The 144,179-nt window shown below is 41.7% G+C and overlaps 3 protein-coding genes, 1 long non-coding RNA gene and 1 pseudogene across 4 annotated transcripts in view; 3 read left to right on the forward strand and 2 right to left on the reverse strand.

The window, feature by feature from the left end:
- The first annotated feature begins 1,622 nt into the window (after positions 1-1,622).
- Positions 1,623-72,576, forward strand: LOC125463862 (sodium-coupled monocarboxylate transporter 1-like). The gene is made up of 18 exons (XM_059653613.1): positions 1,623-1,851; positions 2,302-2,363; positions 18,836-18,975; positions 20,632-20,697; positions 21,841-21,892; positions 23,104-23,171; positions 23,426-23,580; positions 24,985-25,125; positions 28,363-28,492; positions 38,078-38,166; positions 43,487-43,608; positions 47,165-47,235; positions 47,350-47,436; positions 48,173-48,378; positions 49,850-49,953; positions 66,353-66,453; positions 67,466-67,534; positions 70,617-72,576. The coding sequence occupies exons 1-18, from the start codon at positions 1,706-1,708 to the stop codon at positions 70,650-70,652; spliced, it is 1,845 nt and encodes a 614-aa protein (XP_059509596.1). The 5' UTR covers positions 1,623-1,705; the 3' UTR covers positions 70,653-72,576.
- A 2,446-nt stretch (positions 72,577-75,022) lies between these two features.
- Positions 75,023-77,206, reverse strand: LOC132210883 (sterile alpha motif domain-containing protein 9-like; annotated as a pseudogene).
- A 2,768-nt stretch (positions 77,207-79,974) lies between these two features.
- LOC132210884 (testis-expressed protein 2-like) lies at positions 79,975-113,264 on the forward strand. The gene is made up of 4 exons (XM_059653856.1): positions 79,975-79,979; positions 99,643-99,768; positions 112,030-112,239; positions 112,580-113,264. Exons 1-4 carry the CDS (start codon positions 79,975-79,977, stop codon positions 112,710-112,712), a joined length of 474 nt encoding a protein of 157 aa, XP_059509839.1. The 3' UTR covers positions 112,713-113,264.
- A 6,952-nt stretch (positions 113,265-120,216) lies between these two features.
- On the reverse strand, positions 120,217-122,507 carry LOC132210868 (uncharacterized). The gene is made up of 4 exons (XR_009447062.1): positions 122,106-122,507; positions 121,859-122,017; positions 121,232-121,283; positions 120,217-120,508 (listed from the first exon to the last, which is right to left on the reverse strand). It is a non-coding gene; the product is annotated as an uncharacterized LOC132210868 (long non-coding RNA).
- Positions 122,508-144,045: 21,538 nt separating this feature from the next.
- The window catches only part of ern1 (endoplasmic reticulum to nucleus signaling 1), a 97,389-nt gene continuing 97,255 nt past the window's right edge, over positions 144,046-144,179 (forward strand). Inside the window, exon 1 of the mRNA XM_048554912.2 lies at positions 144,046-144,179. This exon is cut by the window's right edge and continues 30 nt beyond it. Coding sequence (XP_048410869.1) covers positions 144,135-144,179 — 45 coding nt within the window. The 5' untranslated portion in view covers positions 144,046-144,134.

Here is a 144,179-nt window from a genome sequence, read left to right on the forward strand (position 1 = left end):
GTAGATTGATCTTAGTAGGATAACAGATCGGCACAACATCGTGGGCCAAAAGGCCTGTATGATGCTCTGTTCTATTATACTGCATCCAACATGCATTTGTCTCAACTTGCCAAAATCACACTGAAGCATCTCTGCATCCTCCTTTAAGTTTACCCATCCAGCTTTGTGAAAACTGCACATTTAGTTTCCTCAACCAAATCATTAATATGTATTGTGAATATCTGATGCCCAAGCACTGATTCCTGTGGTATCTCACTAGTGGCTGCCTGCCACTAGTTATTTATTTATTTATCCCTTCCCTTCATTTCTTGTGTGCCAACCAGTCATCTGCCCATGCCGGTACAACGCACCAGTCCCTTGTGTTTTACATTTACACACTAAACTCTTATGTGAGATTTGACCGAAAGCTTCTGAAAGTGTCAGGCAAACCACATCAACTTGTGGTCGTCATCAACTCAACAAGTTACACCCTTAGAAAAAGTTCTGGTATTCTCTGCCTGGAAGGACAGAGGAGGTAAAAACCTTTGGCTTATTTCAAAGTATATGCCCAGGAATGCACATTCAATGCTGTATTATAAATGGCTATGGGTCAAACGCTGCAAAGTGGGATGAGGCTGGGTGGGCATTCATTTGTCGATGCAAACATTAGTTGATTTCTTTATTGTCATGTGTATTTTGTTAGAAAATACAGTGAAAATTATTGCATTGGTTCCCCACTCTGAGCATCAACTTAAAACGCCAGAAAAATAAACCAAGACATCGAATACAAAAGCAGCAAAATGAAGAAAAAGAAAAAAAGTGTTGAAGTTTACAGACCTTCTTGTTGAGTGCCACGCCATGGGCTTGGTGGCCAGGCACGAACCGCTTTCGCCACATGGGAACGCTGTGCCACCGCCCCTTTTTGGCGCCAACTCCCTCCCACCGGCGTCTCTGCCGAAGTGAGTCCCCAGTGGGCCTCGCTAATGCAGGTGCCACTTGCAGCCACCAGGTACGGCACCCACCGGAACTTGACTCCGCCAATGAGGCCGTTTCAGGCTCACCTCGCCGAGTCTCACACCGGGCCCAAGCTCACCCCCGATGCCGCCCACCCGCCGCCGCTCGTGGATGCCATTGCCGTGACCGAGTTCTTTCCAAGAGATAAGTAGAATAAGTAAGATAGGTAAAAGAGAGTAAAAAAGACCAGAAAATGGAAAAAAAAGAAGAAAAGAAAAGTGGCCAGAGTGGACAAGCCCTGGGTTCAGAAGCATCCTGCTATCTTACCAACAAGTGACCTCTTTCTTTGCAATAAACCTTTTATGGGTTCTGCAATTCTTGAATGGTGGGTTCAAGGGTAGAATTTTTGAGAATGATAATGGCAAAATTTAAGGAGGGCAGGGATATCAATAGCAAGAATCCAATTAAAGATTCCCATTGCCTGCTTTGATAATAGAGAGCTTTTTTCTGGGTTCAGTGACAAGCACACTTGCTCTTCCAGGCCTGTCAAATGTTTAATAAAAAAAATCTTTGACCATTGTTTGACTGGCCTTAAGCAACTCCTGTAAGTTTGCATTATTGTGCCATTTCTGTAATTTGTGATAAACCATTGTGCCTGAATGTATGAAATGACCAGTTTGATCATGTGGTGCCTCATAAGATCATGGACTTTTGATCGGATTCTACCTCTGATCAGTGCTTCTCAGGTTTTACCTCAGGAGAAGAAGCAAATATGTCTGTGAAAAATAGTCTGCAAGTCTGGGATTATGTTGTGTTTGCCACTATGCTCGTTGCATCTGCCGCAATAGGGATTTACTTTGCCTTTAGGCCTGGGAGGATAAAGGGAAAAACTACAGAAGAATTCCTAATAGGGAGCAGGTGGGTACAAATCCAGATTGTGTCAAATTCCTGTTGTGTAATGGAAAACTATGACTTTGGTATAAAAAGTAATTTACATTCAAGTTTGTAATTGAACATTTTAATAACAGATCTATGCTAAGTCACCCTTGTCAGTGGACATGTATCACCATTATTCGGGTCATTCAAAAGAGAGAACTAGAAAGTTGGGTGGAGGCATAATTGGCAATTGCCATTCAATTGCCTTCTGTCAAGAGTGCTTTGTGTAGATATCGGAGGTGAACACTCTTAAATTTATTTCCAGAGGCAATTATTCAGTAAATCGGCATGTTTGTACATGCAGCCCTTAGCAGAGATAGCAAAGAAATGCCGGCATTCATGCAACAGCCAGAGAAACCACTGTCAAGAGGTGGGGTAACAGTAGAGTAAGTGATTTTAATGAAAAAATGTAACTACTTTTTCTTGCTTCAGACAAATTTCTGCATATCCAATTGCGCTTTCATTGGCTGCTAGCTTCTTATCTGCTATAACTGGTAAGTGAGTTTCATGACACTGTAGAACAAGGAAAATAATCAGTCTAAATCAAAAATTGATTTTTCTATGTTCTCCTGATGAGATGTTGTTTAATGTAACATTATAAACTGAAACCAGTTTATGCATATCCTTTTATCGTATAAAAACTGAATTGTCAGCCATTACCTATCAGAAGTTACTTAAGTTTAGAAATTGTATGCAGCACTATTCTTAGAAAATAAAGTTGACTTTGACTGCTTAATACTGTCAGTGAGTAAATAAATGCTTTAGTCAAAGTCTAGCAGATGGTTAAACAATTAACAGCTTATCGTCTCAAAAATGTTGTCAGAACAAAAATTACCAATTCCTTCCATTGTATTCAGTGGCTAGAAAATCTGTAATTACACATTGGAGAATACTACACGCTAATAGAAGAAACAAGAGCATTAAATCCTTCAAGGAAGTCGAGGAAAGTACAAAATAAAGGGTCAAGAGGTGAAATTTTGCCGAAATGATTATGGCCTTTGTATGTGGCATTCAGATTATAAAGCAGGATATCTGCACAAACCATCAGATTGAATCTGCTGACTCTGATCTGGCTTTTGCCTATATATTAACAGACACTAATCTTTAAACATTCTGTTTTTGAAATAGCCACCGTGTCCACACTGGCAACTAATATACAGAAAAGCGTCAAAAACTTATTTGCATAATACCGATCACAAAATTATTTGCTTCGTGCCATATTATTTTTGTCTGTTTTGTTCTCTTCATACCTTGCACTTTTCAGGGCTTGGAGAAGAACATTAACAGGATGATCATGATGAGTCAGGGGACTCCTTAATGCTTTACCACTTAAGTTTGGACTAAATATAAGATCCCAAAGTCAGAACATTTTGAAGGGGATTGGCCAAATTGGTGAAAAGGACAATCACTAACTAAACTGGCAAGCTAACAAATGTTATTAGACAGCAAAACCTTGATACCTAACATGCAATCCCTAACATATAGTATAATACAGATGTTTAACACATTGTTTCAAAAGAGAGTCATATTGGACCTGAACCATTAATTATTTCACTTTCCAAAGATGCTGACAGACCTACTGAGTTTCTCCAGCACTTTTTGTTTCTGCTCAACACACATTGATCTATCTACAGATATCTACAGTCTTCTGTTCTTGATTCTTCAAGGCTGGTCCTTTAGAATCTTGACTTAACTAACTTAGTTAATGTACATATGCAATCTCCTCTGTAGCTTTAAGATTTCAACTTCAAAACCCTGTTCATTTTAGTTGCTAAAGTTCATAGCCCGCTGTAATGTTCATCCAGCTCCACACTGTTATCTCTGTGCACCTCCCACTGAGCTGTTACCTCTGTAGCTCCTCATTTCTCTCATAATAGCTGCATAAGCATTTTCTAGCTCTAACTCGTCAAGCTCAAAAGTTCCCTTTCAACCTCTAACATTTCTACCTTTATCACTTAACTACTCTCCTAATACCATCGCCAACTCTCTTTTATTGCTCTTAAACCAATTTTTCCTTTCCTACCCCTATCAGGTTCTTTTGCAGCAAAGCATTTTAACAAGTGCCTTCCTATATGTTTTAGCTTTGCTGGCTAAAGCAAGAGTTCAGTACTGTACCTTTTTCTTATACTGTTCCAAGGCTATATTTACTACCACCTCTACGCCCTTGAGCCCATGGAACTAACAGCTTCTGATTGATATTTACAATTTTTTCTAACTGGATACATGTTACTAGCCTTTTTCACAATTTTGAAACTTGACACTGCTTTGAGTCAATTAGCCAGAGTTTTTTTTGTCTAACTGTAGCTTGTAACTAACAAATGATGCCCAAGAATATTAAGTGCCCTGATTATTTCCTGATCATAATTTCAATATTCCTCTGAAAGCCACATTACTAAATCTGGCCTTAAAGAGACAGGTAATTTCATTCTTTTCTTACAATAAATTTACATCCAGTACAATTTGCCTATTTTAACCTCCATTAACTTGATACAAATACGAATGCGAGGTGAATTCTAATAACTCCACGCATCAGGGCTGAGAGAAACAATTCCATTCTCATCAAACACATATCACAAAGTTAGATAATTAAGACTGGCTTTATTTCTACAAAGCTTCGAGTCTTGAAGTCTTCACATTAACTGGAAGAGACCAACAAGCAGTATTTATACTTCTGCAGTTTTAACCTGATTTACGTGACATCAACTTGTAATTCCCTTATGTTCCCTTGTTTCCACAATTCATGGCTATTACTATATTTTCAATTTGATACTCAAAAGGCTAACTTTTTAATCAAAATACTTCTTAGTGTGGTCTTTAGACTGCCCAATATTTCTTGCAAAAAATTAATTAACTGACTGAACATTTGTTCCAATAATTTAGAGTACCTAATTGATAAGTATGTTGCACCAGTCAATATTAAATGATCGAGAACCCTCATTAACCTATTATTCATAACTTGATACGGTGGCATTCCTATAGTTCTGAGGTATGGATTTGTTCGCCATAAAACTGAGGTAGCTAGCTACCCTACTGCATGGAGTTCGCTACACATGACTTTCAACAGTCTTTAAAGTTCTAAGAATTTTGAATGTAATACTAGAAGACTGTGGATGATGAGATAAATGCCACCTATCTCGAATTTCTCATCAACTCTTGTAACTTAGAAAAGATTTGCTCTGTAAAGTGAAATCCATGGTCACTGTCAAACCTGTAGGGGATGTCCTACCGACAAAATATATCATTTAGCAATACGTTTGCAGCAGTTTTCAATGGACAACAAAATGCTTCTACTCTCTTAATAAACAGGTCAATGACCACATATGCAAATGTAAAACTTCCTTGCCATGTTGGAAGTGGGCCAGTTAGGTCAATTTGGAGCTCAGTCTAAGAACCCTGTGGGGTGAGAAAACCCAAAGAACTGTGTAAGCTGTAAATCAGGAACAAAAACAAAGTTGCTGGAAAAGCTCAGAGGTAACAAGGTGTAGAGCTGGACGAACACAGCAGGCCAAGCAGCATCAGAGGATCCTATGATGCTGCTTGGCCTCCTGTGTTCATCCAGCTCTACACCTTGTTATCTCGGATTCTCCAGCATCAGTAGTTCCTATTGTCACTTGCTGGAAAAGCTCAGCAGATTTGACAGCTTCCATGAAGAAAATATCAGAGTTAATGTTTTGGGGCCGGTGACCCTTCCTGTTCTGAGCTTTTCTAGCAGCTTCTGTTTTTGCTCCTAAGAACCCTGTGGTTCTGCCGGATCACGAAGGAAAGCCTTATTCCTGTATGTCAAAAGTTTCCCGAGGTTTGCATTCTCTTCTGTCTTAGGCTACCATGCATTAGCTGGAACTTTCTCGAAAGCAATCTCAGCAGAATAATGACCACAACTATGTTAGATGTGAATGAAACAAGAGCAAAAGTTAATCTCCTGACTCAGATAGAACACACACCAATGGACTCTGATCTGTCTTTTGCCTATATATTAACAGACACTAATCTTCAGAAGAAAGAAATGTTCATAAGGTCATGAAGTAAATGCAGACAAAGGCTGACTTTGTACATGCTATTAGATACCTATTGGATAAAAACCAAAAGAACTGTGGATGCTGTAAATCAGGAACAAAAACAGAAGTTGCTGGAAAAGCTCAGCAGGTCTGGCAGCATCTGTGAAGAGAAATCAGAGTTGACGTTTTGGGCCCAGTGACCCTTCCTCAGAACTGGCTGAGGAAGGGTCACTGGGCCCAAAACATCAACTCTAATTTTTCATCACAGATGCTGCCAGACCTGCTGAGCTTTTCCAGCAACTTCTGTTTTTGTTTCTGAAATAAATGTGGATGTGGATTGTACATGTACTGAAGAGACAGTAAGTCAATTGCAGGCCCAACTACTGAAACAGGAGTTACTGCATCTTCTACTTTTAATTGACTACTAATTAACATGCTGTCTAAACCTGGCATTCCCCTCAAATCACTGCTTCCTTGTCTGTTAAAAAAAAATTAAGATACCATTCATGGACAACAGATTTACCTTCTAAAGGACAAGGAATGTTAATAAGATAACAAAGCGTGGAGCTGGATGAACACAGCAGGCCAAGCAGCATCTCAGGAGCACAAAAGCTGACGTTTCGGGCCTAGACCCTTCATCAGAGAGGGGGTTGGGGAGAGGGAACTGAAATAAATAGGGAGAGAGGGGGAGGCGGACCGAAGATGGAGAGAAAAGAAGATAGGTCGAGAGGAGAGTATAGGTGGGGAGGTAGGGAGGGGATAGGTCAGTCCAGGGAAGACGGACAGGTCAAGGAGGTGGGGTGAGGTTAGTACGGAGGAGATGGAGGTGCGGTTTGGGGTAGGAGGAAGGGATGGGTGAGAAGAAGAACAGGTTAGGGAAGCAGAGACAGGCTGGGCTGGTTTTGGGATGCAGTGGGGGAAGGGGAGACTTTGAAGCTTGTGAAGTCCACATTGATACCATTGGGTTGCAGGGTTCCCAAGCGGAATATGAGTTGCTGTTCCTGCGACCTTCGGGTGGCATCATTGTGGCACTGCAGGCGGGCCACGATGGACATGTCGTCTGAGGAATGGGAGGGGGAGTTCAAATGGTTCGCGGCTGGGAGGTGCAGTTGTTTATTGCGAACCGAGCAGAGGTGCTCTGCAAAGCGGTCCCCAAGCCTCCGCTTGGTTTCCCCAATGTAGAGGAAGACACACTGGGTGCAATGGATACAGTATACCACATTGGCAGACGAGCAGGTGAATATCTGCTTGATATAGAAGGTCATCTTTGGGCCTGGAATGGGGGTGAGGGAGGAGGTGTGGGGGCAAGTGTAGCATTTCCTGTGGTTGCAGGGGAAGGTGCCGGGTGTGGTGGGGTTGGAGGGGAGTGTGGAGCGAACAAGGGAGTCACGGGGAGAGTGGTCTCTCCGGAAAGCAGACAAGGGTGGGGATGGAAAAACGTCTTAGGTGGTGGGGTCGGATTGTAGATGGCGGAAGTGTCGGAGGATGATACGTTGTTTCCGGAGGTTGGTGGGGTGGTATGTGAGAACGAGGGGGATCCTCTTTGGGCGGTTGTGGCAGGGTCGGGGTGTGAGGGATGTGTTGCGGGAAATGCGGGTGATGCAGTCAAGGGCGTTACATCTGGGGCGTGCAGGAGTGGAATGCCTCATCCTGGGAGCAGATGCGGTGGAGTTGGAGGAATTGGGAATAGGGGATGGAATTTTGGAAGGAGGGTGGGTGGAAGGAGGTGTATTCTAGGTAACTGTGGGAGTCGGTGGGCTTGAAATGGACATCAGTTTCTAGCTGGTTACCTGAGATGGAGACTGAGAGGTCCAGGAAGGTGAGGGATGTGTTGTAGATGGCCCCGGTGAACTTGAGGTTGGGGTGGAAGGTGTTGGTAAAGTGGATGAACTGTTCGAGCTCTTCTGGGGAGCAAGAGGCGGCGCCGATACAGTCATCAATGTAAGAGAGGAAGAGGTGGGGTTTGGGGCCTGTGTAGATGCGGAAGAGGGACTGTTCCACGTAACCTACAAAGATGCAGGCATAGCTGGGGCCCATGCGGGTACCCATGGCCACCCCCTTTTTCTGTAGGAAGTGGGAGGAATCGAAAGAGAAGTTGTTGAGTGTGAGGATGACTTCAGCTAGGCAGATGAGGGTGTCGGTGGAGGTGGACTGGTCGGGCCTGCGGGACAGGAAGAAGCGGAGGGCCTTGAGGCCATCTCCATGCGGAAGGCAGGTGTATAGGGACTGGGCGTCCATGGTGAAAATGAGGTGTTGGAGGCCAGGGAATTGGAAGTCCTGGAGGAGGTGCAGGGCGTGGGTGGTGTCACAGACGCAGGTGGGGAGTTCCTGGACCTAAGGGGAGAAAATGGAGTCCAGATAGGTGGAGATGTGTTCGGTGGGGCAGGAGCAGGCTGAGACGATGGGTCGACCAGGGCAGGCAGGTTTGTGGATTTTGGGAAGGAGATAGAAGTGGGCCGTGCGGGGCTGGGGAACAATGAGGTTGGAGGCTGTGGGTGGGAGGTCCCCTGAGGTAGTGAGGTCATGGATGGTGTTGGAGATGATGGTTTGGTGCTCGGGCGTGGTGTCATGATCAAGGGGGCGGTAGGAGGTGGTGTCGGAGAGTTGGCGTTTGGCCTTGGCGATGTAGAGGTCAGTGCACCATACTACCACAGCGCCACCCTTGTCTGCGGGTTTGATGGTGAGGTTGGGGTTGGAGCGGAGGGAGCGGAGGGTTTGCCCGTTCTGCGGGGGAGAGGTTGGAGTGGGTGAGAGGGGTGGAGAGGTTGAGGTGGTTAATGTCTTGACGGCAGTTGGAGATGAAGAGGTCGAGGGAGGGTAGGAGGCCTGGGGGTGGTGTCCAGGAGGAGGACTTGTGTTGGAAGCGGGTGAAGGGGTCAGTGGAAGGAGGGTTAGGTTCCCGGTTGAAGAAGTAGGCACGGAGGCGAAGGCGGCGGAAAAACTGCTCTATGTCCAACCGTGACTGGTATTGGTTGATGTGTGGTTGTAGGGGGACAAAGGTGAGCCCCTTGCTTAGGACTGACGGCTCGTCCATTCTCCTATATTAATAACATTGGCAGTATTGATTCATGGCTTTACCTCTAGTTTTTATTTCCATCTGTAATGCATTATGTCATCAATTCTGCAAATATGGAAGAGTCCTGAAGACTCTTGAACTTGAGGAATGGTCAGGCAGTACAACTATGCATACAGCCTGTGTGGGGAATTCCTTTGACACGATATCATGAACTATCAATACAAACATCATAGCTTCTTCAATGAGAATTTAAAGAACTGAATGCTGCTCAACATCCATCTTTAACAAATGCCACTTGTGAGGATGACTATCACATACTGAAGAAGAATAGTACATATTGGGTCGCTGCTAATTCTCGGACATACTCCTTGTGTCTAACAATACTAAAGAATCTTCTGGCCTTATTAAAGAGTATGTGATGGACGAAGAATGGCTTTCTGTAGGCTTGTAATATAAGTAAAATATATTACCTAAGAAATAGCTAAAACTACCAGTCACAAATCAAGTAAGACCCACTCCCACTGTAGGATGTAAAAGGCATAAACTGCTGATGCCCTCAGTGATAATGGGAACTGCAGATGCTGGAGAATCCGAGATAATAAAGTGTGGAGCTGGATGAACACAGCAGGCCCAGCAGCATCTCAGGAGCACAAAAGCTGACGTTTCGGGCCTAGACCCTTCATCAGAGAGGGGGATGGGGAGAGGGTTCTGAAATAAATAGGGAGAGAGGGGGAGGCCGACCGAAAATGGATAGAGTAGAGATAGGTGGGGAGGGGATAGGTCAGTCCGGGAGGACGGACATGTCAAGGAGGTGGGAAGAGGTTGGTAGGCGGGAAATGGAGGTGCGGCTTGAGGTGGGAGGAGGGGATAGGTGAGAGGAAGAACAGGTTAGGGAGGCGGGGACAAGCTGGACTGGTTTTGGGATGTGGTGGGGGAGGGGAGATTTTGAAGCTTGTGAAGTCCACATTGATACCATTGGGCTGCAGGGTTCCCAAGCGGAATATGAGCTGCTGATGTCCTGTTGCCTATATGATCCGATCCTAAATTGGTTATCACACTGTTCTGCACAGAATCTAGTTCCAAATGAACTGAATGTTCTCAATCCAGCTTTACATCACCTCTGCTTTTAAATTTTCCTTTGTATTGTTGTGTTCTGCTGTCCATGAAGACAATTCCTGGATTCCCATGCCTTAATGAAAAAGATCTGGTATAAAGCTTTGTTGATAGGTCCCCAGAAATAAACCACTGCGGAATTGGGCAATTCTAAGCCACTTAAAATCAGTTATATTAAATTAAACTAAATTAAACTGAATTGACAGGTGCCAGCCCCTTAACAAAATCAAACGTTCAAAATTTGAAGTAATAAGAGTTCAAATTAAAATGCCATTTTGTTGGTTAAAAGCCATGGAAGCAAATGAATGCCAATCGTGGCAACCACTGAGGCATTTCTATCTTGGACTGTCAGACCACGTGATGATTCTCCTAGGAAGCCAACTTTTTCCTACAACGGTTGAACCTACTTGGGGTTAACTACCAAAACTATCTTCAGTGATGAAGATAAGAACAAGTTTAATCATTTAAGATGTTTCATCAACTGTTATAGTACCACGAGTAAATCACCCACACATTGCAAGAAACATTTAGCTATGAAAGGGCCCTCAAAATTCTGCCATTTTCTTATGAACAGTAGAGGGTGCATTACGACCCCCCTGTGAAATCACCATCCAGGTGAAGCTACAGAACCTACAGGTGAATGCAAATCTGAATTGATTTCTTTCTACTACTGAACACTCCAAGACTCATTTCTTATGTCTAGGAGAGAAGCAATGTTAGCCCTTGTTGAAATTTCAGGAAGCAATGTGAGGGCTTCTCTAACAAAAAGTATGCATCTAATCATCATCCTCTGTCATTAACTGTCAACTTCCAAGAACTGTCTGGCTTTCTCACTGATGATATGAGTGGATTAATCACATCGATTCTTATGGCATATGGCCATAAGATCTGGAGTGACTCTGACATTAAAAGAAATACCTTCACCATGAATTGGGTACTATTTAGGAGAAGATTGGTTGATTATTTTATTTATTGTTATGTGTATTTGTTACGAATACAGTGAAAAATATTGTATAATGTAGCTCCTCTCTGATGCCACAATACAGAAATAAATTAGACATAGAATATGAAAGTGGAAAGAAAGAAACAAAGTCCTTGCTAAGTGCTTAGCCATGGGCCTGGATCCAGGCTCATCCACCCGGACCCTGAGACTGACATCAGCATGAAGAAGTTGGCCAGCCTCGCGTCCCTTCGTCACACTGCCACCAAATCATATCGCCATTCTTCAGCACCACCTTGACTCCTGCCATGAGACTGTGCTGGTCTGAAATTGCCAATGCAGGCATCGCTGAAGCCTACAATTTCCCATAACTAATGAGTGCTCCCTCATTACCTGCTGGTCTCTGCTATCTGAATGCCAAGGAACATCATATATGGAAGCAATTTTTTTATTGCAAATACCAAATTAATTTAATAAATCTCCCAGTACCTATCCAAGTGCTGCCTTAGTTATAAACAACAGTATCTTGGTGTTACTTTAACACACCACTGTTCAGTATGGGATGATCTGAACGGCAGAAGCTGGAGTCAGAGATAACACAGTGTGGAGCTAGATGAACACAACCGGCCAGGCAGCATCAGAGGAGCAGGAAAGTTGACATTTCAGGTCTGAAGAAGGGTCCCACTCTGAAACGTCAGCTTTCCTGCTCCTCTGATGCTGCCTGGCCTGCTGTGTTCCTCCAGCCCCACACTGTTCAGTGTTCCTTTTCCAGCAACGGTGTTCACAGATACCAGCAGCTCAATAGTATGTGAAACGCCATGTACCTCACTGATCATGGCAGTGCCTATAGACATGCCTGTTTCTTCACCATTACATCCCTTTAACTGAATGATGTTACTGTGGAACTTTAAGCCATTGCCCTTGTCAGCTGTGGGTCATGAGGGATGGATGATGCTAATGGTAGAACTGGTACCAACAATTATAATTTGCATTTGACCCCCTGATAATTTAACCAAAATCTCTGTTCAATCATTCAAATTGCCATTTCCAAACAGGCAATTTTGCCTCTAACCCTGTAACCTGCATTGAGGTCTCTGTCTTAACTGCGTACACATAGAAAGAACAAGGGCAGAAGTTTCACTGCAAGCTCCCTTCCACATGACACAGCACACTGAGTTAGGCCCATAAAATCACAGTTCCCTAACTGCTGCTGGGTCAGAATCCTGGCATTCACATCCTGACAGCACAGTGGGTGTAACTACATCCCATGGACTACAACAGTTAAGGAGAACAAAATTTCACCAATGTCTTCTCACAGGCAATTAGGAATGGGCAATAAATACCGGTGATACATCTGTGACAAAAATGATCTCATCGTACCAGGCCTCCTTGCTTCTACATGACTATCCAAATTTTCATACCATCAATTAATAACTGCCCATCTGCAGCCTATTTCTAATTTCCTTGAGAAAACATTAACAAAATGCACTTCCTAAATGAATTTAAGGTATACTATTTTATCTTGACACTAATTCTGCTGAATGTCTAAACCAGGGATCAAGTTCACAGAAACACAAGTTGGCGGGGGTGGGGTGGGGGTGCGTGGGGTGGGGGAGAAGAGGTGGTGCTCAGTGCCTGACAGCTTGGTAAAGCTAACTGTCTGTGAAAAGCTGAAATTGTGCTTATGAGTAGGTGATGGAATGCAACTTCCGGAATTGAGTGGTGTGCAGTACTGATCGAGAGTGTGAACCACCACAACATAAGCAGCCATTGAGGTGACCTGTGTCAGAGCAGCTATTGAGGCATTTCTGAAATCATTCCTTCAATCGTAAGAATTGTAAAGATTAATGAGATTTGATGGCTCGCAGTATCACTGATGTGTGTGGGGGCAGAAGTTGCCAAAAACATTCCTGGCACCTGCCTTAATCGCATGTTAAAAACTGAAAGAACTGCGGATGCTGTAAATCAGGAACAAAAACAGAAGTTGCTGGAAAAGCTCAGCAGGTCTGGCAGCATCTGTGAAGCTAAAAACAGAGTTAACGTTTCAGAACTGAGGAAGGGTGACTGGACCCGAAATGTTAATTCTGTTTTCCCCTTCATAGATGCTGCCAGACCTGCCGAGCTTTTCCAGCAACTTCTGTTTTTGTTTTAACCACATGGTATTTCCCCTCCTTTGTGAGGTGTTCGACCATAGTGGGACTGCCACCTATATTTACATCAGGTTAATTCTAATTGGATATATTTGAATATAAATTGCTTACATAATTTGGTTTTGTAGTTTATGGCTATTGTTCAAAGCAGTGGAATCTTATGACTTTATTTGTTTAGTATGTAACATAGAACATAGAACAATACAGTGTAGAACAGGCCCTTCGGCTCTCAATGTTGCGCCAACCTGTGAACTAATCTAAGCCCCTCCCCTACACGATCTCATCATCATCATCCATATGCTTATCCAAGGACTGTTTAAAAGCCCGTAATGTGGCTGAGTTAACTACATTGGCAGGCAGGGTATTTCACGCCCTTACCAGTACTATAGATGGGTCAGTTTTTGTCCAGAGTGTGCAGGAGGGCTTCCTGACACAGTAAGTAGATAGGCCAACAAGGGGCGAAGCTGCATTAGATTTGGTACTGGGTAATGAGCCCGGCCAGGTGTTAGATTTGGCAGTATGTGAGCACTTTGGTGATAGCGATCACAATTCTGTTATGTTTACTTTAGTGATGGAAAGGGATGGGTGTATACCACTGGGCAAGAGTAATAGCTGGGGGAAAGGCAATTACGATGAGATTAGGCAAGATTTAGGGAGCATAGAATGGGGAAGGAAACTGCACAGGATGGGCACATTAGAAATGTGGAGCTTATTCAAGGAAAAGCTCCTGTGTGTCCTAGATAAATATGTACATGTCAGGCAGGGAGGAAGCGGTAGAGTGCGGGAGCCGTGGTTTACGAAGGAGGTGGAATCTCTGGTCAAGAGGAAGAAGAAGGCTTATGTTAGGATGAGATGTGAAGGCTCAGTTAGGGCACTTGAGGGCTACGAGGTAGCCAGGAAAGACCTAAAGAGAGAGCTCAGAAGAGCCAGGAGGAGACATGAGAAGTTGTTGGCGGATAGGATCAGGGTAAACCCTAAGGCTTTCTATAGGTATTTGAGGAATAAAAGAATGATGAAAGTAAGATTAGGCCCAATCAAGGATAGTAGTGGGAAGTTGTATGTGGAGTCACATGAGATAGGGGAAGCGCTAAATGAATATTTTTCAACAGTATTCTCTCTAGAAAATGACAATGTTGTCAAGGAGAATACTGAGATACAGGCTACTAGACTAGGTGGGATGAAGGTTCACACGGAAGAGGTATTAGAGATCCTTCAGAAGGTGAAGATAGATAAGGCCCCTGGGCCGGATGGGATTTATCCTCGGATCCTCTGGGAAGCCAGGGAGGAGATTGCCGAGCCTTTGGCATTGATCTTTAACTCGTCATTGTCTACAGAAATAGTGCCAGATGACTGGAGAATAGTAAATGTGGTTCCCCTGTTCAAGAAGGGGAGTAGAGACAACCCTGGTAATTATAGACCAGTGAGCCTTACCTCAGTTGTTGGTAAAGTGTTGGAAAAGGTTACAAGGGATAGGATTTATAATCATCTAGAAAAGAATAAATTGATTAGGGATAGTCAGCACGGTTTTGTGAAGGGAAGGTCGTGCCTCACAAACCTTATTGAGTTCTTTGAGAAGGTAGATGAGAGTAAACCGGTTGATGTGGTGTATATGGATTTCAGCAAGGCGTTCAATAAGGTTCCCCACAATAGGCTATTGTACAAAATGCGGAGGAATGGAATTATGGGAGATATAGCAGTTTGGATCGGAAATTGGCTTGCTGAAAGAAGACAGAGGGTGGTAGTTGATGGGAAATGTTCATCCTGGAGACCAGTTATTAGTGGTGTACCGCAAGGGTCGGTGTTGGGTCCACTGCTGTTTGTCATTTTTATTAATGACCTGGATGAGGGCGTAGAAGGATGGGTTAGTAAATTTGCAGACGACACTAAGGTCGGTGGAGTTGTGGATAGTGACGAAGGATGCTGTAGGTTACAGAGAGACAGAGATAAGCTGCAGAGCTGTGTTGAGAGGTGGCAAATGGAGTTTAATGCAGACAAGTGTGAGGTGATGCACTTTGGTAGGAGTAGCCAGAAGGCAAAGTACAGGGCTAATGGTAAGATTCTTAGCAGTGTAGATGAGCAGAGAGATCTCGGTGTCCATGTACACAGATCCTTGAAAGTTGCCACCCAGGTTGGCAGGCCTGTTAAGAAGGCATACAGTGTTTTAGCTTTTATTAATGGAGGGATCGAGTTCCGGAACCAAGAGGTTATGGTGAAGCTGTACAAAACTCTGGTGCAGCCGCACTTGGAGTATTGTGTACAGTTCTGGTCACCGCATTATAAGAAGGATGTGGAAGCTTTGGAAAGGGTGCAGAGGAGATTTACTAGGATGTTGCCTGGTATGGAGGGAAGGTCTTACGAGGAAAGGCTGAGGGACTTGAGGCTGTTTTCATTCGAGAGAAGAAGGTTGAGAGGTGACTTAATTGAAACATATAAAGTAATCAGAGGGTTAGATAGGTTGGATAGGGAGAGCCTTTTTCCTAGGATGGTGACGGCGAGCACGAGGGGGCATAGCTTTAAATTGAGGGGTGAAAGATGTAGGACAGATTTCAGAGGTAGTTTCTTTACTCAGAGAGTAGTAAGGGAATGGAACGCTTTGCCTGCAATGGTAGTAGATTCGCCAACTTTAGGTACATTTAAGTTGTCATTGGACAAGCATATGGACGTACATGGAATAGTGTAGGTTAGATGGGCTTGAGATCGGTATGACAGGTCGGCACAACATTGAGGGCCGAAGGGCCTGTACTGTGCTGTAATGTTCTATGTTCTATGTTATCACTCTCTGAGTAAAGAACCTGTCTCTGACATCGGTCTTAAATCTATCACCCCTCAATTTGTAGCTATGCCCCCTCATACAAGCTGGCGTCATCATCTGCAGAAAAAGTCTCTCACTGTCCGCCCTATCTAATCCTCTGATCATCTTGCATGTCTCTATTACATCCCCTCTTAGCCTCCTTCTCTCCAATGAGAACAGACCAAAGTCCCTCAGCCTTTCTTCATAGGGCCTGCACTCCAGCCCAGGCAACATCCTGGTAAATCTCCTCTGCACCTTTTCCAATGCTTTCACATTCTTCCTGTAATGGGGCGACCAGAACAGCACACGATATTCCAAATGAGGCCACACTAGCATTTTGTACAGTTGCAGCATGACATCACGGCTCCGGAACTCAATCCCTCTACCAATAAAACCTATCACACCGTAAGCCTTCTTAACAGCACTATCAACCTGGGTGGCAACTTTCAGGGATCTATGTACATGGATACCAAGATCCTTCTGCACATCCACACTACCAAGAACCTTTCCATTGACCCCGTATTCTGCCCTCCTATTATTCTTCCCAAAGTGAATCACCTCACATTTATCCGTATTGAACTCCATTTGCCACCTTTCAGCCCAATTCTGCAGTTTATCCAAGTCTCCCTGTAACCTGCAACATTCTTCCACATTGTCCACCACTCCACCGACTTTAGTGTGTTCTTCAAACTTACTAGCCCATCCACCTATGCCTGCTTCCAAGTCATTTATAAAGATGACAAACAGCAGTGGTCCAAAAACAGATCCTTGAGGCACACCACTAGTGACCTGACTCCAGGCTGAATATTTTCCATCAACCACCACTCATTGCCTTCTTACAGAAAGCCAGTTTCTAATTCAAACTGCTAAATCTCCCTCAATCCTGTGCCTCTGTATTTTGTCCAGTCGACTACCTTGTGGAACATTATCAAAGTCTTTACTGAAGTCCATGTACACCACATCAACTGCCCTCCCCTCATCCACATGCTTGGTCACCCTCTCAAAAAACTCAATGAGGTTTGTGAGACACGACCTGCCCTTGACGAATCCATGTTACTATCTCCAATCAAATTGTTGCTTGCCAGATGATTATAAATCCTATCTCTTATAATCCTTTCCAAAGCTTTTCCTACAACAGACGCAAGTCTCACAAGTCTACATTTACCTGGGTCATCCCTACTACCCTTCTTGAACAAGGGCACAACATTTGCAATCCTCCAGCCCTCTGGTACTAAACCTGTAGACAATGAGGACTCAAAGATCAAGGCCAAAGTCTCCGCCACCTCCTCCCTAGCTTCCCAGAGAATCCTCGGAAAAATCCCATCCAGCCCAGGGAATTTATCTACTTTCACACCTTCTAGAATTGATAACACCTCCTCCTTAATAACCTTAATCCTTTCAATTCTAGTAGCCCGTAACTCAGTCGTCTCCTCTACAATATTCTCCTGTTCCTCAGTGAAAACAGATGAGAAATAATCATTTAGCACCTCTCCGATCTCCACAGGGACACACACAACTTCCCACTTCTGTCTTTGACTGGCCCTATTCCTATCCTAGTCATCCTCTTATTCCTCACATTCCTATAGAAAGCTTTAGGGTTCTCCTTTATTCTACCTGCTAATGATTGCTCATGTCCCCTTCTTGGTCTTCTTAACTCTCTCTTTAAATCCTACCTTGCCAATCTGTAACTCTCCATCGCCTCATCTGAACCATGTCGTCTCATCGTCAAATAAGCCTCCGTCTTCCGCTTAACAAGAGATACAATTTCTTTAGTAAACCACGGTTCCCTTAACTTATCACTTCCTCCCTGCCTGACAGGGACATACCTATCAAGTACACGCAATATCTGTTCCTTCAACCAGTTCCACTGTTCGATTGCCCCCATCCCCTGCATTTTGCTACCCCATTCAATGCCTCCTAAGTCTTGCCTAATCGCATTATAATTGCCCTTCCCCCATCTATAACTCTTGCCCTGCGGCATGTTCCTATCCCTTTCCATCGCTAAAGTGAACACAACCAAATTAAGGTCACTCTCTCCAAAGTGCTCACCTACCACTAAATCAAACACCTGGCCTGGTTCATCACCAAGTACCAGATCCAGTGTGGCCTCCCCTCTTTTCGGCCCTTCAACATACTGTGTCAGGAAACCCTCCTGCACACATTGGACAAAAACTGATCCATCTGATGTACTAGAGTTAGAGCATTTCCAGTCAATCTTAGGGAAGTTAAAGTCTCCCATAATGACCACCCTGTTCCTTTCACTCCAGCCCAGAATAGTTTTGTCAATCCTCTCCTCCATATCCCTGGAGCTTTGCAGAGGCCTATAAATAAACTCCCAGCAGTGTGACCTCTCCTCTCCTGTTTCTGACCTCAGACCACACCATCTCAGTAGACGAGTCCTCATCAAAAATTCTTTCAGCCGCCGTTATACTGTCCTTGACTAACAAAGCCACACCTCCCCCTCTTTTACCACCTTGATCTTAATGAAAGACGTAAACCCTGGAACCCACAACATCCATTCCTGACCCTGCTGTATCCATGATAGGGTCTCAAACTCTTAAAATGTGGTTGACAGTCCATCACCATATTGTAAATTAAATTTGACTCTTTGGTCTGGGATTATAATACAGTCAATGGGTACAGAAATTCAATAAAATAAACTGTTTGCCTCAAAAGGTTTACTGCGGCAATGTCAAGGTGTACTAAGCTGTTAATAGTTGCATTTTAGGAACTTAAATTCCCTAAATGTCTACTCTCTGTTAAGCACTTTTGGTTACATCTGGCATGTAAATTCATGCATCCTGTGTTAAGAAAATTGTTTCTGCTTGTGTGATCATGTTCATATTAAATAAATGTATGATAGTGTACTAGGATTTTCTCAAAGTCTGGTAGAAACTACTGTAAATGTATCCTACTACCCATTGAAGTTCTTTATTAAATCATTTCTAATTGTTGTTACAGTGATTGGAGGTCCTGCAGAGGTATACATATATGGGATAATGGTTCTGCTGTACAACTTTGCTGCATTCCTTACAATTATACTCACTTGCCTGATCTACATTCCTCTTTTCTACAGATTAAACATAATTAGCACATATGAGGTAATTTATTTTTCAGTTCCTCTCATCCCATTTCCCTGTTGCCATTTACTTTATTTCATTCGCGATCATTTCTCATCTAACTTTTACAACAATGAAATTTGTACAGCTGTGTTGAACTACATTTGATTCGGTCAGTTTTTACAATCAGCATCATTTACACTGAGTAAAACTATTGATTTACTTGTCAACTGTAGAATGAATTTGATGAGAATAATAAACTAATGTAAAAAACACCTAATTATTTCTCTAGCGATGCATCTTTCTTTTCTGATTTAAGTTTGTTATCATCATTTAATCCTCCGATCCATTGACATAGTGGAATGGACAATAGAACGAGTGGACACAGTTTAAAACTAAGGGGTCTCCCATTTTAACAGGAATAGGTAGGAGTGATGATGGGAGGATTTTTTTTCCCTCAAGAATATCATGAGTCTTTGGAAATTACTGGCTCAGAGCACGGCAAAGGCAGGGTCATTGATTATTTTGAGACATACCCGATGGGGCAAAATTACACTTGCAGATATATTCTATTTTGTTCAAAAAGCACACCATTTATAGACAGTCAATGGGGTTTATGTAAATACCTACTTCAGAAATAAAACCAGTTTGACTCGAAACCAAAACACAAACAGATTCTAAACAAGGTGTCACATCTAATATGCATTGTCTGACCTAAAATGTCACCTCTTCTCTACATTGATAATTTCTCAGAACAGTAACTTGAAAGGAATTTGGGAATTTACATATTTATGGTAATCAACTAAAACCTTCTAACTGATTAAAGATTTAATAGCATCTTAGGTTTGTTTAATATATTCTCATCAATGGTGTGAACTTTTGATCTTTTATTTATAAATTCTGCAGCTGTTACTACCTCTGTCAGTAACACCTGAAGAAGGAGCAAGACTCCGTAAGCTTGTGTTTTCAAATAAACCTGTTGGACTATAACCTAGTGTCATGTCGTTTCTTGTCCGCTCCAGTCCAACACAGACACCTCCACATCATGTGTAACTAAAAGAAAGACTTGTTAGAAGCCAGACAAGACAATAAAGTCACTGTCAAGATGGAAACAGATAAAAGCCTGTCAGCTAACTTATGGAGCTGAAAATCTTGAAATCAAATGCTTCACTACTGATGTTGGTATTGCCAGTATCATCCAACTAAATAAGCGCAATATTCCAGCATCCACTCCTCACGGAACCCAGAGACTAATTTGTACATCTTTGTAACTGTTACCCTGCTACACGATTCATATTTTTAATGTGTGTAAATGTGAGTCACGTTTTTTCACTGTTTCTCACAATTAGTAGCTAATGAGCTCATCTTTTAACTTAAGAAAATCTGATTAATTTGGTTCCTTTTAAAATATGTAGATATTTTAATTGGGAAAGGATCCACAAGGGAAGTTTTTTTTTAAACTTTGCTGCAATCAAAGAAGAGACTTATGGAGTTAAGAAGGGTAGCTAGTTTATCGCAACTCGCCAGGAACATTTAGAGATATCACATCTGGAACCATAACAAATTTGAGATCCTCCTGCAGGGAGTGATTGTAACAGCAGGGGCCAAGTTTCTTTTGTGAACTTCCTTTTGGGTTGAACAATGTAACACAATGAATAACATTTAAAATGTTACAAATTTTTCATTTTGTTCCTGTAGTACATCAGCAGAAGATTTGGTTTAGCAGTGAAGTATCAAGTTGTTTCTTGCTTCTTGCTATACATGGTAAGTTCTGATTTTTTTTTAAATACCTATGCTACTGGCACAAAAAGGCATCATGTTTCTAACCTTAGGGTAGGTAATGGCCTAGAAGTATTACTGTTAGACTGTTAATCCTGAGACCCAGGTAACATTCTGGGGACCTGGTTCAAGTTACGCCACAGCAGATGTTGGCATTTGAATTCAATAACGATCTGGAAATAAGGGTCTAATGGCAATCACAAAACCATGTGAATTCTTGAAAACATCTGGTTCACTAATGTCCTTTAGGGAAGGAAATCTGCTATCCTTATCTGGCCTGGCCTACATGTGACTCCAGACTCTCAAAAGTGTGGTTGACTCTTCGCTGCCCTCCTGGCAAATTAGGGATGGGTAGTAAATGCCAGCCTGGTCAGTGATGCTCACATCCCCTGTATGAATATAAATAAAGTTGAATGTGCACATTCTGTGTGATTGTGTCAATAGGATTACTTTTGAGGGCTGTCAATGAAAAGGCAGTGTACCTTCCATCAAGATGTCTTATAGTTGGCTCAACCTCCCAGCTGCCCAACCAGTCACACAACTGACTGTCCAGAGCATCCAAGCCTAGCCAGCCCGACATTTCCAAATTTCATCTTCATCCCTCCACTCCTCTGTGCTGTCAGGCTGCTGACATCCTCATTTATTGCTATTCCATGTGTTCCTGGGTAAAATATCTGATACCATTGCAGAGATGCTATCATTAAGACATCATTGGTAAATTCAAAAATGAAGCTGACGACTCTAAAGCACATTGCAATGTTTTACTACATTAAAGATGCTATGTAAAATTGTTTCTGAGGATTGTGTGAACGTACAGACAAAAGGCAAGTGTATTTTATTTGTACAATAGATCTGGGTTTCTGTATTTGTTAGCAACAGAACATATTATACGATCTGATAAATTCTTTTTGGATGAAACTGTGATCTAAAATGACCTGACTGGTTTGTCCAATTGCAACAAATTCTAACAGGCACAACTAGTTTAATATTTTCAATACAAAGTAATGAATTTATGGTCTAACTTTGACTATAATGTTGACAGACAACCATTTGCATATGAGAATTTGGGATTAAAGATTTATTGTAAGTTTGTTTCAGTAATCTTTAATATTGTTGTATTTTTTTCAGTTCATTTATCTTGGCATTGCTACCTATACGCCTGCAATAGCACTCAGTGAAGGTGAGTTCAGTAATTTTTCATGAAGATTTCCACCAGCAGTGCAATATTACCAAAATGAGAATTAGACCTCATAGCATGCTTTACTACAATGTAAATAGTAATTGTAATTTCCGTAGAGCCAGGGTAACTTTCCTGGGACAATGCCTCAACAGCTTCTCGGGCTTTGCTGGAGAATTAAGTGCTGAAGTAATTTGATAACCCTTTTCGAGAAAGGTAATAAGAACTGCTGATGCTTGAGTGTCAGATAACACAGTGTGGAGCTGGAGGAACACAGCAGGCCAGGCAGCATCAGAGGAGGAGGAAAGCTGACGTTTCAAATCGGGACCCTCCTTCAGAAACTTTTTTTTCTGAAGAAGGGTCCAGACCCGAAACGTCAGCCTTCCTGCTCCTCTGATGCTGCCTGGCCTGCCGTGTTTCTCCAGCTCCACAATGTGTTATCCTCTCAAGAGACAAAGGGAAATGTGTCAGCGAGCCTTGTAAGATGTTTGTAGAACGTGCACGTCATGGTTGAATTGCCAGTGCGACGGCCATATGATATGTAAATTGTGAGTGAATGACATTTGTAAGAGTGCTAAATATGTAAGGCTGAAGATAAGAATGTTTGGTGAAATGTGGTGTAGTGAATGTAGCAAAGTACAGTGTGGTGACCTTGTGGCTGTGTTATAAGACTTTAGAATTAAATAAGGTGAGGCAGTGAATTGAGCAGTTGTGCTGAGACGGTTCAAGTTTTTTTTATCTCTCAAGTTTCTATCAAATCATTACAATTTGAATATGTATCCATTAGTGCTCTTAGAGTAAAGGATCAGACACTGAAGTCAGGAGCAATCCCATCTCACTCCCTCCTCATCAGATATTTGAAAGGCTTTGAGACGCTGTAGAGGAAAGGAAAATTCTCCAGCTGCCCATTGCCTCCACTAAGACCTCAAACAGACCATTGGAAAGTCTTGCTACCCACACCACACCTTCCATGACCATTTTCTTCAGAGGTACGTTCAGTGTAGGTTGGGCCTGACTTCATAAAATCTCCATAATCATTTTGTGTGAACTCCCTGTGTGAGCTCATTTATTGTGAATGATGATTGTATGATGTTCCTTGGGTAGCATGCACATATCTTTGTCTTCATCATTCCGGAATTTACCATAAATAAATTTTTACGTAAATTAATCTGCTATGTATAAATTTAACTTTTTACAATAATTGTCTGTTTCAGTTACTGGGATCAACTTGTGGATTTCCATCATCACCACGGGTTGTGTGTGCACATTATATACAACACTAGTAAGAATTCTCAATTTGACACTTAAATCGTTAATTAATAGTTAATTTATGATTTACAGTGAGTGGCATACATACATCATTACGTTTCATATTCAGTTATTTTAACAATTCAGAAATTAGTCTTTGCCTGATGCTTGTAATTTTAACCTTTTTCAATAATCGGCATCAATTTCCACTTTGAAAGCTATTTTCTTTGCTCAAATGTTTACTGAAGAAACTAAGACATATTTAATTATTACTTATAATTTTTATAGGGTGGTATTAAAGCTGTTGTCTGGACAGACGTGCTACAAATCTGCATAATGGTAGCTGGCCTCCTTGCTTTGCTGATTCAGGGATTAATTAAGGTTGGAGGGATTGGAAAGGTTTGGAGAACTGCAGAACGTGGTGGGCGCCTAAATTTTTTTGAGTGAGTAGGTTTGTAATGCTGTTCTTGCTTTACTTACAATGCTTTAATTTTATTTTGCTTTCTCTTGGGGATAGATTGCAACGCACGTAGCAATAAAGCATTTAGAGTATGATTGCAACAAAAACACTAGGTAAAATAAGTTACAATAATAGAAAATCAAAATGGGAATGATGTTGAAGAAGAAGGGCTTTCAGGGAATACTAAATAATTATTCACCAAGAAACATAAAGTTAATTATATATATCCAATACTAACATTTCCTAGATAACAAGGTGTAGAGCTGGATGAACACAGCAGGCCAAGCAGCATCAGAGGAGCAGGAAAGCTTATGTTTCGGGCCTAGACCCTTCTTCAGAAATGGGGATGGGGAGAGGTTTCTGAAATAAATAGGGAGGGGGGGAGGTGGATAGAAAATGGATAAAGGAGAAGATATATCCTTATCTATCTTCTGTCCGCCTCCTCCTCTCTCCCTATTTATTTCAGAAACCTCTTCCTTTCCCCCATTTCTGAAGAAGGGTCTAGGCCTGAAACATCGTCAGCTTTCCTGCTCCTAAGATGCTGCTTGGCCTGCTGTGTTCATCCAGCTCCACATCTTGTTATCTCAGATTCTCCAGCGTCTGAAGTTCCTACTATCACTAAAATTTCCTAGATATTCCTCAGATAAGTTCTAGTTTAATTATTGGACAGATCAATTGAACCAAATACATTCATGTGCAGCATAAGATTTAACTACACAGGTGGCACAAAAAACATGAGGCAGGGGTTATATATTCTACTGGCATAGGTCTTTACAATCCTTAAGAGAAATAAACCTCACATTGGGAAATCAATAATTACATCGGATAAGGACATCTTTTTGATGAATTCTTTCTCTCTTTCTCTGTCTCGCTCTCTCTCTTTCTCGGTCTCTCCCTTTCTCTGTCCATGAGTCCTCTGCCCGACAAAGCCATGCCTCCTGCCAGAAAGTGTCAACAAAATCTAGCTTCTTTCCTTGATGTCACCACTTACCATCACCATCTGCTAATGGAGGCCTTGTTGTAGGTTGAGTCTGATAACAGAGTTCCTGCAGTATCCTTCATAGGATCCTTGGAAGTCCAGAGATGGTATAAAAGGAACAAAATATTTTACACTCATTGTATAGATCTTGCCAATGACAAATAGATGTTTCCCAAGGTCAAATGTTTAGAGTATCAGCTCCAAAAAAAATTGTTGTGTTTGCCTGTGTGACTAGTCATACATTTCAAAATGTAATTCATCATATTTAGCTTTTTTTCAGTTATTTCTAAACAATTTCTTCGGTGTGCATCAGCATTTGGATCCTGACAGAGAATTATTCAAGCATATTTTGGAGATTTGTGCATCAATAGAAATGTAATTGCTGCATAAAAATATCTTACCTTTCAGCTTTGATCCTGATCCGAGGAAAAGACATACATTTTGGAGCACAGTACTAGGAGGCACATTTGTATGGGTTGCATTATACAGTTCCAACCAAGCTCAGGTACAAAGATACCTGGCCTGCAAGAGTGAGAAAGAGGCAAAAAAGTAAGTTAAACTCATGGTTAGAGGCTATGTTTGTGTTCAAAACCAGGAGACAGCACTTGACATTTTCTATGCGACCAGGCTGCATTTACAGGGTGGAAAGGCATTTTACAGAGTTAGACTGCATCCTTCACCTTCCCGCACACATGGAAAGCCAGCTAGAGGCTGACATACCATAAAGAAGCCCACCCTATAGTCAGGACACAGTGAAGGCAGGCCAACTGGGTTGAGGCTAGGACCTTCATCCTTCACTGAGAGGAAGTCCTGCCCCTGGTAACTGCCAGCTGACCCATTGGCACTGGTACTCAATAGTGGGCACTGTCAGACTGCAAGAAGGAGCAAGAGAAAGGAAGGTGGCTGTCCCAAAGAGTAAGTTCAGGGTCTTAGGGCAGGGAGACATTCTGAAAACTAGGGAGGTGACGTAGCAAGGGAATTGGGGGCAGGGTTCCTGAGAACGGGAGGCACATAAGGAAACACTGGGGGTATGGCACTGACATTTCTCACCTGAATGAGGTGCACTCCACCCATCTCTTTCCACTATCTTCCATCTAGGCCATGAAATTCCTGCTGACTGTTCCTATCTGAATGCTCAGTGCAGGCATGAAATGACATGGGCAGTGCATTATCCAGGTAACTGTGTTTGTTAACAAGCCTAATTGACCTGTAATTATTTATTTAAATGTGGCAAGAGGATTGGCCGGCACTGAAGAAACATGGTCCCTGTTTTGATCAGCCAATCTCAGCTACGTAAAGGTTACATACCTGGCTTTGCAACAATACTAAAAGCCATACATAAAGGTTACTCAGTTGTGTAGTGTACAGGATGTCTTGTTGGACTGACTGCAGCATCCTTTATGTGGAAAATGACACTCACATAGCTGCTGCATAGGAGCATGACATTTAGAAGTATGAAATTTCAATAGTTTCCTTAACCTGTTTTTCAAATTCTTGACATCCTTTGACTTTCTGGGACAATTGAAATACATCAGGCCTTTTTGGTCCTCAAGTGGAGGCCTTTTGTCCATCTCTTACTTTGAACATAGAACATAGAACATTACAGCACAGTACAGGCCCTTCAGCCCTCGATGTTGTGCCGACCTGTCATACCGATCTCAAGCCCATCTAACCTACACTATTCCATGTACGTCCATATGCTCGTCCAATGATGACTTAAATGTACCTAAAGTTGGCGAATCTACTACCGTTGCAGCAAAGCGTTCCATTCCCTTACTACTCTCTGAGTAAAGAAACTACCTCTGACATCTGTCCTATATCTTTCACCCCTCAATTTAAAGCTACGCCCCCTTGTGCTCGCCGTCACCATCCTAGGAAAAAGGCTCTCCCTATCCATGCTATCTAACCCTCTGATTATTTTATATATTTCAATTAAGTCACCTCTCAACCTTCTTCTCTCGAATGAAAACAGCCTCAAGTCCCTCAGCCTTTCCTCATAAGACCTTCCCTCCATACCAAGCAACCTCCTAGTAAATCTCCTCTGCACCCTTTCCAAAGCTTCCTCATCCTTCTTATAATGCGGTGACCAGAACTGTACACAATACTCCAAGTGCGGCTGCACCAGAGTTTTGTACAGCTTCACCATAACCTCTTGGTTCCGGAACTCGATGCCTCTATTAATAAAAGCTAAGACACTGAATGCCTTCTTAACAGCCTTGTCAACCTGGGTGGCAACTTTCAAGGATCTGTGTACATGGACACCGAGATCTCTCTGCTCATCTACACTGCTAAGAATCTTACCATTAGCCCTGTACTTTGCCTTTTGGTTACTCCTACCAAAGTGCATCGCGTCACACTTATCTGCATTAATCTCCATTTGCCACCTCTCAACCCAGCTCTGCAGCTTATCTATGTCTCTCTGCGACCTACAGCATCCTTCGTCACTATGATTCATACTGAACAATTATTTCACCAGGGTAGCCATTGTACCACAGGATAACTTTGATGCATTCTGCATGTCTTGCTTACTAGATGACCAGATGATTTACAAGGTTATTGATGGAGTACAACTTAAAGGATGCTGATGGGACCAATCTTATAGCACATAACACTTTAAGAATTCCAAAGTATATGTTGATCAATAAAGGTAGGCTTGCAAGTAGACAGTCGTAGATTTATCATCTAGGACGTCAAGAAATAGGATCATATGTTAAGTCTTGCACTTTCCCTAAATTACTTGGGAACTTGGGAGGTCTATAGTTCCTCTGTGACTTTCTCCTCAGGTGATCAGAGTGATCTTGGGCAATCAGTTGCCAGTCAATCAGAACATTTTCTACTGTAGTGTAAATTGTTGTGATCATTTGAAATTTGGTATTCTTGCATTTGACCTGTTGAGTGCAAGATGAAAAGCTTTGATGGCAATATTTTAACCCAGGGTAAAATTTGCACCGCTAACAGCGATATCAAAATTTTTGGATTGCCTCAAAATCCTAGCTGGTCTTTCAGTTTTGATCCAATTTCGAGCTGAGGTAGAGTTGGTGCCTGTCCCAAGTAAAGTCACAGCATAAGCTGTGGTTTTACAACTCTTGGATAAATAATCATACTACCGAGAAGAACAATGTGTAAAAAGCTCAAGAAACCCAAAATTGAAGACTTTAAAGAGAATACTTCATGCAAAGTATATTGTAAATTGATTATTGACAGATTTTTTTCAATTCTGTTTTTAAGATAATTCCCCATACTTAAGTCTTCAAACCACTCATTCACCCTGAGTGACTGCACCTCATTGTTGGAGTCCGGTCTTTTGTATTTGTAGTTAATTGGGCTACTGTTTAGCCCATTGGCACTGTACTTCCTAAGTAGAATAGATCAATTCGTAACCTGCTATGATAATTCGATTCTCACTTCTTATGTGGTAATTTAGTTTATAAATTAACAAATGCAAATGTTACAAAGTTTCATCCTCATTTGCACTTACAATTGACACTTTGTGACATTATACTCATGACCTGTAGCTTCACTTGAAGTACTACATGTTATGTTTGTGTACACTGAGCCCTGATTATATGAAATATAACCTTGTAAGACATCTCAGTCATATAATTATCAATTCAATGACCCATATTGACCAGAAGGAATTTTATTCATCATTTATTATGTGTTCACACTAGTAGAATACATGAAATGTTCGGTTGGACAACAGCAAGCTTTCAAAGTTCACTTATTTCATTCTTACTTTGCAATGTAGCTTCATGCATTGACCATCGATTCTTCATTATTTAACAGGGCAATATTGCTAAACTGGTTTGGTATGCTTGGAGTAACCATTACGGCTTGTATGTGCGGTTTAATCATGTATGCAGTTTACGAAACTTGTGATCCATTGAAGGCAAAAAGAGTCAGCAATAGTAACCAGGCAAGTAGCTGTATGGTTTTAGATCATAACCTTAAGGATCTAGATAGTATTGCAATGTGTCACACTGCCCTTTCATTCTAGCTTGTAGCTTTGAGACTGGTTCAATTCAACAGGACAGTCCTTTTCAAACAATTTTGGTTTGAAGATCTTTACAGCTGAGTTAGTAACCATGAATCCCTATTTAACTTATAATATATAATATTCTGCATGTAAAGAGTGTTTTGAAACCTGCTTTTTAAGAAATCTGATATTTCCTTATGGATGTCTGTTTCTCATTTCAATCTTCCGATATTTGATGAGATATTTTACAATGTCACTCAAAGATTATTCTGTATAAGAGTCAACAATCCTGATCCTTCAGGGAAATGGAATGAAATTGCAGAATGTGATTTCTCCATAACACTCGTAAAACCCGATGTAATTGAAAGCAGAATCAGTTTGATAAAGTAATAGCCTGATAGATTATTCAGAGACTGGCTGAAAGATGGTCTGAGATGAGTTAGTCAAAAGTCACATGACACCAGAATATGGTCGAACAGGTTTATTTGAAATCACAAGCTTCCGCTGTGCTGCCCCTTTGTCACTTCACCTGACGAAGAGGCAGTGCTCCAAACATTCATGATTTCAAATAAACCAGTTGAACTATAACCTGGTGTTGTGTGACTTCTGACCTTGTCCACTCCTGTCCAACACTGGCACTTCCACATCATGAGATGAGTTAGGCAGCTTTGTGCATCTCTCGTTGACTGACAGTGCACCAACACAAGAGGCTACTGACCTTGTTAATATTTACTATATCGTGCCATGTGAGGCTTTTAACAAATATTTCAGCGTCGTAAGCAATGGCAGGTGGATGCTGAACATCACAGAGGCATTGAACTTCCTAACCACAGTTCCTTCGAGACATCAGCTGGGATCATGCATAGTATCTCCAAGTCAACAGCCCACAAGTATATTTGTGAGCTTGCCAGTGCTCTTTACAGCGAAGGAATACCATGCGTCCAGTTCACCGTAGACCCAGAGAACCAAAGTGGTTAAGCCACTGAATTTGCAGATGCCACCAAATTCCGTCAGGTACATGGGGCCATCGACTGTGTACACATGGAGCTTGGAGGCCCTGGTATCATCCAGCCACATACTGAACAGGAAGGGATTTTGCTCCTTCAACGTCCAACTTTTTTGTGACCCACAACATAGCGCACTATTCTTTCATGTGTGTGCCATTATTCAGGGGGTTCTCACAATGTTTACGTTCTGAACAATTCCCACACTCTTTACAAGCTCCACGTGATGTACTTGTGAGTGAGTGTGGAGATCAGAACCCTTCAATGTAGACTACAAGGAAGAAGCAGAAACCCTAACAGATTCAGGAAGACCACAGGACTGTCACAGAAAGTGCAGTATTTGTGTTACACGTCATGTTGTCCAAATGTGTACACCTCCAGTGCCTCCAGTGTTGCTTTAATTTTCTTTCCTATCACTACATTTTGGTGACACCTTAGCAGCTGCATTGGAGTTTGTGGAAATCTGCGAACTGGTTTCACAGCTTTTTCCCAGCCAACATTGGTGAGCACATTATGGTGGTCTGAGGCTGAGAGGCCCCTAACCTGCTGGGCGTTTCCTGTGTGGGTGAAGGTACAGCCTTCGAGGAGGCATTTGGAAGCCTGCCAAAGGTGGGGTTGTGCAACAGGTACCTCTGGGGTGTCCTGAGATGATAATCCCGAGGTGCCTATCTGTCATTCCTCTTCCTTATTTGTGATCGGTGGCGCCTCCCTGACCCCTCAAGCAGATGGGGTCCCTGGAGAGAGGACAAGGTTTCTGCACCCCTTCCCCCACCTGGCCAATGAACAATTGCATGAGTGGCTTGAGTGATGGAGTGAAAGATGTTCTTCCCTCACCCTGTCACCTGTGAAGATCCAGAAGATACTGATTGTTCTGCTGGACCTGGCTTTAAAAGCATCTGCCGTTCAATCTATGGAAACCATCATGAGCTAACATACCATAACGTCAGACAGAACCCGATCAGTCCCTTTTGCCCTTTACATCAGTCTGCACATGATGTCTGGCAGCTCAGCAATATATTCATCTACTTACCTCTACAATTCCACCAGCTCACTGTTGGCTGAGTCTGGAGGCTTGGGGCGAGAGGGGTTCTGTTCTCCGCTAGTCCTCTCAGTGTCCTAGCCATTTCTTCCTGTTGTAGCTGCAGGCCTGTGTCAGTCATGTCTTCACCAGAACATGACTTCCAGCATACTCTAGATAGATTAGCCCCTGAGATGAATGTTTTTGTGCCATTACAGGTCAGTGAAGAGGTTGGTATGCCCTGAGGTTTGTTCCCCCTCGGAGATGTGGTTTAATGGATACATGGAGATGGGCCTAGCAGCTAGAGCCCTTCTGTTTTGTGTCCTCATTTGGAAATGTGATCTGGATGTTGTATAGAAAAACATGAAGGTTTATTAGTACCTCAGTTTTCTCACACCACTTAAGAAACATCTGGATTAGTACTTAAAATGACAGGGCATAGTAGACTATTGACCAAGTGCAGGGAAATGAGATTAGTGTAGTTTTGGTGTTAGTTGACATAGACATGGTTGGCTGAAGGTTTGTTTCTATGCTGTGTGACTTTACAAATCCTATGAATATGATCCTATAACATTGCTGCTTCATGAGCAGTTGGGAGCAGCAGATTGGAAGTTTTCTCACTAGAAGTCTGAAGTATCCCCTTCAGCACGGACCATGTCCCTGTCAGCTTGACAGTCTGTTCCTTGAAGGAGTTCAAGTGCCATTTATCAAGAACCACTCTCAAATTCCACACTGTCCCATCCTCAATCTAGACTCATTGGCATTTATTGTATGCATGCTTTTCCTGCAAATGTAGTGAAACATTACTCCACGTTTGCATAGTTACATGACTATTATGCCTGCAGATAGCAATGTCCATCCTCAAAACCAGAAATCACACGACACCAGGTGATATTCCAACACGCTTATTTGAAAATACAAGTTTTTGGAGCCTCACTCCTCCTTCAGGTGTTAGTGACAGAAATAGTATCAGAAGCAGAATTTATAAGTAAAGGAAGGAAGGGTCACACCACTGACGAGGACGTATCAAGCATAAGATGCTGTTAAATTTTTAATCACTCTCTCTCTTCCCCCACCCCGATCCACACATACACACACTCACTCTTGCTCTCCACACCTTCCCCCTCCCATCACATACACTCACTCTCACACACACACACTCACTCACTCTCTCTCCACACCTCTCTCATGCGCACGTGCACACACACGCATACACAGACACCGACACACACACACACACACACACACATACACATACACACTTTGATCAAAAAACACACAATTTATAGACAGTCAGTCAATATAGTATTTTATAAATTTCTACTTTAGAAATAAAGCCATTCTGACTCCAAACCAAAACACAAACAGATTCTTAACAAGGTCTCACATCTAACATGCATTGTCTGGCCTAAAATGTCACGTCTTCTCTACGTTGATAAAACCTTTAGTTCTCTCAGGGCAGAGACTTGTAATGAATTTGGGGATTTACATATTAATCAATTAAAACCTTCTAGCTGATTAAAGATTTAACAGCATCTTAGGCTTGTTTAGTACATTTTCATCAATAATGTGAACCTTTGATCTTCTACTTATAAATTCTGTCTGATACTCAGTAACACCTGAAGAAGGAGTGAGGCTCCAAAAGCTTGTGATTTCAAATAAACCTGTTGGACTATAACCTGGTGTCGAGTGATTTCTGACCATGTCCACCCTAGCCCAACACTGGCACCTCCACATCAATCCTCAGAGCTGTGATTATCCATGTGCACCATTGCAAAGACGTTTAAAATTAATATTGCTTGACGTATATATGTTTTGAAGGATTGTGGAAATTGGATTCCCTTCACATTTTTCAGAAATATCCAGAGAAGTTTCTTCAAGAGGTCATTGGAAGTTCACTGTGACATTGTTTTCTTTCAAACAAGGCTTTCTGTAAAACACATGACTGCTAATAACTGCTTGCTTTCCTGTAAACCCTTGCTGTTTTGGACTGTGACTGGCTTGGAAGCTGACTTAGTTTTTATCTTGTTCAGATGGAGGAAAGCCAGCTAAGAACAAGCTGCCCAGCTATCCCTCACACTTCTGTTGATTTCTTTTGGGTTCAGGATGAAATCTATCAGTCCTTTTGAAATTGTGATTGAAGGAGGTGTCAAGATTATGTTTCCTGAACAACCTGTGATTGCAAGACTTACGAGAAATCCTTGTACAATTAATTATTTGTCCACATGCAAGCGGCATTGTTTGTCTATCTGTGCAGCGCATAGACTGCATTGATTCAAGAAGGCAGCTTATCACCACCATCTAAAGGGCAACTATGGATAGGCAATAAATACTGGCCCAGCCAGCAATACCCACATCCCACAATGGAATTAAAAGCATATGCAAGAACATCAGACTAACAGACTCTGGAATATCTACACTTTCATAGAAATATAGAAAATAGGTGAGTAGGCCATTCTGCCCTTTGAGCCTGCACCACCATTCAATACTATCAGGACTGACCATGTAATCTCAGTATCTCTTTCCCGCTTTCTCCCCATACCCCTTGATCCCTTTAGCCACAAGGGCCACATCCAGCTCCGTCTTTAATATATCTAATGAACTGGCCCCAAAACTTCCTGTGGGAGAGAATTCCACAGGTTCACAACTCTGAGTGAAGAAATTATTTTTCATCTCAGTCTTGAGTGACTTACCCCTTATTCTTAGACTATGACCCCCTGTTCTGGACTTTCCCAACTTTGGGAACATTCTTCCCACGTCTAACCTGTCCAGTCCCATCCAATTCTATATGTTTCTATGAGATCACCCCACACCCCCGCCACCAACCCCCCTCCCCACAGCCATTCTTCTAAATTCCAGCAAATACAAGCCCAGTCGATCCTGTCATTCCTTATATGTCAGTCCTGCCATCCCAGGAATCAGTCTGGTGAATTTTCTCTGGACTTCCTCAATAGCAAGAATGTATTTCCTCAGACTAGGAAACCAAAACTTTACACTATATCCAAGGTGTGTGGCCTCACCAAGGCCCTGTATAACTGCAGCAAGACATCCTTACTCCGATACTCAAATCCCCTCACTATGAAGGAGACCATGCTATTAACTTTCCTTACATCATCCTGCACCTACAAGCCCACCTTCAGTGACTGTTCCACCATGACATCCATGTCTCATTGCACCTCACCTTTTCCTAAACTGCCACCAAGAAGATAATAATCTGGCTTCCTGTTTTTCTCCACATTTATTTGCATTTGCACAATATTTTCCCACTAAGCCAGTCTGTTCAATTCACCCTACAGCCTCTTAACATCCTCTTCAAAGCATACACCGCATCTAGCTTAGTGCCACCTGCACTTTTGGAGATATTGCATTCAATTCCTTCGTCCAAATTGTTAATGTATATTGTGAACAGTTGGGGTCCCAGCACTGAACCTTGCGGTACCCCACACGTCACTGCCTGCCGCTCTGAAAAGGACCCATTTATTCCAACTCTATTTCCTGTCTGACAACCAGTTCTCCATCCATGTTAATACATTACCTCTGATACCCTGAGCTTTAATTTTGCATACTAATCTCTTGTGTGGAACCTTGTCAAAAGCCTTCTGAAAATCCAGATACACAGCATCTACTGATTCACCATTACCACACTACTAGTCACATCCTCAAAAATATCCAGAAGGTTTGTCAAGCCTGATTTCCCTTCAGGGAATCCATGCTGGCTAGGATCAATTTTGTCACTGCTTTCCAAATGCTATGTTATTATATTCTTAATGATTGACTCCAGCTTTATCCCCACCACTGATGTCAGACTAACACACAGTCACTAAGTACCTGTTTAAAAGAGAGAGAGAGATTTACAAAAAGTATTTAAACAGATACTTAGTGACTGTGTAACCAATTATTACATTTGTGTTGAATAACTTTTGTTACAATAATAAACCAATAACTGTATCAATTAAGAAGGATAGTGGTTAGATCATCTTGTTTAAAACATGATATAGATAAGGTATCTAACTGTCATCGTGATATCTGGATAATCATTTTATTTGTCAATTTCATTGGTAATTGTTTTAAATGATGCTAGAAGACCATTATATGAAGGAACAAAGGTAGGCCATTCAGCCCATCAAATCTCCGCAACCATTCAGTGAGAGCATAGCTGATCCGTCATTCGCAACTCCACTTTCCTGCCTTTTCCCCATAACCCTTGATACTCTTGCCATAAATGTGTGTCCCCAAATAATTGACATTTCTACCCTGGGAAAAAAAGAGTCTGACTATCTATTTATTCCATGCCTCTCATAATTTTGTAAACTTCTATCAGGTCATCCTTCGTCCTTCAATGTTCAAATGAAAACAAACCAAGTTTGTTCAATCTCTCTCCAAACCGGGTAAATTTAGTAAACTGAGATAACAAGGTGTAGAGCTGGATGAACGCAGCAGGTCAAGCAGCATCAGAGGAGCAGAAAAGCTGACGTTTCAGGTCTAGATCCTTCTTCAGAAAATTTAGTAAACTACCTCTTTATTCTCTGCAGAGCCTCTACATCCTTCTGGCAGTGTGGCAACCAGAAGTGTACACAATATTATAAATGTTGAATTTCTGTACAGCTGCAACGTGACATGCCAATTTTTATATTCTGTACCCTGGCTGATGAAGGCAAGCATGTCAAATGCCTTCTTGACCACATCTGTTTTGTTGTCATTGTCAGGGAACTGTGGATTTAGAACATAGAACATAGAACAGTACAGCATAGAACAAGCCCTTCAGCCCACGATGTTGTGCCGACCATTGATCCTCATGTATGCACCCTCAAATTTCTGTGACCATATGCATGTCCAGCAGTCTCTTAAATGACCCCGATGACCTTGCTTCCACAACTGCTGCTGGCAACGCATTCCATGCTCTCACAACTCTCTGTGTAAAGAACCTGCCTCTGACATTCCCTCTATACTTTCCTCCAACCAGCTTAAAACTATGACCCCTCGTGTTAGCCATTTCTGGCCTGGGAAATAGTCTCTGGCTATCAACTCTATCTATGCCTCTCATTATCTTATATACCTCAATTAGGTCCCCTCTCCTCCTCCTTTTCTCCAATGAAAAAAGTCTGAGCTCAGTGAACCTCTCTTCATAAGATAAGCCCTCCAGTCCAGGCAGCATCCTGGTAAACCTCCTCTGAACCCTCTCCAAAGCATCCACATCTTTCCTATAATAGGGCGACCAGAACTGGACTTGAACAGATTTGTATGCCCAAATCCTGCTGTATCCTCTGGCAATCCTCCTTACTATCCGCAGCTCCTCCAATTCTTCTATTGTCTTCCGCTCATCTACCTCTGCTTCTAAGTAAGAGAACATTGACAGGATTCCATTCATCTGAGACTTGACTAGTTCTGAACTGAAGTCCACCAAAATCAACTGTTTAGCAATACTACTGATAGTCACATGTGAGTGCCTTGGGTGCTTTGCAGTGCAAAAGTTATTTTTCCAATAAAGGTGTAAATATTAAAAAAAGAACTCCTTATGAGTAATATGCTTCTTGCTGTAAATGGAGACCTGTGGTTGGCAGGCTTTCAAAAGGAACTTAGAGTTATGGACACTCTCAATACATCGGCTAATGCCTGCGGGCTTTATTGATGAAACAACCTCAGCAAACGCTTAGCATAATCTGTGGCTTGTAACAATGTTCAATTAAGTCAATTGTATCAAACAAAACTTTGAAAGGTTCCTGTGGGTAGAGCAGATTGTATACCAACTCCTTGACTACAAAATGTGTTCCTTTAGAATGTGTAACCAAACTTGAGGCTGAGGTTATTGAAGAGGTGTTTAATGTTGATGACAATGCCCCTGCCTTGCACCTTATTACTGGCGAAGAGATTTCACAATGGTGTTACAGCAAAATACAAGCAGTGATGACAAGTATAACATGGATACGCAACAGGTGGAGAAAATACCAGTAGATGACATTGTAAAGATGTAAGGCAATTTCATAAATGCACTGGAACAACATGACTTCTTAACCGAGCATACTTTGAAAGAGAGAGCAAAACTAATGAGACAGATGATGCTGGAAAAACTTTTCAAGTGGGGCTGCCAACAATGTACGCCAATTTTACAAGATCCATTTCCTGGTCTCATGTCAGCCCCATTGTCCCAGCTACAGAAAGTGGACCTTTTAGAAGCTCCAATTGCCAGCTTTTCAATTACGAATAAATAAATTTGAATAAATTTAAGTTCTTGTTTGTACCTGTTCATGTTTCTAAGTTCCTTCATTCACATACAGTAGCTGGTCTAAAGGCTGCTGAGCAGCATAACCCTGAGCAAATTAACTCGACTGTTAAAGCACCGCAGCCCTGCTCTACCCCCATATGCCAATCCTCATTCTCCCCGCCAGTGCTCACCACAACACTCTCTCACCCCTCTGAACATAGTTTCATATTTTTTTCAATGTAATCTGGCAAGAAAATCTACCTCAGGTGAAGTCAACTGTGCTTTACCCGAAAACCAAAAGTATCCAAATTTCAATGCATGATTAATCCTGAATTTTTTGGATATAAGGATACCCAACCTGTATGTAAAAATCCTCTAACTATCTGCCTCATTAATGGCTAGTTTCCTGTCATATTTTGTTTTCTCCTTCTTTATTATTTTTGTCATCTTGTTTTTTTGAAACTTTCCCAATCCTCGGGTTTACCACTAATCATTACCACATTGTGTGTTTTTGTCATCCAATTTGATACTGTCCCTAAATTCCCTGGTTAACCATGGTTGCCTTAATCCCTTACTTCTTACTCATCAAGCTGTGTCTTTGCTGAGGGTCATGAATTATTTTCTTCAATACTTGCCATCATTCCTCAGACATTTTTTTCTGCTAAAATTCATTCCCAGTTCATTCCAACCAACTCTGCCTTCATCCTGATGTGCTTATCCTTGTTTAAATTTAGCACAACTGTTTCCAACTTGCTCTCACACTGAATGCTAAATTCTACTATATTACCCTTACATTTCCCTCAGGAAATCTTTTACACTGGGATCATTCATTAAACCTACCTCACTACACATCACCAGATCAAATATTGCCTGATCACTGGTTGGATCCACAACATATTGCTTCAAGAAACTGCCCCTAATTGAATTCTTCTCAGCTGCCTTAATCTGTTCTGATTTCCCAAATTTGATTTCATTATGTGCATCAGTGAAAGGGCTTGAGCCTTTTGTGCGAGAGTAGCATACCTTTTTTTTCAATGTAAGATTGAGTCAGGTATGAAGTTGGTACAGTTGTGTGCTTGGAATAAATTTAGGAACCAGTGAGGCTGAGAGGATTACAAAGAAAACTGCCAAAATCAGTAATTTGTTTAAATATTGTTTTTAAAGTTATCATATTTGTTGTTGTATGTATTTTTGTTGATCTAATTTATCAACATTGATAAATGTTTGGTAATATTTGACCTGGTATTACAGATATCAAGAAATATTTCCTTACTGATTTTTCTTTAATACCTTTTCTGAAGCTTACACCACTTCTGGTTTTGGATATCTTGTCTCACATGCCTGGAGTTCCTGGGCTTTTTATTGCCAGTGCCTTTAGTGGCACTTTGAGGTACGTAATATGTTACCTTCGCTTTTGGAATTCGCAGCATGTCACCTGGAATTAAATTTTAATGAAATATGTATTTGTGCAAAAAATACTGCTAATAATATTGGTATTAAGAAAAATGTTTGAATGCTGATGGAGATGCAGGAGGGAAACAGTGAGCTCTTTGTTTCATACTGTATATGGTGAGCTGCTGAATCATACTGGTAAGTGCTGAATGCTAGGAACTGAGTCAGCCCAGTGTAAATGAAAGATGACAATAGTAGGTGCATGGGAGTAAATTCATTGTCTTCCAATGGCTTCACAGAGAGGCACTGTGAGCCTTAACAAATTCAAGAAGAAGTAAAACAAACAAACAAAGAAACCTGTATCAGAGATAATGGGAACTGCAGATGCTGGATAATCCAAGATAATAAAGTGTGAAGCTGGATGAACACAGCAGGCCAAGCAGCATCTCAGGAGCACAAAAGCTGACGCTTCGGGCCTAGACCCTTCATCATTTTGTGCTCCTGAGATGCTGCTGGGCCTGCTGTGTTCATCCAGCCTCACATTTTATTATCCTGGTGAACCTCCTCTGCACCCTCTCCAAAGCATCCACATCCTTTTGGTAATGTGGCAACCAGAACTGTACACAGCACTCCAAATGTGGTCGAACCAAAGTCGTATACAACTGCGACATGACCTGCCAACTCTTGTACTCAATACCCCGCCCAGTGAAGGAAAGCATGCCATATGCCTTCTTGGCTACCCTATTGACCTGCGTTGTCACCTTCAGGGAACAATGGACCTGAACACCCAGATCTCTCTGTTCATCAATTTTCCCTAGGACTTTTCCATTTACTGTATAATTCACCCTTGAATTTGATCTTTCAAAATGCATCACCTCGCATTTGCCCAGATTGAACTCCATCTGCCATTTATCTGCCCAACTCTCCAGTCTATCTATATTCTGCTGTAATTTCTGACAGTCCCCTTCACTATCAGCTACTTCACCAATCTTAGTGTCATCAGAAAACTTGCTGATCAGACCACCTACACCTTCCTCCAGATCATTTACATATATCACAGACACCAATGGTCCCAGCACAGATCCCTGTGGAACACCACTGGTCACAGGTCTCCAATTTGAGAAACTCCCTTCTACTACTACCCTCTGTCTCCAGTTGCCCAGCCAGTTTTTTATCCATCTAGCTAGCACACCCTGGACCCCATGTGACTTCACTTTCTCCATCAGCCTGCCATGAGGAACCTTATCAAACATCTTACTGAAGTCCATGTATATGACATCTACAGCTTTTCCCTCATCAATCAACTTTGTCATGTCCTCAAAGAATTCTATTAAGTTGGTAAGATATGACCTTCCCTGTACAAAACCATGTTGCCTATCACTGATAAGCCCATTTTCTTCCAAATGGGAATAGATCCTATCCCTCAGTATCTTCTCCAGTAGCTTCCCTACCACTGACGTCAGGCTCACCGGTCGATAATTACCTGGATTATCCTTTTTAAACAAGGGGACAACATTAGCAAGTCTCCAGTCCTCTGGCACCTCACCCGTGTCTAAGGACGCTGCAAAAATATCTGTTAGGGCCCCAGCTATTTCCTCTCTCGCTTCCCTCAGTAACCTGGGATAGATCCCATCCGGACCTGGGGACTTGTCCAGCTTAATGTCTTTTAGGATACCCAACACTTCCTCCTTCCTTATGTCAACTTGACCTAGACTAAGCAAACATCTATCCATAACCTTAACATCTGTCATGTCCGTGATAATGGGAACTGCAGATGCTGGAGAATCCAAGATAATGAAATGTGAGGCTGGACGAACACAGCAGGCCCAGCAGCATCTCAGGAGCACAAAAGTTGACGTTTCGGGCCTAGACCCTTCATCAGAGAGGGGGATGGGGTGAGGATTCTGAAATAAATAGGGAGAGAGGGGGAGGCGGACCGAAGATGGAGAGAAAAGAAGATAGGGGGAGAGGAGAGTATAGGTGGGGAGGTAGGGAGGGGATAGGTCAGTCCAGGGAAGACGGTCAGGTCAAGGAGGTGGGATGAGGTTAGTAGGTAGGAGATGGAGGTGCGGCTTGGGGTGGGAGGAAGGGATGGGTGAGAGGAAGAACAGGTTAGGGAGGCAGAGACACGTTGGACTGGTTTTGGGATGCAGTGGGTGGAGGGGAAGAGCTGGGCTGGTTGTGTGGTGCAGTGGGGGGAGGGGACGAACTGGGCTGGTTTTGGGATGCGGTGGGGGAAGGGGAGATTTTGAAGCTGGTGAAGTCCACATTGATACCATTGGGCTGCAGCGTTCCCAAGCGGAATATGAGTTGCTGTTCCTGCAACCTTCGGGTGGCATCATTGTGGCACTGCAGGAGGCCCATGATGGGCATGTCATCTAAAGAATGGGAGGGGGAGTGGAAATGGTTTGCGAGTGGGAGGTGCAGTTGTTTATTGCGAACTGAGCGGAGGTGTTCTGCAAAGCGGTCCCCAAGCCTCCGCTTGGTTTCCCCAATGTAGAGGAAGCCACACCGGGTACAGTGGATGCAGTATACCACATTGGCTTCATGTGGAAAGTCATCTTGGGGCCTGGGATAGGGATGAGGGAGGAGGTGTGAGGGCAAGTGTAGCATTTCCTGTGGTTGCAGGGGAAGGTGCCGTGTGTGGTGGGGTTGGAGGGCAGTGTGGAGCGAACAAGGGAGTCACGGAGAGAGTGGTCTCTCCGGAAAGCAGACAGGGGTGGGGATGGAAAAATGTCTTGGGTGGTGGGGTCGGATTGTAGATGGCGGAAGTGTCAGAGGATGATGCGTTGTATCCGGAGGTTGGTGGGGTGGTGTGTGAGAACGAGGGGGATCCTCTTTGGGCGGTTGTGGCGGGGGCGGGGTGGGAGGGATGTGTTGCGGGAAATGCGGGAGACCTGGTCAAGGGTGTTCTCGACCACTGTGGGGGGAAAGTTGCAGTCCTTGAAGAACTTGGACATCTGGGATGTGCGGGAGTGGAATGCCTCATCGTGGGAGCAGATGCGGCGAGGCGGAGGAATTGGGAATAGGGGATGGAATTTTTGCAGGAGGGTGGGTGGGAGGAGGTGTATTGTAGGTAGCTGTGGGAGTTGGTGGGCTTGAAATGGACATCAGTTACAAGCTGGTTGCCTGAGATGGAGACTGAGAGGTCCAGGAAGGTGAGGGATGTGCTGGAGATGGCCCAGGTGAACTGAAGGCTGGGGTGGAAGGTGTTGGTGAAGTGGATGAACTGTTCAAGCTCCTCTGGGGAGCACGAGGCGGCGCCGATACAGGCATCAATGTAACAGAGGAAGAGGTGGGGTTTGGGGCCTGTGTAGGTGCGGAAGAGGGACTGTTCCACGTAACCTACAAAGAGGCAGGCATCTCCCCTTCCCTCACCGCTTCCGTTCGTCCCCTCCCCCCACTGCACCACACAACCAGCCCAGCTCTTCCCCTCCACCCACTGCATCCCAAAACCAGTCCAACCTGTCTCTGCCTCCCTAACCTGTTCTTCCTCTCACCCATCCCTTTCTCCCACCCCAAGCCGCACTTCCATCTCCTACCTACGAACCTCATCCCACCTCCTTGACCTGTCCGTCTTCCCTGGACTGACCTATCCCCTCCCTGCCTCCCCACCTATACTCTCCTCTCCCCCTATCTTCTTTTCTCTCCATCTTCGGTCCGCCTCCCCCTCTCTCCCTATTTATTCCAGAACCCTCACCCCATCCCCCTCTCTGATGAAGGGTCTAGGCCCGAAACGTCAACTTTTGTGCTCCTGAGATGCTGCTGGGCCGGCTGTGTTCATCCAGCCTCACATTTCATTATCTGTCATGTCCCTCTCCTTGGTGAATACCGATGCAAAGTACTCGTTAAGAATGTCACCCATTTTCTCTGAATCAGCACATAACTTTCCTCCTTGTCCTTAAGTGGGCCAATCCTTTCTCTAGTTACCCTCTTGCTCTTTATATATGAATAAAAGTCTTTGGGATTTTCCTTAACCATGTTTGCTAGCAATATCTCATGTCCTCTCTTAGCCCTCTTAAAGACAGAGAAATTCTGGAAAATATTATTGAAGATTTTAAAATATAATCAGACATGTTACTAAGAATAAGCAGACATCAGCTCTTCCAACTATCCTACCACTCTCTAACCCAGGTACAAGATGCATTCAGAAGTAATGTTGTCTAAGTTTTGCCCCTTTTTTGCAGAGCAAAACTCAGTTTATTCCCTGTTTGCCCCAGGAAAATATAAATAAATATTGCTAAAACCTACATTTTTGCGCAAATTAATTGTTGTAGGTATGTAAAGGACACAGTAAAACTTTGCATTGAACCACAAGACAGGTTTTCTCTGATTTTAGACTGCATGAAAGTTTCTGGCACTTATTGGCTGCCAGTCGGCTTTCTACCAGAACAATAAACCTGGAGTGGACAGCGCCACCTACCTACACTGCCAGATAATCAAAGACCACAATATTCGAGATAACAAGGTGTAGAGCTGGATGAGCACAGCAGAACACGCAGCATCAGAGGAGCAGAAAGGCTGACATTTCGGGTCCAAACCCTGATTTGGCAGCACCAAGGCTGAGGCCAAAGCTGTTTCTGGCACAGCACCTCTTGACCCCAACTTGGAGAATCATGACTGCTATGAGCTGGCTGTAGGGGTGGTTGGAAGTGAGGGCTGTCTGTCAGTGACCACACCTCTGCCTTCAATCTAGTCCCTCAGTTATGCACAAAATAGTGCAGAACACCCACTCCCCTTGCCCCACACATGCACCAAACTGACAAGCAGGGGCACTGATCTACCAAGAGATAACAAGGTGTAGAGCTGGATGAACACAGCAGGCCTACAACTGGTCTACCAGTCAGGTAGGGCAGCTTTTTCTTGTTCCACCTGGAGCTGAGGTCCACCTGAGGAGCACAGGTAAGATAAGGCTCTTCAATGATTGTTAATTGACCACTTAAATGCGTCAATTGGTGATAGAGAGAAACATCAACCATGGCCCGTCATGCCCCAAATCAAATTTCTGGGGTTTTGGGAAGGGAGCAGGGGTCCCTCTGGTGCCTACCCCAACAATCAGATGCCCTTCCCTACCACTCTTTGGGTGGAATTCCGCTCTTAAATTTTTCAGTACACATTGCATTTTCCTAGAGACATGCTTGTCAATGAGGAGAGGCCAAAGGGGCATATTTATTTATAAAGTAGGTGAGTTTAAAAACTGACCCATCAAATTACTCCAGCCAAAGTTAATGTGAATATGTAGATTCTAAATTCATTTGATATGTGTTGTTTCTGTTATATTTCTGTTATAATTCCTGTTTTATTCTTCATGTCCACAGCACAATCTCCTCGGGCATCAATGCTATGACTGCAGTCTTGGTGGAAGATATTATAAAACCAAACTGGAGATCATGGGACCATCTTTCTGATGATAGGAAGACACTGATCTCAAAGTTTCTAGGTTATCTTACAACTTCTGAAATTCCAATAGGACGGAGCTTGAAGTACAGAAAGAACAATGACATAATTTAGTGTGACATTTCACTTGTCTATAAAGGCACATCATAAATTGCTTGTTTTGATGACACGGGGTAGTCACTGACTATCAGATGCAGCCTGCATTGATCTTTTTCTGGAGCAGTTGAAGAGTAAAATGGCATGTGCAACGAACTGAAACTCTTAACTGGTGCCCGGAAAGACATTAGAAAACTGTTGCTTTTAGCCAGCTAATAACCATTCTTCATGTTTAGGGTATTTATAAGCATGTTGAGGTTGGTTGGCTCGCTGAGCTGGTTTGCTGTTCCGCAGACGTTTCGTTACCGTGCTGGGTAATGTGCTTACCAAGCGTGGTAACGAAACGTCTGAGGAACAGCAAACCAGCTCAGCGAGCCAACCAACCTCAATACCCACAGCCAGAGCTACAGATCTACTCCAAAACCTTATTTATAATCATCTTTGCATGTTGTGACAAAGTATTCAGTAACAGTTGGCATTGAGTGATAAGATCTTCAAAGTTCTAATTAGTCCTTTTGATCTATGCATCATCTCAATGTTCCAGGGTGTTCCACTGCTACCCGTGCCGCTTCTCCAGTCCATAGGAGTTGTCATTTTCTTGATAACTTCCTTTTTTTTCCAACTCTTTTATCTTGTTGTTTGGGCTAGACTTGTGGGTATTTGGAACTTTAGCAGATGCAGAGTTGGTCTCGCACTGTCACCTACTTCAAGATAACATTCTCCAAGTGGCTGTCCAGGATCTGTAAAAACGTCTTAATTATTTTCCAGTATCTATGGCTTAGCCACCTGTAAAATGCTGCAAATCTCTTCTGGTTACTAGCCCAAGTTTCAGACTTGCTTCAACTGAGATGAGTGAGTTCTACTTACTGCCTTCTATTTGGAACCCAAAATCTTCATTTTTCTTGTTATATTTGTTCTTGTGGCACAAGGAACATTATATTAAGGAGCCACAAGCTTACTTTTGAGGGCTTTATTTGGGTCACCATCTTGAACTACTTCATACAAGTCTATCAAAATTTGACAGCCTCTTGATGTTCTCCTTTTGTCATCATTTTTTAATAGTCACAAACCATTTACCGCATTTAAACCTGATGATACCAACCTCCTATGTGGTGTAGGGTTATTTATCAGAATCATCAGTTGATATCTCTCCAGCAGCAGCTTTATACGCTTACTTCGCTTCTTTCTAGCTAAGCACTTATACAGGAAGTGATTCAGCTGTTTGCTCTTCCCACAATAGATACGCTTCCTTCACTTTTGTGTGATGTCCTGAATAAATTTATATCCAGCCCCTGACTTTGATCTTTCTGCTGTCCTGTCTACAAGTATTTAGTCCTTTTTCCCGACCTGTTCTAATTTAGCCCAGAATGTCTGGTAGCGTGAGGCAAAGCCTCATTTTATTTCCCACTAACATTATCTAGCTGATGATTGACGATCTCAAAGCATCTGCACATATGGATAGCTTTCTTGAGAATAAGTTTCTCTTCTCTCAGCGGGCATGCACCACAGCAGGATCTTTTATGCCTTAGATAATCCTGCCTCTGAAGAGATCATCTCCCTATTATCTAAACAGATTCTAACCAGATGTATTAGTCATTTGCCGATCAATATTCCCCCTCTCTTTGTGAACTCTCGTGTTGAACTCACACGCACAGACAAAATAGTATGGGGTTCAAAGTGTATCTTCAAAACTTTCAAAGTCTCTGCAGTTTGGCATTGTTGCTCCTCAGTAAAGTCTAGGCTGTAACATTCTTTCCAAGTCACCATTTGCAGGATTTTAATTCCTGTTGGCTCAATTTTTAAAATTAATTCCTTTGCTGTTTAATAATTCTACAACTGAGTGGAAAGATTCCAATTGTGTTTCATATTTCATTTCCACAGCAGCTGGAAGCAGAAATCTCACAACCACTTTGACTCATCAACTAAAATTGCAGAATCCTGTTGTATTAACTCCTTTCTTGTTGTTTCTTTTAGTAGCTGGCTTTCTTGTGTCTCTGAAAATTCACATTTATTCAGTTAGACCAATCCTGACACCATGTTTTAAATAATGTTTAATGCCTGCCACAAGCATCCAAATGCTCCCCACCCATCCACTTAACACCAGAGCCAATTTAATGCCAACTCATATTAAATCCATGCCTCCACAACTACACTGCATACTGTACTTGCATTGACCATGCCAACTCATCCAGTATTTACTATAGGCAAATCATAGGAACAACGTTGAAATTAAGTAATATCTAATACAACCTTTACTGCAGTTAAAAAAAAAGACATTGCAGTTCACAAAAGCCCAGTCAAAAGTTTTAAATCACCTTGAGTGTTCTTGGCCTAACCGCCTTCAGTTGCTGCATCAATGACTTTTACTCCATATTAACATCAGAAATGGGGATGGTCGCTGATGATTGCACATTATTCAGCACCATTCACAGCTCCTCAGATACTGAAACAGTCCATGTCCATGTGCAACAAAACCTTGGCAATACCCAGGTTTGGGCTGATAAGCGGAAAATTACATTCACATGCAATGATTGCCAAGCAATGGCCAATTCCAACAAGAAAGGATCTAACCATCTTGACATTCAAAGGAATTGCCATCACGGAATCCCCAACTACCAGCCTGCTTAGGATTACATTGCCCAGAAACTGAGTGGACTAGCCATGTAAATACCATCATACAAGAGCAGGTCAGGGATTGGGAACCATGCAGTGAGTAACACATCTGCTGTCTCCCCAAAGCCTGTTGGCCATCTACAAGACACAAGTCAGAAATGTGATGTAGTACTTACCTGAATGAGCGCAGGTCCAACAACCCTCTAGAAGCTTGACACCATCCATGACAAAGCAGCCTTCTTGATTGGTAGCCCATCCACCATATTAAACGTTAATTTCCTTTACTCCGATGCACAATGGCAGCAGTGTATAATATTTACAAGATACACCATAGTGATTCACCAAGCCTTCTTCAAACCTGCAATTTCTACCATCTAGAATTGCAATGGCAGCAGATATATGGGAACAAGCCACCTGCAAATTTGCTTCCAAACCACACACCACCCTAGCTTGATACTGTTTTCCATTTCTGCACTGTGCTGGGCAAAATCCTGGAACTTCCTCCCCTACATCACTGTGGGTGTCTCCACACACGAAGGGCTGCAGCCATTTGAAAACAGCCCAACAACTCCTCCTCCAGGGTAGTTAAGGATGGGTAATAAATGTTGGCTTCATCAGCGACACCTACTTCGCATGAATGGATAAAAAGTACAGAATTATATACATATACATACCTCAAAGAGAACCAGTCCCTGAGTTTGTTTGTTGAGAAGATGAGCCTTGCCAGCTGGGAATATTCCAGATTTAAGGCCTATCCTGTTCTACTTGTGCTGAATGTAGTAGAAGTTGTCCCAGTAACAAAAATAAACTGATGAAATTAAGAAAAGTGCAGTATTCTAAATGCCCACAGACAATGCATTCCTGCTGATTTTCTTCTCTATTTTATTTAGCTATGGCATTCGGGGTTTTGACAATGCTTCTTGCAGGCTTAACTTCTCTCTTAGATGAAAATGTAATGCAGGTAAACACATGATTAAGTAAAAGTATAAAATGGATGTGACTTGATTTACAAAATTCAATTCAATAGCAATGTTATAATTTGTGTTGATAAAATAGTGTTTATTTTCTTTCTCAGCTAATCCGAAGTATTGATGGACTATTCCTAGGACCTCTGTTGGGTATATTCACTTTAGCAGCTTTATTTCCAAATGCCAATAGCAAGGTAAGACTATGCACAGGAATGCAATCCCATTCCTATCCCCTAGATAAATCAAGTAGTGTAAGGAATAATTTCATGGCCTTTTCTCAGTAGTTATTGTTCCTGTTTTCACTTCGAAATATGTTCATGACTTCATCATGCTGCCTACATTTTATGAGTCTTTACTAGTATCCAGTAGGGGAAATGTGTATTATTCCCAATCTCAAATTGTCTTGTGATTTTTTTAAACTTGCTTGTTATGATTTTGCATTCATTGTTCATGTTAAATAATTTGCTAATTTCTACCATTTCCAAACAGTGATTGTACTTGAAAAACAATTATTTGCCTAAGAAAAAAATTGGAAGATCCTAATGATGTAAAAGGTGTGAGATAAATCCAGCTTCATTCTTTCTTTCTGCCAGTCTTGAAAAAGAGTCATACTGGACTTGAAACATTCACTTGTTTCACTCCATGGATGCTGTATGACCTATTGAGTTTCTCCGTCCTTTTCTGTTTCAATTAAAGTAAATGCTTATGCCATTACTCCAAGGTTTGTGTCAATGTTATGACAGGGAATTGGAAGAAGCCCTGAGAAACATCCAACTGATTATATCAGATGAATACTCTTCTGTTAGCAGTGTACAAGTAATTAAAACAATGTTAACTGAGCATGCAGCCAGAAGGCCTGGAGTAATCAATCTCCCCAGGCTTCCGACAATATCCTGATCACAATGTTTTATTTGATTTCATTAATCCCAGGGAGCATTTGTGGCTATGCTGTTTAGTTCTGCCTTGAATTTGCTTTTGGGAATTGGCTCCCAGGTGTACCCACCTACTGCGAAATTTACAAAGAAGCTGGAGACATCAGGAGCGGGTTGCCATCTTTTTAATATCACTATATCAAGCTCCACCAATGTGACATCTTTACTCACAACCATAGAAACACCTGCAGCACCAAATAAAACGTAAGTCAAATTGTTTATCCAAACTATAAAAAAAGAATTGGTTCTGTTGTCATAATGCACTTGAGAAACTGCGCAGAAACTCAAGCCCCACTAATCCCCGGATTGTCACAAACAGTAAAGGTATAATGAAATTACTCAAAAGAAGCCACTCCTCCATTTACATATCTAATGAATTCAGGTTAGCAGGAAGTGCTGACCAGGTTTCAATATTTAACATGATTTACTATTTGTTACAAAGAAGTAAATTCTAACCAGAGGCAAACAAGGTGCCTCAACAGGGTTACCAACTAGTGAATTAGAACTAGACCTAGATCTTTGAACTTACAGTTATTTAATAATGTTGGGACCTTTTCTTCCATTTTGCGTTTATTAACAAGTTGTGAACTGAAATGAGAAAGACCTGTTTTAAGAGCAATGTTTTACAGAGTGGTTATAGTATTGAAAGGCAAGTAATGTGACACCCATGGCAAGCATTATAAACAACTTCAGAGATAGTAGGAACTGCAGATGCTGGAGAATCTGAGATAACAAGGTGTAGAGCTGGATGAACACAGCAGGCCAAGCGGCATCAGAGGAGCAGGAGAAGGAGTATAAATAACGTTTGAACAAGCAGTAATTGAAGTTGGAGTTGGAGGTGATTTGGAGGGAGTGTGTGAACTTAGCCTTTCCTGACACCACCATGTTGATTGGTCAATGGACTAGCAACAAGGTCATTGATGACAGAGACTTTTTGACTGCAACAGGTGTATCATTGGCTCTAGGATAAGTAAACAGCTCAGAGCTGAGAGAGAGAGAGAGAGAGAGAAACATAGTTCCATGCAGATCAAGAGTGATTTTTTTGTTCTCAGCAATCAAAGTCGCTGTAAACCTAAAGAAAATCTTTTTATTTTTCCTGTAACAGCTGTTGTAAGCTGTGAATTCTAACTGATAAGTCGGAAACATTTTAATGAATGAACCAGCTACCTCATGTTTTATACTAACCAGTGGAAGCATCTGGAGAATGATGTCTGAATCAATGTGCTGACCAGCAGAAGAATCATAAGGATCAATTTAGTAATAGAATCTGGGAACAAAGACAACTCACCTGTCTTTCCAGATCTTTCCTGTCTGCCTCACATGCTGTATCCTATCTGTTTTACCTGTGTGTGTTTATGTGAGAGTTTATAAGGGAATCAGTATTTTAACTGATAGGGTTAATTGACAGTGGTTTTTAGCTGCTTTCCTATAGTTAGAGTTGTAATAAACATCAGTTCTTGTTCAGTATAGAAACCTGGTCTGGGCTTCATCAACCTGTGTCTGAAAGTCAGGAAATTGGAGGACATAAGGTACTTTATAAAATCTTTAACTTTTGTGACGACTTTGGGAATAGCAGCTCAATTTCCAGTGCATGACCCAAAACGTAGAAATAATAAACTAAATATACAATATAGAATGTCTATTATCAATAACTTAAGTTTAAATTCTACTTTAGGAACAGCCTATTTGAAGATATATTTTCCATATCCTATGGATACTACACCCCACTTGGATGCCTAACTGCAGTTATGATAGGTTTGCTAGTCAGTATGGTTACTGGTAAGTAAAATAAAGTTGTAAGAAATAAGAATCCTTAATAAATATTATCTCTTACAATGACAAACTTATCATCTTGTTGGCACTGTGTGATTTCCCCTCTTTGAAGTGTGCGTATGAGTCAAGTTAGTTTACATCATTTTCCAGTTTTATATGTTTCCTTCTGAAACGACCAGGAAATGATCTTCAGCATGAAGTAAACATAGAAACCAGTTTTGAAGTTTGTGATGGACAGTGAGAGAGCTAATCAGGTGATCTTGGGTGTCTATCTCACATTCATTGGTTAGAAAGGTTCAAACAAAGACCATATCAGTAAACCAGCGAACCATAAAAATAATGTGTATTAATAAATGTTTGGAGTCAGCTGGCCGTCCTCTTCAGCCAGCCATCTTCCTCAGACAGAAGATGGCCAGGAAAGATGGAGTAAGACCAAGGGAAGAGTTCACCCAGAAAGCAGGATCTGCCATCACACACTACTGAGTCAACCAATGTTTCATCCTCTGGTATCAGTGAACTAACCTCAACCATCACAGGTTGTACACTTACATAAAGTCATAGGGGTGCGTATAGCACAGATAATGGCCCATTGGGTCTGCTACAGTCAAAAATATGCACCTAACTATTCTAATCCTGTTTTCCAACTCTTGGTCCACAGCCTTGTATGCCTGTCCATCACAAGTTTCTTCTCTGTTTAACTGACCTATCATCTCTAAACTGTTGCTTCTTAATAATCTAAAATCAGCTAATTTAAAATTACTTGTGAATCATTGACTGCCTATCTTGGGAGTTATTGGTGACTCACAGACACAAAGTCTTACATTTGATATTTTAGACGTTGGGGTGTTAGGCTTGTTGGTTGGTGTTAATCTCAGTTAATGGATTTGAAGTGACACCTAATTATTCACCTCATTCTTCTATTGATATGATCCCAGGTGATGACATGTCTGGATAATCAGATCCCAGACTGACATCTGGCCTAATAGATCATAGAGACAAAAAGTGCGGCAGATGCTGGAATCCAGGGCAGACAAACAGGAGGCTGGAAGAGCACAGCAGGCCAGCCCGCATCTGGAGGAAAAGAGCAGTCAATATTTCAGGTATTCCCCTTCTTCAGGACTGACTGCTCCTTTCCTTTAGATGCTGCCTGACATGCTGTGTTCTTCCAGCCCCCTGTTTGTCTGCCATGTTTACTTTGCTCAGTTACAAACTATCCCCGTGTATACAAAAATTCATCAGTTCTGAAAGATTTCCTCTGTGTCCAGTTGTTTTAAAAGAAATTACCATTGCTACAGAAATACTGATCATTAAACACTTCAGCCGCACAGAAAAACCAAATGTCACTAATTTTAAAATCACTATCCAAACTTAAATATACATGATATTTACACGCATACACAGCCTACATCACAACTCTCCTCAAAGAGTGAAAACAGATCTTTAAGAGGAATTTTCATTACTCATCAAAATTTAACTTCGCACTAATGCTGTGTCTCACTAACGGCAGTAACTTGCTGGCAGTAGTCGCTCCATAAAATTCACACATCCCAATGTCCCCAGCCAACCCCTTTATAATTGCCTGCTCCAGCCTAGCCTGCCCAGCTACATTGTGGTGAACAAGTTGACTGTGCATCCGTTGTCCTCATTCATTCCTCTCACCTCCTCCCCCTCCTCCACCCCCAAGTGAAGCCGTGTGCTGCTGATTATAGACAAACCCTCTCCCTCAGTACGTAGCAACCATATTTAAGTTCGCAGTTACCATATCACCCAGTGTGCTGCTATCAATAAAGAATTTACTTGAACAATCTCTTTTGCAGGCACATGGATAATTTTCTAAGAGGAATTGTACAGTGTGGTGAGAAATTGTGAAGCAGTTTATCCTGCAATCACGAAGTTCAGTCTTTCATGTTGTTTGGTTTGATTCAAATGAGATACATTAGAATGTTCTTCTCCCAGTTTAAAGTGTGACCTGTTTGACTTGCACATTTTGTAGGTTATCATCAAATTTAGTTCAAAGCTTTATTTCGGGTATCAACACCTCAAGGTTCCCAAATTGTTGTTTAAGCTAAACATATTTCTTCAGCACTCAAAAAGCAACTTATACACAACAGTATACATATACACAACAGTATATTTATACACAACAGTACACATATACACAACAGTATACTTATACACAACAGTATACATATACACAACAGTATACATATACACAACAGTATACTTATACACAACAGTATACCTATACACAACAGTATACATATAAACAACAGTATACATATACACAACAGTATACTTATACACAACAGCATACTTATACACAACAGTATACATATACACAACAGTATACATATACACAAAAGTATACTTATACACAACAGTATACATATACACAACAGTATACATATACACAACAGAATACTTATACACAACAGCATACATATACACAACAGTATACATATACACAAAAGTATACTTATACACAACAGTATACATATACACAACAGTATACTTATACACAACAGTATACATATACACAACAGTATACCTATACACAACAGTATACATATAAACAACAGTATACATATACACAACAGTATACGTATACACAACAGTATACATATACACAACAGTATACATATACACAAGAGTATACTTATACACAACAGTATACATATACACAACAGTATACTTATACACAACAGTATACATATACACAACTGTATACTTATACACAACATTATACATATACACAACAGTATACATATACACAACACTATACTAATACACAACAGTATACATATACACAACAGTGTACTTACACACAACAGTATACTTATACACAACTGTATACTTATACACAACAGTATACATATACACAACAGTATACTTATACACAACAGTATACATATACACAACAGTATACTCATACACAACAGTATACATATACACAACAGTATACTTATACACAACAGTATACATATACACAACAGTATACCTATACACAACAGTATACATATACACAACAGTATACTTATACACAACAGGATACATATACACAACAGTATGCATATACACAACAGTATGCAGACACACAACAGTATACGTGTACACAACAGTATACATATACACAACAGTATACTTATACACAACAGTATACATATACACAACAGTATACTCATACACAACAGTATATATATATATACACAACAGTATACTTATACACAACAGTATACTTATACACAGCAGTATACATATGCACAACAGTATACTTATACACAAGAGTATACATATACACAACAGTGTACTTATACACAACAGTATACTTATACACAACAGTATACATATACGCAACAGTATACTTATACACAACAGTATGCATATACACAACAGTGTACTTATACAGAACAGTATACTTATACACAATGGTATACATATACACAACAGTATACTTATACACAACAGTATACATATACACAACACTATACTTATACACAACAGTTTACATATACACAACAGTATACATATACACAACAGTATACTTATACACAACAGTATGCATATACACAACAGTATGCATACACACAACAGTATACTTATACACAACAGTATACATATACACAACAGTATACTTATACACAACAGTATACATATACACAACAGTGTTTTTATACACAACACTATACTTATACACAACAGTATACATATACACAACAGTATACTTATACACAACAGTATACTTATACACAACAGTACACATACACACAACAGTATGCTTATACACAACAGTATACTTATACACAACAGTATACATAGACACAACAGCATACTTATACACAACAGTATACCTATACACAACAATATACATATACACAACTGTATACTTATACACAACAGTATACATATACACAACAGTATACTTATACACAACAGGATACATATACACAACACTATACTTATACACAACAGTATACATATACACAACAGTATACTTATACACAAGAGTATACATATACACAACAGTGTACTTATACACAACAGTATACATATACACAACAGTATACATATACACAACAGTATACTTATACACAACAGTATGCATATACACAACAGTGTACTTATACAGAACAGTATACTTATACACAATGGTATACATATACACAACAGTATCCGTATACACAACAGTATACATATACACAACACTATACTTATACACAACAGTATACATATACACAACAGTATACCTATACACAACAGTATACATATACACAACAGTATACTCATACACAACAGTATACTTATACACAACAGTATACATATACACAACAGTATACATATACACAACAGTATACTTATACACAACAGTATACATATACACAACAGGATACTTATACACAACAGTATACTTATACACAACAGGATACATATACACAAAAGTATACTTATACACAAAAGTATACATATACACAACAGTATACTTATACACAACAGTATACATATACACAACAGTATACTTATACACAACAGTATACTTATACACAACAGTATACATATACACAACAGGATACTTTTACACAACAGTATACTTATACACAACAGGATACATATACACAAAAGTATACTTATACACAACAGTATACATATACACAACAGTATACTTATACACAACAGTATACATATACACAACAGTGTTTTTATACACAACACTATACTTATACACAACAGTATACATATACACAACAGTATACTTATACACAACAGTATACTTATACACAACAGTACACATACACACAACAGTATGCTTATACACAACAGTATACTTATACACAACAGTATACATATACACAACAGCATACTTATACACAACAGTATAGTTATACACAAGAGTATACATATACACAACGGTGTACTTATACACAACAGTATACATATACACAACAGTATACATATACACAACAGTATACTTATACACAACAGTATGCATATACACAACAGTGTACTTATACAGAACAGTATACTTATACACAATGGTATACATATACACAACAGTATACATATACACAACAGTATACATATACACAAGAGTATACTTATACACAACAGTATACATATACACAACAGTATACTTATACACAACAGTATACATATACACAACTGTATACTTATACACAACATGATACATATACACAACAGTATACATATACACAACAGTATGCATATACACAACAGTATGCATATACACAACAGTATACTCATACACAACAGTATACATATACACAACAGTATACTCATACACAACAGTATACTTATACACAACAGTATACATATACACAACAATATACTCATACACAACTGTATACATATACACAACGGTATACTCATACACAACAGTATACTTATACACAACAGTATACATATACACAACAGTATACTTATACACAACAGGATACATATACACAACAGTATGCATATACACAACAGTATGCATACACACAACAGTATACGTATACACAACAGTATACATATACACAACAGTATACTTATACACAACAGTATACATATACACAACAGTATACTTATACACAACAGTATGCATATACACAACTGTATACTTATACACAACATTATACATATACACAACAGTAAACATATACACAACACTATACTAATACACAACAGTATACATATACACAACAGTGTACTTATACACAACAGTATACTTATACACAACAGTATACTTATACACAACAGTATACATATACACAACAATATACTTATACACAACAGCATACTTATACACAACAGTGTACATGTACACAACAGTATACTTATATACAACAGGATACATATACACAACAGTATACTTATACACAACAGCATATATATACACAACAGTATACTTATACAGAACAGTATACTTATACACAATAGTATACATATACACAACAGTATACTCATACACAACAGTATACATATACACAACAGTATACTCATACACAACAGTATACTTATACACAACAGTATACATATACACAACAGTATACTCATACACAACAGTATACATATACACAAAAGTATACTTATACACAACAGTATACATATACACAAGAGTATACTTATACACAACAGTATACATATACACAACGGTATACTCATACACAACAGTATACTTATACACAACAGTATACATATACACAACAGTATACTTATACACAACAGGATACATATACACAACAGTATGCATATACACAACAGTATGCATACACACAACAGTATACTTATACACAACATTATACATATACACAACAGTATACATATACACAACAGTATACTCATACACAACAGTATACATATACACAACAGTATACTTATACACAACAGTATACATATACACAAGAGGATACTTATACACAACAGTATACTTATACACAACAGGATACATATACACAAAAGTATACTTATACACGACAGTATACATATACACAACAGTATACATATACACAAGAGTATACTTATACACAACAGTATACATATACACAACTGTATACTTATACACAACATTATACATATACACAACAGTATACATATACACAACAGTATACTCATACACAACAGTATACTTATACACAACAGTATACTTGTACACAACAGTATACTCATACACAACAGTATACATATACACAACGGTATACTCATACACAACAGTATACATATACACAACAGTATACATATACACAACAGTATACTTATACACAACAGGATACATATACACAACAGTATGCATATACACAACAGTATGCATACACACAACAGTATACGTATACACAACAGTATACATATACACAACAGTATACTTATACACAACAGTATACTCATACACAACAGTATACATATACACAACACTATACTTATACACAACAGTATACATATACACAACAGTATACTTATACACAACAGTATACTTATACACAACAGTATACATATACACAACTGTATACTTATACACAACAGTATACATATACACAACACTATACTTATACACAACAGTATACATATACACAACAGTGTACTTATACACAACAGTATACATATACACAACTGTATACATATACACAACTGTATACATATACACAACAGTATGCTTATACACAGCAGTATACTTATACACAACAGTGTACATATACACAACAGTATACATCTACACAACAGTATACGTATACACAGCAGTATACTTATACACAACAGTATACATATACACAACAGTATACATCTACACAACAGTATGCATATACAAAACAGTGTACTTATACAGAACAGTATACTTATACACAATGGTATACATATACACAACAGTATACTTATACACAACAGTATACATATACACAACACTATACTTATACACAACAGTATACATATACACAACAGTATACTTATACACAACAGTATACATATACACAACAGTGTACTTATACACAACAATATACTTATACACAACAGTATACATATACACAACATTATACATATACACAACAGTATACTTATACACAACAGTATGCATATACACAACAGTATGCATACACACAACAGTATACCTATACACAACAGTATACATATACACAACAGTATACTCATACACAACAGTATACTTATACACAACAGTATACATATACACAACAGTATACATATACACAACAGTATACTTATACACAACAGTATACATATACACAACAGGATACTTATACACAACAGTATACTTATACACAACAGGATACATATACACAAAAGTATACTTATACACAACAGTATACTCATACACAACAGTATACTTATACACAACAGTATACATATACACAACAGTGTTTTTATGCACAACACTATACTTATACACAACAGTATACATATACACAACAGTATACTTATACACAACAGTATACTTATACACAACAGTACACATACACACAACAGTATGCTTATACACAACAGTATACTTATACACAACAGTATACATATACACAGCAGCATACTTATACACAACAGTATACTTATACACAAGAGTATACATATACACAACGGTGTACTTATACACAACAGTATACATATACACCACAGTATACTTATACACAACAGTATGCATATACACAACAGTGCACTTATACAGAACAGTATACTTATACACAATGGTATACATATACACAACAGTATACATATACACAACAGTATACATATACACAAGAGTATACTTATACACAACAGTATACATATACACAACAGTATACTTATACACAACAGTATACCTATACACAACTGTATACTTATACACAACATTATACATATACACAACAGTATACATATACACAACACTATACTAATACACAACAGTATACATATACACAACAGTGTACTTATACACAACAGTATACTTATACACAACTGTATACTTATACACAACAGTATACATATACACAACAGTATACTTATACACAACAGTATACATATACACAACAGTATACTCATACACAACAGTATACTTATACACAACAGTATACATATACACAACAGTATACATATACACAAGAGTATACTTATACACAACAGTATACATATACACAACAGTATACTTATACACAACAGTATACATATACACAACAGTATACTTATACACAACATTATACATATACACAACAGTAAACATATACACAACACTATACTAATACACAACAGTATACATATACACAACAGTGTACTTATACACAACAGTATACTTATACACAACAGTATACTTATACACAACAGTATACATATACACAACAATATACTTATACACAACAGCATACTTATACACAACAGTGTACATGTACACAACAGTATACTTATATACAACAGGATACATATACACAACAGTATACTTATGCACAACAGCATATATATACACAACAGTATACTTATACAGAACAGTATACTTATACACAATAGTATACATATACACAACAGTATACATATACACAACAGTATACTCATACACAACAGTATACTTATACACAACAGTATACATATACACAACAATATACTCATACACAACTGTATACATATACACAACGGTATACTCATACACAACAGTATACTTATACACAACAGGATACATATACACAACAGTATGCATATACACAACAGTATGCATACACACAACAGTATACGTATACACAACAGTATACATATACACAACAGTATACTTATACACAACAGTATACATATACACAACAGTATACTTATACACAACAGTATGCATATACACAACTGTATACTTATACACAACATTATACATATACACAACAGTAAACATATACACAACACTATACTAATACACAACAGTATACATATACACAACAGTGTACTTATACACAACAGTATACTTATACACAACAGTATACTTCTACACAACAGTATACATATACACAACAATATACTTATACACAACAGCATACTTATACACAACAGTGTACATGTACACAACAGTATACTTATATACAACAGGATACATATACACAACAGTATACTTATACACAACAGCATATATATACACAACAGTATACTTATACAGAACAGTATACTTATACACAATAGTATACATATACACAACAGTATACTCATACACAACAGTATACATATACACAACAGTATACTCATACACAACAGTATACTTATACACAACAGTATACATATACACAACAGTATACTCATACACAACAGTATACATATACACAAAAGTATACTTATACACAACAGTATACATATACACAAGAGTATACTTATACACAACAGTATACATATACACAACGGTATACTCATACACAACAGTATACTTATACACAACAGTATACATATACACAACAGTATACTTATACACAACATTATACATATACACAACAGTATACATATACACAACAGTATACTCATACACAACAGTATACATATACACAACAGTATACTTATACACAACAGTATACATATACACAACAGGATACTTATACACAACAGTATACTTATACACAACAGGATACATATACACAAAAGTATACTTATACACAACAGTATACATATACACAACAGTATACATATACACAAGAGTATACTTATACACAACAGTATACATATACACAACTGTATACTTATACACAACATTATACATATACACAACAGTATACATATACACAACAGTATACTCATACACAACAGTATACTTATACACAACAGTATACTTGTACACAACAGTATACTCAGACACAACAGTATACATATACACAACGGTATACTCATACACAACAGTATACATATACACAACAGTATACATATACACAACAGTATACTTATACACAACAGGATATATATACACAACAGTATGCATATACACAACAGTATGCATACACACAACAGTATATGTATACACAACAGTATACATATACACAACAGTATACTTATACACAACAGTATACATATACACAACAGCATACTCATACACAACAGTATACATATACACAACACTATACTTATACACAACAGTATACATATACACAACAGTATACTTATACACAACAGTATACTTATACACAACAGTATACATATACACAACTGTATACTTATACACAACAGTATACATATACACAACACTATACTTATACACAACAGTATACATATACACAACAGTGTACTTATACACAACAGTATACATATACACAACTGTATACATATACACAACAGTATGCTTATACACAGCAGTATACTTATACACAACAGTGTACATATACACAACAGTATACATCTACACAACAGTATACTTATACACAACAGTATACTTATACACAACAATATACATATACACAACAGTATACTAATACACAACAGTATACATATACGCAACAGTATACTTATACACAACAGTATACTTATACAACTCATACTCAGAAACCAAAACAGATCAGACATTTCTGCCGGTCGTGGGACTTAAAGTGTTAACTCTGATTTCTCTCTATAGATGCTGCCAGATCTGTTGAGTTTTTCCAGCAATTTTTGTTTTTGTTTCTGGTTTACAGCATCCACTTGTGATGTTTTGTTAAATCTTATACCCAAGCATCCACATGTGCAAGGTCAGCTGGGCTTGCTTCAGAGTTCAAACAGAGGAATTGATCAGTTCTCTCCTTCTGGTCTCCAAGCAGTTGATCAGCCAGTTCCATCCAGAACTGACTAGTTACAATGTCAGGGTACAGTTCCTTTCACCCAGCTCAGTGCTTGCTATCCCACATGTTTGGCACTGATCCTGTCTTCTCAAGGGTCAGTGATTGGTCAGTTGTCCCTTGGCAACCTCATCAGGATTTCTGATCATCTTACTTTCTTGTTCTCTCATCCCCATACAGCTAACAAGACAATAATCTTACATCATTTTTTTCTGAAGTAGAGTCTAGGCCCGAAACGTCAGCCTTCCTGTCGCCCTGATGCTGCTTGGCCTGCTCTGTTCATCCAGCTCTACACCTTGTTATCTTAGATTCTCCAGCATCTGTAGTTCCTACTATCAATGAAACAATAATCTTATATTTGCCTTCTTTCGTTTTCCATGCACCCAGTCCATTTGGTGCATTCATTAGACATTTGTTTGTTTTAAGCTTAGACTAATGCATATAACTATGATATTGTAGCACTTACAGAGATTTGGTTGAGAGGGCAACAAGATTGGCAGCCTAATGTTCCAGGATTTAGATATTTCAGACAAAATAGAGAGGGGTGTAAAAGATGAGGGGGAGTTGTGTTATTGATAAGGGAGAATCCCTTCAAGGCTAATCCAGCGAGGCCAAATGGGGATTAGCACAGGATTAGAACGAATGCAGTCATTTTGATGGGATTAGAATAGAATACCTACAGTGTGGAAACAGGCCATTTAGCCCAAAAGTCCTCACTGACTCCCCAAAAAACATCCCACCCAGTCCTACCCCCCACCCCATCCCTATAACCATGCATTTCCTACAGTTAATTCACCTAACCTACACATCCCTGAACACTAGGGGTAATTTAGCATGGCCAGTCCACCTAACCTGTACATCTTTGGACTGTGGGAGGAAACTGGAGCACCCGGAGGAAACCCACGCAGACACAGGGAGAATGTACAAACTCCACAAAGACAGTCACCCGAGGCTGGGATTGAACCCGGGTCCCTGGTGCTGTGAGGCTGCAGTGCTAACCACTGAGCCACCATGTTGGTGGTCTACAGGCCTCCCAACAGCCAGTGGGAGGTGGGGGAAAATATATGTAGACAGATTGTGGAAAAATATAAAAATAACAGGGTTGTTGTGGTGGGTGATTTTAACTTCCAATACATTGACTGGGATTCCCTTAGTGCCAGGGGCTTGGATGGTGGAGGGTAGTTTGTTAGGTGCGTCCAGGAGGGTTTCTTGAAGGAATGTCTAAACAGTCCAATTAGGGAAGGGGCCATACTACACCTTGCATGGGGGAACAAGCCTGGCCAGGTGACCAAAATTTCAGTAGGGGAGGATTTCAGGAACAATGATGATAATTCCGTGAGCTTTGAATTTTTTTTTGGATAAAAGTAAATGTAGTCCTTGAGTGATAGTACTAAACCAGGGGAAGTTTAACTATGACACTTTCGGGCAGGAACTGAAGAATGTAGATTGGCATCTGGTATGTGGGAATCTTCTAAGGTCCACTAGATTCGAGTTCAGGACAAACATGTTCCTGTGAAAATGAGGGAAAAAGATGGCAAGATTTGGAAACCTTGGATGACAAGACAAGTTATAAGCTTAGTTAAGAAATAAAAAAAGAGGAATGCATAAAGTTTAGGAAACTGAAGCCAGCCAGAGACGTTGAAGAATACAAGGATTGCTGGAAAGAACTTAAACCAGGAATTTGGAGGGCTAAAAAGAACGTGCAATCTTGGCAAACAGGATTAAGGTAAATCCCAAGGTGTTTATAAGGATAAAAGGGTAGATAGGACAAGGATAGGCCCAGTAAAGAACGAGAGAGGCAATTTGTGCATGGAGCCAGAGGAAGTGGATGAGGTCTGTTGCTATTCCCCAAGGAGGACATTGTGATGGTAAGTCATAGGAAGGGTATGTTGATATTCTAGGGCATTCCAAAATAAAAAGGAGCAGGTCTTGGGTGTTTTGAAAAACATTAAGGATGTTTTATCCAGGATCCAGAATACTGAGGGATGAAATTATTGGAGCCTTGTATAAAGCCTTTGTACCCTCATCAGTCACAAGAAAGGCCCCAGGGGACTGAAAAATAACCAGTTTATTCCTTTGTTTATGAAGAGCAATGGGAATAATCTGGGAAATTACAGGCTGGTGAGTTTTACTGCAACGGTAGAGAGATTGCTGGAGAAGATTCTTAAGGACAGGATTAATCCACATTTGGAAAAATATGAATTTATTCTCGATAAGCACAACTTTATGCAGAGAAGGTCATGGTTCACAAAACCTGACTGAGTTTGGTTTTGAAGTCAGAAGTCACAGGTTATAGCCCAACAGGTTTATTTGAAATCTCAAGCTTTCGGAGCTCAACCCCTTCATCAGGTGAAATGAGAGAGAACAGCACACCAACAAAGAATTTATAGGCAGTGAGGTCAAGGGCAGGGAGATCAAAAGATCATACAACTAGTGTGAGTGCAGTGTCAGATACCAAGTCTCTACAGGTGACCAAGAGTGTTAGACAGTGTGGGTGAAGTCTCAACAGCTGAATAACAAGCAAAAGCATAACCTTTAATCCGGTTAATTGAGGCAGAAAGATAATCACAAAAAATTAAAAATAAGGTGGTGCTGAAGACAAACTAACTGACTAGAATAACATGATAGGTATAAGAGTTGCATGGCGAGGGTCTAATTAAAATAATAATTAATCCAAAACTGTACAAACTAATTAAGGTAGAGAGATCATAACAATTTATCAAGGGTGATGATGCAAAAACATGGCAGTAAGGAAGGTTTTACAGATACAGAACAGTGTGGTGGGATCATATGTAGCATGCCATGAACCCAAGATCACGGTTGAGGCCGTCCTTATGGGTATGGAATTTGGCTATCAGTTTCGCTCAGTGTTTCTGCATTGTTGTGTATCTGGAAGTCCACCTTGGAGGCCAATTACTTGAAGATCAAAGGCTGAATGTCCTTGACCACTGAAGTGTTCCCCGACTGGGAGGGAACACTGGTGTCTGGCACAGTGTCCATTCATCTGTTGTTGTAGCATTTGCATGGTCTCACCAATGTCTCAGGTATCATTGCCTACAGTGTATGAGATAAACCCTCAGCATGCAACTCTTATACCTATCATGTTATTCTAATCATTTAGTTTGTCTCCATTACCACATTAGTTTTAATTTTTTGTAATTATCTCTCTACCTCATTTACTTAGATTATATGTCATTCCTTCACTTGTTATTCACACTAACACTGTTGGTCACCTGCACAGACTTATTATCTGGCACTCCATTCACACCAGTTGTATGATCTTTTGATCTCTCTGCCTTTTATCTCACTGCCTATAAACTTTGTGACTGTGTACTCTTCTCTCTCACTGCACCTGATGAAGGAGCAGTGCTCCAAAAGCTTGTGATTTCAAGTAAACCTGTTGGTCGTGTGACTTCTGACATTGCCCACCGCAGTCCGACAACAGCACTTCCACATCACTGCTTTCTTTGAGAATGTGACAAATGTGATTGATGAGGGTAGGGCGATACATGTTGTCTACATGGACTTCAGCAAGGTTTCTGACAAGGTCCCTCACGGCAGGCTGATACAGAAGGTCAAGTCAGAGAGCTAGTAAGTTAGATACAGAGCTGGCTTGGTCATTGAAGACAGAGAGTAATGGTGGAAGGAGAAATCAGTGACCAGTGGTTTCATGCAGGTATCAGTGCTGGGAACCCAGTTGTTTGTAATATAAACATAAATGATTTTGAGGAGAATGTAAGGTGGCCTGATTAGTAAATTTATGGATGAGACAAAGATTGGGGGAGCTGCAGGTAGTTACAGCAGGAGATAAATAGACTGGAGACTTGGGCAGAGAAATGCAAGTTGATGTAGGAGAGAAGTATACAGTAAATGGCAGCACCCCTAGGTGCATTAATATATAAAAGTTTGAAAACACATACCAACAGATTTAAGAACAGCTTCGTCCCTGCTATTATCAGACTTATGAATGACCCTCTTATAGATTAGAATTGATCTTTCTCTGTACCTTCTCTATAGCTGTAACTCTGTATTCTGCATTCTGTTCTATTAACCTGATGTACTTATGAGGTATGATTGCACACAAAACAATACTTTTCGCTGTATCTCAATACATATGACAATAATAAATCAAGTCAAATCATAATTCGCTGTAAGTTGCAACACGAGTGGGTAATTAGTCAAAAACGCCTGCCTGCCTTCATTGGTTAATGCACGGTGTATGAAAATTGGCAAGTCATTTTGCAGCTGTATAGAACTTTAGTTCGACTGCATTTGGAATATTGCATGCTGTTCTGATCGCCACTACCAGAAGGATGTGGAATTGTTTGGAGAGGAGAAAGAAAGGGCTTGCCAAAATATGCCTGGTTTAGATGGCACTAGCTGTGAGGAAAATTTGGACAAACTTGGTGTGTTTTCCCTTGAACTTTGGAGGCTGAAGGACAACTTGATATGAGATTTTCTTAATTATGAGAGGCATGGATATAATGGAGAGTCAGAATCTTTAGCCCAGGGTAGAAATGGAAACTACGAGGGAAAATATGTTACGGTAAAAGGAGAAAAGTTTAAAAGAGATGTGAAAGGCAAGTTTTTTTACACAGAGGAATGCTTGGAACGTGCTGCCAGAGGAGGTGGTAGAAGCAGAAACAGTAGCAACGTTGAAGAGGCATCATGACAGATATATGAATAGGCAGGGAATAGAGGGATACAGATTGTGTAGAGGCAAGGAGCTTTTAGTTTCGGAAGGCTTCATGTGCTGACACAGGCTTGGTGGGCTGAAGGGCTGGTTCCTGCTGTACTGAGATTTGTTCATTGCTCTATTTCTCTATTCTCTATTTATGTATGTATCTTTCTCTTCAAGTACCGTTTTGCTAATGGGACAATGGATTTTAAATAAAAGTAATCTAAAATGTTAAAAATATATGAACATGTTCATCCAACATGTAGATTGGAGGTTTGTATTTCCTTCTGTGCAAAGCAACAAATTTTAATACTGCAATGCAAATTTTCAACTTTCTTTGTTAAATGATTTCATCTTGCTGGATCTATAAAATCTGATTCGAGTTGACAAACATTCTGGGAGTAACATTTTATGCAAAACTTAGAAGCTTCAATTTTGCCTTTGTTTTAGTTAGTTGCATGTCATACCATCATTAATGACCCTACCCTCTTTGATACAGGAGGAGCTAAAGACATCGATAAGACTCTTATTGCTCCTATAGTCCATACCATTCACAAGTTCATATCCAAAAAGGAGCAAGCTGCACCAGTGCCTGAATCTGTAAGATTACTCTATTTTCTCTTAAATATTAGGATGACTTGTTTATATTCTAGTTTGATTGGTTTTGAGAAGACTGATAAATCTATTGAGTACAATGTTTTAAAATGTAACTTTCTAACTTCTAAATGTATTACCTTACGCTTAAACCCTGCATTAAATTTCATCTGGCATTTATTTGCCCCATCTATCATTACACTACTTAACACACTTGCAAAATTAACCAGGCTATTTTTGTCATCTATAAATGTTCCTGGCATTTCTCAGGAGTCAAATCCAGGTCATGTATACATGTTATATACACTTGTACATGAGGAACAATAGCCTCTGTGCTGACCTCTATGAAATAACATACTTTGTAGCCCTCCAGATTTTGAAATATTGATTAACTACAGCTCTCAAGATTTCTGTTCTTTAAATCCATGCTGCAACACTCCTTATGAACAAGCATCAGATGCAACCCTTTATCAAAAACAGTTTTGAAATCCATTGTACTTAACCTTGAAATGAATCATCAGCTCCAGTGAAACTTTACTGTTCTTTACAATTCTCACCACCCCTCCCCTTGATTTCTCCTTTGTTCATTCCTTCTGATACTAGAAACACCTAGTTCTGTTCCAGGGTCAGTCACATTTCGGTTGGTTCTACTATTTCATGAATCTATTGTAACCTGCTCCCATAATTCTACAGTGCTTTTCAGAACATATTGTGTATTTGCATACCTAAAATTCAAATTCGCCTTGCCTTAATTATTCCCTTCTTCTTCTGACTTATGCTATTACACTATTTCTTTTAATTGTGACTATATCCTTTGCCCCTTCTGTTTTCCTTTTCTTCACTTTTAGTATCTTTCTATGCTCAGTTTCAAAAGATTGTTTGCTTATATCGAGACTTGTTATTCTGCATTCCAAATTTTCTTCTGTATATATGATTATATTTCTGATACCCCCATTAGAATTATTTTAGGAATGGGGTAAAGGCTGAGTAATTGTCATGACGTCTCATCTTTCCACAGGGTATACAGCTATTGGAAACCACTCCTGAAAAGTTCTCCAATACCGATCGTCATCCTTCTAATTTGCAGGTAAGAACAGTAATGTCTGAGATTATGCCTAAAACTGTAATCAGAAACCCAATGGGTTGTCAAAATGTGAAGGTTTCAGTTTAATTTATAATTTAATTTTGAGAAGCCAAGAATGCTGGAGCAACTCTGTGCGTAAACATTGCTCCTTAATCCTCGATGGTTTTTCAGAGTGAAAAGTATTCACATTTTTCAGCAGATTTTCCAGCAAATGCCAGGGAGTGTCCTGGGGTGGTTCATGGACTGTGGGAAGCAGACCGTAAACATCTGTCATGCTGTAGCATGAAGGTTGGGCCTGTATTCTTTGGTGAGAAGAATGTGATGTTATTGAAATATATCAGATTTTGAAGGGATGCTGGCAGGAGATTCCGCTTGAATGGAAGTGTGGAAGGAAGGGGCACAGTTTATAAGCCCTAATAAGGGATAAAGAGAAGTATTTTCTCTCAGATGGTTTCTGCACCAGAAGCAACTGAGGCTGGTTCATTGAATACATGAAAGACTGCATTAGATAGATTTTTGATCAGCCAAGGAGTTCACCATTGAGGAATAGAGAAGAAAATGCCTACAATCTTATTGGATGGTGGAGCAGTCTCAAGGAGTTGAATGGAGTATCCCTATTTCAAACTCTTGCATGCTGTGTAGGTTTAGATAACAAAACACTGCTCAGAACATAGAACACATTTCACTTCTCACTATAAAAGTAAAAACTGCAGAAAGTCTATGGCAAATGATTCAACAAATGTTGAAAACCCAAATACTCCAACTGCGGTGGTGACGGAAGTTTTATCTGGTTTTTATCACTTGACTCGTTGTTTTATAAGACTGGGAAGTAAGCCAGTAGTGAACATTTATGCCTGCAGGATATCTTGCGCAGTCATGTGTTACTGAACATTGAAGGAATGGAATCTATTTTGACTGATAAATCCTTCAGGCTGATCTGAGGGTGCCCTGATTTCCACATATGCATTCAGTAATTCCCTGAATAGGTGGGAATCTAGCCTTCTTTTTAATTCACTTATGGGATGTGGGCATCACTGCTTGGCCAGCACCTTATTGTCCATCCTTAATTGCCTGTTGCAAAATGCCTCTGTGTCTGACTGGCTTCTTTAATGTCAAATTTGACAGAAGTGCCAGCCTTAGCAGATATGGCATTAGTGACCTGGAACAGGCAAATTATGAGATTCAACAGTTATCAGCAGCAGATCCCTTGTAGGAGCCAGACACAGGGACATTCCAGGCAGCGGTGACCTTCATGACTGCTAGCAATGCATGACCACCTAGAACCTCGGGAAGGAAGTCTTGTTCCAGAGGCGGAGTTATTAACAACAACCAGCCACAGATGCCTGAGCAGGACTTTTGCTCCATCATGTTGAAGAAGTGGATCCTCTGCCTATCTGTCATATGTTGGGTCTTATCATACACTTTAAGCTTTGTGCCATTCCTTCTACTGCTTGTGTTGGTGCTGGTGCTGGTACTGGGGTTTGGCTATGGTGATGGCGATGGCGCCAGTCTCAGTGCTGGAGATGGTGTTGGTGTTGGTGTTGGTGTTGATGGTGATGATGGACTTGCCTTGGGTGTTGGTTCTAGAGCTAGTGCTGGCGTCGGTGCTGGTGGTGTTAATGGTTTAGTCCTTGTACACCAGCATCACTGTTGACAATGGTGTGTTGTTAATGCTGGTGCTGGTGCTAGTGGTTTTGTTGGCTCACCAGGATACATGAACATCAACTGGCCACAAAACGACATGACCCACTATCACTCGTATCCTTACATACAGATAAGGAAGGACACCACTTTGATTGGGACAACACATCCATCCTAGGACAAGCCAAACAGAGACATGCACGAGAATTCCTAGAAACATGGCATTCCAACCAGAACTCCATCAACAAACACATTGATTTGGAACTCATCTACCATCCCCTGAGAAAAAGAACAGGAAATGACATCACCAACCCAAGGAAACCTAAACAGATAAATAGAAAGCGGGACATAACACCAGCGCTTCATCAGAGGCTCACTGATGATGTTACCTAAAATGGTGATGAAACGTCTGAAAACTAACCTTCCAGCTCAGCGAGCAAACTCACATCCAGAACCTCAACCTGAGCTACAAATCTTCTCAAAACTCGCTAACATGAAGCTGTATTATATAACTGGTTATTTCAGGATATATGAGATTAATTTGGCCTATCCACAACCCTTATAATTTCCTTGACAGTTCTTGCTATCACTCATTGAAAGTCTGGATGAGATCTCAAAAGCTGCTCTTCTCTGATAAATTATTTGTGTAAATTCCAATCGCTCTGGAAATGGAATAAAACTATTTTCAATCATAGGCAATCTTCAATCACACTATTTCTGCCCATATTTGTATAATAAATGTACCAAGAAATCATTGAGCAGTTTCGTTGCACGACAGGAATGTAGTCTTATGTGGAATTAGTTTGCCAGGTAAAAGAAGGCAACAAGTGGCAAAGTCTTATTTGAAACAACAAATGAATGTGTTTGCTATAACTATTTGCCTTCTAAAGCTACAATTTGTAATTGCTAATCCACAGGAGTTTTAATTGAGACTGAAATGTTAATTAATTCAGAATTACGAGACTACAGGAGATTGGTTAGCTCAGTTGGCCAGACATCTGGTTTGCGATGCAGAATGATGCCAACAGCATGGGCTCACTTTCCTTACCGGCTGTGGTTAACATTAAGGTCCTGCTTTCTCAACCCCTCCCCTTGCCTGAGGTATCGTGACCTCAGGCAGGTTCAACCACCACCAATCATCTCTTCCTCGCTGTCTAATAAGACAGCAGCCCTATTGCAGGACTACACCATATTTACTTACTTATTATTGACAAATTTCATTCAAGTCTGAAATCTGAGTGTAGGACTACATTTCCATTTTATTCACTTTAAATTGATTTTGTTTTCGAGTTTGTAAAAGAATATGGGATCTGTGCAATAATAACCTTGAATAATATTAATTGATATTTAATATTTTCTCATATTTCTCCCATTATTCACCTATTAATGCATTATTCAAAATAACTGCATTTTTAATGATACCTATTTATCTCACTTTATGCAGAGTGAAAAGTTCCTTACTCCATCCCCTGGTAACTGAATAAGTATTGAAAAAAAAACGAACTATTAGTGGTGGTTAAAGATTGAATTTTCGTAGAAACATTAAGATGCAAGATGTGGAATTTTCTCAGAAACAATCCTTGTCAGAATACAATTATCTATAAATTGATTAAAACTTGTTGGAAACTTGCTAAATTTATAGAAAATAATTGATCATTTTCAATTTACAATGATGTAATATTTAATCTTTATTAGTCAATAACTTTCTCAAAATATTACCCCATGATTCTTTATGAAAACCAAAATGTCTTTTCGTTATATAGTTTGTGAAATTTTTCATCATGTGTGCGATTCTTATTCCTGACTCGCAAGTTGCAACAGTAATTTTGCATTCCATATTGGACATAAATAAGAATGTAAACTGAAATAAATGACCCTCTATGTTGGAGTATTAATATCATGGCGATATAAACAAAATAATGACAACTCAATGATAACCAGCATTTAATTTGAACAGAGTTGGATTGTAACAGTCGCAACCCTATTTTTACCTCTTTTGTTGTTCCAGTATGACTAAAAACCAATCATCTATTGTATGATTGATGTCTGCCTTTTGATATGAACTGTGCTATGTGTTTCTATACAACCAACTTAATATTATTTCAATTTGCAATAACAACATAACATGAAATTATGACATTGTTGATAGTGAGAGCTGGCCTACTCTATCTTAAATATAAACGTGTGAAAGCCAAACGTAAGATCATAGTCATGTCCTATAGGATATAAGCTCCAACTAAATACTGACTCCATCATTTGGGTTCTCTTTTCATAGTCCTCAAAATGGTTAGCCGGGATTGGTAGAATCAATATTGAAGTAATTAAAACATGAATACTTTAAAAATGGGGTGAATATTGAGTTCTGTTCTTGTAAAATATCAATCTCACTAATAGGTGCAAGAACTTGCAAGTATTCATAAATCAACATGTAATTAGTTATTGGGGAATGTTTCAAAAGATATATATGTGCAATTTCTGATATTTTACATAATTTGCAAGCATTAGATTGAAAGAAATGTTAGTTGTTTCATACAAATGGTGCAATCTGTGAAGAGAACATAAGAAAGGCAAAATTGATTTTAACCTTGGTTAAGCCAGATGAAATTTAAGATGCTGGAATAAAAATTCTGCGGATTTGGTGCAGCAAATACCAATGCTAGTGCATTCACTTTTTAGAGTTTCTGATGTAGCAAGCCTAATGTTATAATTCAGTCATAAGGTTGAAGTCCTGGGTCAACTCTACATGATTATTTCAAAGAAATTCAAACAATTTCAAAGCATTCGCACCATCTCAGACTGAAATGACTGAATAATCATTCTCTTCACAAAATAACCACACAACCAAATATCATTTGTTCCGCAACGCAAGCTGCAAAACCAGTTTACCTCATCACAACTAATGTAAGATTGTCTTCCAGTTCAGAGAATAATGGCACTTGTTGCATATTGTTATTCACCAAATCAATTCTACTTTAGAGATGTCTGTCTATTTCTCTGAATTAATACACTGGGGCTTCTCGATATCAATCTTTATTCCAGTTTATCATGATCATTAGTTTAAAATTGGATATAGAGTCCCTCAAATTCTAAGAGACAGAACCAAAGTTGAACAGACCAAAGACTTGGTTCATCCTTTTTAGTGCAAGGCCTACTGTTGTATGTGCCCATCAGTATCAGTACAGTGAGTGACTAAACCAGAAACTTCACAACCAGAAAGGAGACCTCCGCCTGGGGGAAACTGGCATGCTATCCCAGTTTAATTATTTTGTAACTGACACGTATCAGCTTTCTGTTTTGGATTGAATTGTTTTTGATTAGATTTGAATTTGCTGTTAAATACATTGGTCATTCATGTGACCTTATATGTTGATCAATGAATATATTCCTGCAAATAAATAACTTCACGAGCGTGTGTCTTGTCATTTTTTTTTAAATGAAAAATTGTCTGGGTTTCTATTCCGGAGAAAGAGTTATTGGGGTGGGAATTTACTTCCTGCACCTACCTGAAACTGAATCAGCGGTGGATAAGATGAGGTCAGCAAGGCTAAGATGTCAAACTTACCACTCCATTGCCTAGCCCAGGGCACACTTGTCAGACTGCAACCACATGCATACATCTTGCGACAACAGCCTTGTAGATATTTGTATTTTGAGCCCCATGCTAGTTTTGTCATGATGGGAGGAATCTGGAAGTCTGTGGGAACCCCAGCAAGTAAATCAGCTTGTGAAGCTCTCTGCCGAGAGATTGCAAACTTTCTGACGGACACGTTTACAACGTCTTACCAATGCTCCTTCACAGTCCCCCAAACTCCCTCATATCTACTGTGCCTCTAAGGGGTGTATGGAAATGCATGGGGATAATAGAAAGGATGGGCAAGGGGATAAAGTAGAGGGTACACTGGGGTAAGGAGGAATATGCCAGAGTAGGTGCCTCTGGGTAACGTAATGAGAGGCCAGAGCTAGGGAGCCTAAAAATCATGTGCAGGCCTGCACCTGAGTCCCAAAGAATGGATGTAACCTTCTAAGCAGCTCAACTTGCCATCCCCCTGCTCTCTGTCACTGCCTCAGGCTTACCTAGAGACTTGGGAGAGGGAGACCCGAACCTTGCCCATTCCCTAATCTACTAGAGGGAAGATGACATAGGAGTGGGAGAACACCATGAGGTCAGGATTGTCAAATCAGTAAATGTAATGATTTGTGTATCTTGACACTGAACAGATGTCCTTTTTCTACACATCTTGAAGTCAGAAGCAACGAAATGTTATATCGATGTTTGGAATGTGGCTGCTACACTGGAGCATAGCAGCAGTTTTAATAATATTTCTGTAAACAACCTTGAGATTTGCAGCTTAGTGTTTCAACTGGTGAGAGTTTCACAATACCTGGGAGAATGGGTGGAAGCAGATTGGAGAATCATAGATTCCCCACAGTATGGAAGCAGACCATTTGCCCACTGAATCCAAACCGACTCTCAGAAGAGCATCCCATCCAGACCTATCCCCTTACCTTTTTCCTGTGTCCCTTCATTTCCCACAGCCAATTCACCTGGCCTGCACATCTTCGGACTGTGGGAGGAAACCGGAGCACCCAGAGAAAACCCACACAGGCATAGGGAGAACGTATAAACTCCACACAGACCGTCGCCTAAGGCTGGAATTGAACCCGGGTCCCTAACGTTGTGAGGCAGCTGAGTTGGATAAGTAGTTAAAGGAGAATTAACTCCCAGGGTTATGGGAAAAGATTGCATCTAACTGGCTTGCTCTTGACAAGAGCCAAGCACAGATTTGATGGGCACGACAGCCGCCTTCTGCATTCAATTCAGTACCCAGCTTTTTGCAGGCATTTAGACATGCTCTGTAAAACCACTTTTAACTGTATCAATCTATGTGCTATATTTCAGATCACTTCTTCTTCAACAGAGTTATGCAAAATCATTTTTAAAACCAATTGAAATTTAGTGGTAGGACTAATCTGCTGATTAATCATGAGAGAGCAGATTGTCAATGCAGGCTTTCACACCTTGATCGCTTGGACAACTCCCCCACTGGTAAATTGCAGCTTTAAATGCTCGATTATTTCCTGTGTCCTGTAGCTTTCTATAACAATCTTTGAAATTTCCCTTCCATGTTTTATTGGTCCATATCTGAGTACCACTTCTGCTTCAATTGACTTGATGTTACTCTGTTGCTGATTTCTTTCCAGTTTCTCATTCTTCAACATTCCCTTAAATTTATTTACAAGCATCAGTTCCTTATACGCACCAGAACTTACCCCTTTGTGGTTTTGTTTTTGCATAATTTAGTTTTACTTTCTCAGATAGATTTCTTTGCTTGCTTTACATCTCTTGGTAACTTTAAAAATGACTTGTTTTTCTGTAGACGCCCACTTTGTAATGATTATTGTAATGTACAAAACATGGCATTCAACTTGTACCCACCAAGTTCCCCATAAATACCAATGTGATAATGACCAGATCATCTGCTTTGAACGTTCCTGAATATACTCCTACTATTGTTGGAAATAACACCATTTGATATTTTAGTCCATCTGAGGAGGTAGGCAAAGCCTTGGTTCCACATCTCATCCAAAAGGATACACCAACGGTGCGGCCCTTCCTCAGTGCTTCCCTGACATGACTGCCTGGAGATTTGTGCTCAAGTGCTGGCTTAGATCAGCTATTGATGAGACTAACTGCAAGTGAAGAGTACTGCCACTACAAAAATTAGTTTGTCAGCAAGTGAAAAACTTAAGTTTTCCAATTTCCATATATCTGAAAGTGATACAAAGTAGACACCATGTACAATGTTGAGAATTATTAATACAGATTTTAATAATAAGACATCCACCAGCATTTTCAGTTTCATTACTAAATATAATTCAGAAATCCAGGATTCCAAAAACATTTAAATATTTTGGAATTTCACACATGTCATTTGTTTCCAACTTAGAAAAGCTCAATGCTCATTGCTAAAGGACAGTGTAGGATAAAATACAGTCCAGTTAAAATATATTGACAATAAAAACATTTAAAAATGTATTGACACATTTAGTAATCTAGTGGGAAATATATTGTCACAAAAGTTAAATCTCGTCAAACCAATAAAGTAAAAAGGCAAACAGTGCATTAATGCAGATGTAAGAAATATTGTTAGCACTATCTCTGGCTTGGAATTTATCTTCAAAAAGCAACAAAATGTCTACATTTTGTGCTCCTAAGATGCTGCTTGGCCTGCTGTGTTCATCCAGCTTCACACTTTGTTATCTAAAATGCCTTCATTCTTCTGGATAACGACAAAGTAACTGACAAGCATTATTACTTCGTGGGTGCAACAGGGTTTTTGTGCGTTACATCGTGGGCGACTGGTTACAAGAATAATAGACATTCTATCATTTTGCACGAAGAGCCATTGTTCCATTATCACTCATGAATGTTGTCTTTGCGTTAGAATAGAATGATTATTTATATTTATCACAGTAATTGCAACAAAATAAGCAGAAACCTTTTACATAAGCACTTATCCAGAAGCAACCCACCACCCAGGTTACATGCATTGTTACTCATTGAAACACTTATCAGAAATTACAATACAGATGCAAGCCATTGGGCTCAATCAGTCTGTGACAGAATTTACCTTCCATGGAAGCAGATGATATATATCATATTTGATATAAATGTTGCCTGTTCCCGTACCCTTTCAACCATCAATCTAAGCTAAATCTGGCGTAGTTTCTGCCTTAATAACTGAATCTGAAATTGAATTTCACAGGCTTCTAACTTTCTGGATTAAGTGCTTTCTCTTTCTCTGTATGCCACATCTCATTTATTCAATCTCATGCAAACAGTCCTCTAATTCTAGTCCACCTAGCTGCTAGAAGAAATCTACTCTGTCCCATCATTTAATAAATTTAAACTTATACTGCTCACAATTTGTATTAATTCTAAGACTTAAATTTTGTACTACCATAATGTGAGCTTTCCATTGCATTATTTAAAAATGAATGGTGTTTGTGCAGCATTGAGCACCATCAGCCCAAAAAGATGAGTTCATCAATGCAAATTATTCATTCCAAATCTCCATCCTTGATGTCAAACTGAATGTCATAAGCAACACAGCCTCGCAATGTAAATCCTAAATTGAATGAAGCGCTTGTGCTCCCAGATGGTACCAAACATTTGGGGCCACAGTGAATTGGAATCTTACTTTATCTGCAGTGCCCCTGGACAAAAAACAGGTTGCCTTCAGTCCAACCCTCAATGCACTGTAGCTTGTTCGGATTTACTTCCCATGGGTTACTATCTCCAAGGTATGTGTTGTAGAGAAACCTCTGAAAGTTAGTTCCTCGTCCGAGGAAGAAATGAGGGCAATTAGTTTTTCTCTTAGCCTGGACATCCTTTATTTTGGTATTGTACAGTTCGTCCATGGTATTTAATGCATCAATTAAACATATGTTGTTTTCTTCTCCTAAATCATCGTCAGCTTCAGCTTCTGGCCAGTACAATAATACCTGTATTAAATATGGGACAGGGCACTGCCCTAGAGCATTCAGTGCATACAGGCTGTGACTGAAATCGCGAAGTTCCTCTTCAGAAAAGTAGTACGAGTGGACAGCAAGGGCAACCTGTGACAGGATGTAGTTTCTCAGATCAGTTTCATCATGCTTATTGGTGCACAACTGCATTATTTCAATTAAAGTTTCAGGGGCTGAAGAAAATATTTTAGTGAATCGTCCACCTCCCAGATGATAAATTTTGTGACGTTTTAAAATTGGTGTCAAATGCTCCAAGTTTTCTTGCCTCAGCAGTTGGTCTCTGGAATCTTCCAAGAAACAGAACAACGATGAGAATAGTTTTTCACGTTTTCTTAAGTTATGAAAATGCTTCTCCTCAGTGCATTTATCAGGACTGAAGTAGCTGTGCGTTCATAAACTGATTCCATTGCTTTGCAGTTGTTTTAGCTTTTGATGGAAACTGTCCCAGTTCTTGTCTATTTCTTCCGGGATCCAATCTGTCAGTAAATATTTTATCAGGTTCATGTAGCAGCCATTCTTGCATTTAAATATGTCAAGCAAAGGCAAAAGCTACACAACATATCACCCAACCTCTACTTCATTGAAATAGCCTGCATTATTCCAGTCAGATTCTGCCTTGGCTGTTTCTTGGAAATTCTGGAAAGCATCAATTGCCTTTTGTGTGAGCTCAATTGGCTTTTGAAACCTTTGTGCAGAAGGCTATTGTGTATTTTGCATTGCCACACTGAAGACTGACTTAAACCACTTCCGATATATTTGACCTTCTGTATGAAAAATATAAGAATTGGATGGTTGTAAAAGTGAGCCTTTTGCACCCATGTCTCAGCTTTTGTAAACTTTCTCTCACAACACAAAAATCGAGCAAATTGCTGAGCCACAAAAGCATCCTGATCAAAACATTCACAGGCTTTTTCCAGAACAACGTCAGCTTTAGTTTTACCCTCTTTTTCACCTATGTGTGTAATCGGGGGAGGAAATGAAAACGTGACCTTATCTGTGCTGTCTTGTCTTTGGACAAGCAGTTGCCTAATAAATTTCTCGACTTGTTTAGAGGACTGGGATTTGAAAAGTACATTCCACTCAAGAAGGTTCATAACAATGTGATTTCGTGGCACCACCAGCTGATTTGGTATTTCTTCTACAACCTTACGGTGTATTATGCAAATATGGTGGAGTTCTGCTTCGGGCTCATGCAAACACAAGAGCAGACAGCCTGCTGCTTTTCTTAGCGTGCTGTCTAAAGAAAGGTGCTGTAAGTTGTCACACTGCACATTGTTTTATGTATGCCTCCCACTGAGATTCTGTAATGTATGAATCCCCCATGTATTGCAAGGCTTCCAATTAGATCAAGAACATCAGGTATCTGATTAATACTCATGAGCAATTTCTTCACAGATGTTAAAGACAGTTTTGATCAAATTCTTTGGCCATTAGAAAAAATGTAAGGATGGAATCTTCTTCATACTGCATTTTTAAGTTCTTTCAGTTTACCACTAAACAACACTTCCTCATTGTCTAATAATTAAAGTTAACATGCACAGTGTCAGATGCTTTGGAAAATGTCTCTGATAATGTAGACCTCTTGCAATGTAGAAGAATGAAGCTTGGCTTTGAAAGGCAAGTAGCATATGCTTGTCCTAAATTGATTTTCAAATCCTCGATGTATTCCTCATCACAATCTTCAACAAGCAGGAGTACTGGTAACCTACTGTCAGTCTCTTCATTGTCCTGTAAGGGTCTAGGCCCAAAACGTCAGCTTTTGTGCTCCTGAGATGCTGCTTGGCCTGCTGTGTTCATCCAGCCTCACATTTTATTAGCATGTGAACAGTGACTGTTTTGATTCTGCTATTCCAAATTTTTCTGCCCCATAGGAGCTGGCGCCTGGGTTTTTTTTAAGTTATTTAAATCTTGGATGGTTTCACCACAAATTCTGATCCTCACCTCCTAACTCTACATTTACATATCTGTAGGAGTCACTGAACACTGGGAGATATAGATGACACTTCCTCAAATGCTGGCCAACTGTCTATGAAGGGGAACTGTGCACTGGATTGGTCAAATCTAAAGGTAACAATTTGCATGAAGGAGGGTTTCAGCAGCAGATAGTCTGAAACCAAGCTGAAGGTGGTGATGTTAGAGAAGAAATGGACAGCCTAAAAAATTGCACAGCACGTTTTGCTTATCTCCGGTTAGATCTCGTAAAAGATCACAGTTAGGAAAATCTCCTCTTTAACAAGCTGAAATGTGCTTTCCATCAATCAATGAGTTTTCCATGTAAGTCATTCTGTGAAAAGTTATAGACACCCTAAACCTCCTACAGCCTGTTGCACATGTAGATATGTCCTGTCCATATTTCTGCTGCTGTACTTTAATTTGCAAAAATTGTGCTTACAGGGCTGAAGCTCAGAATTTTAACAAATGATTCACAAATGTACTTAGCCATGCTTATTTTTCCAATCAACTAAAATCTGTTAAGTCTCTGGGCCTGATGATGTTCATCCTAGAGTGTTAAAAAAATTGGCTGCTGAGATGATAGATGCATTGGTTTCAATCTTTTCAAAATCCCCCCAAGCAACCAACTGGTTGCAAAATAGCAGATTCAACTCTTCTATCCAAGAAAGGAGAGAGACAGAAAGCAGGAAACTACGGACTAGTTATCTTAAGTCTGTCATAGGGAAAATGCTGGAATTTATTATTCTTATTGTTATAGCACTTAGAAAATCTTAATGCAATCAGGCAGAGTCAACATGGCTTTGTGAAAGGAAAACATATTTGACTAAATAATTAGAGCGCTTCAAGAAAGTAACAAGTATTACAGATAAAGGGGACGTAGTGTACTTACATTTCCAAAAGACATTTGGCAAAGTGTCAGGGCAATGTTTACTACCAAAATGCTGATCTGCTAATATAGACAGAGATTTTGTTTGTTTACAGGAAGCAGTGTGTGGATACAAATGGGTCATTTTCAAGTTGGTAGGATGTGACCAGTGGTTTGCCACAGAATGTGACAGGCCTCAATTATTTAGTCTTTCTCATTGACTCAAATGAAGGTAGTGAATGTATGTTTGATAAGTTTATTTTTGATGTATAGTTAAGAATGAAAGTAAGATATGAAGAGGACAGAAAAACTCTGAAGGAATATAGATAAATCATGTGAACGGGGCAAAAAATTTGGTGTTTGAAATAAAACATGGCTAAATGTGCATATACCCACTTTAGGAGAAAGGACAGAAAAACAACATATTATTGAAAGGGACACAGAATGCGGAACCATGAGGTACTGGCCAATCCAAATATCTTCATCCGTGAATACAGATACTACGTGGGTAGACCAAGTAAATAGGAGGCAAATGGGGTCTTTAGTTTTTTTTGCGAGTGAAATGAAATATGAAAGTACAAGATGCTGGAAATCTGAAGTAAAAACAGAATGTCAGAGCAATACTTCTTCAGAATGTTCGGTTCTGATATTCTCAAGAAGAGTCAACCAGAACTCAAAACTTTGACTCTGTTTCTCTCTGCACAGATGCTCCGAGACCACATTTTGCCAAAATTGTACAGACCTTTGGTGAGGCCACATCTGGAGTAGAGTCAAACAGTTCTTTTCATCCAAGCTATTCGTGCCGACCAGCAATCCCAATCTGACCTGGCCTCATTTGCCAGCATTTGGCCCATATCCCTCTAAATCCTTCTCATTCATTTACCCATCCAGATGCCTTTTAAATGGGCTCATAGTATCCACCATTACCACTTCCTCTAGCAACTCATTCCATAAACGCACTACCCTCTGCATGACTCTTCGTCCTCTCACTTTAGATCTATGCCCTCTGGTTTTAGGCTCCCCCACCCTAAGCAAAGAACCTTGTCTATTCACTCTATCCATGCCCCTCTCAATTTTATAAATATCAGTAAGGCCAACCCTCAGCATCTGATGGTCCAGGGATAACAGCTCCAGCCTATTCAGCCTCTCCCTGTAACTCAAACTCTCCAGCTGTGGCAACATCCTTGTAAATCATATCTGCATCCTCCCAAATTTAACAACAACCTTAGAAGGGTGATCAGAATTGTATACAGTATCCTAAAAGTGGCCTCACCAATGTCCTGTACAGCCACAACATGACATCCTAACTCCTAGACTCAATGTTCTGACCAATGAAGGCAAACATGCCAAACACCTTCTTCACTACCCTGTCTACCTGCAACTTTACTTTCAAGGAAGTATGCACCTCCAGCCCTAGGTCTCTTTCTCCGGCAGCATTCCCCAGGGCCCTACCATTGGAATACCGCATGCTGGTTTGGCTTATTGCTGAAAGAGTACAAATGGTGAGATGATGTTCAAAAAAGGTTAATTCAAATGATTTCTAGGAATGGGGGGTAGGGGTTGGAGGGAGCTTTTATCTTATGAAGAAAGGTTGGGCAAGATCAGTTTGTATTCACAGAATAAGGGCATTTCTGGCCAAGCCAACATTTATTGCCCACCCCTAATTGCCCAGAGGGCAGTTGAGAGTCAACCACATTGTTGTGGGTCTGGAGTCACATGTAGGCCAGACCAGGTAAGGATGGCAGTTTCTTTCCCTAAAGGGCATTAGTGAACCAGATGGGTTTTCCCAAAAATCGGCAACGGATTCACGATCATCATTAGACTTTTAATTCCAGATATTTATTGAATTCAAATTCCACCATCTGCTGCGGTAGGATTTGAACCCGGGTCCCCGGAATGTTACATGGGTCTCTGGATTAACAGCCCAGCAATATGCCACAAGGCGATCGCCTCCCTATTAGTGTGGAATCTACCAATGGCCATTATTGATTTATTTTGTTTCTAATGATTGTACAAAAGTTCATTTCCTTTTATGCATACTGTCCATAAACAGCAATAGGGAAAGAAAATTAGAAAAAAATGCATTCACTTTGCGCTTTTCAGACCCTCAGTGAGATGCTATTGGGATTGATTTCTATATTCTCTATGAACTAATGCTCTTTATCTGCTTACACTGAGGTCTGCAGACACTGCCTTAAAACTTGCTGCCTGACTAGAATTAGGTGTAAAACTTTGTAAAAATCCTTATCTTCCTACACCTAAGTAGAAAGACACTGCCTTAAGCTTCCTGCCCGAATAGAATAGTATAGGTATAAACTTTGTAAGTCTTTACCTTCCTGCACAGGAGTATGTGGAAACTGTCTCAAATAGGATTAGGTGGGCAGCATTTGTAAAGGTGTGAGACTTCTGAAATCCTGTAAAGAATGTAACTTCTTTTTCTGCTAAAGGGGCCAGGGCACTGACTTTTGTTCAAGCGACTTGTAATTACGGTCTGCCACTTCGGCAACTTGAAATTGCCTCCTGCTGTTAACAGTCACTTCATAAACGATCGATACTTTATCCTGCTCTCTTTATGTTTTCGATGTAGTAGTTGTGTGTGTACCATGTCATTGTCCGATGTAGTGATTGCTTCATATATCATGCCACTGTGAGATGTACAATTGCTTCATGTATTATGCACTCGATAAGGTATAAAAAGCGGGGACTGTCTGCTGCTCGGGGACAATTACTTACGAGACTCTTAACTCTGTGCCGGGTTGAGCACAGTGGTCCTCCACAGCTTGTACTTGCATTGTAATAAAGGATTTGTGTTTTTCTAAACAGGTCAGTGCCTTGTTATTGCAGCAAGTCTGCAAGGGTCTCCGAAAACGAACCTAACATCAGGACTTCCTAAGGTATTTTAAAGCCAATGAAATACTCCACCTCTTCCTTCCAAAGTTCTCAGTATGTTTCTCACCCCAAGAACATTCACCTTCTCTGCCAAATTATCTTCCAGTTGTTCCCTGGGGAATGTCAATGCCATCCTAATTCTGACTTTAAATGGGTGCAGTCCATTGTACTACAAAATACATGGCAGCCAAACCTTACACAGCAAGTTCACATAAACAGGAATGAGATGATGAGAAGATAAACTGCTGGTTGAAGAATACTGCACATACGTTTTGTTTAGGTGGGTAAAAAACCTTAACATAGTTTTGATTAAGTAAACGCGGAAGCAACAGGGAAAGTCATCATAGTAGTACCAGACCATAGGCCTGCTCTCATTAGAGAGAGACAGCTGGCGGTGGTTTAACCTGAGAGTCACCACACCTCAGGTGAGGGGAGAGATTGGTAAGGAGACTCCTCCACCGTGACCTCAGATATGTGCAAATTGAACCTATCCTGTTGGCATCACAAACCAGCCATCCAGCAAACTGAACTAACTGATCCCCAATTAAAGTCAAGATTAGGACAGCATTGATATTTCCCAAGGAACAGTTGGAAGATAGCTTGGCAGACAGGTTGGATGTGTTTGGGATCAGAAATGTACTGACAATTTTAAAAGGAAGTGATGGAGATAATTGCATCGTCAGTAGATATTCTGATTGTGGCAATTATCTCCTTTAAAAATGTGTTAACATTTTCCAAATGACCAACAGAAACAAATTGAAAGACAAGAAGTAACCTTTTAAGACATTTACTGTAACAAAAAAGATTAAAATTAATATAGGTCAAATATTGATTTATAGGCCTTAGTTAACACATATTTCAAACTGAAGGGAAAGGTTTGATTCACACAAATTAACACAATTACCTCTACTATGTGCTTCTGGAAAATATAGAATTTATTTTGAAAGATGTAGGCATCACTGTGGGTCAGCATTTGTTGCCCGTCCCTAATTTTCCTTGAACTGATAGCCTTACAGACCGTGTCAGAATGTTGTTAAGAGCTCACCACATTTAGATCTGAAGTCACATATAGACCAGACAATGTGAGGAGGGTAAATTTCTTTCCCTGAGGTATATTAGTGAACCGGATTCTTTTTATGGTAATACATACAACAAGGTCATACTACAGAATCTGGAGGTTGGCTTGTGGGAATTACTAATGGAAAGAGAATATTGACTTCCACAAAATCCGTGTTAACTCTAAACAAGACTCTACCAATAGCTTGCATGCATTTACAGAGGCACCATAACTTTTACCAGTGAAAAGGGATAGTGAAGCTCACCATTTTATGTTCCAAGTGGCTCCCAAGTGCCGAGGGCCATTTTTTGAATGATATTCATCTGTAAGCCCATTGAGTGCCTAATGTTTACAATAAAGAAACACCACCCTAGAAGCAATTGTGTATCTCAGGAATTGGGTACCTTTTTCAACACCATCTGAAAACAGATCTATAGTAACATGCCTTGAGCATCAGCTTACATTAAAGTGAATTTCCTAACCAGAGATTATAACCATCAGGAAACTCTGTTGCAAAAAGGGACACCTGGTTCACCGTTTTTAGTGTAACCCTCTGAGACTTTCACCACACAACAATAGCTGCATTGTAGAGGCTCACAGTAACAGGGAACCCTGTTTCACTCTCCTCCTGCATGAGTCCTATCTAGCAGTGGCTGGAGAGAATGGAGGCAGCAAAGCAGCCATGCAAGCTAGAAGCAGAGCTTTAGTAACAGTTGCTGCAATGCATCAGGTAGCCAGGCAAGAGACTCAAGACCCTTTGTGATTCTAGCAGGCTCTCTGCAGAAAACTAGCTTCCACTTTCTGATACAAAGGGTTTTCCACACTATTGATGCTGGAGGCTGTTAACAATTCATATTGAAATGATCTACAGAGGCCAGTACCCCATCACCAAGTCACCCTTCATTTCCACATGGAAAGTCCTTAACACTGATTCAGCTCCCTCAGAGCCAGCTCTCAGAGTGAGCAGAAACTCTTGTCAGTCCTGTTCCTATCTGTCAGCCAGGAAACTCATATCCTATGAGGTCCAACTGGCTGACTTCCCTGCAATCACTACACAAATCAGTTGAGAACAATTTCCCTCCGATTATGACGGATGCCCTCCAAATTTTATCAGGTGCTGCAAGTTCTGATGACTCCAAGGTACCAGTGATTCACGAGTCTTTGCAGCTTGCCTTCACTGCTCAGGCCTTTGAGTATAGGAGTTGGGATGTCATGTTGAGATTTTACAGGATGTTGGTGAAGCATCTTCTGCTGTTTTATGTGCAGTTCTGGACATCCTGCTATAGGAAGGATGTTATTAAACTGGAGAGGGTTCAGAAAAGATTTACCAGGATGTTGCAGGGAATAAAGGGTTTCAGACCTAAAAACAGACTAGAAAGACCGGGACTTTTTCACTGAAGCATAGGAGATTGAGGGGTGACCTTACAGAGGTTTATAAAATCATGAGGGGCAAAGATAAGGTGAATATCAAGGGTTTTTTCTCTAGGGTGGAGGGTTCAAAACTAAGGGGCTAACTTTTAAGGTAAGGTGAAAAAGATTTGAAAAGGATATGAGGGGCAACTTGTTGACAGAGAGTGGTTTGAATGTGAAATTAACTGCAAGAGAATATGGTGGATGCAGGTACAGTTCCAACAATTAATAGAGAATTGGATAAGCACATGAACACAAAAGGTTTAGAGGGATATGGGCCAAATGCTGGCAGGTGGGACTAGTTTGGTTTGGGAATATCATCGATGAGAACTTGTTGAACCAAAGGGTCTGTTTCCATGTTGTTTGACTGTATATATTCACATATTATAAATATATTGTGCAAACATGCCAAAACCTACCAGAACAGAATATGAACACAAACAGTAATCCTCCTCCGCCGCATCTGCTCCCACGATAAGACATTCCACTCCCGCACATCCCAGATGTCCAAGTTCTTTAAGGACCGCAACTTTCCCCCCACGGTGATCGAGAACGCCCTTGACCACGTCTCCCGCATTTCCCGCGACACATCCCTCACACCCAGCCCCCGCCACAACCGCCCCAAGAGGATCCCCCTCGTTCTCACACACCACCCTACCAACCTCCGGATACAACGCATTATCCTCCGACACTTCCGCCATTTACAATCCGACCCCACCACCCAAGACATTTTTCCATCCCCTCCCCTGTTTGCTTTCCGGAGAGACCACTCTCTCCATGACTCCCTTGTTCGCTCCACACTGCCCTCCAACCCCACCACACCCGGCACCTTCCCCTGCAACCGCAGGAAATGCTACACTTGTCCCCACACCTCCTCCCTCACCCCCATCCCAGGCCCCAAGATGACATTCCACATCAAACAGAGGTTCACCTGCACATCTGCCAATGTGGTATACTGCATCCACTGTACCCGGTGCGGCTTCCTCTACATTGGGGAAACCAAGCGGAGGCTTGGGGACCGCTTTGCAGAACACCTCCGCTCAGTTCGCAACAAACAACTGCACCTCCCAGTCGCAAACCATTTCCACTCCCCCTCCCATTCTCTAGATGACATGTCCATCATGGGCCTCCTGCACTGCCACAATGATGCCACCCGAAGGTTGCAGGAACAGCAACTCATATTCCGCCTGGGAACCCTGCAGCCATATGGTATCAATGTGGACTTCACCAGTTTCAAAATCTCCCCTTCCCCTACTGCATCCCTAAACCAGCCCAGTTCATCCCCTCCCCCCACTGCACCACACAACCAGCCCAGCTCTTCCCCCCCACCCACTGCATCCCAAAACCAGTCCAACCTGTCTCTGCCACCCTAACCGGTTCTTCCTCTCACCCATCCCTTCCTCCCACCCCAAGCCGCACCCCCCGCTACCTACTCACCTCATCCCACCTCCTTGACCTGTCCGTCTTCCCTGGACTGACCTATCCCCTCCCTACCTCCCCACCTACACTCTCTCCACCTATCTTCTTTACTCTCCATCTTCGGTCCGCCTCCCCCTCTCTCCCTATTTATTCCAGTTCCCTCCCCCCATCCCCCTCTCTGATGAAGGGTCTAGGCCCGAAACGTCAGCTTTTGTGCTCCTGAGATGCTGCTTGGCCTGCTGTGTTCATCCAGCCTCACATTTTATTATCTTGGAATTCTCCAGCATCTGCAGTTCCCATTATCTCTGAGTAATCTTACCAAATAACTGTACAGTCTTCATTAAAACAGTGTCTTGTTCAAAAAACATCTTAAATTGAAAAATCACTTCAAGGAAGAGTTGTTTTTTTTCAAACTTGTGCATATAAAAAGAAACCAAAGCTTGGAAAGAAAGTTTAAAATGATTCAGAAGTTCAAGTCACCCTCCAGCAGCAAAAAAAGACCGAGATTAAAATGATATAAGCTGTGTAAAACTTGCTACACCCTTTGGCAAAATGAATGGAACAAATATTTGCAAAACACAGAAAAGTTAACCCTTTCTCTGATGAAGGGTCTAGGCCCGAAACGTCAGCTTTTGTGCTCCTGAGATGCTGCTTGGCCTGCTGTGTTCATCCAGCCTCACATTTTATTATCTTGGAATTCTCCAGCATCTGCAGTTCCCATTATCTCCTTTCTAGTGAGAGTTCCTTTTTCATTTGGTACACAACCTTTGTATTGTGTGTGTAAATTTATACACTGAGAATTATTAAATATTAAATTTCTGAACTAATATAAATAATCAGACAAATTAACCTGTCAGGCTCCTATACAGAGGCACAATGAATTTTTGGCTTTTTGTTTAGATAATCGCAGATCATGATTTCCAGGATCACATCAGTATAAGGAGGTGGGAGCACTCTGCATAGTCTACTTTACAGGGAGAGCAGACAGCACTTCAGACGTCCTGCCAGCATCCTCACTCGGCACAAATGTTGCCAAGCTACCATCTTTAAAGGTACTGCATTTGATTTAAAGATCCCTTAAAGATCATAAATTTCTCAGCATTTAAAAGTTCCATGAATTTCAGCCTTAAATAAACTCGACACCTGTGCACTAAAGGTGGGGAACTAAATTGTCCGGACTTGCCAACGTACAAATTGAGAAACGATGGAACAATATGGTAGGAGTGCACTGTCATTTCGGTCCAAGTATTCCATGGGTCACCAGAAAGAATAAAAATGTTACACCCAGGCCCTGACACAGTCAATCGTACATTTTCACTACCCTAAAGTTAGAATGAAGAGTTCCATCAACAAAGTTTCTTTAACTAAATTAGAGAGGGTGCAGAAAAGTTTTACAAGGATGTTAACGGGACTGGAGGGTTTGAGTTATAAGGGGATGCTGGATAGGCTGGGACTTTCATTGGAGCACAGGAGATTGAGGGATGACCTTACACAGGTTTATAAAAACATGAGGTGCATAGGTAAGGTGAATAGCAAAGGTCTTTTCCCCAGGGTAGGAGAATTCTAAACCAAAAGGCATAAGTTTAAGGCCAGACGGGGAAAAGGATTTAAATGAGACCTGAAGGGCAACTGTTTCACACAGAGTGAGGAGCTGATAGATGCAGGTACAGTCACAACATTTGAAAGAAATTTGGACAGGTACATGAAGAGGAAAGATTTAGAGGGAACTGCAGATGCTGGAGAGTCCAAGATAATAAAGTGTGAGGCTGGATGAATATTGGTCATACGCAGGCAACTGACACTTAATTTAGTTTGGAAAATTTGGTAGGCATGGACAATTTGGGACAGATGGTCTGTTTCCAAGCTGTCAGACCTGCTGAATTCCTTCAGCAATTTTTGTTTTGTTCGGAACTGTGTGAACATTTCTGTCTCTAATGTAAAAGTGCCATGGCAGACCAACCTAAACTGAATATTCCTGTTTCCGTAACTGGAACTGATAAAATAATTTGGAACAAGTTACTATTTTAAGCACTCAAAGGGAATAATTTAATAGGTAATAAAATTTTCATTTGACAAAATGAAAAACCAACAGAGAAACAATCTAGGAATAAGGTTTTGCTCAGGGAAAAGTGCATTGAATATTGATATATCCTGACAATGAACAATACTGCTGTATTTGAGATAATTTTGAAATAATAACATTTCAAGCACATTGGTAGAGGATTACTTCTAAGGCATAAAAGGTCATTTTGAAAACAAATAATTTTAGTAACTGGAACCATTGGGAGGACATGACTTTTAAAGATATTATGAGAAAATTGGTTGGAGGGTGGAGTTTTTGACAGCATCTACATGTTAGTTAATGGGATATCCCACTTGGAAAAGGTGATAGAGATAGGAATATCACTCCACAAGATAGGAATTGAAATAATTCACCCTGGCTGTAACTCAATGTAGGATATCCATTTATCATCTATGTACATCATAATGAAAGTCAGGAATGTGAATGCTGAATGTAAATTATAGCTTTCTCACGGAGAAAATAGTAGCTTGAAGTTATGATTACGAACATGTAGGAGAACAAAATCTGATAGTCTGGGCACTGCGCAAGATGTCAGAACAATGTTGGAGGAGCCAAGGAACAATTCTTACATTAGCCCAGTGATCCAGTTGCTGGAACAGGTATTTAGTCAATAAATCTGGAAAATAAGGCTAGTCTCAGTAATGGAAACCATAACAATTATCAATGATTGTTGTAAAACTCCATCTGGTTCATTAATATCCTTCAGGAATGGAAATCTGCCATTGTTACCTGATCTGGCCTTCTTCTGATTCCAGATCCACAACAATGTAGTTGACTCTTAACTGGAATCTATCTTTCTATCAAGGGATGTGGGTGCAACAAGTAAGGTTAGCACTGGTGACCCTTCCCAAATGCCCTTCAAAGAACAGCTTTGATTAGATTAGATTCCCTACAGTGTGGAAACTTCGGCCCAACAAGCCCACACTGCCCCTTGAAGCATCTGACCCAGACCCATCCCCCTATAACCCACACACCCAAACACTACGGGCAATAGCGAGTTTTGAGAAGATTTGTAGCTCAGGTTGAGGTTCTGGATGTGAGTTTGCTCACTGAGCTGGAAGGTTAGTTTTCAGACGTTTCGTCACCATTCTAGGTAACATCATCAGTGAGCCTCCGACAAAAAAAAACTAACCTTCCAGCTCAGCGAGCAAACTCACAACCAGAACTACGGGCAATTTAGCATGGCCGATCCACCTAGCCAGCTCATCCTCTGATCATCTTGTATGTCTCTATCAGGTCACCTCTTAACCTTCTTCTCTCTAATGAAAACAGCCTCAAGTCTCAGCCTTTCCTTGTAAGACCTTCCCTCTGTACCAGGCAACATTCTGGTAAATCTCCTGAATACTCTTTCCAATGCTTCCACATCCTTTCTATAATGCAGCAACCAGAACTGTATGCAATACTCCAAGTGCGGCCACACCAGAGTTTTGTACAGCTGCAACATGAACTCATGGCTCTGAAACCCAATCCCTCTAAGAATAAAACCTAGCACACTGTACACCTTCTTAATAATCCTATCAACCTGGGTGGAAACTTTCAGGGATCTATGTACATAGACACCGAGATCTCTCTGCTTATCCACACTACCAAGAATCTTACCATTAGCCCAGTAATCTGTATTCCTGTGACTCCTTCCAAAGTGAATCACCTCACACTTTTCCGTATTAAACTACATTTGCCACCTCTCAGCCCATTTCTGCAACTTATCTATGCCCCTCTGTAACCTGCAACATCCTTCCGCACTATCCACAACTCCACCGCCTTTAGCGCCATCCGCAAATTTACTAACCCATCTTTCTCTGCCCTCATCCAGGTCATTTACAAAAGTGACAAACAACAGTGGCCCTAAACAGATCCTTGCAGTACACCACTAGTAACTGAACTCCAGGATGAACATTTCCCATCAGCCACCACCCTCTGTCTTCTTACAGTTAGCCAATTTCTGATCCAAACCATTAAATCATCCCCAATCCCATGACTCCGAATTTACTGCAATAGCCTACCGTGGGGAACCTTATCAAACGCTTTACTGAAGTCCATATATACTGCATCAACCGCTTTACCTTCATCCACCTGTTTGATCACCTTCTCAAAGAACTCAATAAGGTTTGTGAGGCAGGACCTACCCTTCACAAAACCATGTTGTCTATCCCTAATCAAATTATTCCTTTCTAGATGATTATAAATCCTATCTCTTATAATCCTCTCCAATCCTTAACCCACAGCCGAAGTAAGGCTCACTGGTCTATAATTACCCGGGTTGTCTCTACTCCCCTTCTTGAACAAGGGGACAACATTTGCTATCCTCCAGTCTTCTGGCACTATTCCTATAGACAATGACGACATAAAGATCAAAGCCAAAGGCTCTGCAATCTCCTCCCTAGCTTCCCAGAGAATCCTAGGATACATCCCATCCGGCCCAGGGAACTTATCTGTTTTCACACCTTCCAGAATTGGTAACACCTCCTCTTTGTGAACCTCAATCCCATCTAGTCTAATAGCTTGTATCTCAATATTCTCCACAAATTGTTGAATTTCTTATAGCACTTTGTTTTACTTAATGCATTTACAACTCAGAGCTTACCTTAAAATCTGTGCCTGGCAAACCTGTATAGCAACATTGTTAAGTATTAACAGAAACACATATAATCAAAGCCGGCATTTCAGACGTCAGCAAATTGCAGAGACTCTGCAGCATGGGGACTGGCCGAATTAATCAGTGCAGTGCTGTTTGTGGCACAAAAGTTTCGATATTCTCGTGATTCATCTGATTTTGTCAACATTACAAAAGGATATGGGAAAGGCATTCCTGAATCTGCTGAAATTTTTTTTTAATCACATTAACTTCTCCCTAAAAGAACAATGATATTATTCTTTTACTGGAGGAATGCATTCTTGCTATAGTCCCACTACTCCATGGGTCACAAACTAAAATAAAAATATGCCTTCCAGTAACCATGGTAAACAATTACATACCTTTCCTGTGAATGGTTTAAACAAAAAGATCAACCAGATGTCTTAATGTTCAGAATGTTTCAATAAGATCACCAATCATTCTTCTCAATCCTGTTGAAAAAAGACCTAAGCTGTTTATCTGTTTACGAAAACTCAGCTCCTTGATCCCAGAAATCAGTCTAGTGAATCTGTTTTGAACTGCCTCTCACACCAGTACGTCCTTTCTTAAATACAGGGACATGTGCTGCAGGTAAGGACTTATACAAACCCTGCTCAGCAATAACTTGCTCAGTGGCGCCTGGTTTGGGTTCCACCAGGGCCGCTCAGCTCCTGATCTCATTACAGCCTTGGTTCAAACACAGGCAAAAGAGCTGAATTCCAGAGGTGAGGTGACAGTGACAGCGCTTGACATCAAGGCTGCATTCGCCTGAGTGTGACCTCAAGGAGCCCTAGCAAAACAGATATCAAGGTCAAACTCTACCTGACCCATATGAAGATGAGATAACATGGTGTAGAGCTGGATGAACAGCATTAGAGGAGCAGGAAGGCTGACGTTTCAGGTCGAGACCCTTCTTCAGAAAAAGAAAAGGAAGATGGTTGTGTTTTTTGGAGGTCAGTAATCTCTAGAGGAGTTCCTAGGCCCAACCACCTTCAGCTGCTTCATCAAGACCTTCCCTCTGTCATAAGGTCAGAAGTGGGGATGTTCGCTGATGATTGCACAACGTTCAGTGCCATTCACAACTCCTTGGATTCTGAAGCAGCCCATGTGCACAAGGCACAAGTCAGGAGTGCTCACCACTTGCCTGGATGGCTGCAGCTCCATTAACACTTTATAGAGTTGGCACCATCCAGGACAAAACAGCCCACTTGATTGGCACCACATCCATAAGTATCCACTCCCTCCACCACCAATGCTCAATAGCAGCAGTGTGTACAATCTACAAGATGCACTGCAGAAATTCACCAAAGACCCTCAGACAGCACCTTCCAAACCCACACTCACTTCCATTTAGAAGGACAAGGGCAACAAATATATGGGAACACCATCCCCTTCAAGTTCTCCTCCAAGCCACTCACCATCCTGACTTAGAAATATGTCACCGTTCCTTCACTGTCACTGGGTAAGATCCTGGAATTCTATCCCAAACGGCATTGTGGGTCAATACGATGCAGGTGGACTGCAGCAGTTAAAGAAGGCAGCTCACCCCCACCTTCTCAAGGGCAAGTCCTGAAGGCTATAAATGTTTGCCAGTCACCAACACTCACATCCCATAAAATGAGTAAATACAAAAAATCTGGAAAATTTGTCAAGAATGAATTTTCTTTCCAAGCATGTTGACTCTGTTTGATTGCATTAAGTTTTTCTAAATTTTCTGCTATTTCTGCAGTTTCTCCAAAACATTCCTAATGATAAAGATTAGGCTACCTGGCCTATGGTTTCCTCCCTTCCCTTCTTGATTAGGGATGCCACATTAGCAGTTTTCCAAACCATTAGAAGCATCCTGGAATATAATGAATTTGATTTTGACCAATGCCCCACTGTTTCTGCAGCCATTCCTTTTCATACCCTTCAATGCAGGCAATAAGGTTCTGGTGTCTTGTCTCCCATGAGTCCCATTAGATTCCCAAATAGTTTGTCCCTTTTGATGGAGACTGTTACAAGACCTTTTCTTCCATTAGAACTTTGCTTATTATCTTTTATGGTAGAAAATGGCGCTGTCCTCCCATTGAAGATTGATGCAAAATATTGGTTTAAATTATCTGCCATTTCCCTGCTCCCCATTATTAATTCCCCAATTGCAAATTCCAAGGGACCTCGATTGGGTTTAGTTACTCTTTGTAGAGGCTCTTGCTGTTTGTTTTTATTTTTCTTGCCAACTTACTTCCATAATCAATTTTATCTCTTTTAATTAGCTTTTTTGGTCATCTACTAGTAATTCCTAACCTTCTGGCCTGCTACTGATCCTGAGTGCTTTGTTGCCATGGATGGTTCATCTGTTTAACCAGGATAATTTTTGCCAAGTGTTATGAAATATCTGCTGAAATGCCTGTCATTGCTCAGCCACTGACCTTCTCCTTTGTCTATATCTCCGACCTGCTTTAGACAACTCTTTCTTCACACTTCTGTAATTGCTCTTATTTAAGTTGAAGAGACTGCTTTAAGACCCATGGGGCTTTCCGTCAAACTGAATTTGAAATTCCACGGTGTTGTGATTGCTACCCACAGAGAATCCCTAACTATCTTTTATTAACGATACCTCATTACATATCATTAGACCTGAATAGCGTGTTCCTGAGTAGATTCTGCAATGTCCTACTCAAAGAAACAATTTTTGGAACACTCTACAATTTGTCTTCCATGTTACCCTTGCCCATTTGATTTATTCAGTCCTTGTGCAGGTTTAAATTTCCTATGACAATTGTGGTGCCCTGCTTACAAACACATTATTTCCTGATTTACACTTTGTCTCACTGTGAGATAACTCTTCAGAGGTAGATGACTCCTAATCGTGACTTCTTTCCTTCGCCATTCGTTATTCCCACATCATGATTTATTATACCGACATCAGAATTCGCTATTGCCCTGATACTCCTTTTATTAACCAACATTTTTAAAAAATACTTTTTCTTTCTGCCTCTGTTTATGAGAACTTTGAATACCCTTGAAAAGACATTTGGATGAGTACATAAATAGGAAAGATTGAGAAGGATATGGGCCAAATGCAGTCAGGTGGGACGAGTTTAGTTTGGGAACATGGTTGGCCAGGACTGGTTTGACCAAAGGGTCTGTTTCTGTGCTCTATAACTCTATGACTGTCACTCACCTCACAACTGGAATTCAGCTCTTTTGTCCATGTTTGAACTAAAGCTGTACTGGGATCAGGAGCTGAGTGACCCACGCAGAACCCAAATTGGGCATCACTGCGCAGGGGTTGCTTGATAGCACTGTTGATAACACCTTCCATCACTTTACTGATGACTGAGAGTAGAGTGATGAAGTGGTAACTGGCCGGGTGATTTGTTGTGTGAGTGATAATGGGAACTGCAGATGCTGGAGAATCCAAGATAATAAAATGTGAGGCTGGATGAACACAGCAGGCCCAGCAACATCTCAGGAGCACAAAAGCTGACGTTTCGGGCCTAGACCCTTCATCAGAGAAGGGGATGGGGTGAGGGTTCTGGAATAAATAGGGAGAGAGGGGGAGGCGGACCGAAGACGGTGAGAAAAGAAGATCGGTGGAGAGGAGAGTATAGGTGGGGACGGAGGGAGGGGATAGGTCAATCCAGGGAAGACGGACAGGTCAAGGAGGTGGGATGAGGTAGTAGGTAGGAGATGGAAGTGCGGCTTGGGGTGGGAGGAAAGGATGGGTGAGCGGAAGAACAGGTTAGGGAGGCAGAGACAGGCTGGACTGGTTTTGGGATGCAGTGGGTGGAGGGGAAGAGCTGGGCTGGTTGTGTGGTTCAGTGGGGGGAGGGGACGAACTGGTTGGTTTTGGGATGCGGTGGGGGAAGGGGAGATTTTGAAGCTGGTGAAGTCCACATTGATACCATATGGCTGCAGGGTTCCCAAGCGGAATATGAGTTGCTGTTCCTGCAACCTTCGGGTGGCATCATTGCGGCACTGCAGGAGGCCCATGATGGACATGTCATCTAGAGAATGGGAGGGGGAGTGGAAATGATTCGCGGCTGGGAGGTGCAGTTGTTTATTGCGAACCGAGCGGAGGTGTTCTGCAAAGCGGTCCCCAAGCCTCCGCTTGGTTTCCCCAATGTAGAGGAAGCCACACCGGGTACAGTGGATGCAGTATACCACATTGGCAGATGTGCAGGTGAACCTCTGCTTAATATGGAAAGTCATCTTGGGGCCTGGGATGGGGGAGAGGGAGGAGGTGTGGGGGCAAGTGTCGCATTTCCTGCGGTTGCAGGGGAAGGTGCCGGGTGTGGTGGGGTTGGAGGGCAGTGTGGAGCGAACAAGGGAGTCACTGAGAGAGTGGTCTCTCCGGAAGGCAGACAAGGGTGGGGATGGAAAAATGTCTTGGGTGGTGGGGTTGGATTGTAGATGGCGGAAGTGTCAGAGGATGATGCGTTGTATCCGGAGGTTGGTGGGGTGGTGTGTACCTACTATTATCTGACTCATTTTCGATAGCACCTTCACAGCCAAGAAGCAAAAGGTGACTTTTATCTTATCACTGCATTGTGAGGAACATTTCATAAACCTGACACACCAATTCCCCTCCTAGCTTGTCTCCTAACATTTGCTCCACCTTTGTGTGAAATGTTAACTAATTAACATTAAATTACTGTGTGTGAATGTTTTCAGGTCAAGGTGAAAGAATGTAATATGTTTCACCTCTGACAATATCTAATTGCCAGCAAACTAAAACAGAAATTTATGGAAAAGGTCTGGCAGTCAGCAACTGTTTAATACTACAAGGTTAGAAATCATATCACTCTTTAATGATAGATCACATATATTGCACACAAAAATACAAGTCCCTGTTCTCAAACATGGACAGTAAAAATGTACCCATGGTGGATTGCATAGAAGAGATTCAAATTAATTTTTTCTCATAATTTTTACAGTATTCCACTGTCTAGTTTGTTTAAGTTAGTCAGCTGGGAATATCTACCAAAGTTTGTTTATTTCTAATGTATTTATTAACAAACAATAAATTTATACACATGCCCCTCGTGCCTTTGTTTGTGCATTGGGATCATTTCTATTTGAAATCATTCAGTTTAAATACCGTCATGTAGCAATGTATATATACATGAGACAAGATAACCTTATTTAAAACTTCTGCAAAAAAGCAACCCTTTGCACAATTGTGTGCATTTTTCAATTAAAAGAAGATTTGTTTGCACTAACTTCTGTTTATACATTTTTCCTTCATTTCTCCATTTATAATGTGTTGCTCGGAATCATCTGTGGATTTGTGTGATGCTGGTGAGTGGTAATTGTAATATACAATCCATAAACATTTGTAAGCTGTGGGAATGTAGTTCTGTCATTATTCCATTCAGAAAATAAACATTGTATTGTTTCTGTTAAACAGAAAGACCATTATTATTTGATCCTGCTTGTACATGGGATTATTTGTCCATAATGTGGTGTGTTATTAAAGGGGAATTGTCATAGCAATGTATTTATCATGGCAGTCTCAATTCTGAAATGTATATTTATGCAACTTGTATTGAGCTATGTTGATTGCATGTGACTCGATTGATCTTTGAGACATTGCTCTCTCAGCTTTTCTATCCATAATGACCATTCCCCTTTGTCGTCTTGCATTTCGGTGAGCATGCAGTTTTCCTTAGCATGTATACTAACACCATTTCTTAAGGGATTATCGTGATTTTAGTGTTATAAATGAGTTGCAGTTAAGCTATTATCCAGATTATTGCCTAAGCAATACAGCCTCCTGGAATGAATAGTTCTTGGGGTGTTATCTTTTTGACCTGGATTTGATTAGTGTATCAGTGACCCAAGTTCACCTAGTTTGAATTAAACCTATGAAATATGAATTATATTATACATCAACTTTCTTGTAATATAATTTTGAAAGTGGCAATGACAGTACAGTAATCAATTACAATACTGAAAAGTTAGGCTTGTGCCTAATTATTAAAGAATCATCTTATAATGGAAGATGGCTACAAAACATTTGGTGTGAAGGGAATTATTCTATTTATGAACAGTGGAGTTTTTCTTGGTATTTATACCATCACTGCCTTTTGCAAGAGAACCTTAAATACAGTGTAATGCTAAGAACTCAAAAGGGATACAGACTACTTGAAATTCCAGCACTGTAGATGTAACTGATATTCGAATATTAATTTGGGAAAGCATAAATATAAAATGTTTTACGATCAGTAATAAAGGCAGCCGTTAGCAACAATGTAGTCAACTGCTGATTTAAACATGTTAATTTGGCCACTTATTAAATGTTTAATTCATTTTTTGCACTTTTTATGAAAATACATTACCCTAATTGCCGTCAGCTGCAATTGCTGTCTCGTGGCTATAGCATTCCTAAAGATTGCCGATTGAAAATTAAGAAATTAGAGAAATGAACTTGTGCATATTTGCAAAAGTTTGATAAGTAATAGCGTATTCTTTCTGGCATTACCTTTTCTTCTTTCCCTTTTCTCTACCCACTTAAGTTGCGACTAACATTTGGTTTATATTTTTAAAATATTTAGGCTACTTTCAATTTTAAAAAAATACAAATTTTGGAAAGCATAGAACAGGCCCTTCAGCCCTTGATGTTGCGCCGACCTGTGAACTAATCTAAGCCCGTCCCCCTACACTATCCCATCATCATCTATATAAACAAGTTTCATTGTTTATACATCCTGCAGAAATTCCAATCATCCAAAATTGCAGCCATTTATTTTACACGTTCACATCCTTATCTGCTGATTTGCTACCTGCCGACATGCATGCTTCCAAGGTTGGCCTCGGACCATTTTTAATCCCCCCCCCCCCCCCCGACCCGATCTGATTACGCTGTCCTTTACAAGTTGCACCAGCTAAGCAGTAGGCTGATATTCTTAATGATTAACATGATGAGGGCGTTGCTAGCTAGGCTGCATTTATTGCCTATCCCTAATTGCCCAAGAGGGCACTTAAGAGTCAACTACGTTGCTGTGGGTCTAGAGTCACATGTGGGTCAGACCAGGTAAGGATGGACGTTTCCTTCCCTAAAGGACTTTAATGAACCAGATGTGTTTTCCCCAACAATTGGCATTGGATTCACAGTCATCATTTAGATTCTTAATTCCAGATTTTTTTTAATTCAAATTCCACCACTTGTCAGGGCAGAATTCTAACCTGGTTGCCAAGACATTATCTGCGTCACTGGATTAACAGTCCAGTGATAATATCACTAGGCCATTGCCTTCCCTTGATCACATTCATTTTGTTGCAGCTTTGTTGCAATGAATCTTCATTGAAATAAGAAATTAAATGCTACTGAGCACAAAATGGCTTGAGATATATTGGAGCTATGTATTTTAAAATGTCAAAACACCTTAATAACTACAATTGTAAGAGATTTGGACTTCCAATTAGGTCATCATAGCCCACTCTTGAATGAGGTTTGTAGCCTAATTTCTCCACAGGATGTACTTAACAATTTTAGCTCGTGTGTAGTAGAGGAAGTGGGCGGTTATGGGAATAGATCTTATTTTTCTTGCAACATTTAAATGTCCCTTCTCGGTGGAGTGCCATTAAAGGTACTTGTGAAATTTATCATATCAACAGTGAAAGTATGTAGTGTTTTTCACCACTGACTATATCTAATAGTCAGCAACTGATTAATACTTGATAAACTTTAAAAAATCGTTATCAATCTTTTATGATAAACCACAGCTATTGCATACAAATAATACCGTCGCAGGTGGTAAATATCAGCTGTAAAATGTGTCCATGATTCATTAACTAACTGCTCCTTGTGGATTGCACAGAATAGATAACTTAATCATGGAAGTGATTACAAGGCTAAATATCATTGGGATAGAAATGTAAATAAATTTCATTGGATTGGTTTAGGAAGCTCTTTGAATCTGTCTACTTCATTGGTGTCATGGGTTTTACTTCCTGATATCAATGATCTCAAATCTGTGCAAATCTTCAATACAGTTGTCCAAACATTGTATTTAACATCTTCATGATTCTGGAACACTGCGGTCATAATATTTCCAAATCGACCATTTGCACTCATTCATTCAATTCATGGAAGTACGAACATTTTGGAGGACGCAATCACATCTGCACACTGAGAATCCACCATGCAGTGGAAAGAAATTAAGGGAATTGTTTTTACTACTTAAGCATTCTATTTGAGAAGAACTAAATGGTGTACTCACCCAATCAGATAAGGAATGGACTGATTTAGTTCCTTGTTGCATGCGGATCATGACCCTCAAGGGATATGGTAATGGAGAAACAATAAGGGAAAAATAACTTGCACATCCTAGTAGAATATTTTCAAAATAATTCCTTATGATTTCGGAAGGTATTGATTTCTTTACAAGGCACGATATTTGCTTGCTTTTTTCAAGATAAATTGGATAGTAAAAAAAAATGCAAATTTTTATCTGTCTAGATGTTGGTCTGTTTTGGAAAAGCTTTTGGGATCTAATTGAAATTTAATCTATGGCATGCAAAAAACAAATACATTACTGACCTATATTTTGATACTATCATTTTTGCTTTCCTCTGAATGAGCTTAATTTTCATGAAAATACAATATGGAATAGGATGATTGTTTGAAGCTGTTCTTTCTTCTGCAATGTTCCTGATATAGGAGTAGACCAAAAGCCTATTGTCTTGCTGATAGCGATGAGGAGTCTTCAAGTGCTGGCTCTTCAGACGAAGAAGAAGCACAAGATGTGCTGGGAGGCGACAAGGCACCAGCAGCAGTGGCAGAAGGGTATGCATGTTAATTAAAATATTTAGAAATAGCATGAAACTTTTGAAATGTGCATTAAAATAGTCTTTTTTTTATCACTGACATAAGCTTATTTTTATTCTAATTGTCAGATTCCAAATTGATTCTAATTGTAAAATAATTACCCAATTTGTGATTGGGCAAGCAAGGAAGGGTATTATGACTGGCTGGGCAGTGTGCCTTTTAAAAATTGTTACAATAGTTCAATTGAGAGTGGAATTTTATATAAAAATGTATTGTGAAATTTATTGAAAATTTTAGTGACTACTTAACCAGGTATTACAAATGTATACTTGTGGATTTCTTTGGACTGAAGTCAGCTGATCGCGTTATTAGCTTTACTGTTTTAGAATCTAGAATCTAGAGTCATACAGCACGGCAGCAGTCCCATCAATCTAACTCATCACCTCCGACCAGATATCCCAATTTGACTTTGTCTCATTTGCCAGGATTTAGCCCAAATCCGTCTAAACCCTTCGTAGTCAAATACACATCCAGATACTTTTTAAATGTTGTAATTGTACCAACCTCTACCACTTCCTCTGTCAGCTCATGCCATATATGCACCACCCTCTGTGTGAAAAGGTTGCCCCTTGGGTCCCTTTTAAATCTTTCCCCTCTCAACTTAAATGTGTGTCCTCTGGTTTTGGATTCGCCTACTATGAGGAAAAGACCTTGACTGTTCACCTTACGGATGTCACTCATGATTTTATAAGGTCACCTTCAGCCCCCTATGCTCTAGGGAAAAATATCCCAGCCTGTTCACCCTTTCCTTATAACGCAAGCCTTCTAGTCTCAGTAACATGCTTGTAAATCTATTTTGTACTCTTACCAGTTTAATAACATCCTTCCTGTATCAGGGTGACCTAATTGTAAGGAGTACGCAAACTGTGGCCTTACCAAAGTCTTATACAGTTGTAACAAGAAAATCCCTGTCTAATACCGTCAAAATTGGCTAAGTCCCAATATAAAACTTTAACTGTTAGATTACGTCAAGTCCTTTTTCCTTACCTATTTTAAATCTAATAGTAGTATGATCACTGGTCCCAAAGTGCACCCCCACTAGCCCCTCTCCGACTAGTCACTTGCCCTGCCTTATTTCCCAAGAGGACATGAATTTTTGCCCCTTCTGTAGTAGAACCATCTACATATTGATGGAGAGAGTGTTCTTTAACGCACTTAAATTCCTCCCCATCCAAGCCCTTGACACTATGACAGTCCCAGTCTATGTTGGCAAAGTTAAAATCCCAAAACATGACATCCCTGTTAGTCTTACAGCTATCTGTAATTGCCCTACATATTTGCTCCTCAGTTTCCTGCTGGTTAATGGGATGGCACTATAGATCCCCAACAAAGTGATCTCCCCATTCTTATTTGTCAGTTCCACCCATTTGGTTCATTGGACAATCCCTCGGGAATATCCTCTCTAAGTATTGCTGGAATGTTTTCCCCAACCAAAAAAAGCCACTCCCACTCCTCTCTTGCCTCCCCTCTATCCTTCCTATAGCATCTATGCTCTGAAATATTGACTTGCCTGTCCTGTCCCTCTGTCAGCCATGTTTCTGTTATAGCTCTGATATCCCAGTCCCATGTTCCCATCCATGCCCTGAGTTCATTTGTATTACAACATGTTAGGCCCCTTGTACTGAAATAAATGCAGTTTAATTCTTCAGTTTTCCCTCCTTGCTGGATGTGCTTTTGCCTGCCTTATCTATTTAACTTGCTGTCTTTAACTTCTGTACCAGCCTCAACCTCCTCTCTTGTCTCTCTACTGCTTAGAGTCCCATACCCCTGCCAGATTAGTTTAAACCCTCCCGACTCGCTCTAGCAAATCTCCCCACCAGGATACTGGTCCCACTGCAGTTCAGGTGCAACCCGTCCCTCTTGTATAGGTCACTTGTGCCCCAGAAGCGATTCCAATGATCCAAAAATCTGAATCCCTGCCCTGCACCTGCTCCATTCATCTGCCCTATCCTTCTATGCCTATTCTCACTAGCATGTGACACCAGGCATAATCCAGAGATTACTACCTTTTGAGGTTCTGCTTTTTAACCATCAGCCTAATTCCTTATGTTCATTGTACTGGACCTTATCCCTTTTTCTACCTGTGTCGTTGGTACCAATGTGTACAACGACCTAGGGTTGCTCATGCTCCCTTCTGAGAATTTTCTGCAACTGCTCCATCACATCCTTGATCCTGGCACAAGGGAGGCAACACACCATCCTGGAGTCTTGCTCGTGGTCACAGAAATGTCTGTCTGTGCTTCCGACTAGAGACTCCACTATCGCAATTGCTCACTTGGACTTTGCCGTGCCTTGCTTTACAGCAGAGCCAGTTGTGCTGCCAAAGACTAGCTGCTGCTGCTATTTTCCCCAGAGAGGCTAAGTACTCTCAACATATCCAACACAATAAAACTTTTGGAGAGGGGTAAGGACACACTCCTACCTCTCCTGGCAGTCATCCATCAAGTTGACTGAGCCTGCACTGTGATCAGCTCCCTGAAGCTAGTATCTATCACATGTTCCCTGAAGCTAGTATCTATCACATGCTCCCTGAAGCTAGTATCTATCAGATGCTCTGCCTCCTGTATGTTCCTCACTGCTTCCAACTGATCTATGTGGTCTCAGAGGACCCGTAGCCAGACACGCTTCATGCAGACAAAGTTGCCAGGGACATTTGACTGCTCCTAGATCTCCCGCATCTGATTGAAGGAGTATACCACTCTACTGACTGCCATCTCTGCCCCTTTAACAACAAGCAGACTTAGGGACAAAAAAGGTCTCACTTTGCCATTACCTTGTTGCTGTTTGCCCTCTTTAAAAATCCTGGTATTCATTTAGACCCACTCTTAGATCAAACCAGCAGTACCTTGACCTCAAAGCAAAAATGGCCGGGACAAGACACAGCAATGCTTCCCTCCCCCATTTGCCTAACCTCCCACACTTAGCTCAGCTCAGGGCTTTCACTCTCTTGCAGTTTGCACTCCCTGCTGGGAGAGATTTAGGCTTACTAGTATACCATATGGTCTGCCCTGCTCTGAAAGAATTGGTGAATTTACAATAAATTACAAATGAAAGGTTTTTTGGCAATCCTGGATGTTAAGTAACTTTAGGGCAGTGTATTCTGTCTGCCTATCCCAAAAATTGTAGACAAATTCTGAATAAGATGTTCACTAATTTAAGTGTGTAGAAGAATATTTTCTCATTCACTATTGGGATAAACCTATTAGAGAAGGAGCAAAATTTGACATCTTCGGAAATAAGGCAGGGCAAGTGAATGGGATGTCAATGGGAGAATACTTTGAGCTAGTGATCATTATTCTTTCAGAATTAAAATAGTTATGGAAAAGGATAGGCCTGATCTAAAAGTTAAAGTTTTAACTTGGAGTAAGGCCAGTTTTGATGACATTTGGTAAGAACTTCCAAAAGTTGATTGGAAGAGGCTATTTGCAGGTAAAGGGCAGCTGGAAAGTGAGAGGTCTTTAAAAATGACATAACAGGAGTCCAGAAGTAGTATGTTCCTATGATTGTGAAGGATAAATCTGGTAGGTTTAGGGAATGCTAGATAACTGGAGAAATTGAGGCTGTGGTCAAGAAAAAGGAGGAGATATATGGTGGGTATGGACAACTGAGTTTGAGTGAATCCTTCGAGGAGTATAAGGACAATAAGAGTAAACTCGAGGGAACAAAAACAGAAGTTGCTGGAAAAGCTCAGCGGGTCTGGCAGTATCTATGAAGAAAAAAATCAGTTAATGTTTCGGGTCCAGTGCCCCTTCCTCAGAACATCCAGCATTCTGAGGAAGGGTCACCAGACCTGAAACATTAACTCTGATTTTGTTTCTTTACAGATACTGCCAGATCTGCATTTAGTAATGTTTTAGTTCCTGATTTACAGCATCTGCAATTCTTTCGGTTTTTATACTTGACGGAAAGCAGGAGGGCAGAAAGGGAGACATGAAATAGCTTTGGCAAACAGGAGTAAAGAGATTCTACAAATACATTTAGGGCAAAAGAGTAACTGGGGAGACAGTAGGGCCCCGTAAAGATCAACAAGGCTGTCTGTGTGGAACTGCAGGAGATGGGTGAAATACTAAACATTTCACATCAGTATTTAATGTGGAGAAGGACATGGAAGCTAGACAGCATAGAGTAAAAAATAGTGACAGCTTGAAATGTGTCCATATTACAGAAGAGGTTGTGCTGGATGTCTTATCTAACTTTATGTGGTTTAATCCCCAGGACCTGATCAGGTGTATCCTGAAACTTTGTGTGAAGCTAGAAGGTGATTGCTGAGCCTTTTGCTGAGATATTGGGAAGTGTTGTCGAACAAAGAGTCCTTGGGGTGCATGTTCATTGTTCCTTGATGGTGCAGTCACAGGTCGACAGGGTAATGAAGAAGGCATTTGGTACATTTGCCTTTCAAACAAAGAACAATACATTTCACCTTTTCATTCGAAACCTTGATTTCACTCACAGGAACCATATCCCTTTATTCCCTTCCTGTTCATGCATTTGTCCAGGTGTTTCTTGAATCCTGCGATTGTGTCTGCTTCCACCACCACCTCTGGCAGTGAGGTTCCATGCACTTTCCACCCTCTATGTGGAAAAACTTGCCTGTCCCATCTCTTTTAAACTTGTTACCCTGCACCTTGTGCCTGTGTCCCCTAGTAATTGAACCCTCTACCCTCGGAAAAAGACTTGTACTTTCCATCCTTTCCATGCCATTCACAATCTTAGAAACTTCTATCAGGTCACCCCCTCAATCTCCTGCGTTCCAATGCAAACAAACCCTATCTGTCCAATCTATTGCTAAAATCTCCCACACTAGGCAATATCCTGGTAAACCTTTTCTGTACCCTCTTAAAGCATCCACATCTTTCCAGTAGCGTGGTGTACACAATATTCCAAGTGTGGCCTAAATAAAGTTCTATAAAGCTGCAGCATAACTTGTCTATCCTTATAGTCAATGCCCCTTCCAATGGAGGCAAACATGCCACAGGCCTTTCTTACTGCCTTATCTACCTGCGCTGCCACTTTCAGTGATCTTTGGACTTGCACACACTCGGATCCATTTTCATATCAATACTCCTAAGGGTTCTGCCATTCCCTACATAATTTCCACCTGTACTTGATCTTCCAAAATGCATCTCCTCACATTTGTCCAGATTAAACACCATCTGCCATTTTTCTGTCTATGCCGCCAACTGTTCTGTATCCTACTGTATTCGCTGACAATCTTCCTCACTATCCACAACTCCCCAATCTTTGTATCATCTGCAGACTTACTAATTAGACCAGCTACATTTTCCTCCAAATCATTTATGTAGACCACGAACAACAGAGGTCCCAGCGCTGATCTCTGTGAAACACCACTAGTCACAATGCTCCACTCCGAGAAGCATCGTTCCAATGTCACCAATGACTAAGCCAGTTCTGTATCCATCTTGCCGGCTCACCCCTGATAGCATGTGACTTCACCTTTTGAACCAAATTGCCATGATGAATCCTGTTGAAGGCTTTACCGAAGTCCATATAAACAACATTAACCGCTTTTCCCTCATCAATCATCTTCGACACTTAAAAAAAAGTCAATCAAGTTAGTGAGGTGCACAGGAGCAGGAGGACGTCATTCAGCCTTTTAAATCTGCTCTGCCATTCATCGTGATCATGGCTGATCATCCAACTCAATTGCGTAATCCTGTTTTCTCTCCATAATCTTTGATCCCATTAGCCCCAAGTGCTATCTCTAGCCACTTGAATACATTTAATGTTTTGGCTTCAACTACTTCCAGTGATAATGAATTCCATAGGATCACCATTCTTCCTGTGACTGCACCATCAAGGAACAATGAACATGCACCCCAAGGACTCTTTGTTCGACAACACTTCCCAATATCTCAGCAAAAGGCTCAGCAATCACCTTCTAGCTTCACACAAAGTTTTGGTTGAAGAAATATCTCTTCATCTCCTTCCTAAATGGTCTACCTCGAATTCTCAGACTGTGACCCCTGTTTCTGGACACACCCACTATCAGGAACTTCTTCCCTGTCTCGTCCTGTTAGAATTTTATAAGTGTCTATGAGATCCTCCCTCATTCGTCTGAACTCCAAAGAAAACAATTCTAACCTAGTCAATCCCTTCTCATGCGTCAGTCCCACCAACCCCAGAATCAGCCTGGTAAACCTTCGCTCCACTTCCTCGAGGGCAAGAGCATCCTTCCTCAGAAAAGGAGATCAAAGCTATACATAACATTGGAGGTGTGGCCTCAACAAGGCTTTGTATAACTGCAGCAACACATCCCTGCTCCTGTACTCAAAACCTCTGTCAAAGAAGGCAAACATACCATTTGCCTTCTTTACCACCTGTTGCACCTGCATGCTTACCTTCGGTAACTGGTGCACAAGGACACCCAGGTCCTGCTGCATACTCCCTTCTCCCAATTTATCATCATTCAGGTAATAATCTGCTGCCTTGTTTTTGCTTCAGGAGTGAATAACTTCACATTTATCCAAATGATACTACATCTGCCATTGATTTTCCCCCTCACCTAATCTGTTCAGATCATGATGAAGGATCTCTCTATCCGCATCACAATTCACCCTTCCACCCAACTTGGTATCATCTGCAAACTTTTAGATGTTACATTTTGTTCCCTCAATGAAATCATTAATATTTTGCGAATAGCTGGGGTCCCAGCACCGATTCCTGTGGCACCCCACCAGTTACTGCCTGCCAATTTGAAAAGGACCCATTAATTCCAACTCTTTGTTTCCTCTCTGCCAACCAGTTTTCTGTCCATTTCATTATACTTCCCACAATCCCATGTGGTTTAATCCCTCACAGTAATCTCTTCCTTGGGATTTTGTCAAACTCTTTCTGAAAGTCCAAAAAGTCGACTGGCTCCCCCTTGTCAACTCTGCTAGTTGCATGTTCATGACCTCCCCCACACAAAACCATGTTGTCTATTGCTAATAAGTCCATGTAGATCCTATCCCTGAGAATCTTCTCCAATAATTTCCCTAATACTGTTATAAGGCTCACAGGTGTGTTATTTCCTGGATTTCTGATTTGCATTTTGGGAGTGGATTTCGAAGTCAGCAGAATTGTGAAGAATATAGTGGAAGACCATTCCTGGTGATAAGCAGGAGGAAGACCATCCAGTTGGAGGGTGCTGAGACATCACTTTACATTCAGACAGCAGACTTCGCAGTTGCTCTGGTTATTAAAGGTATCATGGAAAAACCTGCTGGTAAAGAACGTTTAGCCGTAGTGTTTTCAACTCTCCTTCCTCCGATAACCAAGAACATCGTGAGATGAAGGTCAGCAGTGAGAGTTCCAGCAGGTAAAGGAGCATGAGCCCAAACAGCTTCTAGAAACTGTTGGTGATTAGCAGGTACATTTTGAGAAATTGTTATCGGAGCAGAGAGCATCAGAAGCTTAAATTCAGTATTGAAAGTATTTGACATTGTAAGGATTAATTAAGGTAAGGGGGTAGGACATGGCAGGAGAGCTCCAAATCGTAATTTGCTCCTCTTGCTCGATGTGGAAAGCCAGGTACGTTTCCAGAGCCCAGGACCTACATGTATGCAAGAAGTAGCTCCAGCTGCTGCTCCTCGAAACCAGAGTTTCGGATTAGGAGCGGCCTCTTGGGACACTGGAGATTTGGTGAGGCTGAGAGTATTGCGGAATGCACATATAGAAAGGTGATCACATTGTAGACACAGACCCCATAAGCAGGAAAGGAATGGGTGACCACCAGACGGTGCAGGAATCTCCTGTGGCTATTTTCCTGCAAAACAGATATACCATTTTGGATACTTTTGAGAGGAATGGCCTCTCAGGGGATAACAGCAGCAGCCCAATTCATGGCACCATGGTTGGCTTTGCTGGAGAGGGAGAAATAGGCATGTAAATTCTACAGTTGTAGGGGATTCAATCGTAAGGAGAATAGATAGGTGTTTCTGTGGCTGCAAACGAGAGTCCAGGATGGTGTGTTGCCTGCCTGGTGCTGAGTTCTGGATGTCTCCGAGTGTCTGCTGGACATTCTGAACGGGGAGGGTGAACAGGCAGTTGTCATTGGTACACATGAAGTACTTGGAAGAAAGTTGAAATGTAAGACCTCAAAGGTAGTTATCTCAGGATTATTACCAGTGCCAAACACCTGGCTGAAAAGGTACCAAAATGTGGACCTGGAGGAATGCAGCAGGACAAGAAACACCAGAGGAACAGGAAAGCTGAAGTTTTGGGTCAGGATCCTTCTTCAGAAAGGTGGGGGTTGGGCAGAAGGAAAGGGAGCTCAGAAATAGAGAGAGGAGGGGTGGGGCTGTGGAAGGTAGGTGGGTGCATGTAGTCACTGGTGGGGATTGGTCAGTGAGATGGATGGAGTGGATAGGTCGGAGAGAAGATGGACAGGTTGTGTCAGGTCAGGGATGCGGGGATGAGAGGGAAGCTTGGTCGGGGGTGAGAAGATTTGGAAACTGGTAAAATTTACTTTTAGGCCATTGGGCTGTAATCTCTCGAGACAGAAAGCGAAGTGCTGTTCCTCCAGTTTGCAGGTGGCGTCATTGTGACACTGGAGGAGGCCCAGGATGGACATGTCACCCAGGAAGTGGGATGGGGAGTTAAAATATTTTGTGACTAGGAGGTGGTGTTTGTCGCATACAGAGTGCAGATGCTGTACAAAATGTTCTCCAAGTCTCTGCTTGGTCTCACTGATGTAAAGGAGGCCACATCAGGTACGGCGGATGCAGTTGACCGAGTTGGCGGGTGTGCAGGTGAACTCATGTCTGATGTCAAAGGTTTGTTTTTTGCCTTGAATGGATGTGAGGGGGGAGGTGCAGCACTTCCTGTAGTTGTAGGGAAAGGTGCCGGGAGTAATGGGATTAGTGTGGAGCAGATGAGAGAGTTGCAGAGACAGAGTACGAAAGACAGATAAAGGTGGGGAGGGAAATATATCTTTGGTTGTGGTGTCGGATTGTAGGTGGCTGAAGTGGCGGAGAATGGTACATTGGGTGCGGAGTTTGGTGGGGTGATATGTGAGGACTAGGGGGATTCTGTCTTTTTGTTGGGGGGGGTATTGATGTTAGGGCAGATGTATGAGAAACGCAAGAGATGCATTGGGGGGCATTTTCAATCACTGGAGGGGCAAGTTAGGAAATCAGCATGTCCATAAGGTCCCTCACCAATTTCTACAGATGCACCATTGAAAACATACGTCCGGGTGCATAATGGCCCGGTTGGCAACTACTCTGACAAGGACCATAAAAAAAACTCTAGAAGGTGGTGTGCATGGCCCAGACCATCTCAGAAGCCAACCTTCCATCCAGTGACTCCATTTATACAGCTTGCTGCTGCGGAAAGGGAGCCAACATCATCAAAGACCCATCGCACCCTGGTAATGACCTCTTCCTACCACTTCTGTCAAGCAGAAGATGCAGAATCCTGAACCCATGCACAGGCACATTCAGGAACAGCTCCTTTCTGGCTGTTATTAGACTGATGAATGTTCTGTAGCTTGAAATAATGTAATCTGCAATGTAACCTGTATGCCTCTAGGTCTTTTTGATCTGTACATCCTTTGCTTGCTGTGACCTGCATGTTCCCCTCATAAACAAAGTTTTTTCACTGTATTTTGGTACACGTGACAATATATAAATCAGTCAGATCCACATAGGACATGTGGAAGTATTTCAGACAGCAATTGTTAAGAGTTCAGGAGTGGCATGTTTCTGTTAGAATGACAGATAGGTGCAGTAAATTACAGAACCTTGGATGACCTGGGACGTTATGGTTTTGCTCAAAAAGGAAAAGGAAGCATATGTAATGCCTCGGAGGTGGGCACTGACAAGCCCTTGAAGTATATAAGGAAAGTAAGATAGAACTTAAACAACAAATTAGAAAGGCTAAAGGGGATCATAAAAAGTCTTAGCTAACAGGATTAAGGAGAGTCCCAAGGCTTTTTAATACATACATAAAAAGCAAGAGAGTAGCTGGGGAAGGAGTTTGCCGACTTAAGGACAAGGGAGGGAATCTCTATGTGGAACTAGAAGAGATAGGTAAGGTCCTGAATGAATACTTTGTGTTAGTATTCGCCAAAGAGGACGCATTGGTGGAGAATGATCTTAGGGAATGGAGTGCCAAATTTCTAAGCCAAGTTGTTATTAAAAAGGAAGAGGTTTTGTATGTCTTTAAAAAGTATTAAGGTAGGTAAGTCCCTGGATCCTGATGGTATCTGTCCCAGAATATTGAGGGAGGCAAGGGAACAAATTGCTGGACCATTGACAGACATCATTGTATCCTCTTTGGCCACGGGTTAGTTTCCAGAGGACTGGTGATTAACCAATGTTGCCTCATTGTTTAAGACTGTATTGGTCAGTGCATTGAGTAAAGCAGTTAGGAGGTCATTATGCAGCAATGCAGGACATTGATTCGGCCACTTTTGGAATACTGTATTCAAATCTGGTCTCCCAGATGTTGTTAAACTTGAAAGGGTGCAGAAGAGATTTACAAGGATGCTGCCAAGATTGAAGGATTTGTGCTGTAGTGAGAGGCTAAATAGAGTGGGGCTATTTTCTCTGGACTGTCAGAGGCTGAGAGGTGAATTTTTGCAATTTATAAAATCAAGAGGGGCATGGATAGGTTGAATGGCCAAGATCTTTTTCCCAGGGCAGGCAAATCCCAAACTAGGCTGGTACAATTACAATATTTAGAGAGGCAGAGTTTTATGGCATGCAGACAGGTCTTGGCTCAACACACTGCCCAGTTTTCACAAGTAATTTAGTGCCACTTGCCTGCATTTGGTCCATATTCCTTCATCCCTTCAATGTATCTGTCCATATGTTTCTTAAATGACAATATTGTCCTCTGGCAGCCCATTCCACTCACCACCATCTGGATGAAAAAACTGCTCCCCGGACCCTTTTTTATCTTTACCCTCTCATCTTAAACCAATGGCCACTAGTTTTAGACTCCCCTACCATGGGAATTAGCTGTTGGCATATCCAACTTATCTATGCCTCTCATGATTTTGAAGATTCTATTAAAGTCACCGCTCCGTCTCTTGTACTCCAAGGAAAGAAAAAATCCCAGCCTATCCGGCCTCTCCTTAGAACTCAAAGCATCCAGTCTAGGTAGCATCTTAGTAAATCTTTTCTTCACTTTTTCTGGTTTAATAATATCTTTCCTATAGTAGATAATGAGAACTGCATGCAGTATTGCAAATATGGTCTTGTACAGCTGCAAAAAGATGTCTCAACTCTGTACTAAAAGGCATCTGGGCGTGTACATAAATAGGAGGGGCTCAGAAGGATATGGTCCAAATGCTGGCAAATGCTACTATATTAATTTAGGACTACTTGGTGGCATGGGCAAGATGCACTGAAGAATCTGTTTTGGTGCTGTATGGGCAACATGGTGGCTTAGTGATTAGCACTGCTGCCTCACAGCACCAGGGACCCAGGTTCGATTCCACCGTCTATGTGGAGTTTGCACATTCTCCCAATGTCTGTGTGGGTTTCCTCCCACAGTCCAAAGATATGCAGGGTAGGTGGATTGCTTATAGTGACCAGGGATGTTTCGGTTAGGTGGGTTAGACTGGGAAATGCAGGGGTAGGAGATGGGTCTGGATGGGATGCTCTTCAGAGGGACTTGTTGGGCCAAATGGCTTGTTTCCACACTGTAGGGACTCTAGGACTCTAAAATGTTCAAGTTATGTTCTTTCCTGTAATATGATTCATTCCACCGTGGATCATAGCACCATTTTTCCTCTCAATAAAGATGTCTGTAATTATCAATTAAACAATTACTATATAATTATCTGCTTTCAAAAATCACACTGCCAGGGTTGTTTTCCATTTTCACTCCACACAATCAACACATTTTGCATTTATTTGTGATGGAAATGCAAGATATAGATTTAATTCTATTTTGATAGCTTTACAACAGCCATTAAGGATGTATCAGTGTACATCTTGAGGTTATTCATGATTTAAGAGTGCATGAGCATCAACATTTTGCAAGAAACACAATCCCAACCCTTGGTGTACTTTGCTTTTTATACTCTACAAGCCAGCAGTATCTGTAATCCTGATGGAGAATGAATTTCAAAAATATTTTGAAGTTGATATGAATATTCAATGCATGGGGAAACCATTTGCCCAGAAATGTCTGATACTGTGGAATTAAACAAAATGTAAATATTTAGAATATTCAGTGACAAATATTAACTATTTCCCACATGTGCAGATATATGGGAGGACATCGACCAAGCAAGATAATGAGACTTGTGGATAAAATTACAAAGTCAAAGTATTTCCAGAAAGCCACAGAAACAGAATTTATTAAGAAGAAAATTGAAGAGGTTTCAAATACACCATTACTGTTAACAGTAGAGGTTCAGGAGTGCAAAGGAACATTGGCTGTGAACATTCCACCACCACCTACTGACAGAATATGGTAAGGGCAAGCAGTTACAAATTTCACTGGAATTGCCCCCTGGTTCTGTGAAGTATTAACAGCAATTTTATGAGCAGCCATCTAGTATTACATTAACTCAGGAGTAATGTATTTTATTCAATTTTAAAGTGATAGGATACCTAAATTGGTAATAAAACAAAGGCTGGTGGTTAGCACCTGGTAACACCGGAAGTTTTAAATTTCTCAGTTGTATGGTTGTGTCCCATTGCTTTTTGTTCTTCTCTGGACTTTTAAGTTTCTCCTTGAAGCATTAGCGCATTTGTTATTTTGCTTAAAAGCCTTTTAAGTTGACTAATGTGATCTATCATTCTTGTTCAAGGTATGGTTTCCGTACGCCACCACACTTAGAGTTAAAAGCTCGTCCCAAATTGGGCGAGCGTGAAGTCACTATTGCACATGTAACTGACTGGATTGAAAAGAAACTGGAACAGGAGTTCCAGGTAAGAAACTAATTGAGCTTATCTGAATTTTGCTGTCAATCCATGTTTCTGACCATTCATTTTCTATCCTGTATTCTCCCCAGTTATGGAATTAAAAATGACAGCGAATGAAGCTATTTGTTTCACTGAGTCCATGCCAGCCCTTCAGAGCCAGTCAGTTGGTCTCAATCCCCTGTTCTTATCTCTGTAGCCTGCAAATGTATTTCCTTCAAGTATCCATCCACCAACCTCAGAAGGCAGGAACTTCCAAGTCATTATCACTCATTTCCTTAAAACAAAAAGTTCTTGCTCATATTCTGCACCCCTTGGCATCTCTTGCCCAAATAATATATTTATTTCCCTTGGTTCCTGTCCTGTCAACTTGTGGGAACAGATTTTCTTTGGCTACTTTACCCAAACACACTCATTATCGTGTACGCATCAATCAAATCTCCCCTCAAATTGCTCTTTACTCCATGAAGAACAGCTTTGTAGCTGATGATAAAGTGTGGAATTGGAGAAACACAGCAGGCCTGGCAACATCAGAGAAGCAGAAAGTTGACATTTCGGAATGGGACCCTTCTTCAGACAACTTATTCAAGGTGGTATCCTTGGAAAAGGCTTTGCAGTGGGGTTATAATGTTTGCCTACCTTAAAGTTGTCTGAAGAAAAGTCCTGATCCGAAACGTCAACTTTCCTGCTCCTCTGCTGCCTGATCTGCTGTGTTCCTGCAGCTCCACACTTTATTATCACTGACTCCAGCATCTGCAGTTCTTGCTATCTCTGCATGAGGTATAAGCCCACTGCAAAGCCTCTTCCAAGGATGCCCACCTTGAAGAAGTGGTCTGAAGAAGGATCCCAATCCAAAACACCAACTTTCCTGCTCCTCTGATGCTGCCTGGCCTTGCTGTGTTCCTCCAGCTGTACACTTTGTTACCTCTGACTCCAGCATCTGCAGTTCTTACTATCGCTGAACTTTGTAGCTAAATTGTGTCTTCACTCAGCTATTCTGGTAAACCCCTTCTGCATCTATTCATAGACTCTAACTTCTTTCCTAAACTGTAATGTTGTTGTAACAAATGAACATGAGATGTATGTCAATTTTTATTCATAAATAGGATCATCTTTCAGTAACTAACTCAAAATGTTTTTAAAGTGTGTTACCTGAGGCTCAGACAGTAATAATAGCTTCTTAAGCAAGGCACTGAAGGTAATCATGGGAACAAAGAAAATTAATTTCTTAGGGACTTGTCAAATGTTTTCATTAGTAATGCCATTTTAATTTTATTTTCGTTGAACTGTTTTCCAATTTCCTCCCCCCCTCATGGAAATGAAATAAAAGCTGTTTTGTGTTCTTCTTTTGAAAAAGAACTGCAACAACAAATCCTGTTAATAATCAGATTGTAATGACAGAATGTCCAGCAATCAAATTATGTTTATTAAACTAGACTTGGGTCCAATCCTTATCAACTATTAGTGACAACAAAAGTCACTAGTTTCACTGGAAACATCTTGCTTTTGCCACCTGTCATGGCTGTATTCTGACTCTCAACTGCAGTGTAGCACTTTTCCACTAGCCTGCCGGTCAAAATAAAACAGAAAAAGTGTCACATTTCTCCTCACCAATGATAGGGATTGGTAGTGGTTTATCTTTCTTAACTGCACAAATAAATATTTCTACAAGTATTCTTAGATATACATCTTTATGCTATTGAATAATTTCTTCCGTTAATGGTGTGTGCGCACTAAAGTATTTTGTAATTTGGAAGAAATGCTGCAGATTCCTATTCAAAAGTATAGTTTTTAATTTGGAGAGCTGTACTAAATCTAATGGGTGAACTTCTGCTCCTCACTGGTTATTTTTGACAATACTTGGGGGTATTCAGCATAAGTTGTAACACAATGGATAGAAGCTTTAAAAGTTACTTAGAAATCTATTGTTTTTAATGTTCTGAAAAGTTACCAGTTTTAAGCTTCTGACAATAACAATTTATATCATATAAACATTTTATTTTTGACGTTAGTAAACGATTCAGAATGCAAACATTTCTCAGTAAGGTGATATTGAATATCTTTTAAAAATATGCATGTGATGGACGTTGGAGTTTTAATAGTGTAAATTGCCATTCATGACTTGAATTACAAATAGATAATTGAAGTCTGTACAATGTGAAGGATTTGACAAATCGTCATTCAAGATGAAGTTTCTTTGAGAAAGTTGACAATTTGCAGAATGTTAATTAAAGCTAAGTAATATATTTTAAGATGTGTATAAAGTTGTATTTTTAATTTTATATGTATTTGTTTTAATTTAGCCCTGTAGGTACGACATTGTATTTTCTTGCAATTTAATACTGAGGATGCAATAGCCACAACACAAATTGACTGCATTTCCAGTCTTAATCCATATTCTTGCTTTCTTCTAGTCACCTTTTTTGTGGGCAATATTTGCCTGCCAGAAAAAAATTTGCATGTCTTGTTGTAGTCGGGCCATTTGTGTGACCTGAATAAGTGTGCAATAACAAATTATGAGTCCATGGACTAAATGCACTATACATAATCAGAATTAAATGAAGATTCTTATAAATTGTCATATTGAACTTCACATAATCAAATTAACATTGTGAAGGACTGGCTTGCTATGTTTTATTTAATAAATTCTTCAGTCTAGTAACCTGTGTGGTTTGTTCTTTTTGTGGCATTTGTAACCAATCTAATTACACATGGGAGCCTAAAGAAATGCCATTACTACAGCTCTTCACCTCTGGAGATCCTCTGTGACATCGATCCCCATCATCTGCAGCAGGAGTAGGTTCTGTATGGTATTTTGGAGTTTGGATATTTTCCTGTCTCTCGCTCGCCTTCGGAAAACCTCCTGAGGATAAAGAACCTCTTGATGTTTCATTTGACTGTTTCCCAACAGTCCACTGGAGACTGAGGCCTGTCACAGTTGTTTAATCCCTTTTGAGCTTCTCGTTGTTTTCTGGAGTTAACAGTTTCACATTCAGTTTCCATGTTCCCTAGCTGGCCTGCTGGTCATGCTGTACTTGACAGTTGGCCCACAGAGGTCAGAGAAGAACACCAGCATGACATTGGTGGATCTGACAACGAGTATGCAGGATACAAACAGGAAATGTATTCTTGAGCAGAGGGACTGTGTCTGGCTGCGACCAGGTTTATCTATGCTGCTCTCCAGCGGCAGGGATGCTGAATATGTGCAGCTTGGAGGCTTTAACTGTTGCCATTAGGAATCGATGATGCAGTTGAAATCTCCAGCCAAAATGACTGGCCTGACTCAGCTGCTGTAGGATGGCCAGCCACTCATTCTTTGCCACCGGGGCGTATACGTTGATTAGGCTCAGGGGAACATTTCTGTTGTTGGTGACCCCTGGGACTTTGGTGGATTCAGTGATGGTAATACAATTGAATGTTGACTGGAGCTGATTAGATTCTTTTGTTGAAGATGGTTATTGCTTGGCACTTGTGTGACATGAAGGTTACTTGCCACTCATCAACCCAACACTGAATGTTGTCAAAGTTTTGCACTATATGGACAAGGACTGCTTCATGTTTTGAAGAATCACAGATGTTACTGAAGACAGGGCAAACCTTATTGATGTCCCTGTTCCTGAACTTAGTTGGAAGGACTGCAGTTGAAGAAGCAACCGGCAATAGTTGGGTCTCAATACTTTCCTGAGAAACTAAAAGCTCGTGTGGTGCCATTATCCTTGTCTCTTCACCAGTTGCCCCGAGTTCAAGTTCCCACCTGCTCCAGAGGGGAGTAATAATACCAACCCTGTGAAACTCCAGCAAGATCTTGGATTAAAATGATTGGTCTTCAATGAACTATTTTCCATTGTGCTAGATGCAACTCTAACCAAGGGAGAGTTTCCACAATTTCCACTAACTTTAACTGCATTTAAATATGTAATTATGAAAGGCAGTCACTCTCTCCTCTCCTAGAGTTCAGTTCTTATATTTTCGAATTGACCAAAGCTGTAATAAAGTCAGGAGCCAGCTGGCCCCAGAAGATCCCAAATGGAGTAACAGTGAGTACACTATTGCTAACTGTCACTTGGTAACACTAATTATACCCTCCATCACTTTGATAGGTGGTCATTACATTGAATGTGTCCAGCTTGGAAGTGCCAAATAGCTGCCAGTGTTGTAGCTGTATTGGAACAACTTTGTTGGCACCACAAGAATTAAGTAATAATGGTTGGGACGTTGTTAGGATCCATAGCTCTTGCTGTTCATTTGTTCAGCCCATTTCTTGAATAACAGACTGAATTGAATTGCTGAGCACTAGCTTCTGCAATGGTTAAGGCTTCAAGGAGGTTTAGTACTTCTGGCTGAAGACAGTTGCAAATGCTTCAGCCTTGTCATTCGCACTGATATGCGGTCTCCTTGTCATTGAGGATGGAATATTTGTGGACCTCCTGTTAGTTTCTTAACTGTATACCATCACTGGATGTGACAGGACTGTAGAGCTTTAATCTGATGCAATCATTGTGGGATTCTTTAATTAGCATATCCAATGCCATTTCTAATTAGCATGCAAGATAGTTTTCTATTTTAATGGTTTATTCAAGCTATCCACATAACTACGCCCATATCCAACAGAGGCCCTTCATGGTCTTTTCCCTAGGGTGGGGGAAGTCCAAAACTAGAGGGCATAGGTTAAAGGTGAGAGGGACAAGATTTAAAAGGGATGTCAAGCAGCATTTTCATGCAGAGGATGGTGCTTGTATGGAATGAGCTGCCAGAGAAAGTGGAGGCTGGTACAATTACAACATTAAAAGGCATCTAGATGGTATAATAGTTTTCAGAGGGATATGGGCTAATGGCAGTAGATTTATTTAGGATATCTGGTCAGTATGGAAGAGCTGGACTGAAGGGTCTGTTTCCATGTTGTATACCTGTGATTAAGTCTATACTGCGAAAACAAACAGCGCTGCTTACCCTGGTCCTGTTTACCTGCCATAGACCCATAGCCTTGAATGTTAGACACCAAGTCATAAGAAATAGGGACAGAATTAGGCTATTCAGCTTACTGAGTCTGCTCTGCCATTCAATCATGGCTGATATGCTCCTCACCTCCATAACCCTTCAATCCATTACCAATAAAAGATTAACCCCTCAAATTTACTCACTGTCCCAGCATCCATTGCTTTTTTTTCGGTGGGAGGGGGGAGGAAAGGACGGGGGCGCGGGGAAGGAAAGGAGGAGGGAGAGTGAATTCCACATATTAGTTTCTCATTTCTATCCTAAATTTGCTACCCCTTATCCTAAGGCTACAATACCTGATCCTAGAAACAGTAGGGAAGCATCTGCTCCACCTCTTATCTATATCTTTTAATCATAAATGCATCAACTTTGATCTCCCTATATTCTAAATTCCAAACAGTATAGACTTAAATTGTTCAATCTCTCTTCATATGACAACCCCCTCATCTCTGGGATCTAGCGAACCTCCTCTAAACTGCTTCCACTGCCACTCTCTCCTTCCTCAAATAAGGGGACCAAAACTCTGCACAGTCCTCCAAGTAGTCTCACCAATACCTTGTATAAGTGCAACAATACTTCCTTATTTTTATATTCTACCCCTTTAGTTATAAAAAGCCAACATTCCATTCACTTTATCTGCATGCTGGTTTTGTGACTCATGAACGAAGACACCCACATTGCTCTGCACCAGCATATCCTAAAGTCTGTTTGCCCCCATTTAGATTGTAAGTCACATTCCCATTTTTCCAACTGAAATGCATGACCTCATACTTAAACTACATTAAAGTCCACATACTACATTTTTGGCCCAGTCTCCTATCCATTTAAGGTTCTTATTTCCTCATTGTTATTTACTATCCCACGTATTTTTGTATCATTTGCAAATTTGGCTACAGAGCCTTCTATTCCCACATCCAAGTCATTCATCTTGATTGTAAATAAGCTGGGAGCCAAGGTCTGAACCTTGTGACACCTCATTTGTTCCTTCTTGCCATCCAGAATAAAAAAAAACTTCTCCCAACTCTCCAGAACCCTTCAACCTCTGGGTGAAAAACTGTTTCATCAGATCCCTTCTAAATCTGTGGTGTTGTGCCTTCAACAAAGGGGAATTGCTGCTTTCTGTTCCTTAATCTTGTTCACCTCTTGGTTCCCCCTCAGTCATTTTTATTCTGAAGAAAACTTGAGCTTATCCAGCCTGTCTTGATAGGTGGAATGCTCTATCCCAAGCAACATCCTGGTGAATCTCTTCTGCACCTACACCCGTGGAGTGATCAGAACTGCACACAGTGCCTAACCAAAATTCTGTACAGCTCCAACATGACCTCCTGTTCTTATAATCCATGCTTTAATTGATTTAAAAAAGAGCATAAAGGATGTCTGCCTTTAACTAAAGAATCTGTCCTATCACCTTCAAGGATATGGGGTGCTTGCCTACAAGATCCCCAAGTTCCTGCCATCCATTGTGTACACCATGGTTACATTTTCATCAGCATAAAATTCAATTTCCCCCTATCGGCTCAATCCATTTATATAATGGCGTAACCTAAGATGTTCTTCCTCAATCTACCACCGGGCCAATTTTTGTCATCTGCAAACTTAGCAATGCAACACCACCCCATGCATTATCATCTGCATCATTTATGATAATACAAACATTCATGGACCCTGTATGGCTCTCATGTCACTGCACCACACCAGTCATATAAATAAGCCTTCTACCACTACTGTCTTCGGAGCCAGTTTTGGAACCATCTTGGTAAGTTGGTCTGGACCCCTTGTGCTTTTTAACCTTCTTGATTAGTCTCCCTCAAGGGACCTTGTTAGAGGGTTTGCTGAAATCTATATAAACCACAACCATTACCCCCTCCTCATCAAATGTTTTGATTAAAGTTCTCATTCATTTTTACTAATCCCACGGGGCCTTGTCCCTCCCTATCTCATCTCATTCAGCATCCCCAACTGACCTAACTATGGTCCTCTAATTTTGGCACTCTGTGCATCCCCCACATTAACACAGGTAACTGCCTTCAGTTGCCTCAGTCTTAAGTTCTCTAACATCCTCTCTCACCTCTTCATCTCACTACCTCCATTCCCTCCTTTGAAACCACAACTGATATCACTTATTTTAGAATGTTACTGTGCTGTGGAGCTCCTTTGTCCATTCCGTTATATTAAAGAGAGGTGATAAGACTTAAGTTGATACTAATTCTTCCTACCAATATACATCACCTTGCATCTTTCTACATTGAATTTATTTTCCTACATTTGTCCCAAGTCCTCAGACTCTCCCAATTTACTACACACGCAGATTGTCAAATTTAAATGTTGTCCCCTCCTCCTTCCCAGTCATTAATATAAATATCAAAAGCAGTACAGAAGAATGTCCCAACCAATACATGCCTGTGTTTTATGAACATCTACCTGCTACCAGGAAAGAATTCTGGTTCCCCAGTTAAGATCTTAAATTAAGAAAAATTCCTTTTCAGATTCAAAAAAAAACCAAAGTCACCACTATTTACTTAAAAAGGAGACTACAATTTTATTTGTCATTAAAATATTATTCCATATTAACAGCTGATTTTATTTACCATACAACTGAAACACCTAAATGATTTGTTAATTCTACCACCTGTTGCATATCACAAATCCAGCAATGCCAAGTTTAAAAAGATTAAGGCAAAAGCTGGAAAAGTCACAATTCACATTCAAATTTCAGTGCAAAAGTTTAAAAATTGATGGAGTTTCTGCAAGACAGCATTCTGATTTCAAAGCAGACCACTCCACGAGTCATTCCAGATTGCAATCCATCACATTTCTGAATCCTAAATGAAATCAACAGCGATCAATAAGAAAAGTTAAATAATTGTTACAAAATTAGTCATGGTTCTCTAGAGTTAGCAACAGCATTTTTGCCAAACAGCTTCCCAATCTTAGCCTACACAATTAACCTCAAATCATTTTGATAGTTCAGGATGCAGTGAATCCATTAAGTTCCAGCAGGGTTTTCTAGACAATGTGAATCTGGTAAGACATTAACTACTTTGCAGTTTGTTAATTATTGGTCTACAGACTGAGTTCTCTTAAAATCCAATCAACTTCAATAAATACGCCTAAAATCATCAAAGATTTAAAACAAGATTAAATTTAATCTTTCATGAGATTCCCACTAGGTATCAAAACTAAAACTACAAAAACAGTTTCGTTGTCCCAAACCAACCCTATTTCATTTTAGAGATAATGGGAACTACAGATGCTGGAGAATCCAAGATAACAAAGTGTGAGGCTGGATGAACACAGCAGGCCAAGCAGCATCTCAGGAGCACAAAAACTGACGTTTCGGGCCTAGACCCTTCATATTAGCCCTCTATCAGCAATCCTAATCTAAATTCTCCCTTCGATCAGTTCAGACATTGTGATAGTCTCTTCCCAGTCTCCAAGCCCCTGAAAACAAGATCTCTTCTATCCTAAATATATCCCACCCATCCGGAAACATTTAATTTACAGATTTATTCCTTCACGATCTGTAACTGAATATTTCAACTTACTCGTTATTGGGCTGACATTCCTTGCCAGTTAACTTTGTTAAATTAATTATGTCTAGAAAAAGAAAGAAAGTTAACATGCATAGTTAAAATGTCACAAAGATATAAACAATCACGACTGTGATGTTATTTTAGACTGGAATCAGATTCTAGCCTTCTTCATTTACATCAGAAGTCTAACACGTGTAAAAGGTCATCACCCAGTCAAAATTACTGGGAACAAAGGTCAGAAGTCACACAACACAAATAAACCTGTTGGACTATAAACTGGTAAGCAATCTTTTAAAGCCTTGCCCATTCCTCAGGTGAATTGGGGAAAGGCACATAGGCACAGAATTTATAGCAAAACGATCACTTACTTTTCAGCTACTGACACTTTATTTACACCATCTAATGCTTTTGATCACCTACATTCCTTTAATCTTTGATGAGTTATAAATTATTTGCTTGTGGCTCCCTGCACTTACCTAACAAAGGCAGCACTGTGAAAGCCTGTCACTTCAAATAAGCCTGCTGGGCTATAACCTCGTGTGGTGTGACTTCTAACCTTGTCCTACCCAGTCCAACACTAGCACCTTCGCATCACTACCAAGAACGATTTGAAAAGAGGTAGAGGCACGATACGAATACCTTGAGCACAAACTGCTGCTGCTTTCTAAGCGTATTGAAGTCCTCACCCTCGATATTCAATTTGTGGCACATTCTTCCCCCATCAGGTCAAGTCACCTCCCTCCGGGCGATCCTGGTCCAGGCAAGCGGGACGGAGCGATTTAGCCTGAGCCTCCGATTCTGCAAACCCGAAATGTAGGCTTTAATATCGTAAACTGGGTCTCGAAATAAAATGTTTTTCGATCGGCTAATAGTTTGTCAAACATACCCAACCACACCATTGGGAAAACCAACGTCTCATTGTGCCGATGCGGGCGGATTACATTCAGCGACTCCACGTCCCACCCAGAGCAGCCATTGTAGCAGATAAGACACTTTCACTACAATGTACTTCCGGCACCAGTAATGCATTCCGTTCTGCTCCCTCTCGCAAATCCAGCCGGCACTGGGTAATTAACATCCAGGAGGCTCAAAGAGTTTCACCAAAACTCAATTTCAACCTTGATGAGAGTCATACCTTGTTTATGTCGTTAACATTCAGAATGAAACTGGGTTTTGTGAAATTAACTTACACAAAATTATTTAATTGAATGTCATCATCGGTTAGTTCATTGGCTGGCGCGTTGCGACGCAGTACGATGCCAAAAGTGTGGGTTCAGTTTACGCACTAGCTAAGGTTACTATGAGGGGACCTTCTCAACGTCTCCCCTCGTCTGAGGCGCAGTGACTCTCAGGGTAAGTCGCCACCAGGTGTCTCTCTCAAATGAGAGAGGACCCCGATGACCTGGTAAGACTATGGTGACTACCTTTTATCAAAATGAAGATGAGGTTAGAAATGCTGCAAAATGAGTTGCGCGCCCACCAAGAATTTAAAATCTGTCACCTTAATGGACAGATTAGGAATTATTGGTTAATAAAATATGAGGCTGGATGAACACAGCAGGCCCAGCAGCATCTCAGAAACACAAAAGCTGACGTTTCAGGCCTAGACCCTTCATCAAAGAGGGGAATGCGAAGAGGGTTCTGAAATAAATAGGGAGAGGGGAGGAGGTGGACTGAAGATGGAGAGAAAAGAAGATAGGTGGAGAGGAGAGTATAGGTGGGGAGGTAGGGAGGGGATAGGTCAGTCCAGGGAAGATGGACAGGTCAAGGAGTTGGGATGAGGTTAGTAGGTAGGAGATGGAGGTGCAGCTTGGGGTGGGAGGAAGGTTTGGGTGAGAGGAAGAACAGGTTAGGGAGTTGGAGACAGGCTGGATGGGTTTTGGGATGCAGTGGGGGGAGGGGAAGAGCTGGGCAGGTTTTGGGATGCGGTGGGGAAAGGGGAGATTTTGAAGCTGGTGAAGTCCACATTGATACTATTGGGCTGCAGGGTTCCCAAGCGGAATATGAGTTGCTGTTCCTGCAACCTTCGGGTGGCATCACTGTGGCACTGCAGGAGGCCCATGATGGACATGTCATCTAAAGAATGGGAGGGGAAGTGGAAATGGTTCGCGACTGGGAGGTGCAATTGTTTATTGCGAACCGAGCGGAGGTGTTCTGCAAAGCAGTCCCCAAGCCTCCGCTTGGTTTCCCCAATTTAGAGGAAGCCACACTGGGTACAATGGATACAGTATACCACATTGGCAGATGTGCAGGTAAACCTCTGCTTAATATGGAAAGTCATCTTGGGGCGTGGGATAGGGGTGAGGGAGGAGGTGTGGGGGCAAGTGTTGCATTTCCTGCGGTTACAGGGGAAGGTGCTGGGTGTGGTGGGGTTGGAGGGCAGTGTGGAGCGAACAAGGGAGTCACGGAGGGAGTGGTCTCTCCGGAAAGCAGACAAGGGTGGGGATGGAAAAATGTCTTGGGTGGTGGGGTCGGATTGTAGATGGCGGAAGTGTCGTAGGATGATGCGTTGTATCCGGAGGTTGGTGGGGTGGTGTGTGAGAACGAGGGGGATCCTCTTTGTGTGGTTGTGGCAGGGGCGGGGTGTGAGGGATGTGTTGCGGGAAATGCGGGAGACGCGGTCAAGGGCGTTCTTGACCACTGTGGGGGGAAAGTTACGGTCCTTGAAGAACTTGGACATCTGGGATGAGCGGGAGTTGAATGCCTCATTGTGGGAGCAGATGTGGCGGAGTCGGAGGAATTGGGAATAGCGGATGGAATTTTTGCAGGAGGGTGGGTGGGAGGAGGTGTATTCTAGGTCGCTGTGGGAGTCAGTGGGCTTGAAATGGACATCGGTTACAAGCTGGTTGCCTGAGATGGAGACTAAGAGGTCCAGGAAGGTGAGGGATGTGCTGGAGATGGCCCAGGTGAACTGAAGGTTGGGGTGGAAGGTGTTGATGAAGTGGATGAACTGTTCAAGCTCCTCTGGGGAGCAAGAGGCAGCGCCGGTACAGTCATCAATGTAACGGAGGAAGAGGTGGGGTTTGGGGCCTGTGTAGGTGTGGAAGAGGGACTGTTCCACGTAACCTACAAAGAGGCAGGCATAGCTGGGGCCCATGCAGGTGCCCATGGCCACCCCCTTCATCTGTAGGAAGTGGGAGGAAGCGAAAGAGAAGTTGTTGAGGGTGAGGACGAGTTCGGCTAGGCAGATGAGGGTGTCGGTGGAGGGGGACTGGTCGGGCCTGCCGGACAGGAAGAAGCGGAGGGCCTTGAGGCCATCTGCATGCAGAATACAGGTGTATAGGGACTAGGCGTCCATGGTGAAAATGAGGTGTTGGGGGCCAGGGAATTGGAAATCCTGGAGGAGGTGGAGGGTGTGGGTGGTGTCACGGACGTAGGTAGGGAGTTCCTGGACCAAAGGGGAGAAAATGGAGCCCAGATAGGTGGAGATGAGTTCAGTGAGGCAGGAACAGGCTGAGAAAATGGGTCGACCAAGGCAGGCAGGTTTGTGGATAGCGAATTTTGAGAAGATTTGTAGCTCAGGTTGAGGTTCTGGATGTGAGTTTTTCTCGCTGAGCTGGATGGTTAGTTTTCAGACGTTTCGTCACCATTCTAGGTAACATATAAATAGAAAGCGGGACATGACACCAGCGCTTCGTCGGAGGCTCACTGATGATGTCACCTAGAATGGTGACGAAACGTCTGAAAACTAACTTTCGAGCTCAGCGAGCAAACTCACATCCAGGTTTGTGGATTTTGGGAAGGAGATAGAAACGGGCTGCGCGGGGTTGGGGAACAATGAGGTTGGAGGCTGTGGGTGGGAGATCCCCTGAGGTGATGAGGTCATGAATGGTGTTGGAGATGATGGTTTGGTGCTCGCGGGTGGGGTCATAATCGAGGGAGCAGAGGGCAGCCCGTTCTGCAGGGGAGAGGTTGGAGTGGGTGAGACGGGTGGACCTCTTCATCTCCAACTGCCGTCGACACCACCCCCAGGCCTCCTACCTTCCCTCGACCTTTTCATCTCCAACTGCTGTCGAGTCATTAACCGCCTCAACCTCTCCACCCCTCTCACCCACTCCAAACTCTCCCCTGCAGAACGGGCTGCCCTCCGCTCCAACCCCAACCTCACCATCAAACCCGCAGACAAGGGTGGCGCTGTGGTAGTATGGCGCACTGACCTCTACATCGCCGAGACCAAACGCCAACTCTCCGACACCTCCTCCTACCGCCCCCTCGATCATGACCCCACCCCCGAGCACCAAACCATCATCTCCAACACCATTCATGACCTCATCACCTCAGGGGACCTCCCACTCACAGCCTCCAACCTCATTGTTCCCCAACCCCGCACGGCCCGTTTCTATCTCCTTCCCAAAATCCACAAACCTGCCTGCCCTGGTCGACCCATTGTCCCAGCCTGTTCCTGCCCCACCGAACTCATCTCCACCTATCTGGACTCCACTTTCTCCCCTTTGGTCCAGGAACTCCCTACCTACGTCCGTAACACCACCCACGCCCTCCACCTCCTCCAGGATTTCCAATTCCCTGGCCCCCAACACCACATTTTCACCATGGACGCCTAGTCCCTATACACCTGTATTCTGCATGCAGATGGCCTCAAGGCCCTCCGCTTCTTCCTGTCCGGCAGGCCCAACCAGTCCCCCTCCACCGACACCCTCATCTGCCTAGCCGAACTCGTCCTCACCCTCAACAACTTCTCTTTCGCTTCCTCCCACTTCCTACAGATGAAGGGGGTGGCCATTGGCACCCGCATGGGCCCCAGCTATGCCTGCCTCTTTGTCAGTTACGTGGAACAGTCCCTCTTCCGCACCTACACAGGCCCCAAACCCCACCTCTTCCTCCGTTACATTGATGACTGTACCGGCGCCGCCTCTTGCTCCCCAGAGGAGCTCGAACAGATCATCCACTTCACCAACACCTTCCACCCCAACCTTCAGTTCACCTGGGCCATCTCCAGCACATCCCTCACCTTCCTGGACCTGGTAATAAAATGTGAGGCTGGATGAACACAGCAGGCCAAGCAGCATCTCAGGAGCACAAAAGCTGACGTTTCGGGCCTAGACCCTTCATCAGTGAGGGGGATGGGGGGAGGGAACTGGAATAAATAGGGAGAGAGGGGGAGGCGGACCGAAGATGGAGAGTAAAGAAGATAGGTGGAGAGAGTGTAGGTGGGGAGGTAGGGAGGGGATAGGTCATTCCAGGGAAGACAGACAGGTTAAGGAGGTGGGATGAGGTTAGTAGGTAGCTGGGGGTGCGGCTTGGGGTGGGAGGAAGGGATGGGTGAGAGGAAGAACCGGTTAGGGAGGCAGAGACAGGTTGGACTGGTTTTGGGATGCAGTGGGTGGGGGGGAAGAGCTGGGCTGGTTGTGTGGTGCAGTGGGGGGAGGGGATGAACTGGGCTGGTTTAGGGATGCAGTAGGGGAAGTGGTGATTTTGAAACTGGTGAAGTCCACATTGATACCATATGGCTGCAGGGTTCCCAGGCGGAATATGAGTTGCTGTTCCTGCAACCTTCGGGTGGCATCATTGTGGCAGTGCAGGAGGCCCATGATGGACATGTCATCAAGAGAATGGGAGGGGGAGTGGAAATGGTTTGCGACTGGGAGGTGCAGTTGTTTGTTGCGAACTGAGCGGAGGTGTTTAGCAAAGCGGTCCCCAAGCCTCCGCTTGGTTTCCCCAATGTAGAGGAAGCCGCACCGGGTACAGTGGATGCAGTATACCACATTGGCAGATGTGCAGGTGAACCTCTGCTTGATGTGGAATGTCATCTTGGGGCCTGGGATGGGGGTGAGGGAGGAGGTGTGGGGACAAGTGTAGCATTTCCTGCGGTTGCAGGGGAAGGTGCCGGGTGTGGTGAGGTTTGGAGGGCAGTGTGGAGCGAACAAGGGAGTCACGGAGAGAGTGGTCTCTCTGGAAAGCAGACAGGGGAGGGGATGGAAAAATGTCTTGGGTGGTGGGGTCGGATTGTAAATGGCGGAAGTGTCGGAGGATAATGCGTTGTATCCGGAGGTTGGTAGGGTGGTGTGTGAGAACGAGGGGGATCCTCTTGGGGCGGTTGAGGCGGGGGCGGGGTGTGAGGGATGTGTCGCGGGAAATGCGGGAGACGCGGTCAAAGGCGTTCTCGATCACCGTGGGGGGAAAGTTGCGGTCCTTAAAGAACTTGGACATCTGGGATGTGCGGGAGTGGAATGTCTTATCGTGGGAGCAGATGCGGCGGAGGCGGAGGAATTGGGAATAGGGGATGGAATTTTTGCAGGAGGGTGGGTGGGAGGAGGTATATTCTAGGTAGCTGTGGGAGTCGGTGGGCTTGAAATGGACATCAGTTACAAGCTGGTTGCCTGAGATGTAGACTGAGAGGTCCAGGAAGGTGAGGGATGTGCTGGAGATGGCCCAGGTGAACTGAAGGTTGGGGTGGAAGGTGTTGGTGAAGTGGATGAACTGTTCGAGCTCCTGCCAATGTGGTATACTGTATCCATTGTACCCAGTGTGGCTTCCTCTACATTGGGGAAACCAAGTGGAGGCTTGCGGACCGCTTTGCAGAACACCTCCTCTTGGTTCGCAATAAACAATTGCACCTCCCAGTCGCGAACAATTTCCACTCCCCCTCCCATTCTTTAGTTGACATGTCCATCATGGGCCTCCTGCAGTGCCACAATGATGCCACGCGAAGGTTGCAGGAACAGCAACTCATATTCCGCTTGGGAACCCTGCAGCCCAATGGTATCAATGTGGACTTCACCAGCTTCAAAATCTCCCCTTCCCCCCACCGCATCCCAAAACCAGCCCATTTCGTCCCCTCCCCCCACTGCACCACACAACCTGCCCAGCTCTTCCCCTCCACCCACTGCATCCCAAAACCAGCCCAGCCTGTCTCTGCCTCCCTAACCTGTTCTTCCTCTCACCCATCCCTTCCTCCCACCCCAAGCCGCACCTCCATCTCCTACCTACTCACCTCATCCCACCTCCTTGACCTGTCCGTCTTCCCTGGACTGACCTATCCTCTCCCTACCTCCCCACTTATACTCTCCTCTCCACCTATCTTTTTATCTCTCCATCTTCGTTCCGCCTCCCCCTCTCTCCCTATTTATTCCAGAACCCACTCCCCCTCCTCCTCCCTAATGAAGGGTCTCGGCCCGAAACGTCAGCTTTTGTGCTCCTGAGATGCTGCTTGGCCTGCTATGTTCATCCAGCCTCACATTTTATTATCTTGGATTCTCCAGCATCTGCAGTTCCCATTATCTCTTAGGAATTATTGGTATTGGTTTAATTTTATCAAATCTCAAATCATTAGCAACAATTTAACACAGTAGAACTTTCCTTACCAGAAAGTCTGTTGAACAGTATAATTTTCTTAACATCTATAATCACAACTTGAAAACTTGCATTTTACCTTTTTAAGGGCCTCACGAGCTTAATAGTGGCATGGATGAACAGATAGTCCACAGACAGACATTTTTAAATTTAATTCAGTAGAGGTGGGCATTGCTAGCTGGGTAAGCGTTTATTGCCATTGAGAAGGTCATGTTGAACTGCCTTTTTGAACCACTGCAGTCAATGTTGTCGGTACACCAACTTTTAACCAGCAACACTGAAAGAATGGCGATTATATTTCCATGTCAGGATGATAGGTGGTTTGCAGAGGAACTTGCAGGTGGTGTTATTGACTGACCTTCAACAACTGTAATTCTCTACTTTTGTGCTTGGTGTAACGCTTGGTGTTTCCCTCCAATTCCCATTGACTTGTTTCAATGGGGCTCCTTGATGTCATATTTGGTCAAATTCTGCTTTGATGTCACCTCCTGTCTGGAATTCAGCTTTTTGTTTGCCCATGTTCAGACCAAAGCTATGATGTGGACATGCTGGTGTTGGACTGGGTTGGACAAAGTCAGAAGGCACACAACACCAGGTTATAGTCCAACAGGTTTATTTGAAATCGCACAAGCTTTTGGAGTGTAGCCCCTTATGTCATACGCAGTGAGAGAGCAGAGCACACAGACCAAGAGTTTATAGGCAAACGTTCAAGGGCAGAGAGAACAAAAGATTGTACAACTGATATGAGTAGATGTCAGATGATCATAAGTCTCTGCAGGTGACCAATTGTGTTCCAGTGAGTTAAGTGTCAAAAGCTAAATAACCAGTGAAGGGATGACTTATCTGGTTAAGTGAGAATAAGAGATGATTTCAAAAAATTAAAATTAAGTCAGCACTGCACTTGATTAAAAGGCTGTGGTCCAAAAGCTTATGTGATTTCAGATAAACCTGTTTGACTTTAATCTGGTTTTGTGTGACTTCTGACTTGGACCAAAGCTATAATGAGGTAAGAACTGAGTAGCCCAAACTGAGCGCTAATAAATAGGTTATTGCTCAGCAAATTCTGCTTGAAAGCACTTTGGCGACCCCTTCATCACTTTACTGATGGTTGAGAATAAACTGATGGAACAATAATTGACCAGCTTAAATTTGTCTTGCTTTTCGTGTACGTAATGGTGGGATTTTCAATATTACTGGGTAGATGCCAAAGTTGTAGCTATTGAAACAGGTTGGTTGGGGAATGGCAAGTCCTGGGGCACAAGTCTTCAGTAACCAGAATATCATCAGGACTCCTAGCCTTTGCATTATCCAGCACCTTCAACTATTTCTTGATATTATGTGGAGTAAATCAGATCAGCTGAAACTGGCACATGGGATTCTGCAGATCTCTGGAGAAGGCCAGAATGGATTGATTTTCTGGTTGAAAATTGTTTCAAATCCTTCAGCCTGATCTTTTGTCCTGGGACCCATCATTGAGTTTGGGTAGTGATAATGGGAACTGCAGATGCTGGAGAATCCAAGATAATAAAATGTGAGGCTGGATGAACACAGCAGGCCCAGCAGCATCTCAGGAGCACAAAGGCTGACGTTTCAGGCCTAGACCCTTCATCAGATAGGGGGATGGGGTGAGGGTTCTGGAATAAATAGGGAGAGATGGGGAGGCGGACCGAAGATGGAGAGAAAAGAAGGTAGGTGGAGAGGAGAGTATAGGTGGGGAGGTAGGGAGGGGATAGGTCAGTCCAGGGAAGACGGACAGGTCAAGGAGGTGGGATGAGGTTAGTAGGTAGCTGGGGGTGCGGCTTGGGGTGGGAGGAAGGGATGGGTGAGAGGAAGAACCGGTTAGGGAGGCAGAGACAGGTTGGACTGGTTTTGGGATGCAGTGGGTGGGGGGGGAAGAGCTGGGCTGGTTTAGGGATGCAGTGGGGGAAGGGGAGATTTTGAAGCTGGTGAAGTCCACATTGATACCATTGCGCTGCAGGGTTCCCAAGCGGAATATGAGTTGCTGTTCCTGCAACGTTCGGGTGGCATCATTGTGGCACTGCAGGAGGACCATGATGGACATGTCATCTAAAGAATGGGAGGGGGAGCGGAAATGGTTTGCGACTGGGAGGTGCAGTTGCTCATTGCGAACCGAACGGAGGTGTTCTGCAAAGTGGTCCCCAAGCCTCCACTTGGTTTCCCCAATGTAGAGGAAGCCACACCGGGTACAATGGATGCAGTATACCACATTGGCAGATGTGCAGGTGAACCTCTGCTTAATATGGAAAGTCATCTTGGGGCCTGGGATGGGGGTGAGGGAGGAGATGTGGGTCTTGCCCACCTATACTCTCCTCTCCACCTATCTTCTTTTCTCTCCATCTTCGGTCTGCCTCCCCCTCTCTCCCTATTTATTCCAGAACCCTCACCCCATCCCCCTCTCTGATGAAGGGTCTAGGCCCGAAACGTCAGCTTTTGTGCTCCTGAGATGCTGCTGGGCCTGTTGTGTTCATCCAGCCTCACATTTTATTGACTTTGGGTATATTTGTGGAGTTAAATTTACTTCTTGGGGGTAAAGGGATCAAATGATATGAGGATAAAGTGGGAACACGCTACTGAGTTGGATAGTCAGCCACAATCATAGCGAATTGGCAGAGCAGGCTGGAAGTGCCAAATGGCCTACCTATGTTCCTATTTTTCTGTTTCTTGTGAAATCTCTTCCTCCAACAAGTTGCTTAATTGTCAATCATCATTCACAAAGTAGGAAGTTTACAGAACTTAGAGCTGATCCATTGTTTATGGAATTGCATAACCCCCATCTCAATTGCTCTTAATGCTGTTTGCAATGCAGTAGTCTTATGTTGCAGCTTTACCTTACTTACTTTAAGTTGACACTTAATTTTTAGGTGTGTCAGGTGCAGCTCCTTTATATGCTCCCCTGTAGCCTGAAGGCTCTGAGACACCTCTTTAAGTGTCACCGTGGCAGCTGGTGGAGTAAACCCAATTATTCAAATCAACTGGAATAACAAGCTGATCTGTTTGATAGTAAGCTTTACACTTCTAAGAACCCCACCTACTTCACTAATGTCCCTTAGGGAGTAAACCTGTTGATGAAGGGTCAAGGTCTGAAATGTCAGCTTTTGTGCTCCTGAGATGCTGCTTGGCCTGCTGCGTTCATCCAGCTCCACACTTTTTGTCATCTTGACTTTATCCTGTCTGGCCTGCATGTAACTCCAGACCAACAGCAATATAGTTGACTCTTAACTGCCCTCTGAAATGACCTGAGCAAGCCATTCAGTTGTGGGTGACTCACCACCATCTTCTCGAGGGGAAATTGAGGATGCAATACATGCTGGCCTGGCTAACAATGTCCACATTCCAAGAACTTTTTTTTTTTTACAAAGCTAGAAATTACTTTGGTGTGACTAGCTACCTGAAAGTGTAGGGGCAGAAATCATCATTAGATTTAAAAAACACCTGAGCATGCACTTGGAAGTGTTGTAACCTACAGGGCTTTAAATCAGAGTTGGAAAGTGAGATTAAGATGATTAGCTGTTGATCAGCTAACAATATGATAGGTTAAATATCATCTTTCTGTGCCATGCATTTTCTTTACTTTCTCATTGCCTTTTAAAAAAAATCTCTCTGGGGCCTTTAATACCAGAGATGGCCATGTCTCTGACAACTGGAGCTGAACTGTTGTGGAAAACACGATGGGGAAACGCCTTTGCAAATGGCATTCTCCTGTTGCCATGTTGTTTTCAACGTAGTCTCACTACAACAAATACCACTATCCACCAGAATGAAAAGTGCAAAACGTGTAGATAAATCACTGGCACCTCCTGGAGAGGTTGTCATTTGTTTCAGAGTTCTCAATAATGTTTACAACTTAATCTGTACACTTTTCATCAGTCAAATTACTAGAAAGACATCATTTGGTGAGCAGTTTCTTTCTCGCCTCCAGTCTCTAATCGCTCTCTGATGCTACATCAATTAGCTAGATTCCTGAGTTTTATTGTTCCTTTCAATGTAATTGCTCCCCACTTCTCCTGACAAAAGGAAAATTCAAGAATAAAGAAATGAAATGTCTTTTAATTCTCCACAATGCAAAAAATAACCAAATCAATTTGTTGAGATTTGTTTGCTCATAGAAACAAGATATTAAAGCAATGGACAGTTTTTCTTAAAAGATCCTGGTCTTTTTCTTTGAAATTACTTGACAAATTAATCTGGTTAGTCTTCGTTCCAAGTTTATTTGATATGTACCTGCCACTAAGCAGACGTAAAGTCTCATAGCATAGTTATACAAATTGGTACGCTCACATTAATTTCTTAGGATAAAGCTATCTAATTTATTGTGTGTCTTTTCACCAAGGAGACAGCCAAATCAAACAATTCCCTATCCCTGTATTCACAACACAGTGAAATTAAAATACCCAATGAGTCTCAAAATTGACACTAGTGGTTCATAAGCACATGTTTTGAATAACTAGTACAAGACTTTGTGAATAACTGATACGACATGTCAGGTTTATGGCTTAAACAAAAAACTAACAAGCTTTAGCACAGAAAAGTTAAACAATGAGGGAATCTAATTAATATCTATGATTTAAAACCAATCTTCTCTGAGTCTAGCCCCTTACTCTCATTAAGACCGACAGACAGTCACAGTTAGGGTTATATCAAAAGGGGAGAAAAAAGTAAACGAGATGCAGCCAGTCAGTTCACTTGAGCTGCTTTCATGATTCATAACCTCACGAAGCACATGTATCTTGCATATAGGTAGCTTCCAGCAGGCTTCAAGTAATATTTATTGAATTCTTACAACTGAGATTCTTTTTCTCTGAACTTTTAATCAGATGATAACAAGAGGACAACAAGCAATCAAACCTTTATCTTATGGCTTTCACAGGCACAATCCTTGTGATTTAAAGATGCTTCAAAACCAGTTCACACTCTGGTTTCTCTATGTCGAACTGGTTATCTCCCAGTGAGGCTCCTATTACCAATCAAACATCTGCCATCTAAGCATAATGCCTTGCTGGAGTCGAAACATCTATACAGCACTTTTTAACAAAAATAAATGTGTACATAGGTGATGCCCTATTGGTATTATCACTGAACTGTTAATCCAGAGACCCAGATAATGTTCTGGGAGCTATGGCAGATGGTGGAATTTGAATTCAATAAAATATCTGGAATTAACAATCTAATGATGACTGCTAATCCATTGTCGATTGTTGGAAAAATCTATCCGGTTCACTAATGTCCTTTAGGGAAGGAAACTGCCATCCTTCCCTGGTCTGGCCAACTTAAGAGTCACATTGCTGTGGGCCTGGAGTCATAAGTGCCTTCTTAACAGTTCGAGATGGGCAATAAATGCTGCCTAGCAGGCAATATCCATTAATGAATAAAGAAAAAAATCTTCCAGGCCTGGCCTCAAACAAACAACAGTTTGTTGTTTCTTAAAAAAAATACGTGAGCTGTTGCTTACAGCTCCAAGATCATTAGCTCTCACCTCCAAACCAAAAAATGATTTAAAAAACAAACAAAATAATGAAAAATCAGCAAGGGCTGTGATAATAATTTAACGCCTCAATAATAAAACTACCATCCTCTACTACATGGAGGGCCGAAGGGCCTGTACTGCGCTGTAATGTTCTAATGTTCTGATTCCTGCCAAGTATACATTATTCTGTAAATGGGATACTCCCTTACACGGGAAAACAACTTTTAAGTCAGTTCACATGTGTTCCTGCATGAAGAACTGTAGAATTTCGGTCTGTAAAGCAAAACCATTTTTGAAACTGGAAGTGAAAGAAGCTGTGAAACTGATGATATCTGCCCACAGATGTTTCATTTGAAGCTACTTCAAAACTGTTCTGGGGATCAGACAGGAAACCTTATTTGATTTTGTTGCTGCTATAAATTGGAAACCATTCAGTTGCATTTTGCACACTTATACCAGCTAAATGCAAACTCTAATGGAGTAAGCAGTTGTCAATATTTCAATTATTGATTACTTTACCTAAAAGTTCCTTTTGCGAATAAAAATTGAATTGCAAAAAGTAAAACACATTGCAAAATCAAGCATTTCAACACAGAATACGCATTAAATAGATGTTGTTACTACAATCTAAGACATTTGCTTCAGTTTATAAGACGTGTCAAAGCTAGAATCATTTCCTTCCTGAAATAAACTTCAAAATTGTGTCTATGATCCTAGCTCAGATTGATTTATCGATAAACACAATAAACGTTTCCTGTGGCAAAAGGAACTGGTTTATGCCTTCCTGAAACCATTGCACTTACAAAAGATTCAAAACTACATTTTAAAAAAATCTGAGATGCTGGAAATTGAAGGTAAGACACAAAATACTGGAAATGCTCAGCCAGTGAGTGAAAGATGAGTTAAGATTTCAGATGTCTCTACAACAGAATAAAGAAATCATTCAAAACAACTTGAACCCTCTAGAAAAATCTTGTATGTCTTATCTTGGAGAAATCTATTTTTTATTAATGGAATTTCTCGTATTCTCCAGTTTTAAATCCACGATTAAGTTTTTTTGCTGGAGAAATGAGCTGTCATAGGGGTTTGGGATCTGCTGTTTGTGACATGTGTACTTAACGATAGGAGCAAGCGACAGAACTGCATTGGTTTAAAACCTGTGATAGTGGGAACTGCAGATGCTGTAGAGTCCAAGATAACAAAGTGTGGGGCTGGATGAACACAGCAGGCCAAGCAGCATCTCAGGAGCACAAAAGCTGATGTTTCGGGCCTAGACCCATCAGAGATGAAGGGTCTAGGCCCGAAACGTCAGCTTTTGTGCTCCTGAGATGCTGCTTGGCCTGCTGTGTTCATCAGCCCCACACTTTGTTATCTTGGTTTGAAACCTGCTGGCTGATTCAAATGAAAGTGTCTGCTGGAGGTTGAAAGAAGGTTAAATGAACAAATGAGTAACTAAAACCTCACTTTAAGTCAGAAATCATATTCATTGAGAGTTATTAAAATACACAATGAACATACCCTTTGTGTTTTATCCTTTTTTCACTTTAAATGAACTGGTTGTTTTAACTATTTTATCCCGTGAAATATTGTGATGTAAAATGCCTTCTTGTAACAAAAAAGCCCCAGAACCAATGGACTGACGATTGGAACTGAGGAACTTGTCTGGCGTTTGCTATACAAAACATAAGCAAAGTAGAGATGAGAGTGAGAGATAACAAGGTATAGAGCTGAATGAATACAGCAGGCCAAGCAGCATCAGAGAAGCAGGAAAGCTGATGTTTCGGATCTGGACCCTTCTTCAGAAATGGGGGAGGGGAAAGGGATTCTGAAATAAATAGAGCGAGAGGAGGAAGCTGATGGAAGATGAATAAAGGAGCAGATAGGTGGAGAGGAGATGGACAGGTCAAGGAGGCAGCGATGGAGCCAGTAAAGGTGAGTGTAGGTGGCAAGTTAGGATGGGGGTTGGTTGGTCAAGGGAAGACGGACAGGTCAAGGAGGTGGGGGTGAGGCTGGTAGGTGGAAGAAAGGATGGACAGGTTAGGGAGGTGGGGATGAGCTGGGCTGGTTTTGGGATGCGGTCGGGGCAGGGAGATTTTGAAGCTCGTGAAATCCACATTGATACCATTGGGCTGCAGCGTTCCCAAGTGAAATATGAGGTGCTGTTCCTGCAGTCTTTGGGTGGCATCGTTGTGGCACTGGAGGCGGCACAGGTTAGACATGTCGTCCAAAGCGTGGGAGGGGCAGTTGAAGTGCTTCACGACTGGGAGGTGCAGTCGTTTGTTGCAATCCAAGCATAGGTGCTCCACAAAGCGTTCCGCAAAGTAGAAATTGCTGGATTGGTAGTCACAGTTCTAAATGGCATTTTGCATGCACTAAATTGGGCTATAGGGTGCTGGGTCAGGAACCCTTGCTTTCCTGCCTCCACCTGATTAAGTCTGGGATGTTAACACCTGTGGGGGGCCTTTCCAACTGGATTCTAATTGTTGCCTTTCAATGGGGCTTTAATGCCCTCTGTATGACCTTCTCCCACTGCCACTGGTGTTCAACCTGAGGCAGGCAGGGCATTACCATGGAAAGAACCCACATCCCTGCTCACTATTATCTGCCCAGTCCACTGTTTCTTGCCCCTGCTCACTGTTATCTGCTCCAGCTCACTGCTACCTGCTCACTACTATCTGCTCCACCTCACTGCTGATGCAGCTGACTACTGTATGCTCCTGTCCACTGTTACCTGCTCACTACCATCTGCTTTTGCTCACTGGTATCTGCTCCAACCCACTGACACCTCTTCGTGATTCCTGCCTGCTGGTACCTACTCCTGTCTGTTGCTTCCTGCTCACTGATACACCTTTGTGACTTGCTTTAATAGTTTTTATATTGTTATTGGGACCACTGTCAAACTTCAAACCACCATCCTATTTGAAATGATGGGTTAATCAAATACTGTCATGATCTGGAGGAACACAATGCAAACTGTTTCCTTTTACAATCAAATAGCGTCATGGGCCTCTGTTTCAGACTTGTTCACTGCTACCTAATCCGGTCACTCTGATGGGTGGAGAATGCCATATGTCCCATTCTTAGTGCTGATGGACACAGAATAAGCCCACACCACACAGTGTCAGATCTGGTACTGCCTCATGTAGGTGAATGCAACATAGAAACACAGAAAATAGGAACACGAGTAGACCATTCAGCCCTTCCAGCCTGCTCCATCATTCAACGATCATCCAACTCAGTACCTTGTTCTCGCCTTCTCTCCATACCCTTTAGCCCTAAGAACTATAATGCCTCTTGAAAACGTTAAATGTTTTCACCTTAACCGTTTCCATGACTGAGATTACACAGGCTCACCAAACCTCTGGATGAAGAATTTTTTGTTTTATTTCAGTCCTTGGCCTATCCTGTATCCTTAGACAGTGATCCCTAGTTCTGGACTGCTCTGCCATTTGGAACGTTCTTCCTCCATAGTGAGGTAATATATTTGGGTGGTTGCTTTACCCAAAACACTACTTAGGTAGTGTCTCTCACCCATCCTCCTCCTCTAACGGGAAAAAAGGTTCCGAGCACCGATTTGGTAAGGTTACTAGTTATTTTTCAATAGTCTGTTTGGGAATTCAGAACAGTGGGAATGGATGTTACGGCAGTTGCATGCTCCTCCTGTAGAATGTGGGAGGTAAGGGTCACTGCTGGTGTCCCCTCTGACTTCATCTGCAGGAAGTGCACCCAACTCCCGCTCCTCGGAAATCGCGTTAGGGAACTGGAGCTGGAGCTGGATGAACTTCGGATCATTTGGGAGGCTAATGGGGTAATTGAGAGGAGTTATGAGGAGGTAGTCACACCTCAGGTCCAGGAAAAAGGCAGATGGGTTACAGTCAGGGGACGGAAAGGAGCAGGCAGACCGTGCAGGGATCCCCTGTGGTCATTCCCTTCAATAACAAGGATACCATTTTGGATACTGTTGCTGGGGGGGTGGGGGGGGGGGGGAACTTACCAGGAGTAAGCCAATGGGGTACTGGTCTCTGGCACAGAGTCTGTCCCTGTTGCTCAGATGAGAAGGGAGGACAGGAGGACAGCATTAGTCATTGGGGATTCCATAGTTAGGGTGACAGATAGGAGATTCTGTGGGAATGAGAGAGACTCGCGGTTGGTGTGTTGCCTCTCGGGTGCCAAGGTCTGTGATGTCTTGGATTGTGTTTTCAGGATTCTTAAGGGGAAGGAGAGCAGCCACAAGTTGTGGTCCACATAGGCACCAATGACATGGGTAGAAAAAGGGATGGATGTGAGGCAGAAATTCAAGGAGCGAGGGTGGAAGCTTAAAGCTAGAACAACAGAGTTGTTATCTCTGGTTTGTTACCTGTGCCACGTGCTAGCGAGGTAAGGAATAGGGAGAGAGAGCAGTTGAACACGTGGCTGCAGGGATGGTGCAGGAGAGAGGGATTCAGATACCTGGATAATTGGGGCTCATTCTGGGCTAGGTGGGACCTCTACAAACAGGATGGTCTACACCTGAACCAGAGGGGTACCAATATCCTGGGGGGCGAAATTTGCTAATGCTCTTTGGGAGGGTTTAAACTAATTCAGCAGGGGATGGGGACCTGAATTGTAGCTCTAATGTACAGGAGGTTGAGAGTAGTGAGGTCACGAATAAGGTTGCAAGGTCGCAGGAGTGTGCCGGCAGGTAGGAAGGTGGTTTAACCGCCTCAACCTCTCCACCCCTCTCACCCACTCCAACCTCTCCCCTGCAGAATGGGCAGCCCTCCGCTCCAACCCCAACCTGTGGTAGTATGGCGCACTGACCTCTACATAGCCGAGGCCAACGCCAACTCTCCGACACCACCTCCTACCGCCCCCTTGACATTGATCCCATCCCTGAGCACCAAACCATCATCTCCAATACCATCTATGATCTCATCACCTCAGGGGACCTCCCACCCACAGTCTCCAACCTTATTGTTCCCCAACCCTGCACGGCCCCTTTCTATCTCCTTCCCAAAATCCACAAACCCACCTGCCCTGGTCGACCTATTGTCTCAGCCTGTTCCTGCCCCACCGAACTCATCTCCACCTATCTGGACTCCATTTTCTCCTACTTGCTCCAGGAACCCTCCACCTACATCCGTGACACCACCCACGCCCTCCACCTCCTCCAGAACTTCCAATTCCCTGGCCCCCAACACCTCATTTTCACCATGGAAGTCCAGTCCCTATACACCTGTATTCTGCATGCAGATGGCCTCAAGGCCCTCCGCTTCTTCCTGTCCTGCAGGCCTGACCAGTCACCCTCCACCGACACCCTCATCCGCCTAGCCGAACTCATCCTCACCCTCAACTTCTCCTTTGCTTCCTCCCACTTCCTACAGACAAAGGGGGTGGCCATGGGTACCCACATGGGCCCCAGCTATGCCTGCCTCTTTGTAGGTTACGTGGAACAGTCCCTCTTCCGCACCTACACAGGCCGCAAACCCCACCTCTTCCTCCGTTACATTGATGACTGTACCGGCGCCGCCTCTTGCTCCCCAGAGGAGCTCGAACAGTTCATCCACTTCACCAACACCTTCCACCCCAACCTTCAGTTCACCTGGACCATCTCCAACACATCCCTCACCTTGCTGGACCTCTCAGTCTCCATCTCAGGTAACCAGCTAGAAACTGATGTCCATTTCAAGCCCACCGACTCCCACAGCTACCGAGAATACACCACCTTCCACCCACCCTCCTGCAAAAATTCCATCCCCTATTCCCAATTCCTTCGCCTCCGCCGCATCTGCTGCCAGGATGAGGCATTCCACTTCCACACATCCCAGATGTCCACGTTCTTCCAGGACCGCAACTTCCCCCCCCCAACCCTGCAGTGGTCGAGAATGCCCTTGACCATGTCTCCTGCATTTCCTGCAACACATCCCTCACACCCCGCCCCCCGCAATAACCGCCCTAAGAGGATCCCCCTCGTTCTCACACACCACCCCACCAACCTCCGGATACAACGCATCATCCTCCAACACTTCCGCCATCTACAATCCGACCCCACCACCCAAGACACTTTTCCATCCCCACCCTTGTCTGCCTTGCAGAGAGACCACTCTCTCCGTGACTCCCTTGTCCGCTCCACACTGCCCTCCAACCCCACCATACCCGGCACCTTCCCCTGCAACCGCAGGAAGTGCTACACTTGCCCCCACACCTCCTCCCTCACCCCCATCTCAGGTCCCAAGATGACTTTCCATATTAAGCAGATGTTCACCTGCACATCTGCCAATGTGGTATACAGTATCCACTGTACCCGGTGTGGCTTCCTCTACATTGGGGAAACCAAGCGGAGGCTTGGGGACCGCTTTGCAGAACACCTCCGCTCGGTTCTCAATAAACAACTGCACCTCCCAGTCGGGAACCATTTTAACTCCGCCTCCCATTCCTTAGACAACATGTCCATCATGGGCCTCCTGCAGTGCCACAATGATGCCACCCGAAGGTTGCAGGAACAGCAACTCATATTCCGCTTGGGAACCCTGCAGCCCAATGGTATCAACGTGGACTTCTCAAGCTTCAAAATCTCCCCTTCTCCCACTGCATCCCAAAACCAGCCCAGCTCGTTCTCTCTCCCCACTGCATCCCAAAACCAGCCCAGCTCGTCCCCGCCTCCCTAACCTGTTTTTCCTCTCACCTCTCCCCTCCTCCCACCTCAAGCCGCACCTCCATTTCCTACCTACTAACCTCATCCCACCTCCTTGACCTGTCCGTCTTCCCTGGACTGACCTATCCCCTCTCTACCTCCCCATCTATACTCTCCTCTCCACCTATCTTCTTCTCTATCTATCTTCGGTCCGCCTCCCGCTCGCTCCCTATGTATTTCAGAACCCTCACCCCATCCCCCTCTCTGATGAAGGGTCTAGGCCTGAAATGTCAGCTTTTGTGCCCCTGAGATGCTGCTGGGCCTGGTGTGTTCATCCAGCTTCACACTTTGTTATCTTTATGACGGTGGTTTGAAGTGTGTCTACTTCAACACCAGGAGCATCTGGAATAAGGTGGGTGAACATGCAGCATGGGTTGGTACCTGGGACTTCGATGCTGTGGCCATCTTGGAGACATGGATACAGCAGGGACAGGAATGGCTGTTACAGGTTCCAGGGTTTAGATGTTTCAGCAAGATCAGGGAAGGTGGTAAAAGAGGGGGAGGTGTGTCATTATTAGTCAAGAACAGTATTTCAGTGGCAGAAAGGACGTTTGATGAGGACTTGTCTACTGAGGTAGTATGGGCTGAGGTTAGAAACAGGAAAAGAGAGGTCATCCTGTTGGGAGTTTTCTATAGGCCACTGAAAAGCTCCAGAGATGTAGAGGAAAGGATTGCAAAGATGATCCTGGATAGGAGCAAAAGTAACAGGGTAGTTGTTATGGAGTCTTTAACTTTCCAAATATTGACTGGAAACACTATAGTTCGAGTACTTTACATGGGTCAGTTTTTGTCCAATGTGTGCAGGAGGGTTTCCTGACACAGTACGTAGATAGGCCAACAAGAGGCGAAGCCACATTGGATTTTGTACTGTGTAATGAACCAGGCCAGGTGTTAGATTTGGAGGTAGGTGAGCACTTTGGAGACAGTGACCGCAATTCGGTTACATTTACTTTAGTGATGGAAAGGGATAGGTAAATACTGCAGGGCAAGAGTTACAGCTGGGGGAAAGGCAGTTATGAGGCAATTAGGTAAGATTTAGGATGCATAGAATGGGGAAGGAAACTGCAGGGGCTGGGCACAATTGAAATGTGGAGCTTGTTCAAGGATCAGCTACTGCATGTCTTTGATAACATCGTACCTGTCAGGCAGGGAGGAAGTGGTCGAGCGAGTGAACCATGGTTTACTAAAGAAGTTGAATCTTTTGTCAAGAGGAAGAAGGAGGCGTGAAGGCTCAGTTAGGGCACTTGAGAGTTACCAGTTAGCCAGGAAGGACCGAAAGAGAGAGCTAAGAATATTCAGACGTTTTGGCAGGTAGGATCAAGGAAAACCCTAAAGCTTTCTATAGGTAAGTCAGGAATAAAACAATGACTAGAGTAAGATTAGGGCCAGTCAAGGACAGTAGTGGGAAGTTGTGTGTGGAGTCCGAAGAGATAGGAGAGGCGCTAAATGAATCTTTTTCGTCAGTATTCACACAGGAAAAAGACAATGTTGTCACGGAGAATACTGGGATACAGGCTATAAGACTAGATGGGATTGAGGTTCATAAGGAGGAGGTGTTAGCAATTCTGGAAAGTGTGATAATAGGTAAGTCTCCTGGGCTGGATGGGATGTATCGTAGGATTCTCTGAGAAGCTAGGGAGGAGATTGCAGAGCCTTTGGCTTTGATCTTTATGTCATTATTGTCTACAGGAATAGTGCCAGAAGACTGGAGGATAGCAAATGTCCTCTTGTTCAAGAAGGGGAGTTGAGACAACCCTGGTAATTATAGACCAGTGAGCTTTACTTCAGTTGTGGGTAAAGTGTTGGAAAGGATTATAAGAGATAGGATTTATAATCATCTAGAAAGGAATAATTTGATTAGGGATAGTCAACACCGTGTATAAAGGGGAGGTCCTGCCTCGCAAGCCTTATTGAGTTCTTTGAGAAGGTGACCAAACAGGTGGATGAGGGTAAAGCAGTTGATGTGGTGTATGTGGATTTCAGTAAAGCCTTTGATAAGGTTCCCCACAGTAGGCTATTGCAGAAAATACGGAGTCATGGGATTGAGGGTGATTTAGCGGTTTGGATCAGAAATTGGCTAGCTGTAAGAAGACAGAGGGTGGTGATTGATGGGAAATGTTCATCCTGGCGTTCATTTACTAGTGGCGTACCGCAAGGATCTGTTTAGGGGGCACTGCTGTTTGTCATTTTTATAAATGACCTGAATGAGGGTGGAGAAGGATGAGTTAGTAAATTTGTGGATGATGCTAAAGTCAGTGGAGTTGTTGATCATGCGGAAGGATGTTGTAGGTTACAGACGGATACAGATAAACTGCAGAGCTGGGCTGAGAGGTGACAAATGGAGTTTAATGGGGAAAAGTGCGAGTGATTCACTTTTGGAAGGAGTAACAGGAATACAGAGTACTGGGCTAATGGTAAAATTCTTTGTAGTGTGGATGAGCAGAGGGATCTCTGTGCCCATGTGCATAGGTCCCTGAATGTTGCCACCCAGGTTGATAGGGTTGTTAAGAAGGTGTACTGTGTGTTAGGTTTTTTTGGTAGAGGGATTGAGTTTTGGAGCCATGAGGTCATGTTGCACCTGTTCAAAACTCTGGTCCGGCCACACTTGGAGCATTGCTCCAACTGTGTTCTGGTTGCCGCATTATAGGAAGGTTGTGGAAGCATTGGAAAGGGTACAGAGGAGATTTACCAGAATGTTGCCTGGTATGGAGGAAAGGTCTTATGAGGAAAGACTGAGGCTGTTTTCGTTAGAGAGAAATTACTATTAATCCAGAGACTCAGAAAACATTCTAGGGACCAGGGTTCGAAATCCGCCCTGGCAGATGGTAGAATTTGAATTAAACAAAATATCTGGAATTAAGAATCTAATGATGACGATGAATCCATTGTTGATTGTTGGGAAAACCCATCTGGTTCACTGAAGACTTTCAGGGAAGGAAACTGCCATCCTTACCTGATCTGGCCTCCAGACCGACAGCAATGTGGTTGGCTGTGAACTGTCCTCTGGGCAATTAGGGATGCGCCGCAAATGCTAACCTAGCTAATGATGCCCTCATCCCGTTAATGAATAAAAGGAAAAAAGATTGTTGGACACAGAGACCACTCCTCCAGCTGGTAACTGACAATCCACCTTGACCCCCAGTGTGATTGATGATAAATAAGACCCGCCCTCCCAGGGTATGATTGGACATACAGAAACCTTCCCCACCCACTCAGCGGGTGATTAACAGTACAGAGACCCCACCCATTTAGTGGGTGGAGTTGCACCTTTTCCCCGCCCCCATGGGTGTGATTCATGTCCTCATCACCCCGCCCTCTGCGTGTGATTGACAGTCAGGTCGAACCGCCCCACTTTGGGTGATTGACGGCTGTGCTGTCTCACCCCTGACATCGGAGACGGAGGAGGTTGAACTGAGGAAGATCTTTGAGCTGCACCAGCGTTGACCATGGCTGGATCTGGGTGTCCGAGGCTCTCGTTATTCCTGGTCGGC

This window comes from Stegostoma tigrinum, chromosome 22 (assembly GCF_030684315.1).
Source record: "Stegostoma tigrinum isolate sSteTig4 chromosome 22, sSteTig4.hap1, whole genome shotgun sequence".
NCBI lineage: Eukaryota > Metazoa > Chordata > Chondrichthyes > Orectolobiformes > Stegostomatidae > Stegostoma > Stegostoma tigrinum.

Coding starts and splice junctions, on each gene's coding strand:
- LOC132210884 (XM_059653856.1), top strand. Junction 99,769..112,029: donor CCAGCAGCAGTGGCAGAAGG/GTATGCATGTTA, acceptor CCACATGTGCAG/ATATATGGGAGGACATCGAC. Junction 112,240..112,579: donor CCACCTACTGACAGAATATG/GTAAGGGCAAGC, acceptor TTCTTGTTCAAG/GTATGGTTTCCGTACGCCAC.
- LOC125463862 (XM_059653613.1), top strand. CDS start 1,706: ATGTCTGTGAAAAATAGTCTGCAAGTCTGGGATTATGTTGTGTTTGCC. Junction 18,976..20,631: donor ACATAATTAGCACATATGAG/GTAATTTATTTT, acceptor TTGTTCCTGTAG/TACATCAGCAGAAGATTTGG. Junction 23,581..24,984: donor GGGCGCCTAAATTTTTTTGA/GTGAGTAGGTTT, acceptor CTTACCTTTCAG/CTTTGATCCTGATCCGAGGA.